Below are 131119 nucleotides of genomic sequence, written 5' to 3'. Positions count from 1 at the left end.
ATAGAGACCCCAGGTCCTGATGAAGATGGCTCTGTTTTAGCAGGAATTGACTCCTCTGGATATGGTTGCTCTTTCCTGGTGCTATCTTCCCGTAAAGCGGTGTGATTATGACATTGAGTCTGGTTCTGTTGATGGTGGTGTCGCTGTTGCAATGTAGGAGGCTGGAACTGTGCTGGTGGAATGAATGGGTTTGATTGAGAGGGAAGTTTCAAATAGTTGGAAGAGCTAGTCCCAATATTTCGATGGCTCTGGGAGGTTGTAGTTATAGTAGAAACGGGTTCCGGAGGACCAAAGGGCGAGTCAATAACAGTTACGCTCTGTGGTAATTTGGGTGCGACCTTGTAATAGCTATAAGGCCGCTCAATAGGAATGCCTTTCTTGCTCGCCGGAGGCGAATAAGGAACAATCTCTATACGACTAGAGGCGCTAGACGCCTGGTTGGAAGTCATAGTGGTAATATTGGGCACTTGCGAATCGTCAGCGGCCGTGTCCCGTGGGGTTGTAACTAGATCGGATGGTTTATCGGCATCAAGTTGGCAATTTAAGTGAGTAGGAAAGGCTGCTGATTCTGGTGGTGACAGCGGTAAACTTTTGTTGGAGTTCTGTCTAGAGTACTTCTCCTAAGAATGTTTTCCAAAATCCGGGAAGATAAGATGGAGCGAGTTTTACGAGATTGAAAGGAAATACTGTGAGTGAGAAGACAATAATCAAAGAAGTAGGAAACCAGGTCCTTCACGGGAAGTGCAATGGTAAAGAATGACTTGAACTCTAGCTCAGTCGTCAACTTCTATTAGGGTGCTCCGTCAAAAAAAGATCTCACCACGGAGGCAAAAGTTGCTCGTCCTTTTCTCATTGGCTACATTAATGTGTTTAATGTGTTCAATAAATCCAATCCACGCAGAGATGAAGCCCAAATTCTGCAATATCCTCTCGCCACAGATTACCCCTACCAAGGGTCTGTTGTGGTTATAACGCAGATGTGAGCACACTCTATCTCCATCGCTTCAGAAATCGAACGATAGAGCTCTTTTGAGAAAAGAAAATGAGCAATAAATATTAATTGACAATTAAATCAGGAGTACCGGAATGATTCCTCCAGCCCTAAACACTATCGATGCTTTCAGCAACAACAGTCCATTCACTATAGTCCCTTGCACGGCACAGCAATGGTTTTGATATCAAACCCCTCTTCTGAGCGCACGTTTATGAATGTATCTCCTGTATTGTTGCTCACACCTTTTATAGTGTTTCCATGAATATTAAGACGCCACACTCCTTCTTTTATGTGTATATTTCCTCCTAATTTCACAGTACGTTTCTTAGCGTACAAAAGAGGAAAATGTCCGACGAATGTACCAAGATATGATTATCAAAGCTGCTTACAATGTTGCCATCCTTATGCCTCTGTCCCATGAGTGGATCTGGGGGCAATGACTTGCTGACGCGTTTAGCGCTTTTTGCTTTCAAGGAAGGATCTCTGCCTGTCCTTCCGTAAGGGATATGGTGACCATGGGAATGAGGGTAATTTAGGTCGTACTCCTGATTAATAGGCTGTAATCGACGGTACTGTTGAGTTGGATTCGATAGGTGTTGCTGACTGTTATCTTGTACTGAATGTAGGTCATCATCTGAATAGGGGGCTCGATGTTGATTATGGTATATTGTTGACGACATTTGAGACGGGGGCCCCTGCGATACATGAGATAAACATGGGGTTGGGTTGGCAAGACTAGAGTTTGGAATCACCGAGGTCATTGTATCAGATCCTCAAAACTGTGGAGTGGACCAAGACAAAAAAAAAAAAAAAGGACACAGGGGACCATTAGAAACGTTAAAGAAAAAGTAGAGGAAGTAATCAGAAATAAAAAGAGACAAGGGATATTTTTTTATCTTCCACATTGTCCAGCAGTATCTCACTTTTTTTCAGTTCCTGAAAGGTAAAATAAAATAAGTAAAATAAATAACAGAAAGAAGTGGCAATGCACAAGACGATTAGAAAGAATGGATAAGAATGTGAAAGATGAAAAGAAGGAAGAGTGAAGGAAATAGAATGTGTATAAAAGTGAGATGGATGCAAAACAAGATGACTAGGATGAGTTTTGTCTGCTTCAATGCCATTACCATTCCTCTCCACAGAGAAAGACAAACACATACATAAGGTTTATTATGTACTTTCATAAAGCTAATTTGTATACATGTTCTGTACATACTCAGCACCGGATTTTAAAATTATTAATTATATTATCCGGCCGGCCATCGCCAACATTCGAAGGATATTTATTAATACATGCGTGTAGCTCATATTTCAAAGTCTTCTACAAAGAGGAACAATTATCCATCATGCATCTCACACTTTCGGCAGTACTCATCCTTTTGCTTTGTATGTTTGCACATTGCGCTTGTCAGTAGGGAGGAAAATAAAAGAATTCTATGGTTTTACAAATCAGCTAATCAAAAGACAAAAATAAATGCCTTCTTCTCCATCCAAAGGGCTAATATCACATGACGTAGGTCATGTGTATGTTCCATTACTATGATCTACCTAGCCAGGGTCTTGTCTCTTGAAGCTACGCCCAGGCTATGTCATTTGTACACATGTTGGTTTGGCATCACTTCTTTTTCACCCTCTTCGTTTCATGAACAAAAAATACATTGCGAGAGCATGTAAGTAAGGCGGCAAGTAAGCAAATGACAAATAATAAGAACGAAGATATGGAATAATAAGTGGCAGTAGGCTAGATGGTCCATTCAAATATGGCGATATACACTATCGATGAATTTGTTCACTCTTCATTGGAGCTGCATGTGCCCGCTTGTTGTTTCTTTACGAAAGCGTCGTTTTTAGCTCTTAAACACGCCAACTACCATGTTTTTTTTACTCCGCCCTCCTTCGCTCATGTCGTATTGTCTCTTCGATTAATTTTTTTTTTTTCTCTCTTTTCTCTTCCTTCCTTTTTTTTTTTACTTCAACTTTTATACTCAAACTGCACACACGACCTACTTTCTGCTCACTGACGCTATCAATCTTCCCATCATCAGCTTTCTTTCTTTTTTTTATATTTATTTTATTTCTTGAACGAGCCTTTCCTTTCCTATCCGTTCCGCATCTTTCTCTTCCCAACTTTTGTTCAAAGGTAGGTTTGGTAGCCGTCCTTCTCATATCTCTTGTCTTTTATCTTTTCTCTCACTCCTTGGTTGTGCGCAGCTGTCTCCTTTGTGGTCTTTTTACTTTTTTACCCTTTTATCCATGTATACTTTTAAATATTCACACTCCATGGACTTGTTCACTTCCTCGCCAGACACAGCAATTCATCCTTCATTTTCATTTGTGTATTTTTTCGTTGTAATTGTTGCTGTACATGACAAAGCGCTACATTGCTATGTCTTTGTCTTAAATGATAAATACTTTTCTACATCCACCGTTTATTATTACGTTAAAAACGCTTGTTACTTAACTTAATACTTAGCATCTTGCACACAACATCCACCTACAAATGTGTTACCAGAGTGTTTGGCGAAAGATAGGATCTTCCTGCTCTTCTATAAACTGTGCTAATAGCCCCCTGGCTTTTTGCATCTTTTTTTTTTTTTTTTTTTTTTTTTTTTTTGCTAACACAATACAAAACAAAAATAAGAAAAGGTCTCACTCACGCTCTTCCCTCTCCTTCCTTTTGGGTCATTACCGTATTCTTTTTGTGGTTCATACTTGTATGCGATGCAGTTCTTCTTGACACCACTCAACTGCAACAATACACACACTTTATTATCACAAAGACAAATTATAAGACATATTCACAGCATCCACAAATATTACTGTTCTTCTTTTCTTTATTTAATTTCCTTACTTTGACTCTAACGACTCGCAACAATCTAACTTTTCTCCCTTGACTCAGTCCTCTGTCTAAAGTCTCGCTACATCATTCATACTCCATTTCTTATAGTGTGCCACACATTCGTGGGTGAACTTTTTTTTTTTTTTTTTTTTTTTTTTCGTGCTACGCCCAGTTTCAATTAGTCCTTCACGATTTTAAGACGGCTCTCTGTTAACTAGAATAACAATGATCGACATCAAACCAGACCATTACTACGACAATGTCGAAACTGGCATTCCTGTCTTCCGTCCCACCATGAATCAGTTCAAAGATTTTTCAACATTTGTAGAATCCATTGTTAGCTATGGTCGTGAAGCTGGTCTTGTCAAGATTATTCCCCCAAAAGAATGGTAAAAACATTTACAACAAACAAATAAACAAATAATGATCGCTCACAAATGGTGTGCAGTTTTTAATGAATGTGTCACTCACCTACACAATATCTTGTGGCATGGCTGTTTTTTATAGGACCGCTGCTCTTCCTGATCTTTCTGAACGCTTGGCTTCAGTGAGAATTAAGACTCCTATTATCCAACATATCAGAGGCACCAAAGGAATTTACACTCAAACCAATATCGAATCTAGAAAGTCATACACTGTCCGTGAATTTAAGACCCTCTCGGAAGACTCGGACCATCGTCCTCCAAGTCGTAAAGGTGTCCCACATGGTCCCGCTGACCCCCTTCCTCGTCGCAAGCGAAATCGCAAGCCCACTACTCTCCAGACCGATGCTGTCCCTATGGAAACTGATACTGACTCGCTACCGACCACGCCGACCCGTCTTCAAGATGACACATTCTCGATGAATGAGGATTCGAGCGATGCCTTGGTTCCCACGAGCACAACTTCCTCAGCAACTCAAAGCCCTAATCGACCCTCTTTGGCAACAATTGGCTCTAATATAGTACGCAAACATTTACTTCGCCGGCCAACAAGCCCATCACCACCGTCACGAAGAAGATCTGGACCTACTACAGTGCAGGATCCGTTTATCTCTCTTGTACCTGAAGCTAAGGATGATATGGAGAGCGACTCTGCTACTGCCAAAGGAGATAATCAGACAAGGACAAAGGATATAAAGTTACAGGATCAGGAAGAACTTGAACCGCCTGTGACAGATTATAAGGTTGTTCATGGCGAAGATTATACAGTAGAGTACTGTAAGGAGCTGGAGCGAAACTACTGGCGCAACCTCACTTTTGTTCAACCCATGTATGGCGCGGATATGTCTGGTAGGTACATTGCACTTCACCGTCCCTGCATTATATATATCTCGGGATACAAAGCCAGATGAGTCATTTTTATTTAAGAGATGAAAATAGAGGCGTTGAATCCGCAACAACCAGATTGCTCATCATGACTGCGGCGTATAAATTTGAACAAGATCATTAAGTTCATATCTCATATCTAATAATACTTACTATGGGCAAAATCATAGGCTCCTTGTTTGATGACAGGACCAGCTCATGGAACACACAGTGCTTGGGCGATTTACTGTCAAGGATTGATCAGAATCTACCTGGAGTCAACACGCCATACCTCTACTTTGGAATGTGGAAAGCAACGTTTGCATGGCATGTGGAGGATATGGATTTATACTCAATTAATTACCTGCATTTCGGAGCGCCCAAGCAGTGGTACTGCATAAGGCCAGAGCATAGCGCTAGATTCGAATGTATCGCCCAGGGAATCTTTTCATCTGACTACAAGAACTGTCCACAGTTTTTACGTCACAAGACTTACCTTCTCTCACCCACAAAATTGGCAGCGGATGGTGTACCCGTGAACAGACTGGTCCAACATGAAGGTGAATTTGTGTTGACATTCCCTTTCGCATATCACTCTGGATACAACCTTGGATTTAATTGCGCGGAGTCCATCAATTTTGCGCTTGATGATTGGATTCCCATTGGACGTAAGGCGGAGTCATGCAAGTGCATCAGCGATAGTGTTCAGATTGACGTCGAAGCAATTTTTGAATCATCAATCCACAACAAGTCTGAATCTGCGTCCCAATCCCGTTTCAAGAGCAAGCCAACCAAAAAGGCTACCGATGTAGAGATGAAGGACGAAAATGCACCTGATGAACTTTTAAACAATACCTCAAGGAGGAGGAAACGAAGCTCAGCAAGCAGGGAACAGGAAGCAGATGAATTAAGACCATCAGAAAATGTTACAACAATATCTCGATCTACTCGAAGCAAAACAGAATCATCATCAAAACCCATAAGCAAAAGAGCAAAGACTGATCCAGCAAAGAAATTCGATGTAAGTGGAAGCTTTTTTTTATTTTTAATTTTTTTATTTTTTTACGAATAAGGCATAATCATTAACTTAAACTTCTAATGCTTATTGCTTGAACATGTAGTGTTACTTGTGTCCGATACAGGATTTCGATGGTGAGATGCTTCCGACTAATAATGGCAAGCATTGTCATATGATATGTGCCCAATATATCCCCGAAACCTACATGACAGGAGAAGAGGAAGATGAAGTGGTAGTTCATGTAGAGGGTGTTCCTGCAGCAAGACGTAGATTGGTAAGTGATTTGATATATAATTGTGTAGCTTGGAAAAAAAAAAAAAAAAAAAAAAAAAAAAAAGATCTGTTTAGAGGCTACAACTGAAACACTTTATTATCTCATGTTTTAGCGATGCTTTGTCTGTGAAAAGAAGATGGGCGCATGTGTACAGTGCTGTAAAGGAAAATGTATTCGATCAATGCATGCAAGTTGTGCTGAAAAATCGGATATGTATGTCGACGAAGTACTTCAAGAAGATGGCGAAAGCATTGAGTATCAAGTCTATTGTCCTACCCATGACCCTGTAAGTTATTAAGCTGTAACAATGTTTTGACTTTATCCAAAACATATAATTGTATATATGCTTACTATGTTTTTGCTTGTCTCTTTTCTTAAAAAAAAAAAAAAAAAAAAAAAAAAAAAAAAAGCGACAAGAAAAAGAAAGGGAGGCAGAGTATAAGGCATGGAAAGATATGATGCAGAAAAAACTGAAACCAGGACTATCGATCTGGGCACGTTGGAATGACAATGTGTATTATTCGGGTGTAGTTGAGAGCATATTCTACGACAAGCTTAATTGCAAGATTCAATTTAATGACGGATATGCCAAGACAGTGACATGGAAAGACATCTCATTGGACAAGAAACAACCTGCAACAGGGAGTCGGACAGCTGGATATGTACAGCGTGGATGAAAGAGAAAACAGGTGACACTAGGTCAGATGGACAGGTGACAATCAACAGATGAGTCATCGATCCTGGCCGCAAAAGCTTCCTATTCATTCTTATGATCATTCTTTTTTATCCTCCGCACTTTTTTTTTTTAACATAATTATTATCTTTACTATTATTATTGTTATTGTTGTTACTTTGATGTTGTTCGGCTGTTATATCGCCTATTCTCTTTCTCTTTCTCATCGTTGCTTTCTCACATGTACTCCATCTCAGATGTCTTACCTTCTGTACTATATATACAGCATGCTATCAGTAAATAATAATAAAAAAGTAAAAGTCTAAAGTATCGAGTGGTTGATGATAGGCTTTTTTTTAGATCTACCTGTCCTGTTAAACAGACTTTATGAATGGTATTGATGTTTAATATGTTCGAAAAGTCGGATCAGATTAGATGTCTGTGCTCCCAGCATGTGTCTGTACGACATTCCAAAAGAGACACAAAACACGAAAAAGGAAAAGACAGAATAAAGATGTGGCAAGCATTCTAAGGTAGAAGACTATCTTAAAAATGATTTACAGTTGCTCAATCACTGTTCTTTACCTCTACAAGAATGGCGGCAAAACAGATGTTTTCTGCGATGCATTAGAAGCCATATCACTTAAGAAAGCATATAATAACACCCAATGCTTTTTATATTCAAAGGGGAAATGAAGGAAAAGAAGTAAAATACCATGCTTCCAGTTACTGCCATACCCTTTCTTTCTTTGCTTCTTTGTCTCTTTACCCCATTCTCTTTGTGAATTGAAATTGATGATCTACAAGGTGGATCTTTCCTAAATGAAGTGACCAAACTATGAAATGTTAGCATCATCAAGGATAATAACAATAACAACAACAAAAACCGCTATATTAACACTGACAAAAGTATATGTATCTTTCTTCAAATAAGCCATTCCACTATGCTGGGAAGACTTTTGGCGCGAGAAGCTAAAAAAACCCTTATTTTTAAACATTACCGGGCCGTATCCCTTCGGTAAAAAAAAAAAAAAGCGAGGGAAAGTAGCAGTGCGGAACTTGTATGCTTTGATTGCATGTACGCACATGAAAAGATCGAGATGGGACCGGAAGGGGAGAGAGGGAATGGCGGGATCAATTAAACTTTCAAGTACTTTTTTTTTTGTTAAGCGCGCGTTACTTCTGATATCCTTCCCATTCTTCACTTTTCCTTTATTCCCTCCATTATTCACAGATCCACCAAAGGCTGTACGTGTCAAAAATAAAATAAAAGCACGCGCCTGTGGTAAAAAGATTGCTACCGCGGGTGGACGACATACACACTAAAAAAGAGGACGAGGGGCGGGAACACTGACCTGCTGGATGTCCAATCAAATCATACATGTCAAATCTAACAACCAAGGGAAAGAACCCGAGTACTTTGCCTAGTTTGAATTTGTATGGTTCTTTTTTATTCTTTTTACCGCGTTCGATGCCAGTCTATTGACCTGGTTATTCCTTTATTCAATTTCTCTTACCTCATTAGTGGCGGGTACTTTTCAGTTTTTGTTATTATTGTTACTTTAATTATATATTACCTTTATCATTGAGGGTTGTTGATTATTATGATGATGTATGATGATAATGAGTATTCTAGCGATTCTTTTGTCAACTATAATCAGTCATGGCGGGAAAAAAAGAAAAGAAAAAAAGATCCACCGTGGCCATGACCCATGATGTTGAGGATCAAGAGATAAGAAAAGGTGGGAGGAAGGAAAAGAAAATGGCGGAGAGCATGTGGAATACCCTCGGATACTTTACCGATCCGCCAACACGTATACTTTCTTTAATAAACTGTAAAATGGTCGATTCATTGCATGTATTAATGTCTTTGTAATTCTTCTATCAGAACGACTGACGGTTGTGAGCCTTTTTTTTTTGTGATCAGGATGACAAGTCCATAGTGAAAAATAAGAAACAACAATATCGTCATGACACCAACAACAACAGTAGACTAGTAGCAATACCAGTGTGCGAGTGCTGAAAGCCTTATCTTGCAACAAGGAGGATTCACACGACTCAAAGTGAACACAAAGCTGTAATGCTGGGAATAAAATGGACGCGCTTTTGCATAGACTTGGGGGGAGGATACAACACTAAACCTGCGATTAGCAAATTTGTACAAACCAAGTAGCATACAGGTGTCCTATTCCAGGTGCTGTATTTTATTTTTATTTTTATTTTTTCGCGCGCGCGCGCTTTTTCACTCTTTTCCCATTCAGTTATTTGTCTGTTCCATTCCAGAGGGCTCACTGACCACATGCGTAAAAGAAAAACAAGATACCCAGGCTACTATGAATGTACATAAATATATACTATTATATCTATTTTATTGAAGGGAAGTCTTCATTGGAATAATGTAGATTATGCATGCATTTGGACACAATAGTAGTGGTCGCCATCTCGGAGTGATTTTTTGTCACCTTCTTCCCTTGAGGTACTTTTTGTTCAACAGCAGGCTTGCATTTGTACCGGGTGTCTTTCAATATATTTATACAAATATGTATATCCACATGCAATAATAATCAAAAAGAATATTTAACCATTATACTAAAACAAGTACATGCGCATCCATAGTGCTTAGTTTCTTCCTCCTCTATATCGATCTGCCATTGTGTTCTTTTTCTCTTTGATAAAAAAAAAAGAAGGGTAAGCAAACCATTGTTTAACCACATTTTTAGATGTTTGCTTCACAAACAAATTCGACTTAAATGTCCCCTTTTTTTAAAAAAAGCGCGCGAACTCTAGAAACGATAGGGGAGTTTACTTTTTGAGTTTGTTGTTAATGAAGAGTTTGTCTAGATCGTTGATCCTGTGTGCACTCTATTGAGCACGTATAATGCCGACACTGTCTGCAATAACGCTGAAGGCTGACTCAGCCATAATAACTGTTGAGTGGAGATGGACAAGCGAGAGGGGCAAAAAAATTTGGATTGATCTTCCCATGTCTCCTGTCCTTTTTAACTGCCTAAATGTCGAGCGATATGCGTAAGATCAAGCAAGGAAGAATAATAAACTGACATGACCAAACCTGACTTGAACTGACCTAGCCTGACCTGAAATGACATGACCAAGGATGGTGAACTACCTCTGTCTGGACATTTGAGATCCCTTCTATCCTTTGCTTTTTTCTAATGGCTAGCCGGGGGGTTTTTTTCTTTCTTTTCTTTCTTTTTTTTCTATTACCCCAAACCTTTATTGCTATTACTCTTTCAACCCTTCGTCCTTCTTCTTCCTCTCTTCTCTTTCTCTCCCTCCATCTTTTTTTCTTTTTTTTTTTTTATTACCTTACTATCTTCATCTCCGCTTCTTTTCTTTGTCTCTGTCTCTGTCTCTGTCTCCCTAGTTCTCCCTAGTTTTTTTTACATCCTGTATCTATTTGTCTGCAATTCCACTCTGCCTTCCCTTTCTTGCTCCACTATCACCCATTCCCGCGGCTAATCTTGACACAACTCTAGACATTCATTCATTCATTCATTCATATTCATTTATTTATTCATTCATTTATTCAATTCATTTTCATTCCTTTTTCTTTTTCATTTATTTCATTCATTATTAACATCCTTCAGGTGGCAATTCTTCATTATCCCCTAAATAACTGTCTGTCTACTGCACTATCCCCTCCTTTTCACTTTTATCCACTTCAGGTACAGCCACATTCTTTAGTCCACTTGCACTTTTGTCTCATGTCAAACTTCAAACGGAAATGAGATCAGTTTTCACGTAACCACAAAAAGAAAGACTTCCTTCCCTTTCTCGTATCCCACCATTATGCCATCAGTACATTGCAACAGATAGGCTATAGCAAAAAGGGACATCAATGACGCTCAAAATATGTTCGATTATCTTTCACTCTTGTGCACTCGTTGTCTATATTACCACCGATCTTTCTTTTTATACCTTCGCACCTATACCTATGTTTATGCGTCTGTATCTATCTTCATCTCGGTTGAGTTATTGTTTTGTGTGGTATGGGCTTGTCATAGAAGGCTAACAGCAATAATAATAAAATATATAAGGAAAGAAGAGGACATCAAATGAGGACTATAGTGTTTCCTTCCTTGGATATCTTCGATAATTGCATTAAACCATTCTATTATATGAAGCATTATTCTACACTCATAAGCAGTGCTGCTTCATTACTATTTCCACCATTGCCGCTGTAATAAGCCATTTGAGAACTGAATTAGGAGGATATTTTTTAGAAAAAAAAAAATGTACATTTGTCACTCGCACAACAATGAGGTGCCAGCATAGTGGAACACAAATTGGTTTACAAACAAAAAAAGCTACTCCAGCTTACATCACACGTGCTTTTTTCACAAACACACAAACGCAGACATTCCGTTCATTCCCTTGTCCTCTTTTTTTCCGAAATAAGCGTTCACGCACATTCACGCGCATTTATGGCATTCACTCACAATACGCGTACTTTTCAATCTGACCTAACCTAATGTACCTCACTCTCCTTTCTTCTTGCTCATCAGATTTTTGGGCGTATATCTGATTACTGTCCTTCATCATCGTCATCATTGGTGTCTGTGCACTGTGCGAAGATATTACTCCGCTGCATCCCTGACATCTTAACCACAATTCAGCTCCTTTTCCCCTGAACTGTTCACGTACCTTATACTTTTTTTTTTTTTTAAAAAAAAAAAAAAAAAAAAAAGTAGATTGCTTTGTTTACACCTTTTGTTAGTAACTTAGGGAGCAAAGGGTTTTTTTTTGCATGTTCCGTAGCATGCCCTTTTTTTTTTGTTTAGCTTTGAGGCATAACTTAGATACCATCTCATTCAGAGCAATCTACAAAGACTATTATCCCGCACCTCGTTTGGTGCGAAGCAAGAATGCCATTGATCTAACCACTTGATGATTTCATCAGTAATAGATTCGATAATATTACTGTAGCTCTGCAGTCAAGTCTTCGATAAAGCAGGGTACTTGCCCTCTGACCCTATAGTGACGAACTAGGGCCTCAACTTCAGGTGTGAGCGTGCATATTAGCTAAATATCATCGCCAAGTATGGAGTACACATCAGCGCAAAAAGAAGGCCGGTATGTATTGTATTGAAATGCATTGTCTTCAACTAGGTCTTTTGATGACAGAACATGATTCAGAAATTTGTGACACAGTTTTTAGTTTAACAAACTTTGTCCAACCCGACACAGCCACGATTGACAAAAAATGGTGTTGATCAAAACATACTGCAAGACATTTGGCTTTGTACCCCTTTCTTTTTTCTCCTATGGCTGGTGCCTCAGGTGATTGTCTCCTTTTTTTGTTATTCTTGTTGCCATTGTTGAGACGAGTCACAGATGCAAAGTCCCTAATGGCTTTGCCATTGTTGCACAAAATTTAAGCTGTAGAAATCTAGGATTGATGGCTCACAATGGACATCTAAACCTAGGCTGGAGTATATACATTAGACAGCCCATCAACTATAATTTTACAGTCCATGTAGTTGTACATGAAACAATTAATCTTGCAAAAATGACCCATCCCTCTTATATGCGGGACAAATCCATATAGAATTATGTCAAAATAGCGTGGAAAGCGCAATAACAGAGGCGGGACGTCATATGTTTAACAGCTTGCCTGTCAAGAGGCTCTTGAGGGGCTTGAGAGGCTTCAAGCTCCTCGGGTTGATTTCTATCTTTTCTTTTCTGTTAAAAGACTTTGTCTTGTTCCAACAATTGCAGGCGCATACTCTGTTATCCATACCAGCTTCAATATCTGTGGCTAGCTTCCTCTCTTGGATATTTTTTCGTTTATATTCTCCTCCAAATGTCATTGATTTCTTTCCCCGCTTTCTCTTACTAAATTACAATTAACTCCGCAGTTATCAAAGCCGAGCTGCATTTACTGATATCTTTATGGTCCTGGTTAATTGAAGCTTATTCACATTCAATGATATATATCCGTCTTGATAGGACTTACGAGCTCCAGATGGCCCAAAACCCTATTCGGGCAAGGATGTGCGGGTTTGGTGAAAAGGTACTATTATAATGACTTCACTTAACGCTTTTTGATTGACTTCATACGAACGTATATTGTTGCGAATCAATGATAGACAGAGCTGCTGGTTTGTTTTACTTGCCCTATTTATGTACGCTAAACGTAAAGATAATAAGCAGCAAAAGAGAGTAATGGATTGATGGATTGGAAAGTTTTTTGTCTTGTTCATTTCAGGAAAATTGCCAAGGAGCAAGCATTAATATTGATTCATAATACTCAGCACCTGCATATCAAAGTTTTATGAAAACCAAAAAAAAAAAAGCTTATTGGAACGAATGAACTGCAAAAAGAAACTTTGGGTCAAGTAAATCCATAAAATTTATGTTCATTTAGTCCTAATATACATTTTTTTTTTTTTTTTTTTTTTTTTTGCGTTCTCATACTGGGCCATATCTCTCAGGACAGGAGACCTATGGATCCCCCGCCAATAGTCCGGCTTATTGTTAGAAATGAAGATGGCACGCCAATAGATGTCAGGTACTATATGATAAAAATCAACGGAAAAAAATGGGATCTGGTGACATTTGGGCATAACCATTCCATTGATCTGAGCTCTAAGAGCTAGTCGAGCTATGAGTGTTGACAAGACGAATTTTTCTACAATCTTTTTCTTTGCTTTATCTCCGTACACTCGTCTATTTAATTCATCAAAATCAACAATAGCCAAATGGATGTCAATTTTTACATGGTGATGGCGGACATTTATTCCGCGGATACGAAAACCCCATGCACATTGGTCACCAATCCGGTATCATCGGTGCAGTCGACGCAAGCACCAGCTACAGGGCAATCTGCAGGCGAATCTGTGTTAAGCTTGACGCCTACACCGCCAATGGCGAGCCGCAACTTGACTGGCTCTACTGTCGCGTCTGGCAACTTACTGACAAATCTCGAGAATGAAACTGGAGTATATTTTGTTTTTCAGGATATCAGTGTTAGAAGTGAAGGCGCATACACTCTTAAATTTTCTTTTACATTACCTCCGACGTAAGATGAGAGAGGCTGTTTTAAAGATTTACTCCTTGGACGTGAGAAGCTATCTATTCACTGATCTGATTCGAATATATTATATTCATTTTTATGCATTCGATATATTTTTTAAATAGACCTGGTGGTCCACCTTCTCCAGTTAGAGCTACAGTCTTCTCAGAGCCTTTCACCATTTATTCTGCCAAGCGGTTCCCTGGGATGACTGGTAAGGTTATTTTATATATATATTTTTTTTCTGTAAAGTTGAAGTACTAATAATGATTGTATATATGCATGCAAAAAAAAAAAAAAAAAAAAAAAAAAAAGAATCGACGGCACTCTCGAAATGCTTTGCCAAACAAGGAATCAAAATACCTATCCGCAAGGAGCCTCGGATCAGCAAAAGTAAGCGACTAGCAGAGCTGGCAAGCGGTAGCAACAGTCGTGGTGGTGTAGTTTCTGAAAGTGATGACGATGACGATGGTCAAGGATAGATGTAGTAATTTTGAATATCTTGGCTTAAGATTATCATAGCTCTGACAAACTAAGTTCAAGACTTTATCTTAATTTTTTTTTTTTTAACCTGGCAACTTGACATAGACCATTTCATTGTTCTTTTTTTTTTTTACTGTTTTTGTTTAGTGATAAGTTATCTACAACTATTAATAATCTCTTTGTTCTTAATTGATCTTTCTTTTTCAAATTGTCTATGACTTACCTTACAGTCCTAAGGCACTGTTTTATAAAATGAAGCATAGAAGAGTATTAAAGAGCAACATACAATAGGAAATGTGTGTGATATGGTGGTTGAATGACACAGCTGAGAGCTGTGACAGAAGGAAATGGGTCTAAAAGGTAAATGAACGGATTTATCCTGCCTGTCTCGCGAGAGCATACGAGAAAGAAACGGAGAAAGAGAGAAAGAAAATGAAGAAAGCATGCAACCAACGATGGTTATTTCTTTATTTTGCAAATGTGGAAATATAAAAATAACAATAGAAATTAAATTAGTTTGCGGAGTAGCATGTGCCACAAGAACACGAGGTAAAATATCTTTTTTGGCTCTCATCTTAAAACGGTCTTCATTTAACCTCACTCTAAACCCCTGTTATTGTAAGTTTATTCGTGCATTTCTAACAGTTTTTTTTTACTGCATGTTTGAATGTATTTATATTTTTATTTCCTCTCTCTCACTTCATCAGTCTTTCTGCTTGCATCCTCATCCATCTATTTGCCCATTCTTCTTTCTTCCCCATCCAGCCTTACAGTCTTCCTTTTGTCTCTTTACTTTTTTGCCCTTTCTTGTGCTAATTTATTCCTATCCACACAAGGAACGTTTTTTAATTTTTTCTAATCTTTGTAGTCCTTTCCTCGGCTAATCTTGGGCCTTGATTGCGACTGTTTCCATCTTCTCTCCACCTCATCATGAACAGAGATCACCCTGACCTTCGCAAACAAAACGGACAGTGGCAAAATCAACAATCTTCCTATCATCAACAGCAAAGCTCACAACCTCAACGGTCTCTACACCCTTCCCAAAACCGCACCGCTTCTCCTCAACCTACCTCACCTACTAGCCCCAACATGCACATTAACACCAACGCTAAACCTGGCGGTGGAGGTGGTCCTGGGTCGCAGCAGCGATCTAACCCTTCATCACCTTCTGGAGGATCAGCTGGAAATGCTATGGAGATTGCTGCCAGACACTATGAAGCTCTCCAAAAATATCTTCTCGCACATATTTTAAAAGGTGAGTCTCTTTTTTTTTTTTTTTTTTTTTTTTATTTTCTCAACTTTGAATACTTCGTATCCAGGATAATAATAAAAAAATAAGCAAGGAGGAATAACAATGCTATCCCATTCCGGCGACTCAAACCAATTGATCAATCAGGGACAGCTTAGTCGCCTACTTTGAGTGAATTTTTTTTTTATATATAGCGTGTACTTTGTCTATGTAATTCAATTCATTGAATATATCTTTATCATGTATAATGTACCATTTTTTGAATAATTAGAAAAACATGGTGTGAGCGAACAACGTATCGCCGCAAGAGAAAAGCTGTCAAGGTTATTGCAGAATCAGCTTCAGGATCTTTCAACAGATGTTTACGATGAACTGAAGCGGAGAACAGACGAGGTGTTAGGTATGAATGGTCAGAGATCTGCTTTTCCAAATATCCATTTAGTCTTTAAGCTTCTTGTTTATGTCTTTTTTTTTTTTTTTTTTTTTTTTTTTTGTATTTTATCAGTGCCATTCTTGGCTGTTCGAGATGACTTTCATCCAAAACGTAATCAGGCTCGTCAGAAGTTGGCTACTCTCCCTCAGAACCGATTCAAGGATCTTGCCAGTGATGTCTACGTCCAGTTGGAACGCCAATTCCCCACTTTGTTGGAGATGTTTCCTGTAAGTTGACTTTCATCTTCCTATCCTGTTTGTAAAATAACTATATCTCTTAGGGTTGCAGTACCTCTTTATGAGTTGAACACGCATCTGTTTTATTATTACCTTTTTTTTTTTTGTTGCGCAACCTTTTCGTTGATATGAGTACCTTGACTCCTTGTGAAATAATGAGCTAATAATTACTGTTTGTTTTGCATTCACCAACTACAAACCATCTCTGTTCATCTATTTACATTGTGTTATATGCTCTTACTTTAGCTTAAAGCATTGGAAGAGAAAGAATACCTTTTGCAACAGTCTCAACAGGAGCGCGAGTCAAACGCACCTGCTGTTCAGCAATCTAGCGTAGTACCTAATGTGGCGACATTCACTATCCAGGACAGTTCGAATGTGGAAGAGGACGACTCCTATTATCGATCGCCCAGGCAACAAAGCCCATCCACCCCTATGGCATTAGAAGGGAGCGTCAACTTTGCGAGCCTGGACAGTCTTATGGCGGACATTGGCCATATTGTGAGCAAGGATGGTTCTGATGCTTCAAAAAGCTCGAATGCTAACGCTAACAAGGGAGCAAAGGATACCTCCAAGGGCTTGGATTCAAAAGGTTCTTTGAGTGCCGGTGTCAATGCGGGTTCGGTAAGGAGATAACAATTGGGTGCGATTAATTTCATGTGATAATCAACAAATTCTAATCCTGAACCTATTTCAATCCCTGTTATATCTAGCTTCCTTCTGATGCAACCCAATTAGAATATGAAACCCGGATTGTAGCTCTTTGCAAAAGGCTTCAACATCTCGAGAGTGAACTTGGTGACGCAGCTGACCGTCCCGAAGGCTCCCGTCTTGCTCAGGTGGAGCGCCAACTGTCCCAGCAGACAGAGCTTTATAACGAGCAGACATCAAAATTGTCCAAGCTTCAGCTAGACTACAACAAGGTTCTGGGCGACTATCATGCTCAGCTTGAGGTAAGCAATTGGGACGAGCCAATAGTTGGTTGCTACCTTCACTTGACCACTTTTGGATTTATATTAATGTTATTCATATCAAACATACTAGACTGTCGATATGATAAATCAGGAAGTCAAGTCGCTTGTGATGGAGACGAAAGGCCTGAAGCAGAAGAACATGGATGCCGAAGAAGAGCTACAGCTTGCGTACGACAAGATCAAGCAGCTTGAAGATGAAAATAATGATCTTAAAGCGACCATTGAGGACTTGCAGCGCAACCCAAAAAAGAGTACTCAAGAAGATGTTAACTACGCTAGCACAAGCGTGTCCAATAACCCTGCATCCAATAGTAACAATTCAAGAGACAATAACGCTGCTCGTCCCGATCATAAAGCGGAAAACGATTCCAACAACAAGGATTGGAATCATGACCGACAACAAGCTCGCCTCAGCGTTATGATTAACACAAGCTCAGTCGTTCACAAAGATAGTCTGGATTCTTTCCGTAATGCTATCGATGATTTGCTTATTGCCGCAAGGTAAAGCGTACTCTTTGTATTTGTACCTCTTCATAGCCTTTATTTCAATTGGGGATATTTTCAGTAACTAATTTGAGACGCCTTAAATTTCTTCCTTCTCTTTCTCTCTTTTTTTATTATTTATTTTTCTAGGTCGGATTCTTCTTCTTCAGTTTTGCTTGGCATGAAGTCTGTTGTGATTGCTTGCAAAAACGTGACCGAGGATGTAGATGATTATGAGCATGAAATGGGTCCAGACCAGAGTTTCACGGAACTGAAACAGGAGCTTTCTGCAGGGCTTACACAGTTAATGACAGCTGCTAAGGCACATTCTAACGCGTTCAATGAGGGTGAGGAAGAATTTGACCGGTCCCTAGGCGAGCTTGAGGCAGCAGCAGATCAATTAGAGGCTATCGTTATGGATATCGTGAGTGTACCTAAGCGCGTTGGTGATCAGCAAGAGAACGGTATGAACCGTGATGTTTATGACGAGAAACAAGATAACAGCAACAGAGCTGGTGTAAATGACAAGCACCCAGGAGGGTCTACTAATAAGAATATTGACAATGAGGAAGGACCGATGGATGCTTTGGATCTAAAGGTATGCTTTATCACGGTGATGAAAATCGATGAACATGTGTAAAATGTTTGCGGATTCTCAAATAGTTTTTTTTCCCCCCTCAATCTTGTACTTCCTGAAACAAATGTAGATCTACCTCGAGACTCAGACAGCATCGATTGTGTCTTCTATCCAGACATTGCTCACCTCTCTCCGATCTAACTCAAGTCCTGATGACATTTGTGAAGCCTCTGACACTATCACTAAAGTGGTTGATCAAGTTGTTCGTCAGACACGTATGACCCTTGCCACCCCCGATGCGATGTCTGCGCCACAAGCTCAGGATCTTCAGTCTCAGGGTGAGATGGTACTGGAGGATCTTGAGAATTCCTTAGACCTGCTAATTGAGATGAAGGAGCAAATAGAGCAAGAGCCTGAATTGGCTCAGTCAGCATCTACGGAAGCTAAATCAATCAAGCAGAAGATGGCCAGCGCAAGTTTCGATATTGCCAAATACACGAAGGAGTTGGTCAGTCTGATTGAGGAGTAGGAAAAAAAAAAAAAAAAAAAAAAAAACAGGGGTAAGCTCCTAAATTAGAAACCTCTTCTCCGACGAAGTAACCGAGCAATAAAGCCCTCATACAAACGAATAATTCCAATCCATCAACATGGTTCCACTCACTATTATGACAAGATTCTTTCACTCCCTCGTTTTTTTTTAAAAAAAAAAAAAAAAAAAAAACACATTCACCAACGTAGTCTTACTCATCATAATAAAAGTAAACTAAATGAATGAAGAATATTCACTACAAAAGCTATCGGTGGAACTGAAAAAGGCTCATCAATAAATTAATAAATCTGCTTACTGGCCAATGCTCAGAAGGATGAATAGGATGTTTGCATGTATGTTAATGTGAATGCATGTGTGTTTATGGTAAATGAAAACATTCAAAATGCAACTAAAAAAAATCCTAATATGTAATGCAATGTGATGCGGACAAGGCGCAGTAATGCCGAAGCTCCTTCCATCTCTTCTCTTAATCCTCTTCGCACCATTGGAATTACTGTTTGTGTCTCACCCTCGGGGTAAAAAAGATGAGAAAGAGAGAGAGAAAGAAACTTGAGCCCTTGTGTAGCTTGATCGAAGATGAAAGGGTCACACGCTCTCGCCATTCCTTTTCTATTTTTCTATGGTGGCAAAAAAAAAAAAAAAAAAAAAAAAAAAACCACATGGGGAGGGAGGGAGGGATCCATAAACAATAAGGAAAAAAAAAAAGCTCGATCAATGCCGATTGTTGTACCAAATGCATTAATAACTTGTCCATATTGGTGCATTTTAAACATTTGTCTTTTTTTTTTCCGCTTTGCTCATTCCTCCATCATTTAATAATTGTATGGATATGTATTACAATTGTACTATGAAGATGATGCCCCCAAGCTCATTATTAATGATTTAAAGAGCGTTAAATGGTTATCATTAAGCTATTTAAGCAAAACAGAGATTCTTTTTTTTTTTTTTTTTTTTTTTTTTTTTTTCGTTAAAAAACAAAAAGAAAGAGCCAAAATAGGCATGCATGAGAGTAAAAGAGTCGAAAGTCGATCCTGCATTGAACTAGTAAATATTTTTATAATAAACTTTTTATTTCTTGTGGAGTTGTGAAGTTTTAGAAGGTCCCCCCCTCTTTTGTAAAACATCATTCAATATCTGTATAATATAAATGTAGCATATTCATGTAGAACGGATGGGTCCATTCATTCATTTAAACTTATCAAAGCGAACATGTGCCACGTATCCTTTAGGTTTTTAATTATGTGAATTAAAAAAGAGTTCAACCCTGCTTCTGTCCTCAGCCCAGCACAATAACAACAAAAAAAAAAAAGGTTGATGATCGATAGATAAGCAATCTTTTTTTTTTTTTTTTGCCTATAACGGTCCTCTTTGGTAAAAATATTACTGTGTGTCGCTTTTGTAATGCATTATGAATTGCGAGGAACTTTTTTATTTTTATTTTTAAGCAAATAGATGACTTTGCATTGTGGGCGCAGAAATTTACATTAATATAATACATGTTAGCATTTACATTGCATTAGTCACAAGATGAAGATCTTTTGGAGGCTTTTTTTTTTTTTTTTTTTTAAAGATAAAAAATGAATGGTATATTTACAATAGAATATGAAGCTGTTTCTACAATAAAGTAAAGCAATAGAATATATATAAAAAAAAAGCTATCTACAGAAATGGATGATGATCAAAAGAAGATGAATGTAGCAATGAGTGGATGAAAATAAAAATAATTAGCCTTTTACATGTGGTTCTCAAGACGACGATGCCTTTGGAGCGCATCACTGCGACCAAATCGTGATGGGCAATGTCGGCAAGCATAAGGCTTGTTGGCCATGTGTTTCGATTTGACATGGCGGTCTAGGTCATGACGACGAACAAAGTCCCAGTCACATCCAGGTTCGGGGCATTTATGAGGACGCTCACCGTTATGGGTGTTGAGATGTGAACGCAAGTTGAACGCGCGTGTGAATGACTTGTGACAACCCTCAAAAGTGCATGGATGCATCCTCTTCTCGATCGTATCGGCTTGTTGTCTAGGCGCTTTGCCATTATTTAAAAAAGATGATGACGAAGACGATGATGACGATGACGAGCCCAAAGATGTTGGTGGCGATGATGATGAAAAGGACGAGTTGTCCAGGATCGAATTATGGCTGTTAATTGATGACATGGAACTGTTGCGAGAGTGACTTCCATGAGTTGATGGCCCTGATACTCGACGTTGTGATGATGATGAGGATGAAGATGATGTTGTATCAGACCTTAGCCGTTTGCCGGATGACATGATGTTATCCTCAGTACGCTCATGCTTTTGACCATATGAAGCCCGACGGGACGAACGGTTAGGCATCGACAGAGGTGGGACATTGGAATCATCGCCAGGATAAGCACTCTGGAATCCAACATCTCCATAAGTTTGGTCTGAAGGCATCAAACCGTGACCATCTTCATCTCCAAACTCCTCTCCGTCATCATCGTCATCATCAGAATCATCACCCTCTGCAGACTCCAAGTGGGGCTGGACAGCTGCTCCGGGCAAGAGTGAGTGGTGGCCAGGCATTCCGGCTGTACCCTCACGTTTGCGCTCCAAGAGGAAATCGCCCTGCTGGTACAGCAGTCCAGAGGATGCACCCCAGGCACCAAAGTTGAAACCATAGTTGGGCGCAACAAAGGCGGAGGAAGAAGAGGAGGAGCCGGAGGAAGAGGAACTTGCAGAGGAGGAACCCGAGCCTGAGGACATGGACATGGAAGGATCAAAGTAACCTTGTTGGGAAGTTGCTTGTTGCTGAAGATGATGAGGTTGAGGATGTTGATGGATGTTGATGGGTTGTGAGTATTGATCAAAGTAGTTGGCGCCTCCAAGGTTAAAGGCTTGAGGAGAGTCACACAAGGAGGTGGGATCCATACCAGGGCCGTCAGCACCACATCCACCTTGGATCATTGAGTATGGGAGCTCATCAAAGTAGTGGCCGTCGAGCATGAGGGAGTTGTACTGCATGATCTCGAGCGGCTGCATATCTCCCATTAGGTTATTATATGCGCTATTGGGGTCCTGGAGGGTAGGGTCCATACTTTGGGAAAAGGACACACCAGAGGACTCATTAGTATTCTGAGCCATCATCATAATGCTTAACAGATACGTATCATCTTGAGCGGTGTGTTGTGGGGGCTGATGCTGATGCTGTTGTTGTTGGTGCTGTTGTTGTTGCTGTTCATAGGCGGATGAGGACGAATATTGTTGGTGCTCAAGAGAAGATTGAACAGCGACCTGCTCCAGTTGTAGTTGGTCCTGCTGGAACTCAACCAAGGATCCAAATCCGGGGAAACCTTCACGTCCCAAGGCTTTAGCAAGAATCGGGTAAACCAAGGGCATGTGCAGACCCACGTTGGGAGGCATTGTAGAAGAGGAAGCAGAAGCGTTGTTGCCAAAGGAGGTATTGAAGTCAACTGCTGTGTTGGCAGGGGACGCGATAGAGTCAGTATCTCGTTGTTGCTGATATGGCACGCGTGAAGGGTCCATGGTATAAGAAGCGTTCTTTGGGTTGTGGTCGAGATGTTGTGGTGGAGGAGAGTTGACTAGAGTGTCGTAAGAAGACGAAGAAGAAACAGAAGAAGTGGAAGACGACTGTTGTTGTTGTTGTTGTGAGATGTCGAAGTTGTGGGAGTCAAGACAAGAATCAAAGTAAACTTTTGCGGATGACGAGTCTTGGTAACGATGTTGGTGGGGAAGGTCCATGGAGCGGATGAACGAAGACACAACAGGAGATGATTTTATTGAAGTATTAGACGAAAAAGTGGAAGAAACACACGGAGACATGCGACAGAACACGCGGAAAGAAAAGAAAAGAAAAGAAAAAAAAAAAAAAAAAAAAAAAAGAGAGATTGAGAGGGGAAATGGAAATGAGCAGTTATCACACTAAGATTGATTGAAATAAAGTAGTGGGTAAACAGTGACAGAATGAGTGCAACAAGCGTAATATGGACAAAATAGACAGCAAAAAAAAAAAAAAAAAAAAAGCCAGGGGCAGAAAGGCAAGTGTAAGAGATAGAAAATAATGATTTATTCCGCAGACAAAAAAAGAGATAGTTAAAATCACACACAACACACAGTTCAAAATCAATGAGAGAGATGAAAAAGTTTATGTACAAAGTGATAAAGAAGAGCAAAAAAGGATGCAAAAATGCTGATGTGAATGAATGAATGGGTGGTGAAAGATTGAAAGCGGGGGCAGAGGCAGAGAATTGGTCCGTTTTTATATCAAACTTGGGGTGTGGGCGTGAATGTGTGAATGCGCAAGGAAAAGAGAGTAAAAAATAGACATGAGACACACACAAAGCAAATAATTCAATTCAAATGAGATGCTTTTCCTCAGTTCAATGTTGAATAGGGTTTAACTACCTCTTATTCTATATTGTATATATAAACATTATTTATTTAACATTAGTTGTATTTTATATAATATTGTATTCTATATTATACTACTCTATTATTCTTTATATCTATAATATATATATGTTATCGCTTGTTGTTATTGTTGTTGTTTGGCTTGGTGGTATTTTTGTCCGTCCACTCCTTTCTCTCGCAGCTCTCGACCTCGTTCTCTCTCTGCCTCTCCTTTTTTTACAATGGTTGCACACAATACAACAATACACAATAAACATCAACAACATTGGCTCGATCCTTGATTCAATAAGAAAAACTCTTTCTTAGCCCACTCATAACGTCCAACAAACAAAATAATAATAATAATAAGGCTCGATCAAAGGAAAAGAGCAAAGCGAATGAAATTGGAATCGTTTGGTCAGCCCATGAAGTGACAAATGAACAACTCTGGTATCATTTTCACATCCTCATTTCTCTCTTGAACGCTGACACATTTTACTTTGCACTTTCACCGGCTGATGACAAATTCCAACCTCCTGCTCTGTCAGAGTCCTACACTACACCAGTTGGAGATGAGCAATGACCATTTTCAGCAAGGTGCACAGTGTGCCATGTTATCTTCTCCGATTAACTGTCATATTTTTTTATTTTTCTTTATTGGATGTATACTGCACATTCTTACTCCCTAACTCTCCTTCCGAGGATATTTCTATGACGAAAGTACATCATACATGTACTATTTAGTACATCAAGAGATGGCGTCCAGGCGGGAGTCGGAAGAGACACCGAGCAAGAGAAGGACAGAGATATGGTCTCTCTCCGAATTGAGTGTATAACTCTAAAAAACCTGCTTTTTTTTTTTTTTTTTCTTAGTGGGTATGGTGGCAAAGTATTAAATATAATTGAATTAAAATTTAGGCAGGCCTAGCCTTGGTTCCTCATTTTTTTGCCCCGAATGCTCTCTGTCTCCCATGGACACACAAAGTATACATTTATATATATAAGAGCACACGTCTAGATGGATGAATAAGATGATGTGACCAAAAAATACTGTTTATCTGTCATGGCACTAAATTAGCGTGGAAAGCTTTTCAAATACATGTTATTCAAATACAAAACTTGTTCAACCCGCGGGAAAGAAGCAAAACGCTCATTGTTTATTTTTTTTTATTGAAACAAATATTCAATTGCACAGTACTCATCCTCCATAATGGTGATACGAAGGCAACTTGATCGAAGCTGTGCATTACAAGACAGCTGAGCAGTCGACAACCATCTCATACTATAATTAAAAAAGCATTCATATCATTATACAAATCTAAACAGTGACAGTTCGAAAATAGGTAGAAATAAAGGAATCAAGAACAGTATATTGTAGTTTGGAAGGGACCGATAGAAGGAAAAAAAAAATTCGGTTGTTGACATTCCCTTGATCTAAAAAAAAAAAAAAAAAAAAAAAAGAAAGCGTGGTGATCATTGTTCTTTTTTTTTTTTTTTTTTTTTTTTTTTTTTGATTGCATGTATCATTATTATGAGTGGTTCTCACTACAGTATATTTTTTAATACAATAAGATTAGACAAAGGTCAGGGATATGAAGCGTCATGATTCAATAAATTTTTCTCCTCGGAGCGATCATCACACTCTTGCTATATCATTTGTTCCACTTTCACTAGGAAGACGACGAATGCGAAGGGCAGATCCTATTTTTTCCTGCATCTAGAACGAATAGCCAAAGATGCAGGATCATAGGGAAATAAAATGTAAGTAAGAAAAATGCAGGGGAGGGGGTTGAGAGGGAGGGAGGAGAGGTTGTATGTGTGTGTGTTGATGCGACCTTAGTAAGTAAAATAAAATCTAGGCACTCTGGACGGAGTAACGATATGCATTCATGAATGATTCCATTCTTTTAAAGTTGCGCCCATGGACGTTTTTTGTTTTGCTGCCGCAGCGTTCCCGCTGCGGTGATGTATAATGTTTTTTTTTTCTAGTTTAGGAGACAAGGTTGAGCAAGCTCGGTCGTTCTTAGTCAAGAACAAGAGAGCGAATCGAAGAATCTTGTTTTGTTATTGTCGACGATATTGGGTGTTAAAAGCTTTGTTATCAATCTTGCATGTTCATCTTCGACTCAGCCTGCTTTTCAATTGGGTCGTTTATCGTGAATGTGCGCATGTTTGTCTGTCACTTTCGGGTACATTTCTGTCGTATTGGATGGATGTAAGGTACTCTTTCCATGGTAGTTTAAACTTTTTTTTTCATATTCCCAGTACACGAACATGTAAACAAAAGAGTGAGGGGGCGTACACTCAAGGGCGATAATCCAAAAATACAATTTGTCATGCGCCATCTCTCATACAAATACCCTTCAGAATAGCATTCATATTACACAATTGACATAGCCACGCTATTAATTTCGACTACTGTACGACTACTTCTACTACTAAGTACTATTATATTGGTTGATCTAGATAGTAGGATTAATATATAGTTTACTCAAGTTTCGGTCACCAAAGACAATATGTCTAGATACAGTACAAAATCAAACAGAGTTGGTCTATACGCATTGGCTACTTTTGTCTTTGTCATGCCATGCAATCTGCAGGAAAAAAAAAAAAAAAAAAAAAAACGTGCTCTCTCTATTTTTAGATTGAAAGGCAAACAGAAAACTCAATCCATCTCTCTATCTCCCATTTTTGCATATTTGTCATACGCACCCCTTTTTTCACTCCATGTATTCATTTGCAAGGGACAATATGCAACTGGCATGAACATGTAAGAAAAAAGAGGGATCTCCATCTGCTTTTCCTTTTTTATTTTTTCTCACATGGCTTACCATTTGAAATACTGACAAGCAATATTTATTTTATTGAATCTGTCGATTCACTATGGATTTGTCCGTGTGTAGAATCATGCACGTAGGCGTGAACGCCTCACGCATGGTATAAATGTGTACAAAGATATACTTCTTAGATGTAACGTTACGCCAGACTAGAGTAAAAACAGAAAGTAAAAATAGACGGTGTATCCATCAAGTCGCCGTGTTATTTTGTTTTTCCTTGTGTTCTTGTACACTTGAGTGCCATGCAAAATATTGACGATCCAACGCTAGGCCATATTAATATCCACATATATAAATATACAAATATCGTTCTTGTTATATCCTGTATAAATAAAAATAACCAAGAGTTCGGGGCAAAATCAAAAGTATAGTTATAATAATATAGGTTTGTCTTTTTTTTATCAAAGGGATGGGGCGTTCCTAATACACTAAAAGGATGTGGGTGCATGATCACCGAGAAGATCTTTTTTTTTTTTTTTTTTTTTTTTAATTTTTTTTATTTTAGAGCAATGATGACGATATTCTGGTCCAGCCCCGCCACATTAAGATCTGTTACTGGAAGTGTATTACTATGCTTCTCTTAAGCCTTTGAGGAATGAGAAGAGGGGGGGTTTTTTTTTATCTACTGTATATGTACTACGTTGCAAGATAAAAATAACAATATCATACACCATGGGCACTTATTCCTTGATTGCTTGATGCCTATTATTTGTTTTTATGGGAAAAAAGAATGCTATGCTATTCATTGTTTATAACCTCTACTTTTAAGCAAGCCAATTATGCTGATCTGAAAGAGACAGGAAAGGGGAAGAGAAAGAGGAGAAGAGATTTCAATTGGATGTCCATGCGTTGTTGCGTAGTGAGATCAAGTCATTTGAACGAACACCATACACTTTTTGCCTTAGCCCTCCACATATCGCGTGTTAATATTAATAATTAATAAGATGGTTGTATGTATGAACACTTTTTTCTTTTTTAAAGACATTGTGCCGTTTTGTCAGAAGAAGTCCGTCCCCAAGTAAAATGCCTGGCTGTTTCCACAATTTGCCCCAATGGGATTGTGTCCAGCGAAGCAAATGGACGGGATAGAACATGGTCAGTGACACAAACAATCCCGCCAAGTCAGTGAGTGTTAACCAAAAGAAACTTTTTCACCCTTTTTTTCTCCATGGAGAATATGGCGAAACGCGACCCACATAGTTCATTCTGCCGATTGAAATGAAACAACTTCTATGGGAACGCATTCCACATTAATCAAAGATAGGATGTTTTATAAATACATGTGCAAGTAAGAGAAGACTGTAGATAGATCGTATAATTTTTTTTTCTCTACATTTACTATTCGAGGGATTTCTTTCTTGCATCCGCATTAGGATTAGCCATAACATCACCAAGCATTAGGTAGTTCGTTCTCTCCTTATCGTCCTGCCTGCAATGCGAGGCTGATAGCCGGAAAGAAAAAAATTCCCTCCTCCGCGGAGAAAATGATTTTATGTTCTGAGGAAAACCCTATTTGTCCTCAGCCTAGCGTGGGAGACGAGAGGGCTAGGAACCACATTACTAAAAGTTTATTTTATTGTGTATTACCCTGACGATGGCGAAGTAAAAAAAAAGCTTTGCATACATGTAAAGGATGGTATTATATATACATAAAATTGTCCCGATTGCTCGATTTGTCTTTTATGGATAATCTTTACTGGAGAATTCATGGTCAACCCAGTGCATGAATCATCTATAGAACTTTACCTTTTTTTTTTTTTTTTTTTTTTTTTTTTTTGTTATAAGAGCCTTCAGAACTATGAGATGACGCATTTAATCAATATGGCATACATTTTCTACTGGATATGATTACAGAGTTACCCATTGAATGGTGAAATAAGTTTTTTATATTCTTTCAGGGCATTTTACATGATGACAACGCTATTGACATAAATCCCTTATGACCTGATAGCAGAAGCTGTACTGTGTAGCAGTCTGGACCATCAGCATACGATCCTGTCTAAATGAACTAAGTATCTCATAAATGATATCTCTATCACTATGCCAGTCATACACCCCGTTTAATGCCTTCTGTTCCTGAAGCTCCAGTGACTGCGCCTGGTCAATACCTTTTACTGTTGTATTCATGTTAGAGTTGCTGGACAAAGCCCTCAAGTATGGATACCCGATATATTCTAATACTGACAAAGCAGTGTCGACAACACAGAACGTGCCTGTTCGACCACAACCTGCACTACAATTCACGACTATGGGGCCAAAGTCTTTCTTCTTGCTTGGATCTAGTGACTGTTGCTCTGCTTTCCATGCTCGGATGCTGTACAAGATATCCCTCAAATCTTTTGTATCTTCAGGCACTCCATGGTCAGGCCATCCTTGGTAGTGAACCAGCAAGACTTGACGCTTTGGAGCGGTTGCTGGGTCAAGCTGAGGATTCCATACTTCAAAGTGACGATAGACTACTACGTCCTGTTGATCTGTAGCATCCAAATTTTTTACATGAAGGTCTAAAAAGAATGGATCCGTCCATCCCGGCTGTGGCCAATACTGTTCTGCTTTCATAGACCGCATTACCCTGACGGGAGACACTGCAGTCAGACAGACAATAACATGCACGTTTTGCTCATAGACCATTCTCCAAAAACGAGCTTGTGTATGAGGTAAAGGCGCCTGTGTTGCAATATATCCAGGGAAATCCTTGGGCAGACTGGATTGTAAAGTCAATGGTGCTGAAATGCGATTGGCATTAATGTATGTCTGCGTAGGCTGCTGTGAGGTAGCAGCAGTAGTGACATCGGTAGATACAGTAGATGTACCTACAACGACCTGTGTATGCTTGTAAGGGAGAATATCAGCATCTTGTATTGAAACGTAGTAAAATGACATGAATGACATGAGCCGAGTTAATATTACAGTTCTTCTTTGCTCACATCGTTAGTTGAGCCTGAGGTGGTATGGATGCAACGCTTCATTTTTATGCATGAGATGACAGCAACCCACACTCGTCGCGTCTATTATAATGGGGAATCAGCTCGCCCTTCTTTCCCTGTTCTCTTTCCCTTCTCTCCTTCCCTTATTGACCGTCCTCACAACTCTCTATTTTCCCACTGTCACTGCCAATATGTTGTCAAGTGGGACTAAACAACAGCCCAGAAGAGGCGGCTAGACGGTAGAAAGCCTAAATCGAAAAAAAAGGAAAGTGACTTACATCGATTCAAGTCTCGAGTGGAAGGGAGGAGAGCATGAGCTGTAGTGAAGGGAGAATTCTGGACACGGCCCGCTTGTAAGCGTGAAGCTTCCAACTGATTAAGTTGGCTAAATAATTTGTTATGAGCCTCTACGCGGCTTGATGCATTCTCTGGTCGAAGGAATCCTGGTAATCTAGCGGTTGCAGACGAGGCAGATGTGGATGAGCGTGAGAATGACATGTTTTAATAATCTAATGGAGCTGAGGTGATGATCAAAAATGATTGGAATAAAAAGAAATCATAGACCAATTTTAATTTTTTCTAGTATCGCATAATATCCGTATGTATACATTTTATATAAGTGGCTAATTGCTCTAATTATATACATCAACTAAACCAGAAACCAGGGGTATTCATATACCTTCCTTGCAATAAGCTTGTCGATGGTTTGAGCGTGAGGGTATTACATCGACTTTTTTTTTTTTTTTTTTTTCTTATTCTCTATTCCTTCTTCTGAATCATTTTTATTTTCTTTTCTTTTTTTAATGTCATCATAAACGCATTGAATCAAATGTCGTGTGTATGCTTTTGAATATCATATACATCATTATACACAATACATCATTCACATTTACTTGTAATTAAATCATGCAGCAGCCATCTGATGTGTCAATTGCATTGTCACCGCTCTCTGAAGAAGAAACAGAATCGTCTTCTATACCCTTGTCAGAACCAAGTATCACTGTGGTTGCGAACGATTCAATAGAGCAGGGTCCAGCTGGTGGAACATCTGATGCTCACTCTTCAGGTATAGAGTAACAAATAACGCAGCAACTCAAAAAAACGTTGATCCGCTAGGCATAATAAAGCAAAGCCGAACACAGCCCACATTTTTTTTCTTTTCTCGTTTCAACACAAACCCAATCAATGGGAAATGTCCTTTGAACTGAAAAACAACTTTTCTTTTTAAAGTCAAACTTCCCCGGTGACGCTTGGATTCAATAAACCTTTTCTTTTTCCTTAATCCGTTCTCATTCATTCATTCATTCACATTCATTCATTCACATTCATTCACATTCATTCATTCATTCATTCATTCTCGCTCTCATTGCAGACATTCTTAGTCATTTCCTCCTTCTCTTACTCTATCTCCAAAAAAAAAAAAAAAAAAAAAAAGGAAAAAAAAACCCCCCGTGTTTGTCTCGCTTCCTTTCCTTCTCCTCCCAGCTCATACTCATTGTCAATTGTTTGACTAGCTCTGGAAATATATCATCCAACCCTACTCACCCTCTTCCTTTCTCATGGCACTAGGTCGCGGACAGGGGTACCAAACTCTCAGGAATGCTAGCAACACAACTAATGATTCTTCCTCTGAAGGGCTTTCGCCACAAGTCTCTAACCCCCAATCTAGATCCAATGCTTGGACTAGTTTGACTAGGATGGTTTCAGATCGCTCTATCCAAAACGATTTTGAGCTGAATCCTGTTAACGACCGCACAGGACTCACAGCAAATATGGCACGCTCATCTATGTCTCCTTCCTTACAGGATTCACAAGAAGATCTTTTGACTGGGGGTGATCCTTCGTCTAACGTCCATCTTCAGCCACTAGGAAACTCACCCCGGCGCCATAGAGGCTTCCACAACAATCCTTCTCTCGCCAACAACAAATCTTCTCGATCCACATCTTCTAAACCTGGGTCACGTCTCGCCTCCATGAAACAGGTCCTGGGAAGAGCCTCCACCCGAGTCATCAACAGTTCTATATCTTCAAGGGACCAGCAACCCTCTGTACCTGAAATACCTACAATATTCATAAGACGATCCACAGATGATTTACAGCAACAGCAGCAACAATACTCTTCACAGGATTATAATCTTGGTCTTGACCAGGACCAAAGACAAGGTTTAGACGCACGAGTGAGCTCGGATAATTTACAACAGAATGATGCCAGGAAATCAAGGACTTCACTCTCTCCATTGCCTGAAGTAGCCTATGCTCAACCATTGCCTGAAGTAGCCTATGCTCAACCATTGCCTGATGAGGTTCCGCCGATCGATCCGACACTCGAGGGCAAATCACTCTTCATTTTTGGACCCGATAATGCATTTCGTAAAAAGTTGAACAAATTCCTGAATCAAATGTGAGTCCTCTTTTTTATATCTGTTTTATGTGATTGTCGTTTATCGCCAAGATCTCTCAACTTGACCTGGATATGAAGAGACCTTGTCTCATCTTAATTAAATCAATTGACACAGCCACAGAAAAAAAAGATCAAATAATTTGGGGATTTCAAAAGGCAAATGCAGGATGTTGCAGCTAGACAATTTTTTTTTCCTTTTTAATGAGCATCATGAAAGGCCAAAGGGCTGTGCTTGGACAATACTGGAAACACCAAATATGGATCGTGCATCCGAGGATTGATTATGTAGACGAGTCATGGAGTGAGATGAGCTTCTGTTTTGGACTTCTATTATATCCCTTTTATAAAGCTAACATTATTTATCTCTCTCTCTCTCTTTTTTTTTTTTTTTTTTTTTTTTTTTGAAAATTAGATGGGTAGAATTGTTCCTACTTTTACTCCTAATCCTGAATTTAGTTTTTCTGATTGTCACAGTCTCATCGCCAGTAGGACAGGATACTGTTTGGGGGGCACATTGGACTGATTATGGACTCTTTATAATATTTGTTCTGTATACGTAAGGCTCTATATACTTAAACAAAAAAGAGTATTGATAGGAAAGGGAAGAAAAAAAAAAAAAAGAAAACGAAAAAGGAAAAGAAATGAGGGCTTGACCGAATTTTATGTGTTCAAAACTTTTTTAGCCTTGAGATCGGAGCAAGGATCATTGTTAATGGGTTGGTATTATACCCTAAGGATGGAGAAAAGGTTCGGAAGCTTTTAGGCAAGAAGCCAAGGACAGATAACCTACATGACACCAACCCCACCATTCTCCGAAAAGAGAGGACGATGGCATTAGCACAGGCACAGGCACAAGCGAAAGGATCAGGACAGAATCCAATAATAGGGATCACCTCAGCACCTACATTTAGACAGACAGAGCAGTCATCGATGCTTTCTCCTATACAAGACAGACCGGGAGGGAGAGCGACAACGATTATTGATTTTGCGGTTGGACGTCAGACAACGATGACTCAATACATTCCAACCTATCTAGACCCACTGATCGCTTACAGACCTCAGTTTGTGGTTGTAAAAAAACAGATTCCATTCCTCAGACATACATTTAATCGGATTGACATGGTTGCTGTTATCTGTTACTGGATTGATTTCACCCTCATGCTCTCTGGTGTTCACGATGTCTACTTTTTCAAGACTATTGCTGCGATGCGAACACTTCGTTTATTGAATATCACATCTGGATCATCTACTATTCTTCATTCCTTAAAGAAGAGTGCGCCTCTTTTGGTTAATGTTGTGCTCTTCATCGCATTCTTTTTCATTATCTTCAGGTAAAAAAAAAAAAAAAAAAAAAAAAAAAAAGTTATAAGTATTTTGTCCGAGGCGCCTAACAGTACATATGCACATTATTATAATAGTATTATTGGAGTCCAAGCGTTCAAAGGATCATTTTCGCGACGCTGTGTATCTGCAACGAACGAGACAGACGTTTTGGATCAATTCTGTGGAGGCCATTATAGTGAATCGAATCCTTTAGCAATAGAGCCGTACATCACTCTCAATAATGTCTCAAGTCCAACTCTTCCGAAAGGAAACATCTGTTCACATGGATACATCTGCAAGGTAAATACCCTAGTCTTGCAACCTGATTAACTGATCTAAAGACATTTTAATCTTTTTTTTCTAGAGTGTCATAATTTGGTTGCTCACGCGTATCCAATTCTCTTTTCAATTCCTTTCTCTCTAATTTTTTTTTTTTTTTTTTTTTTTTTTTTAAAAAAAAAAAAAGGACACTGGAGAGAATTACCACAAAACAGTGTCATTTGATACTATTTATTCCGCAATGGTTCCGGTCTACATTCTGATGACTGGGCAAACATGGACGGATATGATGTACAGAATCATGGATGCGGAGTACGGCTGGTCCTCCATTTACTTTGTATTGGTTGTCTTGGTAATGAACTTTTGGATCCTCAATCTTTTCGTGGCGGTGATCAATGAGATGTTTGCTAAGATTCGTGATGACTCTGCAAACAATTCAGCATTCAAATCCGAGGACAGTTACGATAATAAGAATGAGATCCTGAGTGAGAGTGTAAACAACTTTACATACAGTGCTAATAACCTGTTCAGTCGTCGGAAGCATTGGATAGCTGGTACAGAGTTTATCTGGGTCGCGGCTGTCGTGGTTGATCTGGTATTCCAGTGTATGCCACGGTATAATGACTCGTATGAAAAAGCCCAGCGATATGGTAAACCATCTTTCTCTTGATCAGGCATAGTGATGAAGGGAAAATAATGGTTGTTTATTTTATTTTTATTTTATTTTACTTTTCCTTGTAGAGCGGATCGAATTCTGGTTTACTATTGGGTTTGCATTAGAAATTTTGTTCCGTTTCCTGGTATTCCTTCCTGTGCCCAAAGAGTTTTTCAAGAGCAAGAAAAATCAAGTGGACTTATTCCTAGCTGTGGTGACTATGATCATCCAGATTCCACCCATCCATAATAGTCGTGCTTACGTCTATCTTACAGTATTCCAAGTATTTAGGATATACAGACCCATTATCTATGTTGAGCGTCTTAAATCTCTTATTGTAAGTCATAAGCTCTTATTACAGAAAAGCTTTCTTTTACATTGTAAATCGGTCCTCTTAATTGCACGCTGTTGTATCGTATGCAATACTCAATATTGATTTTTTTTTTCTTTTTTCTTTTTTCTTTTATTAACTATATACCTACAGCAACGAGTGGTCGGTAGCTGGATTGGACTACTGAACTTGATCTTCTTCATCGCATTATTCTTGGGAGTTGTCTCAGTCATGGCAGGAATCTTGTTCCGAGAGATCATCAATCCTACATCCACGAGCATGAACTTTTCAGATTTTTATGTCAGCTATCTTGGGATGTACCAGTTATTCTCAGGAGAGAATTGGACAGAAATCTTATACAGCGTCATGTCTGCGGAGATCCTATACGGCCAAGTCTTCATTGCCACAGTATTTATCATTGCTTTCTATAGCTTTGCTAACTGTAAGACGTTCATCCATACTCTTCTATTATTCTTCTCTATTTTGGTAATTTTTTTGATGTGGCTAATATGGAATTGTGTTTTTTTTTTTTTTTTTCTTCATCACTAGTCGTACTGGTGAACATGCTAATTGCCATTATCATGGAGAATTTTGAAGGCGAAGCAGAGGTAGCGAAACATGCACAGCAGATCTTGGATTTTGCGGCTAGATCCGGATACTCAAGGGAAGAAGAGAGAAAATTTGTCATTTACCTCACAAAGTATCTTAAGCCTTACCCAAAGTCAATTGGCGTGGATGGTATGCAATCAGGATGGATCATCAGGATGCGCAAAGGACTTGCGCGCCAGTTTCTATTGGGGGATAATGAACTGTTTCATGGATACGAAAAGGACCCATTGTTGGAATCAAATCATCCTAAGAAAAAGGCTCAGCATTTTCAACATCGTCATCATCATCGTCGTGCATCTAGTCTAAAGAGTGTGGACTTTGGGTTTGCTCCACGATATGGCCCATTGAATCAGGATGAAATCGATAACACTGAACAATTTAGACAACTCTATTCTGCTCGAGTTCCAGGCTACGCCAATGTGGATGATAATGGCCAAGAAGCACCAGCAGTTCCACAGGCGACAACAATCAAAAAGCAAAAATCATTCTCCACAGAAGCTCTTCGTCATCGCTCTTTACTGATCTTTGGACCGGAGAACAAGTTTAGACGATTCCTTCAACGAATTGTGACGCCTGGTCGAGGATATCGTATTGAGGGTGCGCATGAAAATGTGATGTTGAGTCGACCATTCAACCTTTTCATCACTTTGGCAATTTTGGCTTGTGTTGCTGTAGCAGTGATCACGACCCCCGCTTGGCGATTCCATCAGGCGGAATTACCACCCGAGCAACAATCTGTGGTGGTTCCTATTTCGGATTTTGTCTTCCCAGCCATCTTTACTGTCGAGTTCTTGATCCGGATCATTGCAGATGGATTCATATTCCCACCAGATGCTTATATGAAGACTCTATGGAACAAAATCGATTTCTTTGTCCTCCTCTCATTTTATGCGCCTCTAGTTGCCAACTTGACTAATTCTCAGGGTTCATCTCGATTCTTCCGATCGTTGAAGGCATTGCGTGCACTCCGTCTAATCAACCAATCGGCTTATATTAAGGGCACATTCCATGCTGTGTTAGTCGCCGGATTCCCTCAACTGTTCAATGCCACTTTGCTTTCCATGTCATTGATAGTGCCATTTGCAATCTACGGGATGCGCATGTTTTCTGGCTTGTTCTACTCTTGCAATGATACCAGTGACGATATCCGGACGATGAATGATTGTGTGGGCACGTTCTTGGATCCACATACCAAACTTTTAAAACCTCGAGTCTGGTCCAACCCCGAGGTCTACAGCTTTGATAACTTTGGAGCATCCTTCTTGATCTTACTTGAAATTGTGTCACAGGAAGGATGGAGTGGTGTGATGGAAACTGCAAGGAATATTGTTGGGCTAGGAATGCAGCCAAGTCAGGATTATTCTCGATACAATGGTATTTTCTTTGTATTGTTCAACCTTTCAGGAGGCTATTTCGTGACATCACTGTTTGTAGCTATTGTAATTGAGAACTACACAAAACGAACAGGAACAGCGTTCATGACAGCGAATCAACGTCGATGGATGGACTTGAAAAAGTTGCTTGGAAGTATCAAGATGAAGAAGGCTAAAAGGGACCCGCCAGCCAATCCGATTAAGGCATTCTGTTTTCGGTTGGTGGCGCCCAAGAAAGGATGGTTCCCTCGATTGATTGCAGTTATAACGGTTTTGAATGGCATCTTGCTGGCTACAGAACATGTGAATTCAGGCGATTGGGAAGGGCTCAAGAATTGGATCTTTTTAGCTCTGCTTTCAATTTATATGATTGAAATCTTTGTCAAAATCTGTGGACTGGGTTGGAGTGCATTCAGAAAGAACAAATGGAATATTTATAACAGTACAGTCTCAATCCTTGCCTTGCTGATCACGGTGGTGCGAATCAGTGGGGCCACCTGGCAACCTTTGGTCCAAACACAGAAACTGTTATTGACTGCAATCCTTTTCCGATTGGTGCCGCAGAGCGATAGCTTGAATCAGCTATTTACGACTATGGCGTAAAGCTCTTTGGTTGTTTTTGTTACTTGAAAAGAAAGGAAAAAAAGGAAATGAAAACGGGTGTTTGTATCTAATTGCACAGATTAACTTTTTTTTTTTCCTTCGTTTTCAACTTGATCTATGTTTAGTGCAAGTATTGGTTCAATCTCAAGTTTGTTGGGGGTGTGGCTCGTGGTGTTTGCGGTTTATGGCATCATGTTTGTCGAGATTTTTGGTTTGACTTCGTATGGCTCGAATGGTTCAGAGCATGTCAATTTCAGAAATATTGGCACGTCGCTTCTGATGATGGCTAGAATGTCAACAGGGTAAAATAATTATTTTATTCTTTGCGGTCTATTTTTTTTTTCTTTTTTTTTTTTCCTACCTGAATGCTTGAATTGACAATGGGCCTCCTTTTTTTTATTTATCCTGATGTATAGTGAAGGATGGAACGACCTGATGCATGATTTTGCGGTCGAGAAACCAAGCTGTGTGAATAAGCCAGAGAACTACCTTCTCTCGGATTGTGGATCGACACCTTGGTCGTACACACTCTTCATCTCCTTCAATATTATTTCGATGTATATCTTCACCAACATGTTCATCGTTGTAGTGATGCATAACTTTTCGTACGTTTATCAGATTGCGCCCGGATTCTCACTCATCAATCGTGAAGAGATTCGTGGTTTTAAACGTGTTTGGTCTGAAGTAGACACTGAGCATACAGGGTATATTCGTGCAAAGGATCTGGCTATGTTCTTAAGTGTAAGTGTTTCAAAAAAAAAAAAAAAAAAAAAAAAAAAAATCTGAGCAGAAAAACGACTTTTCCTCCTTAATATATCTAATCTTGTTTTGGTTTTATCTTTATTGGGCTTGATAGAAACTACGAGGTGTATTCGATATGCGCATCTACAATGAAGAGCACTCAATCATTAAGCTCCAATCAAAACTCGAGACCGTAAAGCCTAATTTCGTCAAGTTGTCAGCACGCGATTTGGAAAAGAACGCTGCGGCCGCTGGCCCTAACTCTCCTCGAAAGGTCCTGATGTTGAACCAGACGAACCGCCGATCCACTCATTTCAATTGGGATGATGAGAAAAACGGCAAGAAACCTCTCAGTGGCCCAATTTCCGTCCCCATATCTTCACCATTATCATCACCACCTCAGCCTTACCATCAATCTAACCATCCCAATTTAGCTTACAAGCTCGAACAAGATTATAACCTTGCAGCATTCAACTCTGCGATTGCAAACTTGGATAGGGCCGATGTCCGAAGACGGCGGAGGCTATATAACTTTTTGTACGTTGAAGCCCTGATGTCGATGGAGCCCATCCCTGGATCCGAAACTCGAAAAAAGAAGAGCTTTTTCTCTCGTTGGAGGAGGTCTCCTTCATCGGGCGGTAGTGATGGAGTGGGAGAGCCATCTAGCACCGCAACCACCACTGCTGCTGTCACTGCTCATCGAGATTATGAAATGGAGGAAATTGGTGGTGAGAGAGGTGAAGCTGAGCCTGAAAAGGGTATCTCGTTCCAAAAGATGCTTCATATTTTGGCTCACTACAAGTTGATTGAGGATGATCAATGTCTTTCGATTGGTGATATGCTCCGACATCGACAAAAGATGGATCGGATTCATGCACGCATCAACGTGATCACCGTCAAGAGCACTTTACTGAGGATTATATTGAGGCGACGGTTCTTGAAACATTTTAATGCAGTAAAGAAGATTCGATCAAGGATCGATGATTCCCAGGAGGGAGATGATGAAGGGAGACCGCACTATTCATCTAGTGGCGTTAGTGCTAGTGCTAGTGCTAGTGCTGGCACTACATCAGCCTCTCGTCATGCTGGATCCTCAGGATCTGTACAAGAGCAAGAAGGAAGAGGAGGAACTTCTTCTTCGGATCAAAAGCGTGTTCGTATCTGTACAGATGATGCTCAAAGTTCTTCAGGTGCTGCGGGCGTGGGGTCTGGTACTGGTGCATCATTCGTGAGCGGTGGGAGCGGTGGAGACAAGTCTGCAGTCGAATTTGATGATACCATCAATCCTGAACAGGCTGGTGCCCTGATCGATGGCCTGCGATCTGAATGGCGTTGTAAGTTGATCTTTCCTTTAATTTTTTTTTATTAGTTTTGTTCCATCAAAAAGAAATATGCTTCTAATACGTATACATATATATTTTATCTAGCATTCATATCAAACAATGAACTATCAATGGATAATGGCATAGAGGATACGGGACTCGAAGCAACCCAGAACCTGTCGCTGAATGATTTTGAACATTTATCAGCGAGCGCTGATCTACCAAGAAATGACGTCCTTGGTCGAGATTACCTCTGAGAAGGGATTTATTTATTGAATTTTTGATGTATCTAGAAACTTTTTTTTTTTTTTTATCAATTTATTTATTATGCATCCATCCAATTCTTTCTCCTCTCTAAACAACCTCCCCTTCATTTGCATTTGGCATTTAATAATATTATCGATTTTACATTAAGAAATAAACATAAAAAAAGATATGCTGGCAGTTATATTATTTATTGCGACGCCCTAATAGCCTTTTAGGAAAACTCAAATGACGAGATTGAGGACATTGTTGGCATGGATGATTCAAAGGCACAATAGGATGATTCTGACGAAAATCCGAGTGCAACGCTCACATAATCTAGCAAACTCTGGTCGCGTAGCCCAACAATATATCCGCGACTGGATCTTATTGGATATTGTAGGATAACATCCAAGATCACCGCTACGAGATGGATGGTAAACCATAAGTTTATAAGTATACATAAAAGACAAACTCAAATTCAAGGCAATACCAATAACAAAACAGAGCATTTAGACCTACATGGCTCGATTGCTTGAGGATTGGAGAGAAGCTTTGACATAAAAGTTTTGATTTCTTTGGCGAGATCGTCGAGGCCATACGTGTAGTATACAATGTCCCTCCCCATCGGCAAGTCTTCATCATCCCTCGAATACCCTCCGCACACAGATGCCGCAATCAATTGAATCAGAAACTTGAGCTGTAAGTGGCCACCAAATGCCCCACAGCCCCAGTTGCCTATAGTTTGAATCAATGAGTCGCGCGGAATAAAATTCATAAGAACATATCAGCTCATAGTTTTTTTTATATAAAAAAAAAAAAAAAAAAAAAAAAAACAATAGAATAGAATAGAATGCACTTTACCAGTGGCGATCGGCGGATTCTTAGCCATAGGACTTTCTGCACGGCAAAGACCCCATTCAGAGGCTGTAATGGCTGATCTTCGGAATCCTACTATGGCCTTGTTGACCTCTCGCAAGATATTGCGTCTTGAGAATTGGCGCAGCCTCAATTCTTTTGATTTGAAGGGAAGCGCATCAATGGCGCAAATCTCAGTCTTTCGACGACCCAATCGATCCCTAACCATTTTAATAATTCTCAAATTAGTATGAAGCATTCATAATATGTGGCGCTATAGAAACAAAAGAGTATTATTTGAGCTGGTGTATCCTACCTAGGGGTTGTATCGACAAAATCAGAATGCCAAGTGAATGTGCTGGCGTATCCATTATAGTTTGAGTAACGCTCTGCACCTTTGATCAATACTGCCTCGTTATCTTGTAATTGCAATGTGAAGAGTCGCGAGGTGATTAGCTCGGGGCAAATCAAGAATCTAATTTCTTCTTGAACTGCGCCCTATATTAATTTGAAAGGAAAGAGAGATGAAAAAAAAAAAAAAAAAAAAAAAAAAGAGGGGTTTATCATGTTAAGATATCAACAAACTTACATATCCCAAAACACCGCCTCCAATGACCTTGTTAGCAAAATCCAACTGAAGCGCACCGCTTGGTGCCTCATCCTCCAGTGGGTTATCGACATCAACATGAACTTGGACATAGGAGAATGCCTCACTGCTGACACGTTCTGCTTCATTCAGAGTGATTGGTGACTCCAGAACTTGCCGATGGAATGTTACTGTTCCTTGGGGCACTACAATATCGATTATATTTATGAGTATACAGTCCGCGTATAAGCATAGCAATCTTCAAGTAAAATACGCTTTTGTACACGTCACATACTTTCTGTTGTAACGCGATCAAAGTAGTGGATAATACATCGCAGTTTGGCAGCATTCATAGGCGTGCAGGCACGTCCTATCTCATTGGAGTTGAAAAGGCTCCAAAAGTTGATGGATGGGTATCGGGGTAACGATTCTTTTTTATCGCTCAAATGTTCATAGTGCTTGTTGGTTTCATTCAGGGTTTTATCTACGTTCTCGGGGCTAATCGACGAGATTGTGGATTCTCGTGGAGATGCTGGTTTCAGCTCTGTTGCTGATGCTTGAGGATCCACTCTTCCGAAATATGCAAACAAGGACATTTGTCCTTTTGAGTTTTTGAGTGGATTCACTTTTGGCCCACTTTGTTTTGACGCCAAATTCGACTTAGATCCATATGGATCACACGGTCTCCCGTTTAGAGTTCTTCCTTCTGTATTCTTATAACGCTTTGATGGTCCGTTCCCAGCACGCATCCATGATTCATGATGCTCCGAAAACGGCTGTCTGTTCATCGATTCCATTCCCCTGTTTTTGTCTCCTTGTCTATCTACCTGCTCGCGCTCGCGGTGCGTGTATGATCGCCGATTCGGGATAACCCGTGACGGAAATGTGTTGAAGAACGCATTAGCTAGCAAGCAAGCAATCTGTACGTAGCAAACAAATAATAATAAAATAACGTCAGTTTGCTGTAGATCTAAATGTGCTACTGCTACCATTTTGAGTCTTTATATATATATATTACTGTTGTTGTTATTACCTGCTCTTGGCTAAGAGTGATAGCCAAATCCTCTTGCTGCTTCAATAATGGGATGGGTTTCTTGATAAGCTCTGGTAATCGTAGAACAAGCTCCTGCATTTTTGGTAATATAACCTTGAAAAATCGCTCGCGTTCATTCTTAGATAGGAAATCTGCTTCCTCAATCTCGATTGCGCTATTGTCATGGTTATTATCATAGCCATCATCCTGAACCTCATCAAACACACTATCTTCTTCCTCAAAGTTATTTTCATTCATAATTATGTCATCATCTGAATCATGCGCTCGTCCTGACATAGCATTCTTATTGGCGACGTTGCCACTTTTGCCCTTCTCATCTATATCCATGGACAGGAAAATTAGGTCACGCCTGGGGCTCCTATCTTTGTTAAGCTGTTGAGTAACTGATGACTCACTAGCCTTTATAACAGTAGGTCGATCCGCTTTCTGATCCAAGAAGGCCTCAAGAGCAAAAGTGTTCCAGCCTTCAAGATCTTTATCCTCTTTCATTTGGTCCATTAGCCTTGTTAGTTCCTTTGAGTTATGGATAGGCGTAGTCATGCTCTGAACAATCTGGCTCCAACGGCTTACTGAATACGAAGAACATGGTAACCGGACATGATCTGTGTCCCAACTATCCTGAAAATCCCGAGGATATGGAAACTCAGTAGCATCGAGGTTCGGTATCTAGTGCAATTTTAAATAAAGAAGAAGTTCAGTGTCAGCTGCGTAGAATACATGTTATATTGTTGACATATTGATAGACCTAATAATACATACATTACAAAGAATGTGATGAGTTCCTGTTTTGAAGAAGGTATTGTTGAAAGACATTGAATGAATGTGGAAAGAATGAGCAATACAAACACCTCAAGTTACTCGCTCGGGTCTCAAGTACGAGTCTGTTGCTGTGGTGACTGTTTAGTGGCAAAATCGCCCTTTCTGTCTAAAAAAACGCGATTAATTATATACTTATTTCACCACCAAGGAACATGAGTCAAGAAACAGCAGCATCATCATTACCACCAGCGACTTCTAAAAGTAGCATGGAGCTACAAACAGAGGATGAATATGAACAATTAAAGCGCTTTCAGATTGAGCTCGAGTTTGTACAATGTCTGGCCAACCCATGGTACTTGCACCGTATGTTCAATTTGTCCAGTCTCAGTTCCATTTCTTTTAAGAAAAAAAAAAAAGCATACAACCCTGACATGTACCATTACTTTATTTTTTTTATTTTTTATTTTTTTTATAATTATTGCTGTTGGTAGATCTGGCTCAGCAACAGTATTTCAATCAGGATTCATTTGCTCGTTATCTTGACTATCTCCAATACTTTAGAAAGCCGGAATATGCCAAATTTATCATGTAAAAAAATTGTTCAAGCGGAGCAAGAGATGTCCTTTGTGTATGCGGAGAAAATCCTATTAACCTTTTTATTATATTGTTACTTTATTTCCTCATTTTTCATAGTTATCCTCATTGCTTGCACTTTCTGACGTTGTTACAACATAAATCGTTTCGTGACCACCTTGCTAAACAGGATACGGCAACTTTTGTCCATGAACGACAATACTATCATTGGCAGTATTTGCGAAATCAGGATAAAGTTGTTAGGATGGAGATCATGCCTGATGGATCTCTTGTGGAAATCAAAAATGAGCAAGATGCAGTGGTAGCCAGACCAGTAACTCCTTCACAGAGTCAGCCACAACCACAACCACAAGTACAATCACATGGCCTGACACAGATGCAAACAAACATAACAGGTTCCGCGCCGTCAGACGGGTCGAGCGATCAGCAGCGATCAAATGCAACTACACCCGGAGCAGCGGCCACACCAGGTGCAAGGCCAAATGGATCTAGTTCAATATAGCAATGTGTGCGTACAGGCGTTGGTCTATCTAAATAGTAATAAATATAAAAAATAAAGTGCCCTTTTTTTTTTTTTCTACATTTTTATTGATATTCTATTCTCTTAAATATCCTTCTGTCATTTAGGATTGAAAAGCATTTGCCTTCGGATACCATTGACTCGCCTTGTTTGTAAACTCATTAAGGCGACTTGACCGTAACGTCTTGAGCGTCTTTTTAACAATCAGACAATTTTCTAATGACCGTGTCTTCGCATATTTATCCTCGTCTACCGAAAATAAAATCGTTTCTGCTTTGGATTTATCGTTGGGATCGATCACAGATGCTGCGATGGCAGCTGAAACCATATGAGGGACTGATCCTAGACTCTTATTCTTCTCTAGGAAAGCAGCATTGAATGAGGCAAGGTCCACAACCTTGCTTCCATAAAGAGTCTCCCAATGTTTATCAATCATAGTCTTCACGGTAGGCTTGATTGAGTCCCCAGCCTTGCGAATCGCAATAGCGAAGCGAACAAGTTGCTCATGTAGCTCTGCGTTGTTGGGATCGATCTTGCGAGACTTTAACAATGCCTTCAAGGCTAAAAGTAGCTTGTCTGCTTAGTGTTAAACAATATGTCTATATGTTAGGTGCTGTCTTGGCTACAAAGTAAAAATAAATAAATAAAATAAAAAAAGCGTCTCTACTTACTTTTACGAATGTAGATCTCAAAGGCCATTAGATGAGTTTCGATGCGCTCGGCAGCCAACACTTGCAAAGGCTTCAAGAACTTGAGCGCCTCTCCAAGAGGATCCGTCGTCTTAGAGTATTTAAAGCCCTCAGGATCTTCATCAACTTTACCCCCCTTCTTAACAATCTCTTGAGCAGCTTGAGCTTTCTTTTCCTCAGCCTCTTTCTGAGCCCTGAGTTCAGCCTTGCGTTGCTTGTTACGGAATTTTTTCTTCTCCGCCTCGGTCATACCCTCCATCTCCTCGAGATCAGCACCATCGGGTTTATCGAAAAGTGTGACATAGCATCGAACAGCTCCGATGGCAGCGCGCACATAATAGGGGTGGGAGCGTAGCTGATCCTCCAATTTCAAAAGACTAAAGGAGTAATTGAGAGAAATACATGTAAGTAGGAGAAATCCAAATGACATTACTTGGAGGGGCTATAAACTTATATATATAAACCTATAAAACTTACGAGACGTAAGCTCTGAGGGTCATCTTGCGCAAGCAATATATGTGAAAGTCGAATTGATCCTCAGTAAAATCGTTGAAATGCTAAAAATTCGCAATATTAATTCCATTTAGCTTCAGAATTAGTGGAAAAGTGAGACTTTTCATATTTAAGAATGTCGCAGATACTCTTTTCCCATTATTTACCTTCTCAACCTGATGGAAACGCTTTAAGGCACGTCCGAGATCGCCCTGACGTTGATGGCTCTCACCACATTCAAGAGAAAACCACATGCCTTGCATCTCAACAAGATCATTCAAAGGATCTGCTAGATCAGCACGCGCAAAGAGAACAACTGTCTTCTCAGCCTCAGCCATCTTATCCGCACGGAGCATGTACTTTGTACACTTAGAGTTAATAAAGCGGTCCTGTAGATCCAGTTCACGAGCCTCATTAACAGCATTCATGGCTCCAATGTAATCTCCAGAGTGTTTTAAAATACGTCCCTTGGTCATATGAAGCTCAACTAGAGTAGGAGTATGTTCAATAGCGCGGTTGATGTGTTCCAGCGCCTTATCAGTGTTGCGTTGGAAATCAAAATGCTGAGCCAAGAAGTACAGAGTCCAGAGAAGAGCAGTGGGTGGCTCCACAATAGACTCTATTAGGGTGTTGAATTGGACATGGTGAAACGGTTAATCATTGTCCTTGAGTGCTTCAGCAAATATGTTTTTTTATGAAATAGAAACTCCTTACCAGAGTTGTCAAAACTTTTTGACTTGTCTAATGCCGACAAATAACCGAGCACAAGTTTCTCGACTGTCTGTTCCTTCTCTTTGTTAGCATAAAGTGTTTTAATGTTCACAAAGAGCGACGGAATACCCTTTCTAAGCATGTTGCGGAGGTACACGTCTGCAATTTCCATAAAGGCATCCCCTGTGGCGTATTTCAATGGCAAACGTTTCGCAATGTTGGAGCGAGGATATTGTTGCTGCAGCTCCTTTAGTAATTCCAGCACTTTTGTCTGATTCTCGCCTGAAAGGTTGTCATCACCGAGTCCCTTGCTCTTGCGAAGGCCCTCAAAATATGCAACATTGTCAGGGTTGTGTGTAATCAAAATTCTGTACGCTTCCTCAGCTTCCTGATGACGCCCAAGACCCAAGAGATATTCTGCACGCCTCTCTTTGATGGCCTTTAGGTCGCATACGTGCTTCTCGATGGAGTTCAAGTGGTTTAAAGCTGCCTGGAGATCACCAGTTTCAGCGAGCATAGCGTTGTGATAAAGAAGCATTTCGCTGTGCTCATAGTCAGGCTTCGTTGGGATATCCTGATGAAGATACGTATGGTAGCATACAAGCATAAGAGTGAGCTGTTAGTCAACAGAGTAATACATGTACATAATTAATTGGGTATTAGGAATTATTGGTTTCAGCTTGCATAGATACCTTGAGTGTTTCCTCATATGCAACCAGAACCTTTGCGCCGAGGTCAGGCTTTCCCATCATGTGGTAACCAATGGCCAAGCCGATCCAGAACTGCCTGTTCTGTGGTCTCAGTTCAAGCAGCTGATGACGAGTGTCAACGAACGCTTCATAATTCCTTGTGTGGATTTGGAGTGACGAGTAGTCGCGCATGATTTGAATATTCTCCTATGATTTCACAAAACATATGCATATTGGTTACCAATGGACAGACCTATCGCGATAAAGACTATTATGTCAAGTTGATACCAAAGGTCTATAGATAAGACCAAAAAAAAAAAATACCCTGTCGATTCTGAGAGCTTGAGCGTAACACTTTAATGCCTCCTCGTAGTTCTTGTCTGATCTATATAATAAGCCAAAAACATGCCAACCTATAGTAAGCATAAACACATAAAATCATCCAATTGCCATGTCGATTAGTTTTCATCTATTGCCTCTGGACTTCTACGAACAAACAGACAAAAAACAAAAAACAAAAAAAAATAAAAAAAAAAAAAAACATTCGGCTTACAGATATGGCTCTTAACGTCATGTTTGAGACCCTTCCTGACAAACTCATAAGCTTCTTCCTTCTTATCGAGGTGGTTGTAGAACAGGCCTTTCAAAGCAAGTGTTTCTATACGCGTAAAAAGATAGAAAATTGAAAAACGTGTTTTTTTACTACTTGCTACAGAAATGCAATTGCTCAGCATAGCTTGATCGTATGTGATTGTCCTGCTGTACCTCCATGCTCTGGAAACCTTTTTAAGATCTGTTCGGCTCCCTTAAAGCCCTTCTTGTATTGCTTATTCTCGTAGCATTTCTATATCCGTCAGTACCGTTCACGATCGGCAGTTAATACGCGCCAAAAAAAAAAAAAAAAAAAAAAAAAAAATTACTTAGAAAATCCTTGGTATAATCATTCAGAGATACATTCCATTCACCATTGTCTTAATCTATCAAGTCTTACTAGGATCTGCTTGAACAAGTTTGCTTCCTTCTGTGGCAGTTCTTTCATGGCGGAAAAAAAAAAATAAAGAAAGAAAAAACCTCTGGCAAGAGTATGTCGGAAAGGGACGACTATTTTATTTATTTATTCATTTTTTTGATTCAGTAGAATGATCTGGATTCACTGTCGATGTTGCCGAATGTCGGCTCGCAGCTTTGTTCATGAGTCTATAAAATGCTTCGTTCGCATTACTCCAGTTGTGCTTTTCAAATGTTGGCTGCCCTTTACCTGTTAGTGATGAGCTTGGTGTGAAGAAAAAGCTCATATCGTGCGTAAATCTTTTATTTTGCGGATCGAAGCAAATACGATAATGAATATTTCGTTCACGTTTTCGCCAGATCTTGGAAGTACGTTTTCGGCGTTTTACGGCTGTATGATATTTCGTAGGAGAGCCACTTGTCTGTCATACCTTTTCTACCGATGACATTATTTCGGCGAGGCTTCTTACTAGTACTAAAGAATCTGCAGCCATCGTGCTTTTTTTGCGGCGATTTCCCGGTCAACTCCATGATTTGTATTGGTGGGGTCCCAGGTCAGTCTTTCATTTTCAGGTTTTATCGTGATATTCCTCGCCAGATGGAGGAGACTCCATACTTTACACATGTCAGTGCGTAATGTACGTCGTCATCGAGGACTAAGTGTGGATGAGCAAATTGCTTTATCTAGAGCATTGTGTATCAATCAACTCTATGCTTAGCAACCATTGAGAGCATTCAGTTGATTTCGAAGGAGTTTTCTTTTCTATTTGCGACTGATTACTTACTCTATGACTAATTCATCACTTTAGCTACATCCTTGCCTGCCCACCAGATCCATATCCGAAGAAGACCCTCCACCGCCCATAATCGCCATCGCATCCAGAAACTATCCCAGAGATATCCCACACTACGCGACAGTGTCGGTGCGTCTCCGAATAAGTAAAATCGATTCCTAGGGCCTATTCCAAGCTGTCTACCATATGCTCGCGTGGCTGCTGAACTATTCTCATCCCAATTATCCTCCACACCATACCACCATGACGCTAAACGTCCCCAGCGACCATTCAATCGATCTTGTTTCCGCTGTTCTCGTCTCCTTCGTCGCTCTTGCTCCTCAATACGAGTCTCTGACCAGATTCCTTTAGTGGCATACATGGCATTGACATGAAATCGCTCCACATTCTCACCACCGAGTTGTTTATGAATACCTCGTGTAAGATTGATGGTCCTAAAGACCAGCAACATATCACGTGGCAAGACTTCCAGGAATTCAAAGAAGTCAGCCATAGTTACATTCTTCATCGTGGACCGAACTTCCTGCTTCTGTTCAGCGGTCATACTTTCTCCAATCTTTTGAGCTGAGTTGACGGGACGTTGGATAAAGATAAGGGGGATGAACCCAATATATTCTTCAGGAATCCCGATTGCAATGGAAGAGCGATTCAGCAGCTTAAAATCGTTGAGGATTAAGGCGCGCCACATTTGACAATAGTTGAACCGGAAACCTTCATCTAGTGTTCTATATAGTCCATGATCCAGTAATACAAAGCGACACTTCCCAGTAAAGTTGTCTTTTGTGATAAGGATATTACCAGGCTGTAAGAGTAGCAAAAAAAAAAAAAAAAAAAAAAAAAAGATAAACCGTTACTCTTTTATATGAGTAGTTCGAATTGACTTACTTGCCCCAGTGCATTTTTTTTTTTTTTTTTTTTTACTTACATGTGGATCACAATGTACAACGCCATGATGATAGATCATTTCTGCAAATACTTCGAGGAGCGTATTACGAACCCATTTGGGTGATACACCTAGCTTGTGCAAGCCCTCAACATCATTGACTTTAATACCATTAATAAACTCCATTGTCAAGATCTTTTTTGAAGACAAGTCCCAGTATATCTCAGGAATATAAAAGTCAGATCGGTTCCTAAATCTCTCTTTTGTTGCCTCAGCATTCCTACAATTAGAATAAAAAAAGAGTCGATTAAGCTATTGCGATATGCTAATATGTAAAAAAAAAAAAAAAAAAAAAAGTTACTGATACGCAAAAAGCTGAGGAAAATTTCTTACCTGGCTTCATTTGTAAAATCAAATTCAGATGTGAGATTTTGACGGAATTCCTCTACAATCCAACTTAACTCAAATTCAGGGAATAGCCAGCCCACCATGTCTGAAAGCGTTTGCATAGTCCACATATCAGCTAAGAAGAATGTATAAGAGAAAGAAAAAGCAGTGGAGTATTTCATTAGTTTTTTTTTTTTTTTAAAAAATATATATATATAAAGAAAAAACCTCACAGGCAACATACTCAAGAAGAGACGAGAAACGTTGTTGTACTGCACTTTGACTGCTGCTAGTCGTCCATCCATGGTAACCGCTATGAAGAAATAAATAGGAAAAAATAAAAATTATGTGAGTTATATTGCAGCATGCAGGAGAATAGACAAATGAAAAGGATAGGGAATTTATATAAAAAGGATAAATATAGGACATTACCACGATGAACCTGGGCTAAGCTGGCTGCTGCCATGGGTTCAGGAGCAAACTCTCGAAACAGATCCGATGGCCGTTGATTAAATTCTTCCAAAAAAACTTGTTCAACTTCCTTCATGCTTTTATAGGGTGCCCGATCCTGAAGGACTGAAAGCGTATCAGTGTACTCTTGAGGGACAATATATGTGAGAGAAGCTAGAAAGTACATAATCAAGCAAACAAAAAGAAAAAAAGTAAAAACGTCAGGTGTCATGGGAAACGGTCGTCTTGAAGCTTGTATTTCATGGTATTTCATAATAATAATGAAAATAAAAACCAAAGCAATAAAAAGATATAAAGCTACTTACCAACATGCTGTCCTGCTTTGCAATAAATACCAGTGTTTAGCCGACAAAGACGCAGAAGTCTATCAGCACAGCGCTGATGAACAACTTTACGCTCTGCTTTGTACTTGTCTGATGTGTATCCTTCAGAGGCATATCGCAGGTGTAAAATCTTGTAATCAGCCATGCATAGGCACCTTTAAAATAAAATTTTTATTATTGTTAGTTTCACTTCACAGAAAATATGTTGCAACAAACAAATACCTTTGTCCTTTTATCTTTCTTCCTTACCCCGTAATAAAAGTCGCTGCAGATCGGAAGAGTGCAGCGCTGTAGAGGGTTGCCTGTTCCCGGTAAGAGGGGCTCCAGGCAATGCCTATAGCAGAGATCACAGTGCCGACACCCAAACCAACCCATAACCCTTGCTTGATCCGATATCGGAGTGACCCTGGTGTGTTGAACAGACCTTCTGCTGTGGCTGTGGGGGCCGTAAAAGGGGAAGCAGTATTGAACTCTGATATGACCGAGCGACTACTTTTGCTTTTAGAAAGTGTTTGATGCGAACGATACAAGGGCCATAACGATCCGAGAAGAGAAGGAGGGCGAGGAGGAGACGATAAAAGATGTGTAGTTGTTAATGTAATGCCTTTGACTTTGGTTGAGTATAAACATGGATGCAAAAGTGTTCTGCCCCGTATCCAGCTCAATCTTGAGACTGCAGGTGCTGCGGTAGACTGGGACTGGAGGGAATGTTTAACAAGCAGAGATGTCTGCCTTGTCAAGTGCATGGTGCTGCAATGAGTCGCATGGACAATGGACATCAGTCCAGTCCGAGAGAGAAGATGAGAGGAAAAAATAAAAAAATAAAAAAATAAAAAAATAAAAAATAAAAAATAAAAAAAAAAATAGATCAGTTGTTGTAAGAGGCAATAGAGAGAGGCAATGCTTTGAAAGCAAGTGATTGCAAAAGGCATTTTCTGCTGCAACAAAGAATAATACAAACATGTCATTCATGCATCACACAACTCAGCACTGTTGAAAAATCAAACCAGTCGTCTCATGCATTAATTGCAACACCTCGACGATTGTTTCACTTACAAATCCGGACTACTCGCACCTGAGCGCTCGAGACAACATTTGTGCAAGGCACCAACCGTATCAGGATCAAAATATGCCTCGCATCTACGATAGTGTTTTGACCTTGGCGGGACCGATCCCAGTGAAGTGGTGCAGTTGATATGGGGCAATGCCCACTAATGCCAACAGCTTGTTATTCTGGCGATCTAACCTAGTTCTGTCATTTTAGAGACTAGGACTTGAGCCTGCAATTAATTGATTAAAAAAAAGAAAAAAGTCAATGCCTCGATTGACAGCTATCTTAGATCAGTTTGGAGACTTAGTAATATACCTTTAGCAAAAAAGAAATCAGAAAGAGGGTGGAAAATAAAAGAGACAGGCATTTGAGATTTATTTATCTATAGGCTGAGGGCCAAGAGATGGACCAAGAGGAGAAGTGGAGGCAAGTGAAAGATGGATGTGGTGCATCGCGATAATATAGCTTGGTATATATGGTCTTTGCTGACTATTACTGCTTTTTTTTTTTTTTTTTTTTTTTTTTTTTTACTTCACTGGCATCCCAATTCTTCAGTTCGTGTTTATCATGTCAAAAAAAAAAAAAAAAGTATCGAACATTGGCATTGCTTCCATGTACCATAACTGTGGTTTCGTATAGGCAACAGGGAGCCAATAGCTGATTGTTTTCTACGCTCCTATGCTACTAGAAGCTGATGAAAACCAAACGAACAAATTTGCCCTTTATACGGTCCAAACAGATATGTAATACCGTCTAATTTGATGTTATAACTCTGGCAATCCTGGCAATCCTGATTCTCAAGACAGTAAGACAGCAAGACAGTGAGACGTCTTTCTCAAGATCATTTTTGTTTAAGGTTGCCACTATGTACATGTACATTTTACTCCCACATTGTTACCAAAACAAACAAACTCTGTTGGTACAAGAGCACAGACCACCCTGCAAAGAGCTACAAATAAAATTAAAAAGAACCAACAGACAGGAATATAGCCAAATGGATGCTTATTAGATTTTCCAAAGTATCAAGAGCAAATTAAGTACATCCTCATTCAATAGCTTTGGAAGGAACGGGGGCTGCATTTTCTTGAAAAAAGATGAAAAAAGGTCCCACAGTCGATCGATCATGTCCAATCGTGAAGTTATCTGGAGGGGAACAAAATTCAGATCGAAAAGGCTCACGCCCAACTCTCAAGCCATATACACCACTGAAACAAGCAGAGGAAGCACTTAGCACAAGAACAACAAAATGGTTGATCTTTACAAGAACAGGTACATTATTTGAGAAGAGACTTAGAATTTACTCGCTTTAAGGCAGAGTTAAATGCTGCAAAAGATAAAAAATCAATGTGTCAATTTTTATTTTATCTTTTTATACTTCTAATATAGCAGAAAAGGACACTTATCACATATTCTTTGCCTTTAGCTGCATTGGAATCTATCAAGAATGAGAAGATTTCGTTATCGAGCCGTTCCATGTGGATTTGGTAAAATAGCTGCAGGTAGGGATTGAGAGTCTGAAGAGCAAACTGGTAATAGGTTTATGCCAATTATCTTGCCAAACAGTTTTTTTTTTTTTTTTTTTTTTTTTTTTTTTTCGCCTGTTATTAATTATTTGCAAACTTTTTTATTTTGGCAAAACATATTAGATTAAGGAACAAAAACATGGTGCGAATGGATCAACTGCAGGAAGAGAAAGGACCCATGCATCAGGTGGGAATTAGCCGCTAATGAGGACACAGCAACCAAAGAATGTTCCTGGATGCCAAGGATGAAGCTATTCAAGCCGAGAAGGTTGAAATTTAGCCCACTCAAAGGCTATAGAGCATGCAGATGAGAGCATATGAGTCGATATTACCCAGAAGTTACCTGTATCCGTAGGAACGGAAGTTACTTCAGTACTGAAAAAACTAAAGGTAGTAGGAGCATCACATTAACCAGGGCCGAAACTGGTAAATTAATGGATAATAAGTCATCGCAGAACTCAATGATTGATAACGAGGGTACTGTAGTTAATGCTGTGATCCTACTCTAGACATCCACAGCAGCAGAAGCAGCTAGTACCAATGTCAGCCAACCTCAGATGGTCCAGGTGTATCTTATCAGAAAACATTACGAGACAGACTCAGAATACCACAGAGCAGCTTCAGCTCTGAAACTGCTGAGGGAAACGGTACAGCAACGAGAGACGGTCAAGGGTAAAGTAGAGCAACCCAAGGCCAAGAGCCAGCATCTTCAAGGGGAGCTGGCCTTGCAAAAGAAGATAGTCGAGCACAAGTAGAGGCCATGATCAACTTTATGAAGAGCCTTGACCAAGCACAGTAGGCCGATAGGGATCATCTGTTTTTTTTTTTTTTTTTTTTTTTTTTTTTTTTTTCACGCATATTGCTGAAGCCATGCCATACATAAGAATCATTACGATAGGCCCCAAACATACAAACCATTTCCTCATATTCGAATGAGAAAGGTTTCAAAACTGTCAAAGTAGGCGCTTGGGCTTCTTCATGGTGCCTCACATGCAGGGAAGAGAAATATAAGTATGATTTAATGATACAGTAAAATATGAAGTCTTCCATCTCAAATTGTGTGTTACACGGATGTAAATACATTGAACAATAAAAATGCTACTCGAGACACGCATTCATATGGCTAAGTTTATCTATAGGATGAAAATATAATAGTAGAAACAATAGTATATGGGGATGTTACAAAGTACTCGTGATGAATGGTACGATAGCCAAGATCAACGCCACTGTAGAAAGCTTTCTCTGCATATTCTGCATATTGGAGGGCGCTGCTGAGGAGGTTTTCGCAGAAGTAACGCTTGGGGTGGGCTTCCGAGCCGGGTTGCTTGTGGCAGCATTTGGTGTATTTGGCGCAATAATAGGAGTCGCTAACGGAGTGGCCGTAACCTGAGGATGTTTTACTAGAGAAGCACTGTTGGTGTTCGCGGTTCCTGTAACTATTGCAGACTCAAATGCGGAACCAGCTGCAGGGTCAGTAGCAGTGGCGACCCAATTTTCATATCTCTCTTCTGCCATTGCCATGACATTGGCCCAATTCATGTCAGCTGGTGAGGCCAAGGGAGCGATAGAAGCAAAGGTGAGAGCAGGATTCATTTTTTTTTTCTTGTTGACTTTCTTTTGTTCTTGATGTCGATTTAGCCAATATAAAATTGTAACAGTAGTGATAAAGTAGCTGTTGTAGAGTGTAGATACGGAAACGACAACAAAAAGAAAGGAAATAAATAAAGAGAAAGAATTGAGAGTATCACTGGAAAAGCATGTATTTATACACTGAAGATCAGGAAGATTTCTGAAGTTGGGGGGAATGCTACACTAATAATAATAATAACAGCGCTACTGACTGCAATAACTATAATAACAGTAATATAAAAGTATATTTATCGTTACATGGAGTATGGAGTTATAGCGTTTGTTTAATAGTTAGAGGTGCTTTTCAGTATTGCAATGGATATGAGGCTTTTTTTTTTCTACCTTGTCTTTTTGACCACATCCTGGCTATTAGCCAATGGGTATGGATACGGACATGGTTGCATTTGATCATTGAAGGGGGCCGGAGTCGATTCTGTTGGAGACTCATGGAAGCAAGAAAGGGTCTTCCTCCTTCTGTGGTTTTATCACAATCAAATCCGACACAGAAAATTAATAACAAAAAAAGAGGGGCTGCGAGACACGATGCAGGCAATAAGAAAGTAAAAATCGCGCTTGTCCTCAGGGCAGGTACGTCAAAGGTAGCGAAGAGCGAGAAGCGTCATTGGCTTCCATCAACAGTCGCAATCCTTAGTCTTGATACTCTTCCTTATTGGCAGAATGGTTTTTGTACATCTTTTCTATCGAACTTTGATCACAATGCATAGAAGAAAGTCGGGAGACCTGAATTTATAATTATCGTTATTATTATTATTCACAGATCCATAGACCTGGTAGAATACGCATCTATTGCTTTTTTTAGTCTTTGCCCATCTTAAAAACAAGATAAAAAAAAAAAATCGGGAGAGCTAGCTTAAGAAAGGAGGTCAAAATGAAAAAGCAAAACAAATCACGCTATAGATACTTCTCCACGTCCCAGCTCCACATCTCTCTCTTAATCCTCGTTCCAAGAAAAAAAAAAAAGGAAGCTAATGGTTACCCGACTCTCTGGCCAAGGAGTAGAACATTGATTGTGGATTCTCCAACAATTTCTTTGGAGAATCAAATTCGGCTACTCGTCCTTGATCCAAAACCATGATTCGATCACTATCCATCACTGTGTCGATTCGATGAGCAATCGTCAAAATTGTACAGTCCTTGAGCTTCTGTCGGATAATTGCTTGGACTAAGGCATCGGTCTCAAGATCAATCGCTGCTGTGGCCTCATCAAGAACTAAGACGCTGGTCTTACGGAGCAGTGCACGTGCGAGGCATATTAATTGGCGTTGTCCCACTGAGAAGTTATCACCTCCTTCCAAAACCATCGCATTTAATCCTCCCTCCATAGTCATTACATAATCCTTAAGGTATGAATCTTCCAAAGCTTGCCAAAGCTCCAAATCAGATTTCGTACCGAGCGGATCCAGGTTGAAACGGATAGTACCAGCGAACAGAACAGGATCTTGAGGAATGATCGAGAATCGAGATCGGACATCATATAGTCCTAAAGTCGAGATATCAATGCCATCCACAAAGATCTGACCCTTGACAGCCTCAATGATTCTGAAGAGCGACAATGTCAAGCTAGATTTACCAGCACCTGTGCGGCCACAAATTCCGATCTTTTCACGCGGTCGAATCAAGCAGTTGACGCCTCGGAGGACCAACTCAAGGCCAGGGCGATAACGAGTCTCATAGTCCTTAAATTCAATCTGACCATGGTCTGGCCACTCCTGAGGTGGGCGATGATCTTCAATAATTTCTGGAGCTTCTGAAGGGAGGTTCACGTACTCCTGCAAACGCTCGACTGCCACAATGTTGGTCTCAACTTCAGTGTACATTCTGATCATCCAGTTCAAAGTCTGAGTAATATTCAACGCATATGTCAGTGAGAGACCCACAAGACCAGGATCCACGGGAAGGTGTTTGGACAATGACACAACTGACAAGAATGCAGATCCAAAGATAATTACTGAACTCAGGCACTCTAAACGGAATGCAAGCCAGCGGTTGCCAGCAGCGCTCGGGTAAAATGCCCTCAAGTTCTTGTCTAAGCGAGACTCATTGCCATGGATAAACCGATCCTGCTGTCGGTATGCACGAATTGTACTGATGCCGCCCAACGTCTCTTGGAAGTGAGCAAATATGGGTGATCGAGACACAGAATCCAGCCTTCTGAGCTCTCGTGATGTTGCCAAGAAGTAACGTTGCAACCACACATAAAATAAAGTAAATGGGATAATCACAATAATTAAGGCTGGAGTTGAGAATAGGATCACTGTCAAGATCGTCATTACTCCAAACACATTATGAGCAAAGCTCCAGAAGGATCGAGGCAAGACCTCGTCAATAGTTGATTGATCCTTGCTGAACCGATTCAAGATTCGCCCCAAAGGCGTTGTGTCGAAAAAGCTCATGGGAGATCGCAAGACGCTCCGGAACATCTTTTCGTGCAAGACGCGTGAGGCTCGAATAGCACAGTAGACTTGAAGGATGATGGTCTGGAAAACTGTTAGGAGGGTATAAGTCAGGCCCAAGAACGCATAGACTCCAATATAGAACAAAGCATCATGAGCCTCTGGCGGAGGTTTACTGTCATCACCACCTTTGCTGGCGTCATATTGTCGACTCCAGTACGTCAACCAGAGAGACATGCCAATCTGGGTAGATTGAGAGCATACCATGGAGATGATATAGAAAAGCACTCCAGTGAAAGAACATGCCTTGGCGTAAGCCCAGTAAACGACTCTGTGGACGCTACCTTGCTTCATCTCCTCCTCCACAATAATGTTATTTTTTTTATCTTTATCAACTTCAGCACCTTTTCTCACATTGGCACCATCTCTGCTGGATTCAGTGGAAGATCTGCGCGCTGTTCTAGAGCTACGAATGCTGGATATGCTTCCACGACGAGTGGAAGATGGTGTGGCAGTGGCAGTTACAACGTCATTCTCATTTTCCACCTCACTTGAGCCGTCAATTGCCCCTTGCTGTTTGTTGCGATGACCTTTATCCCGCCCAAACTCGGAGATCAGCTGAAAAACGTCTGCCTTTTTATTCATGAGCTCTTGGAAATTTCCTTGCTCCACCACTTTGCCTTCACGCAACATTAGAATTGTGGTCGATTGAGCCAGGTACTGTATTTGATGTGTCACAAATACTCGTACCTTGCCTGCCAACAACCCTCTGGGCCCAATTACCTTATCAAAGATCGTCCGACCAACATGTGCATCCACAGCCGACAAAGGATCATCAAGCAGATAGATGTCTGCTCGTGCATACACTGCACGTGCAAGTGAGATGCGGGCCTTTTGTCCTCCCGATAAGTTGATCCCGCGCTCTCCAATCTCAGTCATGTCTCCTCCTAACAGCATCTCGAAATCCTGCTGAAGGCAACATGCCTCGATGGTCTTTTGATAATACACAGGGTCATAAGCAGCTCCAAACAGGATATTGGCACGTAAAGTGTCGTTCATGATCCAAGCTTGCTGTGGAACCAAGGCAATAGATCCCCGGACACGGATCTCACCAGCGACATGCTCCAGGTCTCCACAAAGCGCAGCAATGAGCGAACTCTTTCCTGAGCCAACACGACCAATGACACTGAGAAGGCAATCTTGTTTGAGAGCCAAGTTGATGCCGGAAACGACAGGAGGTGAACTCTTATACCAACTGTAAGAGGCGTCTGTGGCGAGAAGCGCATACTTGTCAGCAGCATCTTGATTTGATGATGAGGACTGGCGACTGCGATCCTCGACAATAATAGCGTCAGGGTCCACCTCTGCACTTTGTAAGAATTTTTGGACACGAATGAAAGACACTCGTGCATCAACAACAGAGCTTAGATGGGGTGCAAAATCAGGCAAGAACAAAATATTTATTAGTTTCCAAAGATATGCATCATCCCTCTTATCGATTTCCTCTTATTAGTTTACCTGATAACCCATGGCAAGGCGGACAACGGGAATTGCAATAAATTAAACAAGGCGATAGCCGCGAACAAGATATCGGTAGTGAGGGTCTTCTTCATGACCATTGTATAGACGGCAAAGTTGAGCAAACTGACCAAGACTGGGGTCGAAGCCCAGGTGAACATTTGAATCGCCGAAATATAGCCCAGTTTTTTCATGATCCTCAGCTCTTGGTCATTTCGGACTGAGAGAATCTTTTGTAAGAAGGTGCCTTCCCAAGCATACAACTTTATGACTCGAATTCCGTTCAAGAGCTCGTTCATAAGTTTGATACGGCTATCCTTGTACGTCATGTGTTTCTCCTGAAACCGTTGTTGAATGATACCTAGGCGAGCATTCAGAGGGATCATTAAGATCATCACACCTAATCCTGCAAAGGTGGCCCAGCCCAAGGTCAAGTAAAGCAGATAGAGGGTCACACTGATTTGGAAGATACCAGACCAGAGGACATGAAGATAGGAAATAAGATCCTGGATGCGCTGTGCGTCAATTGACATGTGGTTCACAATCTCCCCCACCTATAGAACAAAAAAGTTGATGAGAGCTATCTAATCAATCACTCTATCACTCCATACCTATATAGTTGGACATAAGTCAGAAAGTTTTAAAAGAAATAACGTACTGTAGACTCGTGTCTAGCGGAATTAGACAGACGCATTGACTTTTGATATAGAGCTGTGACCATTGCCGTGCGAAAATGCATTCCGGTGCGGATACACTGGTGGAAGTACTGGCTCGTAACTGCCGACTGGAGCAGACCGCAACAGAACATGGCTCCAGCGATGTAATATCCACGATAGAGAGGCTGGGGGGTATCAGTCTTGTAACTGATCACAAACCGCAACATTTCACGTAAAAGCAAAGGTTGAACAAAACTTAAGCAATCACTGATGAGCTTCAACACGCCGCCAACAAAAAAAGGTCCGCCGAATGCTTTAGTCAGCGCCCATGGGAGGCTAGGTCTAAACAAACAAACAAACAAAAAATAGATGTTAGATTTAACATTCTAACTGTTATAGAAGAAGAGTTATATTTGTATTTAAATTACTTTTTTTTCTTGATCTCCTTTCCCCAAATCTCAACAAATGTTCTTGAGACATGTTGGGAGCGGTCTTTCCTGCGTAGTCCCCAGAGGTCGTCCATAGTTAGCGGTTTTATATATCCTTTACGCATCAGATCTGTTACCCAATGGAAAGAAATATGTGAGAAAATGTTGGCTTCTTCTTCCGGACAGGTTTCCTAAGTTGATATATTCGTATGGAAAATTAACCAGTGAGAATTGATTAATAAAATGACTTTTAGCATAACATAATACAAGACGCCAAACTGACCCCATGTAACGGTATTTTTATTCTGTCATGCCTTTCAAAAAAAAAACTTACAAGTTCGCTCTCATCTCCAAGTTGAATCCTTGTATCCTTTCTGATACACTCCAACGCGAATACGAGTAGAGCAAGAATCAGTCTTGTAGAAACAATCACTTGTTCAACTATCAGGGATGACCATGATATCTCTGAATGATCATTTCCTTTAAACACAGCAAAGTTAAAGAATCCTCCATTGCTGTTGATCCCATTGTTGTCACCACCAGGACAGCTAGAGGCAAGAGTGTGAAGTTTGATAGCAGAGACCAAAGAACTAAGGAGCCAAAAGATTAGGAGTGTGTTGGATGCCAAAAAGGATCGTTTGTTTTCTTGTACAGTTAAGACAAGGGCGAAATTCAATCCCAATAATTCAGTCAGTGAGACCAAGAATTCAATTCCAACAGTGTTACTATCGTTACTATGACTACCAAAGGTCTGTTGGTATTGCTGTTGTTCCTGTTGTTGTTGCTGCTGCACATCTGGGGTATGACGTAGCGATGGGTCAGCGAAGAAGAGATATTGTTGAAGAATGAGCACGGCGAAGGAGAGGAAAATCAACAAGTGAATAGACACCTATGTCATTTTTGAAAGACAATATAAAAAACAATTGCATTAAAGTTATCAGATCTGTCTAAGCAATTCATCAGAAAAAAAAAAAAAAAAAAAAAATTCAAGCACAGATAAACAAGAAAAACAGACTAAACTCGACTGATTGATTCCATGGAAGAATTCTCTCATTTGATTGATCGAATACTAAGTTGTTCCTTGCACCTTTTTTTTTTTTTTTTTTTTTTTTTTTTTTGATGATGTACAATTGTGATGTATAAACACAACATGGGTATTGTCTACAAGACCTTACCAGCTTGATCTTGTGTGCCACTGTTTTACAAGGGTAGCTCAAGCTATCTCGCTTCAAGAGTATGATCAGCCTTGGAATGCCCACTAAGAGTAGGAAAATAAGTGGCAGAGCCTTCAGAACACTATCTTCAAAACAGGGAGTGAAATCTGCAGGGCATTCAGGGTCCATCGGACCCTACAAGACAAAATAGCAATAGGGTTCGATGAATGAGATTCGAGAGATTAGTTTGATTCAGTAATGCGTCAAGACATTTCTCATGATTTGCAATTACATTTAAGCAATGGACCACAACTCTTTTTTTTTTTTTTTTTTTTTTTGTTACCCAGCTTCCTTTGGACTGACAGCGCCAGATACCCATTCAAGAAAGAATAGAGTGAACAAATGCAGTCTTTTACTATTTAATCTAACCTGTACTACAAGGCCAGATTTAAATAGAGAAGTTACTGAGAGCGGAGGAAATTTGGGCTTCCCTTTAGTTATTTTCTCCTTGTGCTTCTTTTAAGGGAGATGGGGAGGCAAAGAAAAAGAAAAGAGAAAGAAGTGAAGAAGAGTAAAAGAGTGGGGAATTAAACACCCGAATAAAACCACCATCAATCTTGTCTGCCTGTCAATTAAGTTGTGTTGAATGACATTCTATCTTGTGCCATTTTGCATAACGTCCAATAAGGTTCACCAATCTGCGTTAAACAGTGTGTCGACCTCCATCGAGCGATTAAACACTCAAGGTCTCTTCCAGATGTACTTGAACAGTACTCAGGCTTTAATAGGTATCTACCTTCATCATTGCTCTCAAGACATTTGCATTTTCCAATTCAATGAAGAGAGATTTGCATCTTTCAGAGTTCACCAACGTAGCATTTCTGTACGTTGGATGCAAACACACTAAATCATCAAAGATAATGCTTCGAATCCGACAATCCAACCCTGGAAGATTCTTGAATCCAAGAGAGCTAAATAGTACCATGTATCTTCCATTCTTGTCAAAGTATATAAATGGGAAACAACTATCCCGCGTCCACATACGAGAGCACCCGCAGATGATTTTATTTTTGCCATTTGTATTGATCATGGGTGATGTAAGCGACTACCGAAAATCCAGTTTTGCTTTGAAGGCCGACTTAATTTCCTTACTGCTCCCTTTGGTGGATAGAAGCATGTCTTCCTTCTCAATGAAGATTCACCCCCCATATCAGATCCTTTTAGTTTTTTTGATTTTACTTGCGCAGTCATCTTCCTAATAACGTGCAAAATAGATGTTAAGGTTAATAATCTAAAGTGTCGGGGAAGAATGTTTTACTCAAGAACTAGGTAGACACTAGGAACCATACATGTACTATAGAAGTAGCAGAGGAATAGAAATTCGGAAATACGTGACAATATTGCCAATTTCCAGCAATCCGGCTACCAGATCAAAACATTCCAAGACTTGATTACATCAGAAGTCTGAAAGGAAAGAATGTTGGGAGAAGATGCGGCAGCAACTGATTATTATAAGCATTATATGGATAAATAGCAGACTCTTTGTTATTCATTCACTATTAGTATGTACGGCCTTTAGAATCATGCTTTCAACTCTTTCTTTCTCTTCACCAATGATGATTGGGTATACTCTGCCTATTTTAAATCTCCGTTTACCTATCTGGGCGTCAATTCGCGAATACAAACGTTGCTTTGTTCAGGATAGCTTTTTTTTTTTTATTTCTTTTTATTTCATTTTATTTTAACTTTTATTTTTATTTTAATTTTTATTACACCATTGTCGTTATCATTATCATTATTATTAAGAGAGTAGCGACATAACTAGAAACACAAAGATAATGGTTAAAAAGAGCTTGATCATTAGCCATCGATCGGATGAAATGTTGCGATAGTAGCGAAGAAGCTGATTCTGTGCCTCATTAATGTTAAGCTCAATATCATCTGTATTTGCCTCAATCCTATTCATCAAGAAGAAAGTTCATGTCAGTGAAATGCTTTCTATGATCTGTAAGATAAATCCACTTTTTTTTTTTTTTTTTTTTTTTTACCTTTGGATAGTATCTCGTTGCTCTGCAACCATCTGCGCTAGTTGTTGAAAGATTCCTCCAAGTTCCTGGAGCGTCGATTCTACGGCTTCGATGGCAGTTGACCTATTTTGGACATATTGTTCTACATGGGGTGCATGCTGTTGCTGTTGGAATAGCATTGACGCTGGTCCTGCAGACTCTGAATCATCCTCATAATAGTGCTGGCTTTGTCCATGATAGTCATCTGTTCTACCTTTCCTTCTGTGCATACTACTACCACTATATGGGTCTATATCAGAAGACCCACTTATTTGATATTGTTGATATGGCGATGATTGAGATGATACTGATGATAAAGGTAGCTGATTGGGATTACTTGGTAAGGGTTGCATGAATGGAGATGTCCTTCCACTCTGGGGTATATTATTGCTATGATCATTGGTGTAGCTACTAAAGGCCTGAGGCGGTGACGCAGACGTCGGGACAAGTCCAATAGGTGATTTTGTAGTATTACGAAGAGATGACAGAATTCCTGTCTGAGGAAGTTGTAGCGATTGTTGGTGTCCATTCTGTTGTTGCCCTGCAAACCCCTGAGGCGGAGACTGCCCTGGATGTGGCTGTCCAGACTGTAAGAGCTGATCCTGTCTCTTTTTCGACGCTTGCATACTCTAGTATAAAATTATTTTCAACGGAAGTCAATACAAACAGAGCATTGAAATAAATCCCCCTTTCCCCCTCCTCTTTTTTTATTCTTAACTATACCTCTGATCTGATTTCCAACGCTTCTTTAAAGCCCATACTCGTGTTAGCAAGTCGTGACTGCAAGATGATGACCAAATTAGTTGAGTGTTCGTCCATTTGACGTGTGGATCGGTTGGCTTTGGCAGCTGTAGCTCGGACGTGTTTCTGAAGTGCCATTGTTTGAGCATTGAGACGTGAAAGATCCTGCTTGATAACGTAGGTCAATTCCTACCAATGCGAAGAAATTAAAGTTAGAAATTAGGAGGTAGTTCATTTATCTCTCTGCCTGGTCTTCCACGCATGCTTTACACATGCTTCCTCCATACCGAGATTTCAACAGGTCGATCGTCAAAAAGTGCTTTTCTTTTGACCACTATCGATATATAAAATAAAGTTGGATAACGAAAAGCTTTAATTTGACTGAAAGAGTTGAATACTTCATATCCTCGAATGAAAGGGTTGACTCAGATATATTCTGATGAATAAGACTTGTGGTACTTGCATTTTTTCAACTTCTCCAATTTCTCTGAGGTTTCTTTGATGTCATGTCCGATGGATGAAGCCAATTTGGAGAATTCTGCATAGGCTGCAGCTTCCTTCCCCTTACGTGCAGGATGATTACTATATGCATTACTGTGGTGCTGTCGAGAGGGTGTACCTCTATTGAGCAATGAGCTGACCGCTGCTTTGTATTCTGCAGTCCTGTCCATGATAATGTGCTAATTTGCTTGCAGAACTGATGAACAATGGAACAAGAAACACGGCGTCTGTGGAGTTCTCTAAACTTTTACAAAATCACGTTTTTTTTTTTTTTTGAATTTTCTACGTGTAACATTAAAGCGGATTCACATAACGTCTACCAATGGGCTCTCTCTTCTGTATCCTGGACAACTGTGTTAACTTGACAGACATGTCGAGACCACTTTCGGATCAGGATGCACTGCAAAGTCATAAAATACCAAATAAGAGAAATGACATCCAAGGGGAGAAGCAACGCAAGGCAAGCATGAAAGAACAGCGAGTCTCCTATTTTCGTAGTTCTCATGGCTGAGCTGAATGCTAGCATTTTTGTACATACTTCAAGGCAAAAGCAATGGATCGTCTCTAACAATAATACAACTTAAAAAATATAATAACAGAGAGCATCAAATCATATTTTTAATTGCATTGGATTTCTCGGTAGTGAGCCATAATCTCAGAAGGTAACAGATCTTTGGATGGGCTTCTATGGGTAGTAATCTTTATTTTATTTGAGACTTCCTACTAGTATATCATTTTAGGCATAGAGCTTACGACGATTACGCTTGATCACTGCATTGAGTTGGTTCTCCAACATCTGAGTCTCCATCTTTGCATTGATCACTTGAAGCTCCAGATCTTCAACACTTCGCGCATTCGCTGCAGCACTGACATCTGATTCACTAACATGACTTAATTGTGGAGTTGATTCTGCGGTGTTAGTATTGGTGTTGCTTCCATTACTGTCGTTTCCCGGGCCATTGCCGTACCCCGTTCCGTTTATCATATCCAAGTTACCAAGCATCCGCTGCTGCTGCTGCTGCTGTTGGTGCTGTTGGTGCTGTTGGTGCTGTCGCTGAAGAAAATGGTGCTGCAACTGTGCCTGATGTTGGAACTGATGTTGCTGAGGATGCTGTCCAGCGTCCATACCGAACCCTAGTCCTGTCTGAAAAGACTCGCGATTGGGCAATAACCCTGGTCCTCCTTGAATAAACGTCATATCTCGAGGTCGATGTGGATGGTGTTGCTGATGTTGTTGCTGATGTTGTTGCTGTTGATAGTGATGTCCAATCAATCCAGTACCATTAGCCGCGGAAGGTACCCAATTGTTTGGCGATGACATTGCCACGGAAGTTGAAGAGCCAAAAAAATCCAGAACACTCATCATGCTTGCAATATCAATTGGCTTAGTGGTATTAGTGTTATTGTTGTTTGGGCCGGTGATATTCATATATGATGTAGCCACAGTACTCCCATTTCCACCGTTGCTGTTGTCATTGACATTATTATCGTTGTCCTTACTACTATTGCTGTCGGCGGCGTTATTACTGTTGACGGTTGGCAGACTGAGCCCGGGAGGGGGACCGGAGACCGAGATAGCAGCTGATGATGTCGTTAAAGGAGTAGAAGACAGGGGCAAGGAAATCATGGGTGTATTCAAACTAGTGCTCGCGAACCCACTACTCACGCCGGAGTATTCACCACTGATAGGAGGCGCGCCGCTGTTTGCGTTGCCATCAATGGGAGAGCCTGTCCTCAGTCCACCGTTAAGGCTATTAAGTATGTTGTTGTGCTCATCTGTCAGTTGAGTGTATTGTTGTGTTTGAGATTGTAAGGATTGATCCTTCATATTAAGCCGGTCAGGTCGGATCCCTGCATTTAATCCCATAAGTAGGTCTGATTTAACCTTGGCGGCTCGCGCCGATGCTGCCGAGTTAATTGTATTCATTAGAGGTGATTCTCCCAGTCCGAACACCATAGGGTAGGGTTCCATACCATTGGGTTTAATTGGGGGGTAATTCTAAGAACCCAACAGGATACGATAATTCAAAAATCCAATAAACGGACATATTAAAAGCCGCAATGAAATCAAGCAATATCAAAAAAAAAAAAAAAAAAAAATACCTCCATGCGCTTTGGTCCCAATCCGAACTGTTGAAGAGGCGAACTAGTATGGTTAAGGCCAGCCCTACCAGCCATGTCTAGAAGGCAAATACAAGGCGAAAAGAATGTAAATTAAATATTCCGATCCTCTGTCCAACGCTGAACAAAATGCTGTCATCAGATTCAAAAATCATACCCGAACCAGGGCCATAGCCCATGGAATTAAATGTACCAGGCGCTACTGTGTAAGACGGCTGGAGTGTTTCTACAAGTGGTTGTCTAGAGATGTTTGAAGATGAGATTCGGGCCGACATGATGGCAGGATCCTGAAAAGCCATCGAGGTAGAAAGACCCGTTGAGTTAGTAATAGGAGAAGACTGATGGGTTGAAGGAGGAGCAGCTGCAGCTGCCTTCAAGAAGGCTCCAAAAAAGTCCTGTGCGTTATCTTGACTATTACGATTTCCCAGGTTCTGACTACCCACATTATTGTCTGATGTCCAATTGCCAAGTCGAGAGTCTTGATGAGGGCGCTGTGCCTGCTGCATTTGCATTTGCAAATGCTGTTGAAACTGTTGCTGCTGTTGCTGCTGCTGGTGGTGGTGGTGGGGTAAGGGCCAGCGCGCAAAGTTCTCTAAGCCTGGGGGGGGAGACTTCATCATAGTTGGTGTCATGTTGCTGTGCGCCAAGCCTGGAGGTCCATTGTGCTGTTGTGAATGTTGTTGGTGATACTCTGCCATACGAGGATTAGGGATTGCAAGCATCCGGTCTATATTAAGCTGATTCATGCTCCTCTGGAAGACAGCACTCTCTTGCTTATCACTGCTAGTCCACATGTTGGCATTTTGGACATCTGAATGGTTAGGAATAGATGGAACTTGGTATTGGAGCTGATGCTGAGGTTGATGATGCTGTTGATGTAAGGAATGCAACTGTTGCTGGTGTTGATTATGTGGCAATGCGTTATTGGACTGACCAAAGCTGATATTAACATTAGGAAAAAGTGCTCGGAAGCCATCCTGCATTGATTGTACGTTGGCTGTCCTATCGGATTGCTCTTCGCGCGCAAGCGAGTCTGAGTACTGATGGTCAATAGCAAATCCAAACCGAGAAGCCTGCCTTGGCTTGCCTGGGATAGGAGGTCCCAAAGGACGATTGTGACCCATGGTAGGATCGTAATCCGAATCATCGAGATATGACCTAGCTGATGATGCGGTGGGTCTGCGCATGAGAGGCTCATCCTCTAATGAAAATGGATTGAAGGAGCCAGTATAGTGTGTGGGTGAGAGAGGGAAGCTTGAGAGAACTAACGAGTCCAAACCGAATGGGCCAGCCACTTCGGGACGGATTGCAGAGTCTCCATCTGGGTTGCTAAAAGCCGCAGGAAGAGTTGCTAGTGACGCATCTGGATTGAACGTGAATGAGCCCAAGGGAAGTACGGGCTGGTTCTGTACCAACTGCGCCTGCTTCTTATGATGCTCACGTTCCTCACGTTCCTTCCTCTCTTGCTCTTCACGCTCCTTCCTCTCTCGCTCCTCACGTTCCTCACGTTCCATTTTCTCTTGTTCTTCGCGTTCTTTCCTCAATTGTTCTTCACGTTCTTTTCTCAATTGCTCCTCACGCTCCTTTCTCTGTTGCTCCTCGCGAGCTTCTTTGTCTTTTCGCTCCTGCTCTTCCCGTTCCTGCTTTTCTCGTTCCTCTCTTTCCTTCCGCTCTCTCTCTTCTCGTTCTTGTTCTTTTTGCAGTCTTTCTTTCTCTAATCTTTCTTTCTCTAATCTTTCTTTCTCTAATCTTTCTTTCTCTAATCTTTCTTTCTCTAATCTTTCCTTTTCTAACCGTTCTTTCTCCTCTCTTTCTTGCCGCTCTTTCTGCTCCTTGCGTTCTTGTTCCTCTTTTAACTCCTTCTCTCTGCGAGCCTTTTCCTGTTCCTCCTTTTCTCTTTGCAGCTGCTCTAGTCGTTCCTGTTCCTTTCGCTGCTGCTCCTTCTCTTTCTGCTTTTGCAATTTCAACTCCATCTCCTGCTGTTGCTTCTTTTTCTGCAGTTCCAGCTGCTCTTGTTCCAGCTCCAGCTCCCTTTGCTTTTTAAGTTTTTGTTTAAGTAATTCTGCTTGTTGCTCTGCCTCTTGTTGTTGCTTCTGTAAGAGCAATTGTTGCTTCCGTTGTTGTTCTTGAAGCTGTCGCTGCTCTTGAAGCATCTGTTGTCTGGCCGCTGCTTCAAGAGCTAATGCCTCTGCTGGTGTAGGTGAATCTGATACAAGATTTTACATTAAAGTTTAATTATGAGCCATAAAAGCCATATACTAAGAAAATAAACACGTTTAAATGAAAATACCAGCAATAAAAATGACTCACCATCTATAAGGGGTCCATCTCTAACATAATTGATCTCTTTCCGCTTCACATTGTTGACAACAGCTCCTGTAATCATTGAGGATACTGACCCCTTTGGCCGCAAAGGTGGAGGGCCTTCTAACTTCCGAGCCGCAGTATTATTTAGAGTTGGTGTTGATGGATTGCTACCTATCTTTGCCCAGGAGGCTGTTGCTGGGAGAAGCGACACTTCTTCTTCTTTGTCTTTATCTTTATCTTTTTCCTTTTCCTTGTCATCATGCGAAGGTCTGTCGCCTCCTGGTGCTGGCCAATCTGAAAGTGACGATGCATTTGAGTGGAAAGATGACACTGTCGCTGGCCTTGACTTTGGCGTTAAAGATGGACCTGATCCATGAGTAGGCACGGATGGGCGTCCGGAGTTATTATGCTTATGACCGTATGAATCATGAGATGAACTGTGATCATGATGATGGTGCTTGCTATTTTGAGAAACATGAAAGTTATATAATGTTATTAAGCAATTAGTACTTGTCTTCAGAACGTAATTTGATAACTTAAGTATCATATGAATATAAAGAAATAAAATTTTTACCCCACTGCAAGATCTTCTTTAGTGAAGCTATCAGCATCCTCTCCAGGCTCGTGCAAATACATGCATCCTGGGTTTTGACAGGTCATGCCACGAAGGTAATAAGTACAGTACTTTGTGGTTCCGTATGATGCCCTAGAGAAAAGAAAAGTGGATGAACAAAATCCTCACATCAGGTCCTGATTATAATCAAGCTTAGGTGCATGTGACGGAGAAAAAAAAGTGAAAGCCAAGTAGCTGCAAATTAGGAAGAATAAAAAAGTAAAAAGAAAAAGCTTTGCAAACTGTACGGATACATCTTGCTTTCGACCCGCAGGTAATTCCGTCCATGGGTCCTGTCTCTCCATGATATTTAGGTTCTTCAGAATATTTATAGCAAGTTGACAAACACTTGGGAACTCTTACCTCAAGATTTTGCCATCCCAAACACTACCGTCAATTGCTGCTATTGCCTTTGTGGCATCTTCCTTCCGCACATACGTAATGTATACACCCACACTGCCTTGACCTAAAGATCCTGACGATGTTGTGGCATTTCTCCGGTTGATTACGACCTTGGCAATCTTGCCATATTGTCCAAAATACTCATGTTGCCTTAATGTATGCTGATAAAAATTTAAAAAATCGCTTTGTGTCAATTTGTGAGACAGTGATTGTGTAAATTGACATCTTAGAATCAAAAAGGTATTAGTTTAGATCTTGGTCTCACCTCATCGTTGGCAAGTTTAGCAGGGAGACCAATCACATACACTAGGCTCTTCTGGACCACACGCATGTTAGAAAGATGCTTCCTATTCATGGCTTCCATCTCCTTTTTCTCGCGCTCCTTTGCTTTCTTTTCATTCTTGATCATCGTTAGTCTGCAGTTAGGTTATATAAGAAAAAAGAATGCTGATTTAGTACAACAAAGTTGGCTTGGTCTCCTGTTACTAGAAGAAATAAGGCCAATTGGATGAAAAACACTTACTCATCAGCAGAGATGGGCGTGAATTGAACAGTTTCCTCCGAGTATATTCTCCTGCAGGCTGGACAACGCCCATTTAAGTCTTCCTTAATGTGATGCCAGCAGAAACGACAGATCTGATAATTATATGTAAAAAAGAAATCACTTTATGAGACTTGCGGCCACCCATCCTCACTCATATAGTCTTTCTGATTATTTTCATGATTGCTTTGAATGCAGATTGAAAAGTGAAGCAAAAAAAAAGATATCCTTTCTATTTTGTTGCTGTTCCTTGACAACCGACAATGTGTGTACCTGATAGCCGCACGGGCAGGGACGGAAATTTCTATCCGAGATGTCGAGCTCCTCCATGCACAAAGGGCAATCGAAATCTTCTTCATCGAACATCATGCTTATACAGTTGTAGCAAAGGGAGTGTTGTTGTTGAGTGTGAAGGTGAGGAGGCAGTAGCTTAAAAAGTTGTTTTTTGTTTTTGACAAATGATGGCAAATGGATTTCTGTATTTTTTTTTTTTTTTTTCTAATTCAGACCAATACAGAAAAGCTGTGTTTATCTTTTATTATTTTTTCTTTTCCTTGTTTTCCTTGTGTATAGATGGCAAAAAGGCAAAAAGAGAGATCTGTGGCGAAAGAGATGATGAAAAATGTAAAAGCGATGGGAGACGAAAAGTCAAATTTATTTTTTAGTATATTTCACATCCATCCTACCTACGTCACTAAATAAAAAACATTTTCTTCACTCTCTTCACTCTCTTCACTCTCTTCACTCTCTTCACTCTCTTCATTCTCTTTAACGTTTAAACTAAGCACCAAATGGATGTACGTGAGGAAAAAAAAAAAAAAAAAAAAAAGCTATCCCAACTATGAAGATAAATGTTGCAACAAAACTGACAATTTGTACCACAACTGACATCGTAGGACAGTGACTTTGCAAAGTTCTTTCCAACATCTTTTGGAAAAAGCACAGCCAAGCCGAAAGCTAAAGTGGAGTCCAGGAAGGATCCTGGCCAGGACAATGATAACATGAGTGCACTGCGAGCAATGGTACCTACATCATTTGGGAAACAAAAACCATTCAAGGACATCACACCTCAGACAATACAGTCTACGAAACACTCTGCAGATCTGGACAATGTAGTCAAGGTATACTTTTCTTTTTTCGCTCCAGAAAGAAAAAGATAGAAGGGAATGAGATATGATCCTATGATCCTATTCCTCTGATCGGTTTCTTCGGTCTAAAAGTATCAACGGAATTGCACAAACGTTCAATCATGCTTGAGATAGTCGATTTAACAAATCTTTTCTTACCGGTATTAACTTTTTAGGATAACAATGCAACATCAACGTCAAAAGCAAGCTCCTCAAAGGCCAGCACGAGTCAGGAGAATAAAGGAACCAAAGTGTCAACTTCAAACGAGGTCAAAGACGATAATAGTGACGATGATAGCAACGATGATAGTAACGATGATGATGACGAAGCAGGAGAGCCAAGCCTTCCTAGCTCTTCCACTCTTCCTATCTCACATGAAATTATCTTGAACGAGCATAGCAAGGTAATTGGCGAAAAACAAATGAATAGGCAAAGGAATTTTAATTTGTAAATCATTATCCACATTAAATGACAAATAACCGATTTCGCCTCATTACAATATAATGACAATATCCAGACAGTGTCAGCTATTGCGTTAGACCCTGCAGGTGTAAGACTAGTGACTGGAAGCTATGATTTCAACATCTGCTTTTGGGATTTCGCTGGAATGGATACTCGGTTCAAGCCTTTCAGGACCATGGAACCATGCGGAGCTCATCAAATCCATGATCTCAAGTATTCTCCAACTGGCGACAAAATTTTGATCATTTCAGGAGAAGCCAAAGCAAGGTTATATGATCGTAATGGCATAGAGATTGCAGAATACCAAAAGGGCGATCCTTATATAAGGGACCTTCGTTTGACATCAGGACATGTTGCATCTTTGACTAGTGGCGCATGGCATCCATTTATCAGAGATAGATTCATCACATCTTCAACTGACGGCTCTATTCGACTCTGGGATGTGGAAAATATTCGCAAACAGGCAGATGTTATTGCGTACAAGACTAAAGAACGAGGCGGAAGGACACCTGTCACTGCAGTGAACTACAGCTCAGATGGCAAGATAATTGCTGGGGCTGCGGGAGACGGCACCATTTCACTCTATCCCAGCAAAGGGCCATTTCTCCGATCCACTCATGTATGTATATTTTACATGTGCTTGTGGATCATCAGCTCATGATTACATAATTTCCCTATCCTATTTCTAACCTTCTATCTATACTATTGTATTTAGACAATTGAAAACGCCCACGTCAAGGGTACAGAGACCTCATGTATTACATTCTCCAGAGACAGCCAGCGGATGGTCAGTCGTGGAGGCGACGACACAGTAAAATGTAAGCAATAGCCAAAAATTGATTGCATATAGATCTTACTTCCGCCAATAATGGGCTGTCTCAATGTACTGCTGTGGCCCTGTTGTCTAATTTTTTTTTTTCCCTTTCTTTACTTTTTTTTCCTTACCTCACTATGTGTTTATTTATCACTTAGTATGGGATGTTCGGAATCTCAAACACCCTTTGTCAATCGCAGAGGATATGGCAACATTGAACTCAGAGGTCAATGTTATCTTTTCACCAGATGAACGTCTTATTCTTACAGGCACGAGCGTCAAAAAGAATGAAGGTTATGGCAAAATCGTCATGATGAATAGCGAAAATCTCGAGATTGTCAGGACTGTCAGTGTATCCAAGAGTAGTGTTGTTAGAGTCTTATGGCATGATAAATTGAATCAGGTAAAATGGGTATCCTGCAAGCCACATTGCTCATCGGGAGAACTGTGACAGGCGACGACTAATTAAAATATTCTACAAACCATAGATTATTGCTGGCAACGCAGATGGAACAGCTCGGGTGTATTATGATCCAGAAGTATCAACAAAAGGCGCACTGCTCTGCGCAACTAAGGCACCCAAGAAACGAGCTGTAGATGATTATGAGATAGATCGACCTATCATCACACCCCATGCGCTGCCCATGTTCAGAGAAGAAAAGACACGGACCAACAAGAGAAAGCAAGAAAAAATGCGCAGTGATCCTGTGGCTTCCCATCGTCCAGAAATGCCTTTGACCGGGCCTGGTCGTGGTGGTAAGGTCGGCTCCAGTACAATTCAGCATGTTTTGACAAATGTTGTCAAAGATATGACGCGTGAAGAAGATCCAAGAGCAGCGTTACTTAAATATGCAGATGTGGTTGAGAAAGATCCACAATGGATCACCCCAGCATATAAGAAGAACCAGCCAAAACCTGTGTATCAAGATGATGATGAAGATGAGCGAGCATCAAAACGGAAAAAGTAAAAAAATAAAAATAAAAATAAAAATAAAGATTGACATTCTTAACAGATGAATGACAATGGTATTTGAAGAGATATGCATGATTTGAATCATTAAAAAGTCAGTGTCATGTTTATTATACCCAGACAACAGGCCAGATAATACAACCAACAATCAGAACCTGAACCACAATTTGGTAGAGGACTGTCCATGCAAACTGATAAAGCACCTTGGGCGAGAAAACTGTCCAAATGAACAAATGATGTCTCAGTACAATCGCTGCAATGGAAAGGGCATACAGTGTGAGTCCAAAGAAAATGCTTGTAAAAATAAGATGGTCTAGCATTCTAATCCGAACCATATGCCGCCGGAATCTAGGGTAGTGAGCGAGTGGGCAAAAGGCTTCAGGCGCTGAGGATGCTAGGAAATTTCTATCAGAGTCAATGGTATCTAATTGTCCTTCGTACACAACGAAGCCTTCCTCATCTTCTGAATCCTTTGGTGGTTCATATTCAGTTGGTGTGCCAACTTCGGTCACAGACGCCTTGTCCTTTGGTGAAGAGCCATCCGTCTGATTATTTTCGACCATAGGCTCTCGGTTCTCAACTCCTTCTCTTGCTTGCTGTTGCTGTTGTTGTTCATCAAGCTGTTTCTTCATTACTTCTCGGTGCTTGGCTACTGCTTGCTTGTAGAGTTGTATCCTTTTTTTGGTCTTGCGAGTCCATGTAGTCGTATCAAGCCTTTTCCATCCGCCAATTGACTTCCAAGCACGCTCTTCGTCTTCTGCTTGAATGATCTTTTTGTTCTGTATAGCCCAACGCATTTCTAATTCTAAATCCCACTTCATCAACGACACAACAGCAATAGACCACCAAATAGGGCCCGCCCAATTGGATATAAATGTGAGCACGCCTGTCAGGACAATATCATACGCCTGGATCCCCACATATGCATTCGAAATGTCAATTGATGCGATAGAGTTGGAGTTTCCGAATAAAAAGAATGAGGAAAGTATCCAGAGGATGATGGTACAGCTGTGAATTGAATTCAGAGCGGGCAACGTCCTAAATACTGGAAGTGAAGCGGTCTCTACAATAAATGGTATTGGTGTCGCCGCTGCTGCTTTCGTTACAGCAGTAGTCAGGGCTGGTATTGTTTTTGGTGTCGTTGTGAACGGCGACATCTGGTCACAGCCGTCTGCTCTTAAAGGTGTCTTGTCGGGTTCATCATTATATTCAATATAAACTTTTCCGTTTTGTGAGCCATCATATATTTGAATCTTAGAGATAGGATCGCGCCGACGAATAAGACTGATCCAGTTGATATAGAAATAGAGCTGAATCCCAAAGAACAGAAACAGTGGCGCATTATGTCGTCGTGATAACAGGATTAGTAGTAAAGTTGTTGACCCAAGCAACATAGCTGGCCCGAATAGTGTTTTTGCCTGCTCTTGTAAAATGTGATCCTCTTCTGCTTTGTCTGATATCTCTATTTTGTTCTCTTGGATTGAGCCCAGAGATAAAGGGTTGAGTGACGAAAGCACCTTCAATACTCCACTTAATATAACGACTGCAGCCAGGCCAGCATAGCATCCACGGGCCATCTCATATCCTGACATGATCAATGTATGCTCTCTCAGGCCTTCGCCTTCAGTAGCATCACCAGCAGCAGCCATATTTACCGCTGAATAACCCACAGATGATAAGGTACTCATGACCGCATGAATGTGGCCCATGGTATCGTCTCCAAACCATGTAGACTCTACGTCCATCTTGTACACAGCAATCCAAAGTGAGACAAGAACAATCAAAACTACCAGTAAGGCCTGAACCACACTGATGAATCCTGTTATCCATAACGGCTGTTGCCGTTGTTGTTGTTTTTGACGTTGTTGGGGTTGAGAGGATACAAAAGGCAATAACGACGATGGAGAGTGTACAGAGAAAACAAGGACAATCATCGAAACTGCGGTGATGATTAGTGTAGTCCAGAAGAAGATCCAAGATAATCCTGTCCAGGAGGAATTCAAGTAATATCGCAGGTCAATTTGATCGGCGTACTTTTGGCCTTTTTTAACATATATAAATGATAATAATAATAATAATAATAATAATAATAATAATAACAATTATAAGTACCTTGCGCCTTCAATATCGATATTCCTCGCCTTTTTTTAGTATTGTTATTTACCTGTCTGGTTCCAGCTTCTGAGCAGACGAAGAATAGCCATTTGAAGAAGGCAATACCCTGTGCCTATCAATGCAGATGATGAGGAGCTCCTTGAAGTCGTGGACATGTAATCGATTGAGGCTGAACTTGCAGTGTTGGCAGTGGTACTAGCGACGGTAGAGGGGACTGTAAGGTGCCGTGCGGTAGTGAGCCCAAGAATTGCCCACCAAGTCATGTTGAAAAAGTACCAAAACTGGTGTTCCTCCTCGACAAAGCTTGATGCAAACAACGTGATCAGATAAAGAGCCAGAATGATCACAGACAAGACTCGCGCCACGAGCCAGCTGATGTCGTTCTTGTTACGCTTGGTTTTCTTCTTCCGAACAGTTGGGTCATTATCCTGGACCAAATTATTACTCCCCAAGCGAGATGAAGAAGCAATCACTGTAGCAAGGGGCTTCGAAGGAGAAGGAAAGTGAGGCTCAAGGCACGATGTCTTGAACTCTTCAACGAGATTTGTTTGCATAGCGCAATAAATAAATCCTGCAACAGCAAACGCCATCAACAATGACCCATTTGTCAGGAGTGGCATATCGTATTTGCTAAGGGCAGTGGACAGCATCGAGCTGGAATTTTCAAGAAACTAATAAAAAAAAATAAAAAATAAAAAAATCGCTGTTTAAGTCTATTTACTTCTACTAAAAGCAAATGATATTATTCATCTAAACTTTCGTCCACTTTGAATACACCCCATTACCTTATTATAAGCCCGTTCAGCGGCCTGAGCCGTCAGATTGCGCATGCTGTCTTGATACACGATACTCTTACTTTGTCCCATATCCATTATCTCCAAGAAGGAAGCGTGGTTCGTGAGCGCTGAAAGATACCAGCAGGCTAGAGTTGCTTTTTGGGATTTTTCTTGTAAACATGTCGATTTCCTGATTTCCTCCCCCTCCTGCTCTAGTTTCAAATCAGGATCTATGTAATCCTTCGATAACACTGAATCATTCACCTCAAAATCTGACCACATAGCCCTCAATACACCTGCCATTTGATAAGCATTGATTTGAAGCGCTCGAAGTTTCTCCGCCTCTAAAATGGAATAAAAAAAATTAGACCATGGGAGCCGTGCTACATTGATTCCATACTTCTCACCTATATTATATATATATATATTTAGTATAAAAAAAAATACCTGAAAGACCGGAAAATAACTCGGGTATCAATTTGCCAACACTATTCTTGGGAATTGGAAGTCCTAGCAGAAGTGAAAGTGTGGGGACCAAGTCTACTTGATTGACGCTTTTATAGTACTGGTACTCTTCTCGACCTTCCTGAGAGCGATATGGTTCGACCATTCTCCGGATCTCAGATCGAGCCTGAGGGCTTTCAAACTTTGGGCTCATGAATAAAAATGAGGTTGAAATCTCACTTCTAGAAGAGCCACCATGATTTCCAACTTCATTCATGCCATGGTCTCCACAGAGAATGAATAAAGTAGGAAGGTCCTGTTTCTGTTCATATCCATGTTGTTGTGCCATACCACTGTTACTATTGTCTTTTTCTATTAAAGCTTTATAGATCGTCTCAGCAATAGCGTCCATTTCTGCTTGTTTGGGTTTCATCAACGGAGACTTGGGTCCACCAGAATGACCAACATGATCTAGACCCAAATAATGAAAGATGAGGCCATCCCAATCATCCTTTGCTAGTTCTGGCTCAACATGCCGTGTTACGTTGTTATCAACCTCGACTGTATCCTGCAAAAACGAAACTAGTTAAAAAATTGCTGCATTCGTTTTCTGGGAGATAGGACGCCATGGTATGTAACAGAAGCTGATTTATTACCATCGCGAAAAACGAAGAGGTGCCGTCGGTTCTAAAAAACATGTCTGGAAATAATTTGATCCAAGTATCGTCACCGAAGAAGCCGATGTTGCGTCTTCTACCTGTGTCTGTATCTGTATGCGAACCATTCCCTGGTTCTTTAGCATTCAGTCTTTGTGAAGGAGATCGAACCAGTTGGGCGATCCAGTTATCTTGATAGGCCAATGTAGATGATTGATCTGATTCTGCGATGTTGAGGACCGCGTCCAGGAAACCTGGAACAGTGCCTGTCGTCAATGCCTTGAGACGAGGGAGCGTTACTGTTGGGGCTGAGGCCAATGCTGTAAATGGAATAGCTCTATGGCTGTTGATCAGACTATAGAATAATGAGACCCATTGATTTGTGAGGATAAGTGAATGGCTGTGCAATTAAAAGCAAAGTCACTGTGCCTCATGGTAATAAGTTGTCTAACCTCTGCATAAATCGAAACTCAGAATCGTTTCCATACAAAAAGTCGCTATGAGAAACGATTCCAAAAGAAGAAACACCAAAGATCTTTCAGTTTTTTTTTTAAGGATGCGATAATCGGATGGTAAGCACAATAAAAACTAAATGAATAGTTGTAGAAAGGAACCAGTCATTACCTGCGGAGAGCGTCCACAAGCATAAGGACGACTTTCCCAAACTGTGGTCTAATTGAATATACTTCATTCTGAAGCTTATTTGTTGAGGTCATCAATGGTGGAGGCGGTAGATCTTTAAGTGACGCAAACGAAGTCGAAATAGCCTTGTAAGGAAAGAACCCTTTGGCAAACATAATCAATCCTACAAGTTGACATGCCAGTGATGCCACCAGGATACTGAATATAGCCCATGGCTTCATCACGACCTGACTTTCTTCTGATCTCTCCACGGCTAGTTCTTTATTGCTATGAGACCAAGAATGTCTTGCTCCTTTTTTTTAAAAGAAAAAAAATCCGTGCCTCTTCACCCTACACTGCGTGTCCCTTGTTTTCTCCTTGTTTCTTCTACTCTACTGACCGCAGTATGAAGTTAGTTTATATGGAAACTCCTCGTTTTATTTTTGAATGAAGAAAATGATTAGGCTTGAATGTGAGTATGAAAAAAAAAAAAAAAAAAAAAAAAAGATGATTTCGATGCTTCAGAAATATTTCCAAACATCGACTCAATTGACTAGTCCTACAGACATTTTCCTGACTCTCTATATTTCCTTTTTTGGTGCTCGTTAACCACTCTAATTTTGCGTTTCCAGCCCAACCCTCGTCCATACTGCTGTTTAGAAACTGCTTATTTGCAATTGGATATCCCTTAGGTAGTTTCCAGACCGCCCAGCCAAGCGTTTTATAGCCATTACTGGAAGTATATGTCAATAACCTTGACAGGATTGCTGATCTACCTGAGGAAATCCAGATATTCCTCGTCTATACAGGAAAAAAAAAAAAAAAAAGTTTGAGTAATAAGAAATAAGCAAAAATATGGGAGTAAAGAAGGAAACGCTGACCGACAGGTCAGTTATTTTGAATATTAACCCTGGTTTGATTAGGCTATTCTTCACTCCTTATGAAGTCGAGGTCAATATGTAAAAATAAAATGAGAAACAAAGCCACATTGCTCCATGCAAGAAGAGTAAGGGAAGACATGGCCTATCTCTACTCTGCTTTTCTGCTTGCTCATCTAGTAACGACAACAATCAAAGAAGAAGTTCAAACCTAAGAATAAGTCCATCAATAACAAGAATAATATAATAATAATAGCACCAAAACATCATGGAATTTGACGCTGTAAGGGCTCTCTCAACTTTTACAAAGTGCATTGTGTGCACCTTATTAAAAAGGATCTGCATGCGACATAAGTTGGCGGGAGCTATTCAATTGGAAAACCATGGCGTGTATTGATAATGGTGCTCATGCACCTTTACCTTCGCCTTCACCTCCCCATCCTCTATCTCGTCATACCTTTTTCCTCCACTCATACCACTATCCTGTAGGACCGCTTCGCCATTCCAGAGGGAGATATTGATATCGAATTGGGCCCTGTTGACTCTGCTCCAGCAGTCCTCTCTAGTGAAGTCATGAACAACTCTATGCTAGAGCTGGAACAGTAAGTTAGCAAACTCTCCCCTGTTTTTTATAAATGTTCAATTTAGATGGTGATCACTAGGATCGAAACCCATCGCTTATACAACGTATAGAAGTACTTTACTTAACTTTTACATTCGTGTTTCTTTCAGGGAACTGGATGCACAGACAAGAGACATCTCGACACGGTTTCAGAATGAGCGACGTCCCGAACCTCCAGGTTTAGATCAGGCCTTATCTAACACTTATGGTAGCCGCCACAGCAACAACGTCAATATTAGATCAAATCGCTTGAACAACAACAGCAGCAACATTATGCCACATAAGTATGCTAGCAAAAGTGGAGGGTTTGTAACAGGTAATAAAAAAAAAATAAGAGCAAGAAGAAAAAAGTGCACTGTCAGCCCTCGTTTTTTGATCTTTTTTGTCGAACTTCTCTTTTTCTTTTTTTTTAACAATATATTACATCATCATAATAATAATAATAATAATAATAATAATAATAATAATAATAACAATAACAATAATATATATAGGGTTTGATCCATTATCAAAGGAGGAGCAAGCAAAGAGGGCTAGCCGTGCACAGCGGTTCGGAGCTGCTACTCAAGCTGAGGCGCCAAAGAACGATCCAATGGACGAGAACGGAACTAGTATGGATGTCGGTAAGAAAAAAAAAAAAAAAAAAAAAAAAAAAGCTTCAATGGCCTTGTGGATTATAGAAAAAAAATTAGATGAACACACTCGATAGTATATATTTTTGCAATCTATACACGAATGATACGGATGATAATAATAATGTAATGGCCTTAGATGATGGGGAATGGACTAGGCCTGACAACTTGCCAGAAACGCCTCCAAGGACTACAACTATCCGTCCGGAGGCTGTGTATCTTTATGGCACGGATGAAATGTCTACTCAAGATGTCCTCAAATACTTTGAAGCCTATGGTCCCAGTCATGTGGAATGGATCGATGATTCTTCATGCAATGTTGTGTTCCTAGATCAATTCTCAGCCAAACGCGCTCTTTACTTCCAATTGGTTGACAATAATGTTAGCTTTGGTGAGGACGACGATGGTAATGGCGATGTAGAACCCACTCGACCAGATGAAGGTGTTGTGAATGGCGTATCTGCTCCTACGCTGATTCAAGGACCTAAATCTAAGAACAGATTGCAGCGTGCCAAAAACTATATCCCTGTCCACCAAAATCAGAATCAACCGGTCGCTAAAAGCAACAAGGGGTTGTTCTTGCGATATGCTACAGACATGGATCGCAAGGAAAAGGGAGCGGCAACCAGGAGTCAATACTATGCAGTCCATGGACGGGAAAATGACAGCATTAGATCATCTAGATCATCTCAGGCCAATAGCTACAGCAACAGAAATAGCATGGGCTCTTCACGGTACGGTCGCCGTAGCCGTGCAGATGACGAAGAGGTATGGCTCCGAGGACGTGGCATTACTACTTTTAGTCGTCTCCGCCGGAAGTATGAGGATGGAGAAACATTGTCTCCATCCCCAACTCGTCACCGTTCTTGGTCACGCAACAGGAGACTGACTGGCTCAAGGTCCAGATCACGTTCAAGCTCGAGATCAAGGTCGCTTGATCGTGGCTCACAGTCCCCAGAATTTTCATTTCGCCGTGAGCGTGCAAGTCGTTCCCCAGAGTCGAGAGGCCGCGCGCATATGGATGAATATGAGTATGTTATCATTACTTAGGTTATTTATTACATTGATGGTTAAGTGCCTGAAATCTTTTATGGTTTTTTGTCTATATGACACTCACTTATCGCTCATATTATTTTCTTGGCCTCTACATTTATAAATATCTATGTGAACTCCTTTTAGGCAACGGGGCCGACGAGGCGACATTTCATCGCGTCTTGGCAATCGTGTTATTGATGATACGGCCGTCGAAAACAGACTCAATCAATATGCAGATGACTTTTTAGCCGAACTCGAGTCCTCGTTTTCACGTCGGGAAAAGGCTATTCCGAAGACAAAGCTGTATAGTGATTTCTATGAACGTGAGACTCTTTCAGAATTCCCACCGGAATCTCAGACAACGTCTACAGGCAGTGGTCGGAGCAATCGAAGAGACAACCGAGGTGACCGTGGACGACATATAGATGATTCAACTACTTTCGCAGGAGCATCAGCTTCCGCTCCTGGAACAAGGGGAAGGAAAGATCATAGAAGAGAAAGAGAAGAGGCTCTGAAGGCACTGGAAGCACGATTGGGTTTGCCTGCAAATGAGCAGTTGGATGAGTTTGGACGTTCAAGAAGAACTTAAAAAAAACTCCAACTTATTACATTCATAATTGCTACTACACAGCAATCTTCATTTACAGAATAGCTCCATCTTTTTTTTTTTTTTTTTTTTTTTTTTATTTGTTATTTCTATTATCTATTACTGTTATTAAATATTGTTCGATATATTTTTCTAAAAATCAAACTCATTCCGGAAGGCATCAAGATCCCTTGTGGTTTCGCAACGATGTGCAAGATCTGCTCTGCCCAGCATGTACATGGTCATCTTGAGTGTCTCCCATACATTCTGGGACATGCCGCCGATACCACCATCTGACTGGGAACCTGCTGTTGAAGCAGCACCCACCATCAGTCCCCGTGCTGCGTCCCCTGCATTCTGCAATGACAATGCACTCAACAGATGCTCAGCAGCCTCGCGGTGCTGACCCAGATTGATGCAAGCGATCGCAAGATTGTATCGTGCGCGGATATAGGAAGGGTTGATATTCAGAGCATTGAAGTAAGCTTCAATTGCTGATGACGTGTTGTGAGAATTGGCAAGAGTAGCGCCATATTTGTTCCAGAGCATGTAGTCCTTGATAAAAAAAATCCCCCAGGAAAGTAAAAATAACAAAAGTCAGAACCATCCTTTCCTTTCATATATATATATTTAAAAAAAAAAAAAAAAAAAAAAAAAGACTTACATCGGGACGAAGGTTCAAGGCAGCACGGAAGCAGTCAACAGCCTTCTCATACTCCTCCGAGACGTTGAACAAGATTCCGAGTGCAATCTGTACATCTGGATCCAAGTTCTCGCCTGGATTACTTCTAGCAGCCTCCAAGAATAATCCAGTAACATACTCATGCCTCTCTTGAGCAGAGCGACCTTGTCCTCCAGAGACAGCGTTCTTTACGCCTTTATACTGGTCTGAATTCTCGACCCAGGACTGGAGGGCATCATATGCATCTACCCTGCAGTTCTCGTTTGTGTATGAAACTGCCAATGCCAACCAGGCATTCAACTCTTTGGGGTTCGCCTCCACTGCCTTGACTAGCGCCGCGATAGCCATCGTTTCACGCTCATTCTCTTGTTGTCTCAATCCCAATTGATGCCATGCTGCCGCATCTGTGGGGTCCTTTTGTACTGCGGCTTCAAGAGCTAAGATTGAGTCTGTCAGATTGCCTCTGGCAGCTATATCCATCAACTTTGTTGTATCGGCTACCATGTAAGGATTATTCTGCTCAAAGGCATAAGTCCGATACCGGGGATCTGTGGCTCTATACCCTAATCCAGTGACATCTTGCTTCTCCCAATCCTTTTGCAGCGAATCCCACTCCTTGTCTCCAGGCTCCTGTGCCAGATGAGCAATATTCTTTCGATATGATTCAACCCAGCTCTCACCATGGTCCTGTTGCTGATGTTGCTGAAAGGCCTGTTCTAGCTCATCGGCCGCATTAGATGATGTAAATTCGTTGACCCAGTCTTGTGCTGTCTCTTTCCGTGAAGCATTAAACTGCTGTGCCCAGTCTCCTGCACCTGCACCTCCACCCATAGCCCTTGTGACGCCTTCGAACTCCTCTGCCCAGCCTGCTTCTTGCTGCTTGGCGAATTCGCTTGACCACATACCACCAGGTTCTCTGTTCTTTATATGTTGCTCGATCCGTTTCTCGAACTCTGTAGACCAAGTACTACCACTGTTTTCTTGTTGCTTTTCTTGGAATTCTGAAGACCAATCCGCAGCTTTTGCTTTGCCCTTGCCTCTATCTTGTTGTTGGTTGAATGAAGCGGCCCAATCACTTCCTGCTGTTGCAGTAGCAGTAACGGGTGCTGTTTGCTCAACCAGCTTGTTTCCTTCAATAGCAACCTCTTGGTCTCTCAGCCGTCTGATAAAGTTCATGAAGGACGAGTTTTTAAACTTTTCATTGCCCTGTGTGTCCACAGAATCCAACAATAATCCTGCAGTTTTTGCAAGAGCTTCCTTACTATCTTGATCGGTTTGAAGACCACCCTCCTGTTGTGTGAACTCTTCAGCCCAGCTCTGTGGAGCAATCGTGATGCCATGCTCAGCCTTGAACTCGGATTCCCATTGACTGACGTTCTTGGCATCTTCAAAGGCTCGTTCAAAGGCTTCAATTTGATCCGGTTGCAGTCCATGGTCCAATCTACCGTGTTGTTGCTCAAACGCAGTAAATTCTGCTTGCCAACCTGCAAAAAATAAATATTAAAAAAATTCACGTGCGTCAATTATACTTTAACAACAAAAATCACTAAACATTTGATTCATTCCATAGATCAGTTGAGAGAAAGAAGTAAGGAAGGAAACAGACTTCAAATATATATATTAAAAGACAAAAAAAAATACCTCCTATTTGTGGTTGATACTGATGCTGCTGCTGTGCGTTTCTGAACACACTTTCAAACTCTTGGAGCTGTGTATCATTATGAAACTCGGGTGGGATATGCTGAGATCTAGCGTTTTGTTGCATAAAATCCAGTGCCCAATCGGGTCCCATGGGTGCAGGAACAATCTGAGCATGATGAATACCCTCCAGTTCCTTGCCCATTTCATTGAATTCAAAGAAATCCTGTGAGCCGCCAGCACCTTGCTGTAAGAACTCTTGTGAAAACTAAAAGATCAATCCGAAAGTAAGAGAGATCATCAGCAGGGGAAAGAGAGAGAGAACGAAAGTAAAAATTAAATACAAATGAGTGAGTGCCTCTTTTTTTTTTTTGCGCAGCATCATGTTTCTTCCTGCTTGTTCGTCTAATCCAGTATGATTAGCGGATATGATCAACTTTTATTACCTGGTCTGGGCCTTGCTGCCTAGGACGGGCCGTTCGGAAACCTGAGGAACTGCTTCCGGCATGCTGTGAACCGGATGCAAAACGTTCCTATTCAATGCAAAGTCAAAGAGACAAATGCGGGGAAAGTGACAGAAGAAGTTTATTAATGGAGATAGAACTACAAAACGTTCGACTGAGGAAATAAATGATCGAAATGATCACAAGGAAAAGTGCTGAAGACAGTGAGCCGAGAAGCATTGAACATATAGGTGTGGGCGTATGTAAGAGAAAGAGAGTTGAAGAAAAAGTACCTGTTGAAGGGTTCTATCTTGAGAAAAGTTCTTGACCAGTCCATTCATAGGGTTAGCAGGCCCACATTCTGCTCCGCCGGAGACGAGGCTTGGGAATGACATGGTAGTAGTTTAATGTAGAAAACGAAATAAATGAGCAAATGAGTAAGTGGATAAATGAATGTGTAGGAGAAGCAAAAGGAGAGATAACAATAACGAGAGAACTAGAGAGAAAGAAGAAAAAAAAAAGGTCCGGAGAAGATTAAGGTTCGTCAAGTAAGAAGTCATAGAATGCCCGGACATGGAACGAGCATCACGTGTCAGCTAGAAAAAGGAAAAATGTCCCCCCAGGTTGAACATTATATTACATGATATTTACACTCGCCACTTGACTTTAATGGCTTGATGACTTACTGGCTGACTGTCAACTGTATTAAACATTTCATAGTTGCGGATTTTATTAGTCAATACAAACAATCCAAAGCGTGTCGTATTCTCTAGTCTTTCTCCAGACGTTGCTACCCATAAAAGAAAAACCCTCAAAACATGTTCTGCCAAAACACCAATAGTAACATCCCCAGTGCCATAACAGACCATCTGGCAAGGAATCCTGCAGTCTGAGACGATATATTTGCTTCACTCCAATACCATGGTGGTGGCGCCCCACAAAGCTCCCAACAATCATCATTGTATGGACCAACTTGTCCTACTCCCTCTCCTGAAATCTCCCTTCCTCTCGAAGGATAATTGGCAGTAGGATTATATACGTCATACCCATTGGGTCCATAGAACGAGCCACCAGCTCTAATATAGCGTCGCTCCCAGCAATGTATATGGCACCAGTGCTCTCTGTAGCCCTCTTTATCATCAAAACGTTTTTCTAGGGATGCAGACACATCTTTCGAACCGTTTAAATGCTGCGATCCACGGCTACACTCGAGTTGACTTTCATTGGATATGGCCTCGAATGAAAGTGAAATCGCGAAGCTTGTATTGGTCATGGTCCCCATAACGCATAATAACACGACAATGGGGGCAATCGCATATCGAAGCAAGTTGAATGGGGAATACATGATCGTATAGAATACTATATTACTACGGTTATTGCACTGACAAAGTCTCGGCAAGGAAAAAAATAATAGTGTTGAGGAGGATTGAAAAAATGGAGTTCAATGTAGTGAAAAGCGGCAAGGAAAAATATCCATCGTGAATCCATTTAATATGGAGAGTAAGGCAAAAAAGGCATTGGGATCACTGATAAATGACAGTTTAATTAATCTAAACTAAACGCCTAGAAAATGAGGACAGTTTATTGGGCAATGATAAATAAGCTATAATTGTAAGAAACGCGTCATTTCTGAAGAGGCTCTCTCTCTCTTCCTCGCTTTTGTTCGCAAATCGCTTCTTTCATTCTCATTCATTCCAGCATGTCATTACCACCACAGTTCTCCGGCCACCGCATCTCTGGAAAGGCGGACGCGCATCATACGCTCGAGTTCTATCTTGATTATGTTTGTCCGTTTTCAGCCAAGATTTGGAACCAGGTGTATCATAATGTCCTTCCGTGGTTGGAGAAGGAGCATCCTGGTCAGGTTCAGGTATATTGCATACAATCCTTTAGCCCTTTAAAATGGAAACGACACACAGCCATTTTATTCATCAAGGTCAAAGAACACCGATATAGTAACATCCCCGCTCTTTTTCTCTCCTTCTTTCTTTTTTTTTTTTTTTTTTTTTTTTTTTTTTCTCTTTTTTTAGTTGATTGTCAGGAATCAAATCCAACCTTGGCATCCAGCTTCCACTCTAACTGCAGAGGTAAAGAACAAACATAGCTCCTCTGATGTTATTGCTCATGCCATGCTACAGAGATACAAACATTCAAACATTTATTCTGAGTTTTATTTTAAAGGCTGCACTTGCGGTTGAAAAGATCGATCCTTTACAATTTGCCGAATACAGCAACGCATTGTTCAACAATCAAAAGGCGTAAGTCTACCTAGCTCCCATGAATAGCGAGAGAGAAGTGTGGAAGTGAGATTGGAGCAGGAGCGAGAACGACGAACTAACGCTTTCTTTCTTCAAAGGTATTTTGACGAGATCGTGGTTAACGAGACCCGCTCTGAGCAATACAAAACTCTTGCTGCCCTTGCAATCTCAACTCTTCAGTCGTCCTCATCTATCACAGAAGAAGCTCTGCTTCAATTGCTCCATATCACACCTGTTCAGACTTTGGCTCAAGCTACTAATACAGGCAACAGCGTGACAAACGATCTCAAGTACTTTATCAAATTGGGTCGTCAAAATGGAATCCACGTTTCACCCGCGGTTCTCTGGGATGGCTTGGTTGAGAATTCGATCAGCAGTGGATGGTCTCTTGATCAATGGAAGGAGTTTGTGATGACGAGGTTATAAACAATAAACACAAAAGCAGCAGCTTTTATATATATATTTCTGAAGCACAAGTTTTATTACAGTTGGGAGGTCTTGTTTTTCTTGCTCATTTGTTCTTCGTTGTATACATGATGAATATGGGCAGCAGCATTACAATTGGATGAGGAACCCAAACAATAAGAAATAGAATAAAAAAGTAAAAAAAAAAAACAAAAAAAAAACATATAGTCGCAATGGAAAGGCATTAGATGTAGAGAGAATAAAGAACAAAGAGTAAAAAAAAAAGCAAATCACGAACATCTAGTGTTTTAGTGTTATTGATATCTTTCTTGTTTGTTTGTTTGTTTGTTTTGTTCCCTTATGCCGACATAAAGAAGTGGCTTCCATCATCGCCACCATACTCGCTTCCAGCGTATTCACTGCCAGCATACTCGCTCCCTCGATTGTTAAGGCCAGTATTAGGTCCCCCAGGACTAGGACAGTACAAAGATGAACTTGACTCCATATCGTTATCCGAGATCATCGACGCCATGGGTGATCCTGGGGAGGGACTGGGCGGCAGAGGAGTATTTACTGCGCTTGTATAAGCTGTCAGAGTGTTTGGAGACTGTGGCGCATGTGGTAGTAGCCCTGTAGCTGTGGTGTAAAAAGATGGGATCTGCGCGTTAATGGACGGTGTCCGCTGATTCGGGTTGTTCCTGGAAGCATTGTTGACCTGATTCGAATCATTGACACTAAGAATCCCAGAACTATTACTACTATTAGTACTACCTCCGTTCATGCCCAGGCCTAGGTTCTGCATCGAAAATGAAGGCGACAAAGGCGAGTTGGGTGACTGATGTGGGGACAAAGGTGAGTGGTGAGGTGATAATGGTGCATTCTGTGGCGACTGAGGTGTACCTCCGCCCATAGATGTCTGGATAGTTAACGGAGACTGAGGTCGACGAGGACCCTGTGCTGATCCGTCATTGTTGCCACCAATGGTATTGAACATCATGTTTTGATACATCTGTTGAGTCGAATTTTCAGGGGCTGTGATATAGATAGGCGGCCTTTCTGGCTCTGGTTTGACTTCATAGTGCTCAAATGTGAGCTCTGGTGGTAGCGCTATTAGAAATAGGACCGTTATTTTAAAGAGAAAAAAAAACATTCACAGATCATACAGACGCGTATGAGATGTGAGATTAGTCAGGCAAAAGCAAAGGAGAAGAGGACCGCAAAATAACAGAGATAAAAAAAACTCACGTTGTCCTCCTGAAGTTCTTTGGATATAATCCAGTAAACTCTTTAGTAATTGCTGCTGAGCCTGCTGCTTGCGACGAGTTTCTGCTAACTCCCGTACGACTTCTCCAAAGTTCTCCTGCAACTGATTCACATGCTGAAGCAACTCTGCTTGCGATGCCTGAATCATTGCCATATGTGCAGGCAAATCACCTCCGTCTCTCCTCATTGAATCTGATTCCATAGCCTTACGCTTAATATCATCCAGCAGATCCTGTCTTCCCCTCAAGAACTTTTGGTGTGAAAATTCCCAAATTTGATTTTCTGCGAGTGTGCGATGCCCTCGAGGTGACTTGTTGACTTTGTGAAAGCCGTACCTGCAGAATAATTAGTATTTTAATGACAAAGTACAAGAGGCGAATACAATTTAGCTTCATAGATCGAACTAAACCATTTAACGTCACAGAGTCAGACACCCATTCATTAGTATCATTAATAATAAACAAAGACTAAGTTGGAGCAATATCGTACATATTGAGCTGTCTCACAAAACTGGAAAAGTTATTGTGCTTGAAGTGTTTGGGTAAGACATCTCTGGAGAATTCCATAATGTTGCAGACGATAAACGATGTCCCTGTGTAATTCCACGCGATCAAGTGCTGATACTGCTTGTCGACCACCATGCTGTAAGATGCAGGAAAAAAAAAAAAAAGGAAATTAAAGGTCATCATTCCACATAAAAAATAAAGACGGTATTTATTTTATTTAATCCTTACTTGTGCAACTTGTGGACAAATGTGTTGGTATTTGCCTTGGCTGGTGATGGGGGCTGCAATGAAGTCATGGAGCCATTGGGCGATGAGGGCTGGGAACCAGATACGGAAGAAGATGATGGAGAACTGTTGGTTGTCTGCAAAGGATAAGGAATCTGGTTTCCACTATTAGCTCTAACGCCTCCTGGTTGACGAGGTTGAGGAAGTGGTTGCCCTTGGAGCTGCAGATGCTGAACATGTTGTTGCTGTTGCTGTTGTAGTTGTTGTTGCTGCTGTTGTTGCTGTTGTAACTGTTGTTGCTGATGTTGTTGCATCTGCGAAAGTAGCTCTCGTTGCTGGTTCATACTGAACTCCGTGTATCTATAATGTCCCTGCTGACTTTTTGGGTTGCCGTCAATGAAACTAAAGAGACAACAAGAAATGGAATTGAGTAATAATAAAAAGGTAGTAGACACAGTTAATAAATGACACAAGCATGCGCGCGCAACGCAACAATAACGACAGTCGTGTTCACTATTGTTGACAAAGTAATGAAACTTTAAGCGTAGCGTTTTGACAAATGAGATGATGTAGCGTTGATGATGCGTATGGTGGTCCATTGTCAATTTCTTTCAAATGTATTTTGTTGCAAGATAATCTTTGTTTCCTACACACCTGTTTTCTATATCAATCTGTGCTTTAGATGCTTTGAAGGAAAAAGAAAAAAGAAAAAAGAAAAAAGAAAAAAAAGAGGGTGTGAATAAAAAAAAAAAAAAGTGAGCAAAGACAAAAGAGCGATGTACCAAAGGGGCGCAAGAGCTAAAAAAAAAAAAAAAAAAAAAAAAAAAAAAATTCAAATTACGGAGTAAAGGATGACAAAACAAAACAGGCGCAAGAGTGGATTTAATCAAGCTAATTAAGCTAATCAAACAATCAATCAACAAATAAAAGACCGATGACCATACACATAAACACTATTCAGGTTTGCACGGTTGGCTGATGGTAATTGCTGAGCAAAGGAGAAAAGGTACAAGAAAAAAAAAAAAAAAAAAAAAAAAATTGCGTTTGAAAGACCCTGGAAGTGAGTTCGACATTCAAAAATTTAGACCACAAGATGGTGCTATGCCATACACAACTTGACTTATAATATTAATAAAAAGTTAAAGCTAGGCTAAAACAGAATAGAAAATAAAAAAGAAAGAGAAAAACGAAAGTGATGGATTGAATGGATGATGCTAAATACAAGTTTAAAAAAAAAGCTGGCGCTTGAATGCAAAACAGATGAAATGAGCGATTAAAAAAAAAAAAAAAAAAAAAAGGAAAGGAAATAGAGGAAAATAATTGGATTTCAGGAAATAAAGCCCACGTGCATACAACTATTGAGATTGGCACTTGATCAATTCATTATTCAGAGACCTGATACCCGGACAATGGAGAATGTCTGGCATGTTAAAAGAGTGTATGATAATGTGTTACTTTTTTTTTTGATTGAGCGACAACGTTCCGGTTGGATATTAGTGGTTTGCTGCGCCACTTGGTCAGGGCACTTGTTTGAACAAATTGAACTGCAAGAAGAAACCTTCTTGCCTCTTCTCCTCTTCTTCGTCTTCTTACAACATCTGTTCATTCTATATTTCCACACCCTCCTCCCATCCTCCTTCTTCCATCTTCATAACATGTCCTTAGAAATAGGCCAGATTAAAATGTCCAAAGTCAGCAAGTTTATCAACACTCGTCTTGATATGCTCAGTCTGATTGCCTGCACTCAGGTATCCAAAGCATGGAGCGAAGAGTTCACACCACATGTTTGGCGCACAGTTGATCTCGTTGCCCAACTTCGATTCAAGGATCTGGATTCGAGAACCATTTCAAAGAATGGGCGTCATATCCGAGTTATAAAGAATATCTACAAAAGATCAGAGCTCAACCTCCTTGAGGATTCCTGTGTCAGCAACTTGGAGCACATCACTATATGTATAAAGCCCGAGGATGGCTATTGCCAACAGGCTAGACGGCTCCTATCTCAAAATAGCCACTCCCTTACTAGACTGGAAATCCTTCGTCATGTTCAAGGCGACCCAAAAGAGTTTGCATTGGCAGAGGCAATGACTCCATTGTCTGAGCCTTATACCTCAAGGCTTACAGAAATCTATATGAGAGATTTGTCCATGCCACGAGCTTCTTTCTCGTCCTTTCTTGCAACATGTCCACTCCTCGAAGAAGTGAACATTCGTAGGTGCAGTTTTCTACCTGGAGACTCAGATAAACCACTCTTCCGACATCAACGTGTAAAATCCCTTATTTCGCCGATTGAACAAATCTTTTCTCCTGCTGGTCAAAACTCATCATGCCCATCCTCCCCCTCTCCACCTCCACTTATTGTGCATTTCCCCAACATCACCTTTCTGGACACATGGAGTGATACTACATCAACATTAGACAACCCAACCTCTTCAGACATCAAAATTAAGCTTATGGAACATTGTCCGCATCTCACGGAATTCTCTCTCAGCGACACACTTGAATCTTTAGTCAAGGATCTGTTAATCAACACTGTTAGTCAACTCTCGCTGTTTTGGCTGTATTACCAATTTCTCTCGCCTTCCATGATACTGGCAGTTCTTCGTCATAAGTCTACGCTAAAAAGATTACAGACGTACGATCCATCTACTGTCGGTTGGAGCCCTGACGCCGACCGAGTGATTCCTGTGTATGATGCCTTACAGGAGAGATGGATTATACAACTTCTATTGTCAAAATGCTCTAACCTCACAATAGTGGACCTTCCCGAGCATGAATTGGATATGAGTATAGTTCATCTTTTTCCATGGGCATGCAAAGGTCTCAAAGAGCTCCGTATCCGTATCATAGGCCTCGACACCAAAGAGCTAATCATGGCAGTGATCAAACTGTGGGCTCGTGGATATAACGAAAAGCAGCGGACCTTATATGCAACGACTAGAAAACATATTCTTTCAGACTTATCCAGTATAGATTACCAAATCGAAACTACTGATGCCCAGAAGTTGTCGATTGTAAACAAAGTTACCACTCACCTGTTGCAATTTAATGATCTAACCAAAGTATGGCTTGGATACAAGGTCTGGTCTGTCAAATGGACCAATGATCCTCCAAAGCAAACCGAATAAAAATAAGACCATCAGTAACTAAGGCCTTTTCTGTCTGTAGAACCATCACAGCAAACTACTGCGCACCATGTTAACAATATGACTTGAACTTTTTCCTGACAGATGCCAGGCGAATGTTTGGCGCAGTCAATAATAACGGATGATTGCAGAGCAATCACAACAATAAGCCGTTGTGTTGCCAAGGAAAAAGGAATAAGTTCTGTATTCTTGTTTTATTTTATTTTATTTTCCCGTGGCAGTGCCTTCTTCGGGTGTTCTCCTCTTCCATCTATTCATGCCCTCCCGCCCCTTTGCCCCAAAAAACACTTGATCGCTCACACATACACAACCACTTTTTTTTTTCTTCTCCTTTTTTTTTTTTTTTTTTTTTTTTTTTCGGCAAACATTCTCCCTCAATCTTTCCATACCTGCCTTTTTATTTCTCAATTACATGGATCGAGCTGATATCAGGATTTTAGTCGCTAAGGCGCTCAGCATCAATAGTATGGTTGCTTGCAGCCAGGTGTCCAAGGCATGGAACAGCGACTTTACACAATATGTATGGTATGGAGTTGATCTCGAACTCCAGCCGAGATTCAAGGACCTTGACCCCCGGATCATTGCAAAACATGGACATCATATCAAAGTTGTCAAAAACATCAAAAAGCGATCAGAACTCGATTTATTTATGGACCCCAGTATCAAGAACTTGGATAACCTGACCGTTCGGCTCAAGAACAAGGATGGGTTTTGTCGCCAGGTCATTGAGCTCATTCGACAAAACCTTTGCAGCCTCACCAAACTGAGCATTACTGGCGAAAAACCTAATAAACAGCGAACACCATTTGACCTGGCAGACGCCTTGACTCCAAAGAGTACAGCCAACGAACCATCTAAAATTGTTGAGATGACCATAGAACATCTATCCATGTCACGAGCATCGTTCTCGACTGTGCTCTCACTCTGCCCTGCCCTCAAGGAGCTGGACCTTCAAGACTGCAGCATTCTTGGCGATGGTGATGGGAAGGCGTTCTTCCAGCACATGGAGCTATCGTGGCTTCTATCGACATCAGCGCAGGTCTTTAAACCTGACCCTGAGTTGTCCACAGAGCCGCTGTTAGTACATTTCCCAAAACTTCTGAGCTGGGACATTTGGAACCCTAGCAGCCCCCATACCATTGAGAACGCAGAGCTCATCAAATCCACTATCACGAAGTACTGCCCAGACGTTAGGAGGTATTTTCTTAACGACATATCAAGCGCCAGCACTCAGACCCTCCTCACGAAGGCAATCGAAAAGCCGACCTTGCTATGCGTGGAAATTGTAGCAATCACACCAAGTGTCATCATGGGCATTATACAACACAAGGCGACTTTAGAGGAACTTCGCACATATGACCCGAGGGCTGGTGACTGGGACTATTGCGTAGATGATGTTTTTCAAATAGAGGACAAGACCCCAGATAAATGGATGATTCATTTAATATTGTCCAAGTGTAGTGCCGTGAAATGCATCAAGCTGCCGTCACATGAGATGGACCTGGACCACGTCCAGCATTTTCCATGGGCCTGTAAGGACATAAAGGATGTTAGAGTTCGTGTGAAAGGGTTAGATACCAAGGAGCTGATCTTGGCCACGATCAAGAAATGGGGCCGCGGATGTTATGCAAGGCGGAGGGCAAATGCAAGTAATGAAGCGTCAAAAATCGGGGGTATTACGAAGGAAACTGAAGCCAAGCATGAGACTGCGGCATCTACAGTCGCAACTGTAACCGCAACTGCGGCAGACCAGAAGAGTGAGGACAATTCTGTTGCGACCATCCTAGCTGAAGACGAGGGCAAGACGACTACGGAGGAGACAGAGACAGAGATAGCCAACCCAATTGTAGACAAGATGGCCGCACATCTGCTGAAATTTGAAAACTTGACCACAGTATGGCTTGGTTATAAGCTCTGGACCTTGCAGTAATAATAAAGGCTGAATGTAAATACCCTTGTGAATGACGGAATCGGAGGCGAAGCTTTTTTTTCTTTGTTACTTTGTAACACATCATGTCATGCTGTAAAATAGTTGTGTCTCCGCGGGATTTTAAAACAAACAAAAAGCAGTAGCCCTAGTCACTTGAATGCATTATGGCATCACTCATGAACATTTTCCTTTGCATTTACATGGTAAAGCATCTTGCTTCAGGAGTTGGCCTTGAAATTTTCTCTGGAATAGGCTTGTGTTCCCAACTGGCTACCAGTGACAATTACATTGATTTTATGAGATCCTGGGGTTCCAGTGACATGTGTTGAGAACACTGGGTAACATAAGACTTCCTGTCACGACAATGGTATAGAAGCGGGATTTTCTTTTTTAACCAATGCGGGCGGAGCAGTTGGTCTTTGCTTGTGACTGAACAACATCTGGGCAGGGCAAACTGTACGGTGGCAAAAGCAGGAAGGGCGATGCTTGCTTTCATCTGTTTGTGGAACAACAGGAAGGAAAAGGGGAGTGGGAAAGATGTTTTTATTATATACTCTTTCCTCCCTTTCTCCCTTCCTCCCTCTCCTTCCTTCCTTCTTTCCTTCCTTTCTACTCATTTCGCTTTAATACACTCACATCCACAAGAATTCTCACTTTTTATATTTCTTTGTTACATATTAGCACCATGACCACAATTAGGAACCCTTTTGATTATCCTGACATCAGAACCCATCTCTGCCGATTCCTCGCGTGGAACAGTATGGTTGCCTGCAGTCAAGTCTCAAAAGAATGGAACCGCATGTTTAGTGAACAGATCTGGCGAAAAATTGATCTCAAAGACCAGCAAAAGTTCAAGGAGTTGGACTCAGATACGGTTGCAAAGAACGGACATCTTATTCGTAGCATTGCTAGTATCAGGAAACGATCAGACCTCGATCTATTTAGGGATCCTAGCATTACGAAGCTGGAAAACTTGAGCCTCCAATTGAAAACTAAATCAGGTTTCGTGAACCTCCTATCAGAGATCCTGCAGAGAAACATTGATACTCTCACCAGCCTTGAGCTTAGTGGCAATTCCAGTCGCGATATTCCTGACTCGTTTGATGTTGCAGATGCACTCTTCCCAGCTGGCTCTACGACAACCTTGAAGCTTAATAAACTTAAGCTTGCGCACCTAACGATCACGCAAGATGCTCTTTCTACTGTCCTTTCACGCTGTCCTGATCTCAAGGATCTTGACATTCGAAAGTGTGTGGTGACGACCAAAACCGAAGGAGAGCCGTATAAGCATGAAGGTGTGACGCGCTTATTTGCATCAGTTGAGCAGGTCTTTGATCCCGACAATGGTAAAGAAGTTACCCCACTGTTGGCACAATTCCCCAATCTTACGTTCTGGGAAACCTGGAGCAGCAAGAACAACCTGGATAACCCAACACCAGCGACCATTCAAGCCAAGATTCGAGAGTATTGCCCAAAACTTAAGGAGATGTATGTGGATGACTCTGCCAGCTCGATTACCCATGAGCTTTTAGCAGATGGCTCCGAGAATCTGTCGTCTATTTGTTTCCAATACAAGACAATCGATGCTTCTGTAGTCTTGGGCATTCTAACCAATAGGGCAACACTAAAGACGCTCCGTACATACGCCCCTACAGACGACGGTTGGAGCTATCACGCAGATACAGTGCCCGAGTCACGCGAGCGCTTTACTGAAGGATGGATGGTTCACCTTGTTATGTCAAGCCCTCAATTAACTGTTTTGGATTTCCCGGAGCATGAGGTGAGGATGAATAGGATCGAACATTTCCCCTGGGCCTGTAAGGATCTCAAGGAACTCCGTGTTCGTTTCCACGGTCTCAACACACAGGGGTTGATTATGGCCACCATCAAGAGATGGGCTCGAGGGGTTCAGTCAAGACGATATGGATTACCAGCATCGGAAGAGAGGACAGAATCTGAGCCAGCCAAGGTCGAAACAGCAACAGTTGAAGTACCAGCAGCAGTTGAAGCACCAGTAGCAGTTGAAGCACCAGTAGCAGTCGAAGTACCGGTAACAATTGAAGTACCAGCAGGAAATGTGGCAGTAGAACAAATGGCCGCGAACATGCCAGCAGATGGGCAAGTGGAGCAAGGAGAACAAGGAGAACAGGTGGCCCAAGCAGAGCAAGAAGGGCAGGGGGCGCAAGTGGAGCAAGGGGCACAAGGAGAGCAACCAGAGCAAGGGGAACAACCACAGCAAGCAACAGAGGAAGATGGGAGAGATGGCGCAGCAGACAATGAAAACAGCGAGGTGGAGGTGTCTGATGACGATCACCCCCTTGTACACAAAGTTGCAGACCACTTGCTGCAGTTTGAAAAGCTTACGACGGTGTGGCTGGGCTACAAAGTCTGGACTGTATAAAAAAGGACGATGCACCTCCCAGTAAAATACGAATAAAACATTTAAAAATGTCCTCCAGTAGCTCCCAGTAGACGAAGGTTTTCATTTAAACATTAATTATGCTCATTGTTTTGATGTGAATAACACAGCCTATGTGTGCATGTGAGTGTATATGCCTGTGGTGGCAATGAGACAAGGGGTGCACCGACAAAAAACTCTTTTTACTTGCCCCTCTCTTTTTTTTTCCCTTCTTTCCTTTCCTTGCTTTTTTCCTTGCTTCATCTTTTTCCTCTTCCATCCTCCCAACTTTCTTCCTTCCACGGAGAGTGACGTTAAGACAACATCGTACTTTCACTCACAGGCACAGAAACTCTACATCACCAAACAATGCAAGTCGTTTCTGCCACCACAACCATCACCTCAACCCCTGTAGATTTGCGGGCCGATATCAGAACCCTAATCCACCAAGCTCTTGACCTGAGGAGTATGATTGCTTGCAGCCAGGTTTCAAAAGCATGGAGTACTGAGTTCACTCCTAGGATATGGAACACAATTGACCTCGATAATCAGCCTCGATTTTCAGAACTACCGTCAAACATCATTGCTAAGAATGGACAATACATTCGTATTGTCAGAACCATCCGAAAACGGTCAGAATTTGAACTCTTTAGGGATCCCAGCATTCAAAATATTGAACAACTCGTTATCCGAATCAAACCCAAGCGTAACTGTCAGCGGCAGGCGTTTCAACTCATCCAAAGGAACTTGCGTTCCTTATTTAGACTGGACATCAGGATGGGCCAATCCGTTACATCGCATCCAGACTTTGCACTAGAGGATATATTTGTCTCACCTGACCCAGATTGTATGCCAAAGCTCACTGAACTTCGAATTCAATATCTTTCGATGACCCGAAAAGCGCTTTCGACTTTGCTCTCACGATGTCCAAATCTGACAGACATTGACATTCGATCATGCACTTTTCATGGTGATGGAGTCGGTCGAGAGGAACTATATCAGCATAAAGGCGTCACCTACCTCTTTGCCTCTTACCAACGGGTTTTCAGTCCAGATCCTGGTTCGTCGTCAGATAGCGATAATGCAGTTGTTCCACTACTCGCTCATTTCCCGAATCTGCAATACTGGGACTTGTGGATGCCTGACATCCGACTGGAGGATTCCGCAGCCGAATCCATCAAAAATACTCTCAAAAAATACAACTCAAGCGTCAAGGAGCTATCCACAATGCAGGCCGCTGGTTCTATGGTGCATGATTTACTCGCTAAAGCATTTAAGAGCATCGAGTTTATTTGCCTTAGTTACGAAAAACTATCGGCTTCCGGAATCTTGGGTCTTCTCTTGCACAAAAGTACATTGACGATTGTTCGAGCCAACAATCCTGATATTAGAGACTGGAGTTACTATGCGGATCAGGTGATTCCCGTGCGAGACACATTTGCAGATGCATGGATGATTCACTTGATCTTCTCAAGATGCGCTCTTTTGACCTTTGTAGATCTTCCAGGGCATGAGATGGATATGGACATGATTGATTCTTTTCCATGGGCATGTAACGACCTGGTCCAACTCCGTATTCGAATCAAGGGACTTGATACTAAAGAACTCATCATGGCAACGATCCGCAAGTGGTCTCGAGGGGCTTATACCAGACGGAGACAAAGACGGAATGAAGAACAGAGACAAGCTACTAGTAAAAAAATCGATGCTAAACCAACTAAGGATTCAGACGGCGCTGCTGAAGTTTTTGAGACTGTACAAGTGTTTTTGACGGATGGAGACAATGGAAAGGATAAAGATAATAATATAGTAAACGGATTTAACAACGAAACTGAGGCAGTCAATCCCATCGTGGACAGAGTAGCAACACATCTATTGAAGTTTGAAAAGCTCAACAAAGTCTGGCTAGGATATAAGATTTGGGAGTTGTAGTAACACCGAAAAAAAAGAAAAAAAAAAAAAAAAAAAAAAAAAAAAAACAGGCTACAGCTTACGCAATTTAGACAAAGTAATGGTGCCATAATTGAAGGGATTTAGCGCTTGACAATGCCGTTTCATATTCATATTAATTTTGTTTGTCTTCATAGGCCTTTTTTTTTTTTTTTTTTTTTTTTTGGCAACAAGAACTTTGTGAAGGAGTGTTTGTGCAACCCCCAAGTTTGTGTCGTGCATACAACATTGACTGGTGTTACAATCGCCATCCATTCTAAACACGATATTCTCGGTCGACACATTTATATTGGTATTTAGTATTTTCATTGGGATAGTGGATTGACTTTTAAAACATGCTTTTGCATCTGGATCTGTTAATATATCAATATCCAAATTTGTCAGTTAAAGAAGGGAGATTCACGTTTGAAGGAACCCTGGATCAACTATGATATAGCCCCCATGACAGTGATAATAAAGAAAATGCGTTTTTTCTTTTTTGGCTTTACTTCTTTGTGCGCCTTGAGCCACTTTAATCACGAATATTTAAGCCGCATATGTCCGGCAGATTCATAGACGAGCAAGTCGTATCTGTAGCAGAAGGAGCTCCTGCCTTACTTGACCAACAAAGGTTTTGATTATTCAAAATCAAATTACTAGTCAGCTGCTGACACTCTTCCATCGTCAATGTTGAAGATCGGTTGAATGAAGTACGATACTGTGGAATAGTATAAGACCATGGAGCCAAAATGGGCACAGGCGGCCCCACCTGATCATCTGACACTGTACGGTATTTGTCAAAGGGCTTGACCTCAGGTTTGGACTGCAGATACGCTTTGTTGTCCTTCAACATCAGCTGTAGCTGTGGTTCAGCTTGTGGAAAAGGCGCACGGATTTCATGAATCGACGACATACTCTGTTCTTCCTCCAAATGGTTTTCATACTTGTACAAGTCTCTATAGAGTTTGTAAAGGCGCCACATGTCCTCATCAATGTTGGTATCATCGCCATGAATAAGACAATGAAGTCTTGAAGAAGTAAAAGCCAGCTGATCGTTGCTTGAACGTTGTGAAGTAAGAGTGATATTCAGGCTGGAGATGCGTTCAACCAAAGTTTCCTGTTCATATTGCGCCAATCGACTCTGACGGCAAGTGTTGGACAAGCACCGGACATAGAGAAGTGAGTTGAGAACACGAAGCACATAGGAGGAAAGATACTGGGGCAAAACATTGGCTAAGACCCACTCGCGAGTGATATCTGGGATACGGACAATGAAGGAGGGGGTTGAGAGTCTGTCTGGAGGGTATGCTGGAAGTAATGATTAGAGAAGATTCGTGGAAGAGTAGAAAGGAAAGGAGAAGTGGAAGATAAAGAAGCAGACGCGTTGTCAATTGCGTCTTGATTGTAAGAGACTGAATCCATGATGGATGTGTGCAGGTAGAGCTAAAGAAAGGCAGAAAGAGCAGCTTTTGATAAAGGCGAGAATACGAATAAAGAAAGACCTTATATGCTTATCAACAAGTGATATGTCTTGATCATTGATCCACGCACACATTGACTGGCCATCATGCAGAGAGATCCATCAAGTCAAGGGCCACTGGACCTTATATTTTAACACTGTATATAACTAGCATAGAATTTCCTTTTCATTCTCTCGGAATACATCTCCATACTGCTGTCTCATGTCTTTGTGCACGTAATCAATATTGATCAACAATTGAATAACGCATCATCGCTCCAAAAAATAATAAAGTAATTTAAAACAAGAGTCTGTATTTGCTTTTTTTTAGAGGAAGGACAGCTACTCAAAAATAAAAAATAAAAACTCTTTTTCTTTAGCGGGTCTTGAAGTACTCGAGGAGAACGTTCATGGCCTCGGACTCCTCACCAAAGTCCTTGACAACGACGCAGGAGCAGCCAACGACCTTGCGGGCATTGCCCTCACGATCAATCTTGCAGAGACCAGCCCACTCTCCGAGTTTCTTGGCATCAGAGACCTTAATCAAGTTGATGTTGTGCTCAGCGCAGAGGGCCTCAACGAGCTTGATATATTCCTTCTCAGTGCAGGTCTCAACGAGGACAGCCATGTGGGCCTGGCGTCTGTTGATACACAACATTCCCATTTGTTCATTGGTGACAACAGAAACAAAGAGATAAGGCATAAACACACAACGATAATGCGATGTTGAAGGGAAAAAAAAAAAGAATGAAGGAAAATAATACGTAGAGTGATGCGGGTCAGTCATCAAAATCCAATTGCAAAGTAAAATTGGTTCTCGGAACCCTTTTTTTTTTTTTTTTTTTTTTTTTTTCAAAAAAAAAAAAAAGGCTTAATGATGAATGCTTAGGAAGGAAAAGGTAGGAAATATAAACAAGAGGGAGGATTGAGCCGTTGAGAAATAGCAATTGTCCATTACCTGTCAAGAGCCTTGGCGCACTCACGGAGACCGCGAGCAAGCCCATCATGAACAAGGGCACGCTTCAAAACGTCCTGGAGAGCCTCCTCAACAGACATCTGACCGCGAGAGGTGGTGTCGGCGGCGACCTCGACTTCAATAGGAGCATCAGACATGATTGATTATATGTTGTGAGGGAGGTAAAACTATTCCAATCAGATACCAAAGATTAGGAGTAAAAAAAAAAAAAAAAAAAAAAGTTAATCAAACGCGATCAAAGATTGATCGCCAAAAAGGGCATGATCATAAACGAGGAGAAAGATCGCTTTTTTTTTTTTTTTTTTTTTTTTTTTTTTTTTGAAAATAGATTCATTAGGAGAAAAGAAGGGAAGAGAGGGTAAAATCGAGGAGAAACGGAACTGAAGGTCTTTGAGCAGCTGTTTGTCGAGTTGGATCCAAGATCGATCTTTTTTGATTTCATTGTATGCTCCACATGATCTTGATCTATCTTCGATGCATAAATAATGACAATGATAGCAGTTGGCGTGCTTTTTTTTTTTTTTTTTTTTTTTTTTTTAGTTGCTTCATCAGCTGTATCCGTGTTTGGTTCGGAGGGCGGATGATCCTATTCATACATGCATACTAGGTATTACATGTTTCATATAAACCAAGCAGGCACAAAACTTACAGACACAAAGTGAAGGAAGCAAACCAAAACATGAGCACATCCTTTCTTTTATACTAAAAAAAAAAAAATTTTGTCCACTGAAAGAAACGTCACAAATTTTTGGGAGTCGCACAATCTTGGCCCAAAAACAAAGAAGTCAGCTGATTTGTTGCTCTTCTCGTCTTTTCGCACAGTTTATTCACTCTTAATAAAGCTGATGAGATAAAGTTCTCAAGAGGAGGCCTCTAAGTGCTTGTCCTGATGTTCACCTGATGTTCAATGCACGAAGGGACAGCGACATATTGAACATCGAGGCCGTCGTAGACCCTTGACACCAAATACATGTGCTAGCAAGGGATCTCCTGTCGGACATAGTCGGGGCATGAACATGACTGAAGGAGATCTCGCTTTACGCCCGCAGCAACGAAGTACTCTACTCCAGATTCTTCGGATGACTTTACCACGAAGTGTAAGGAATGAAAGAACGATTAGAACCTCTCCATATACAATTACCCTTATGAAATTGTCAATCTCCGACACATACCTCTCTTTCGATCAGCTTTTCGCATACTATGATCCTTGTGTCCGCAGAATTTACTGCCGTTGCTCTCGGCAGTCTTTCTTGGTCGTACTGTGAAAGCGTCGCAGGCTGTATTCCATTCTTGACTTTGGAATACTGTGTCCTGAAGTCCTGGTCAATAGATCCCTGCAACTTGTAGATTAGGAAATCAATTCGTAAATCGCGCTTCCCTCCCAGCTCATGTACCCTCAAGGCCTTGAACTAAGACACCAGAAGGTTGTTTGTGTCTACGTGCTGGTAATCCTATTAAATGAATTAGAGTGTCAGGAACTGGGATTCATTAAAGTAATCATTTATAACCGCCATTTAACTTTCCTCCCTCACAAAAAGCACCCATCTTGGTCTCTTTTCTTTCGTAAGCTAGTTCTTTTCCATATAGTTAAGAAAGGTTTTGATTCTGTGATTACTAGGGTCATAAAATTGTCCCTGGATTCTTTCCCATAAATCATCTACTCTGTTATCAGATCCTGCAGTGCGCATTTCTTTAAGTAAAGCGGGTATATGCTGCCAGTATTGCTCCTATGGGGTATGACGGCGCGTTAAGATGTTGTCGCGTCAAGATACCTTGATGAAGTATAAACATGGTATACCCTACCTTGAATTCATCCCTCATGCGACCTTCCCACAACTTCTGTACATGGAAGTGACAGAAGTAAATTGATGTGGAGGAGAACACTTCCTGAATAGCATCACTCTGTGTCGCAGAGTAGTCCACCATAAACTTTGACATCTTGAAGCGGGAACAAAAAGCAATCTATGTTGGCTGGAGACTCTATTGTGGGCATAATCACAAACTAGCACACAGCAATGGAATCAAGGGACAGAGACAATGCTTTTTAATGCATTATTTGAGTTGGTGTAACGTCGTTGTCAATGCATCAAAAAAGCTTCTTTGTTTGTTTAGTGCAAGGTATTACTGGCACGCTCAGTAGGACGCATATCAAAAACACATGTACAAGAAATATTGGTAGACCATCTGTCGCAAGTAGCGGATAGATTATTGCTCTGTTTGGTTTGCTCGACTCGTTCGATCAATGATACATGTTAATAAAATTGATTGCAATAAAAAATATTCAAGTTACTGATTACTGTTAAAGGCTGCTCTAACCTTCACTTGTCCTTACACTCTCATCAAAGTCATCTTCTCACCACTAACACATTCCTATTACCAACATCCCTGCAACATGGAGATCGATGACCTTTGGCCTTTTCTTACTAAAAAAAAGATACACCCCTATCGTCAGATATGCATCCACCGAGCTTCTCGCCTTGAATGTATACCGCGTTGATGTGCTCGGCACCTTCTTCGCTCTTATCCGTAACATCTATTCATCTCATCGTAACTTGGCTACCGCACATTTAATTCTCGGAAAGCAAATTGAAAAGTTTGGAAGTCCTCAAGAGCCGGTTCTCTACTTGGACGACCTATCCCCCATCGAAAGGATTAAGACTCTAGTTCATTGTGAGGATGGTCGCGCAAAAGCCATGAGCGTCGCCGAGAAAGCTATTATCAACCTGAAGGGACGTGTTGAGGGAAACCAACGGGTGCGTAAACAGCACTTCATGACCATCGACAAGGATTTAAGGAAGTCCTTTTACTGGGGTTTGGAGGAGCGAAAGGACTGTGAGTTATATCACAAGCAGAAACTGAACCATTGCACTCTGCCCGACCGAAGCTGACGTGAAGATTGCACTCGATTGCCAGCCTGGTGACATTGTTGTATCAAGGGACAGCAACATGTCTATATACAAAAGTATAAAGGCCATCTGAAGGCCAACCTCGACAGAGTGATTCCTCGTCTACGACATCCAAGATGTGCTAAAGGACCTAGGACCAAACTCACACCAATTGGTGTAGTGTCGAACAATGACTACAGCAGAAACATTCCATCGCTCGGACTACCGACCAATTTCGGAATCACCAAGAGATTAATTGGATGTATTTTTTTTTTTATTTTTTTATTTTCTATTATGATTTGTCATTATTATCGCCATCATCGCCATCATCGCCATCATCATCATTATTATTAGTCTATTACTATTATCATTATTATCATCATCAGTATTATTTATTATGAGCAGTTAAATTAGCAAACTTCCAATTCGGTTATTTTTTTTTCATTGGCTGGCATTGTTGTAGCTTGTAACCACGCTATATGGTCAACTTGAAGGACTGCATGGCGATTATCACTCCCATCCTACCTTTTGCTTCCTACTCTTCCCCTCACTTCAAAATTCCCTGCAGTGCTATTCACTGCTGAGTATGAGAAACCAAAACGACGGAAGAGTCATTCCTTCATCAAACATGGTGTTGATAATTTTTTTGAATCTGGCCTGTAGTTGTAAGTGGTCAAAAGGTTACCGCATGATATATTATTTAATTATTTTGTATTAGGTATCAATTCGATCTTGCGGTGGTATCTGTCCGATGACAAAGTCCAGCTCAGAAATGTCCATGAAGCAGACTTTCAACTTCCACTGACCGTATTTGTTGATCATAAACAGACACCTATGCCTTTAAACAGCGCCTTGAAGGATATTGAGAAGGGTTTTGATAATGGATCTGCTTCATCTGTATCGCCGGCCCATCTTCTGAGGGATCTGCCCCGCCTCCCATTCCCCATGAAAGCTTTCAGCGTGAATACGCCTCCATTCCTGACAGATATACTACCAAGAAGGATGGGAGCAAAGGCGTAGGAGACACCAAAAGAGGTAATATACTATATATATATTTTTTCTTTTTATGGCTTGAACACCTATTAGTCTTCATCCGTCTACAACACATAGCGAGCTGGCACAAGGCATGGCTCAGAAACGCAGCTCCTTCAATAGACACAAGACTGTTGATCATCATACCCCACGGGACATAGAGGAGGAGTCCCAACAAAGTTCTCGGTACCGACCTCGATATACCATCAAGCATCGTGCTCGTAAACTGAACACCAGGCTCCTGACGCCATGAAGCAGTACGTATGGAAGGAGTACAATGCTCTACTAGAGAAACCAGTACTCCAACCTGAGAAGGAGGAGGGGAGGCAGAGAAAGAAGGACATAGACGAGATGGGTAGAGGAGATCTAGCCCGTACAATGAGTTGGGAGCACTTTATTGCAACCCTCAACGTTGGGACCGTTGCTGTGAACGTTAAGGGGGCCTTGAAAGAGGCTCAGTTATCACTTGAGATGAAAAGATGTCTTGATGAAGCCGTCCTTCTCGCTGCGAACACCAAGCGATCTTGGCAGGAAATTCTAGGTCAGTTTTTGGAGTGATTATTTTCTTCTTATGCCATTGATAAAGATGACGGAGAAGATCCTTGATTGTATTTGCAAGCGCATAGAAATGAGTGAGATGAGCCAAGAAGAGGAGGAGGAGGAGGATGAGGAAGAAGTGGCATTGACTCAAGACGATGACGAAGACGCTGATACCCAGCAATGTGCTTTCATTACTATGTTGATGCTTTGTCTTTATAGCGGAAAAGATCTTATCGAAAGGGCTAAAAAAAACCAATGCCACCATGATCAAGGGGTTTCTCCAAAGGCTGTGGGAGCTGGGCATAATAGGCAAGGTCGATAGGAGACCAATTAAAAAGGAAATACCATATCCTGCGAATGCCCTACTGCGATCAGTTTCACTTCAGCTTTCGTCGAACTGAAGCGCATGTATAAATGTGGCTGTAAGGAGCTCTTTAAAAAGGTATTGAATTTGTTGTGGCTATTTTGTGTCATGAATCTGTTGTGAATCTGCCTTATATTTTATAAGTGACACTAACAGGACTCTTTTTCTTGGCAGCTTCAGCGTCAGTGAGACAAGGGCCTGTTGCCTGGTGTAGACATCAATATTCAGGAGGACATTTCTGCCATCGAAAACTTTGTCCACCTGAATCGACTCACCAAAAACAGCCGTAAAATGATTCCCTTCACCTCAATGCAACAACCTTTCGTCTCATTCTCAAAGGGTGAACTACTTGCAATTTTTTTTTTTTTGGAAAATCAAGGACCTAATGCGAGAAATCGAGAGTTGGAATACGGAAGGCAGGTCGAAGGGTTACGATCCGTCCCTAGCAGATATGACGAACTGACTCATGGCTAGAGAGGCAGGGTACCTTGTAACGCAATTGCTCTCACCTGTGGGCAAGTCCATCAAGGAACACGAGGAACACAAGGGAAGGCGTGGATTTAAAGACAAGACAATTTTGATGTCACTAAAAGGAATGCGAAGGCACCTCAAGTGCATCAGAAGAGCAAGTTTCAACTGCAAGGCCCACAGCAAAGACGGCTACGTATTAAATGGATCAATTCGAGTTGATCAGCTCGAAGAATTTATAACGGAGAAAGGCTTGTTGCGAGACACCAATGGGACTCCTGAAGGGTTAGGGATGCTGAGTACAGTATCGTTGCCGACCGTCTTCTCAACATGATCGGAGGATCAATTGGTAGAAAGAGGGGCAGGCAAGTTTGGGGCGAGGTGACAAGCCAAACAAAATATACTTCTTCTCTGTGCGCATATTTAACTGGATGGACTTTTTTTTGCTGTGCACTAATGTCTGTGTACAAGAAACATGATATGATCGATATCAAAACGCATTGGTACCCCGTTTGATTTGTATCTTCTGGTTCTGGATTCTTGAGGAATGATTGGGGATTATACCATCAAGTATGTATTGTTTACTGCAGGGATCTCAAGAAAACAAAATAAGGGGAAGAAGTTCAGGACAGGACAGGACAGGACGATGGGGATTCGTCCTGTACAATGCATGCAATACCATTACCATATCCTCATGTCCCTATATCCCCAATTATGTACAAGGACTGTTCATTGGACAAATGTAGAACACATCATCATACATTTGTTTCATGATGGGCCTTGACATCGTCCCAGGTTTACTTAATTGCCTCTCTATCCTTTCGCTTCTGTCTTTCTTCCTGTCCAAATCCTTTTCTATTCTTCTTCTTATCGACACTCGTTGTTGATTCTCTTTCTTCCCTCTTCCCCTATTGATCTTTTTCTTCACCTTTTTCAGTCTCTCTCCTTTAACACTGTCAGTTGTTACTGCGACTTTGTCACAAGAACAAAAAAAAAAGGCCAACAGAGCAAATTGCTCCCGCTTCCGTTTCCCCCTTACTTTATTCATTCATTCATTCTTTCTTTCTTTATTTCATTCTTTATTTCATTCTTTATTTCATTCTTTATTTCATTCTTTATTTCTTCGTTTCATTTCATTTCATTTCATTTCATTTCATTTCATTTCATTTCATTTCATTTCATTCACTTTTCCATTCATTGACTTTCTGTTCTGCTTTGTTTGCACTTTGGTTTTGTTCTTTCCATTCTTTCCATTTTTTTTTTTTTGTTCGCTGTATAACCTGTATAATATTAAAGATCCTCATTCTCAATGTCTCCTACGCCAGTGCGACGAGCACTCCAGCAACAACAAGAACATTCACAACTGGACGATGCTCAAAGCATCCTTGGCCCTTGGCAACGCAGGTTCGATAGTTTAGAGGTTTTTCAGAGGCAGCAGCAGCAACAGCAGCGTCATCTAGAACGACCGCCTTCATACCTTGATTCAATATCTGCACCCCCCTCATCACAGCTTTTGTCTATCTCCGACATCTCACCACCAAAGCCCGCTCCTTTATCTTCAATACCTTCGCTCTTCTCTTCTGACGATCCTAATGATCCTCCTAAAGGCGGGGAAGATATCACTTGGCTGTTAATTGTTGTACTTTCGGCTGCGCTTTTGATCTCTCTCGTGTCCATTATTCGGTCTTGTGGTCAAAGGACTGGCTGGCTGTCTCTGTCAAGTAGTAGTGATGGTCACGGTGCAGGACACAGGAGTCAAGGACATGGCGGGCGTAGTTCAAATGGAGGAACATCCAGATATCCTGGTCATGGTCCTCACCAGGTGCCTTCTGAAGACGAACCTGACCCAAACCAAGAGCTAAATGAGAATGACGAGCGGTGGGCGCTCATGACAGAAGCACAACGACAGGCATATGACTCCAGCAGAGGTAAGGGAAAAAAAAAAAAAAAAAAAAAAAAAAAAACGCAGCTCCTCTATTTTTGGCAATGTACTGAATTGAATTCATGGACATCATTGCTGAGAGCATGCATGAAGACTGCATTCATTTCGCAAGCAGGCTCTAAGAGCAAATGTCGAGTCAAAGCCTTGAAAACAAAATTTGGGACACCACCTCTCGCTTGCTTCACTTTTTACTTTCCGACTTTTCTCAGTTCAGCAGGCACGGAGACCTTTTGTGCGCCTGAAGGGAATTCGCCTTGCACTTGTCTGGATCAGTTTTGAAATAAGAGCTATCAATTTGTCAGACATTGCCACTCCTTTTGCTGTTCTTGATGGCATTGATTGTATCATTCGAATTGACAAAGACGTTGACAGGAGATTTTTTTTTTTTAAAAAATGTGTACAGAACTATGAACACCAATGCATTGGGCACATAAGACCATAATTCCTAATCAGTTGCTCTCAATCTATGATGACCATGACATAACATCTATTACCATAGCCTTCCAAGCGGCCCATCCACCCCTTAGTGTTCCGACTGACATCTCGCTCTCACAACACTTATCAATTCAGGAAAAAGGCGTTTCTGCTTGGGAGTTTGAGGCTCCATACGACAACCATAGAGTTCAAGTTCATGACAGGACAGAGCTCTCATTCCCACCAATGAACCAGTTGGAAGCATCAGTCCAAACCAATTTGCCCATGCCAAAGCAACAGGAGGTTTATTACTGGGAAGTCAAGATGTTCGAAAAGAGTCCAGATACAGTTGTATCTGTTGGCGTTTCTACCAAACCATATCCTAACATTAGACTACCTGGTAAGTCACTTTTTATTTTGAAAAATGTGGAGGGATCAAATTACAAAAAAAAATTAGAAGAGCACAGGTGGAGGAGAGCGAGATGCAGGTTGTAGTGTCACAGCATGAGAGCATTTATGCACTTTGTATCCTTACTCCTTTTTTTGTCTGTTGTTCATGGGTTCGTGTGTGACATTTTTAGCAGAGCGGGAGTGCATGGACTTTTTTTTGTTTATTTGTCTAATAGTACTAATTGTAATTGACTTGGTTCCATGAAATAGGATGGACTCGTCACTCGGTGGCCTATTTTTCGAAGGATGGTCAAAAATACTGCAACTCACCATTCAGTGGACACCCGTATGGACCCATCTATTTCGAAGGCGATGTCATTGGTTGTGGTTACCGCCCAAGGACCGGAACTATCTTTTTCACGAGAAATGGCAAACGACTGGAAGACGCATACACAGGCTTAAAATTTAACTTGTTCCCAACCGTCGGTGCCACTGGGCCATGCATTTTACATGTCAACCTGGGCCAGTCAGGCTTTGTATTTGTGGAAGCTAATGTGAAGAAATGGGGACTAGCACCTGCCAATGGATCATTGATTCCCCCACCGGCGTATGGTAGCGAACGAGGGTCTATTTTGTTAGAAGCAGGATCTACTATGTCGCCCACACCACCTATGAGACGACCTAACTTGCAGTCGAGTCAATCAAGAGCGAGGATCGAGGCCGCCGGGGTTTTGGTGCAAATTGATGATGATGATGCCGGAGAGAGTGGTGGCGGCTCAGAATATGGAAAGAAGGTTATAGCATCAGTCACTCAGCAGCATATTTCGCTTTCAAACATGTCTGTGCCGACGAATGGTCATGCACTTCCTCCACATTATTCGAGTGTAATAGGTGGCAATCGTACTAACCCTGGAGTATTGGGGGCTCAAGGATCTGAAAGCGATGATGAGACGACTGCTCTCATAGCGGAGACAATATCTAGACCCGTGGGTCGTGGTCGAAGCGGGACTACAAACAGTATAGCAAGTGGTAGTGGGACGAGGCGGTAGAAGAACGAGTGATAAATTTGTAGCAGCCCCTGTTCTTTTGATCATGTAACAACATCAATAAATTTCTTAAATAAAAAGCGTAGGCGCATAGGTGTGGACCAAACCAAATTGGTAAAACTAGCACTGTGGATCCTTTAACGGACATGAGGACTGGTCATTTTCATCCTGTCTTATTGAAACGCGGATATTCACAGTACCACACCTATACATATCTGCTAAATACATACAATCATACCCATACCCATCACTTGGACATCATCAGCGAACCTTGTTGATCATTATCTCTAACATTCACATCCTTGACCTTCCATCTAAAGATTTTAAGGAAATCCTTCTTCTGTTGTCTTTCTCTTCTCTCTTCCTATTTTTTCACTTGTACAATACAAACACGTACACTATCTCATCCTTAATTATTGCGTTTGTCTCTAACCTTATCTTCTTATCAACCTTGCAGCACCACTTATCCTGCAAAGGTTGTCATATACCCTCTTACGTTCTTCCCTTACGCTATCTGAGTATAACGACCAATGGAGTCGTCAGAATCAGGCAAGTTCTTCATGATACCAAAATATAAAGCAGACTCACACATAAAAATAAAGAATAATGATAATCATTATTTGACGACTTTGTTGGTTTAGGTGCTTCACGGGTACTTACCCCTCTAAACATCAATCATCTCAGTTCCAAGCTCAATTCGTCCTTGAATTCTTCTTCTCGTCATGAAAAAATTATCGCACCCACGTCATCCGCCGCCTTACTCAACTCTTCCAAGAGAACTAATGCTAATGTTGCCAGCATTGCACTCGAAAATAAAAATGGAAATCAGACTAAGACGCCCTCAACTTCTTCTCCTCCGCTTAGTGACCATTCAAGGCTGGAAACCTCACCAGTGACCCCTGAAGCGTCCCCCAAAAAGCAGACGTATCCAACCAGACGGCAAGTTACCCCCATTGAGGGGATAGCACGCCCATCATTGCACAATAGTATCTTGGGCTCTCGCCAGGCTCTAAACAAACAGATCAGCCGGCTTCAGCGTAGACAGTACGGATGGATGATACCCCGTCGAACGGACGAGGGTTGCTTACATATATCAAGGGCTTCTCTAGTGAACCCCTTTGTCTTATCCATGGACGAACAAGAAGCGCCAATCCCTCGCGTAATGTTGACATCTGAATGGAGTCTTCCTGGAGGTACCCGAGGTGAAAGCAAGGTTAGCAAGGATAACAAGAATATTATAAAAAAGCAAGCGCCAGGCGTTACTCTACCTAGAGCTACTATTGGCCTATCTAGTTCTGCAGGCAATTCTACTCAGCAAAAAGCTATGGGCCTAAATATCTCTTCCTCTTCTACTTCGCCTCCCCCAACAAAAGTCGACCTTATCCCTAAAGCTTACCCAGCTATAAATACGTGCTCGGAAGCGTGCAAGGATACAGAAGGGGTTAGTCAGTTGCCCGAATCGACTCCCATTTCCGCTCCTGCGAAAAAAAGAGCTATCTCTTATGAAAAGCGTGCTCCAAGTCTCCTTTTGAAGACCCAAGAAACATCTTTATCACTATCATCCTCACCAGCATCATCAAATCAACTACTCATTTTGGAACAAGGAGCACCCACTTCATCCGTAGTGAATCAGGAGCGTATGCCCATCATTCGCAAAATTATGGAGCCAGGACCAGAGCCCGCCGTCAGTGCAGAACCAACAAACGCCGGTCAAGGTCAACGGCCGGAACAGGCGCCGGTACTTGAAGTGATCCATGAAGCCCAACTTCGAGGAAAATTTAAGGGGCGATTTGTGGACGCCAAAGGATATTTGGCTACTGACGAAGTACAACCATCCACTGGCAGCAAGGTTTCTCATGTTACTCATATACAGACGTCCAGAAGCATTAAGGCTCCTCCATGCTCGGAACAGGATATCAAAGTAAGAGTTTTAGTGCACAGATGCTGCGAGCACTTAATCTTTATGATGCTTTGATTCTCACATACTCACCATTCTCCCTGCTTTTACATTCCTATAATCAGTATGTGGAGGGATCTGCATACAATAGCATATATCGGGCATACAAATTGGATGTCCTAACGTCGGGTTTCATACATCGGCACTTCTTCGCTGCAATGCACGAGATTGTGGGCTCGAACCACGCTGACAATGATCGTTTGTATCAACTGACGCGGATTATGAAGATGTATCCAGACACTACCAACTCCCGCCAGAGTCTAAGTATAGGTTCTACTACAATGCTATCTGGTACATCGAGTGACGCGAATACACAACACGACTCGCCATCGCGAGCGTGTCGAAGTTTGCATAGATCACCATCCTCTTCATCACTAACACCATTGTCAATTGCATCCTGGAATGTGAAAGAGAAAAGGAAAGAAGGGAAGGAGATAATGGTGGTGCAAGGTAGAAAGGAAGAAGAAAAGGAGGAAGAGGAAGAGACAGAAGAAGAGATAGAGGAAGAAACAGAAGAAGAGATAGAGGAAGAGACAGAAGAAGAGACAGAGGAAGAGACAGAGGAAGAGACAGAAGAAGAGACAGAGAAGGAGACAGAGGAGGAGACAGAGGAGGAGACAGAGAAGGAGACAGAAGAAGAGACAGAAGAAGAGGGAGAGGAAGAGGAGAAAGAAGAGGCAGAGGAAGGGGAAGAGGAGAAAGAAGAGGCAGAGGAAGGGGAAGAGGAGGAAGAGGAAGTCAATAGTGGCGAAGAAGGGTATGATGATGGTGATGATGGCACCCGCGATGATGAACGTGGTTCTAATGATGGTATTAGAGGGGTTCCCAGTATGCAAAGCCATCCATATGATGATGGACACCCTGGCTATCAGCAGAGAAGGGACCGTGGCGCTGGCCTCCAACCTTGGACCAATGGAGGTAGGGGAAGTCATATAGTCAGGCTCAATGTCAAGGTGACGTCTAAACCTATTTTGAATGGACCATTAAAGCAAGCTACTATAGTACCAGCAGATCAATCCAAGAAAAGGTCCTCTTTCAATAAGGTGCCTTTCGCATCGTCACAATCATTACCTAAAGTCCCTGTCAAGCGAAGACATGTCGAGGAGGATAAGGGAAGGGAGATTGAAATAGAGCATGAGAACAATGATACGAGGAAAACGCAGAAACGCCTAAAATCAGCATCGCTTTTCCAAATCAAGGCCAAGATCCGCCTGACATCCGATGCAGAAGCACGGTTACCTAAGTCTGCTTGGGAAATCATGCTAGCAGGTTCAACACCCATCCTCGCAGTCTCAAGTGTAAGCCATGAAGAAAACCAGAAGAAGAAGAAGGAAGAGAAGGAGGATGGAGATGAGAATGAAGATAAGAAGAGTGGAATTGAAGAGAATGAAGAGGTAGTATTTTTTGGATAGAAGGCGATATAGAGGAAGGCGAGAATAAAGTATCATCAGCTCAGGAAGAGTTTTCTAAAACTATCATCTATGGTCGTCAAAACACTTACTACCAACGACAGTGGCGTCTTCAGTTTCAATTGCAACTGTAGGTACACCCAAATTATCGGACATTTAAGATCTATTTGCAGCCATACGCGTGCTCGCGAGGACTGGCCAACATTTCAATGCTAGCCTTTTATCACAAGCAAACCCATTTATCAAGCACTTCTCCCAACTATGTCTTCATGAACATCAGGATATTAACGCTACCCCTGACATCAGACTCATAAAAGTGATCACTTTAGGCAAACAAAGACAACACCAGAGTTTAAGCAATAGTGGGAAGAGATCAAGGTACGTCTATGGGAATGGTCTGACTTTGACAATCTTTCAAAATGTAGAGGTGGCAAATTGCACAAATAGACACATAATGTTGGCAAGTATGCCTTTTGCAGGCAATAAAAACAACTGTATTTCATCACAAAAAGGGGAAGAACCCCTTCCCCGAAAAAGCACAACACTCATCATTGCGGTATGCAAGTAATTGATCATCCCTATTTGAAGTTTTGGTTACAATTGATTTCTATGCTCCTTGTCATTACTTTCATTATTTAATACAAAGTACTGCCGGGGTTTTTTTTGTTTGCTTTGTTTTGTATAAAAATATTGCGCAGCCAAAGTGATATCTCCATGGTGTAATTAGAGATGGATGCAAAATAATAATAATGATAAAAAAACAGTGAATGTTTGCGTGTAAATGTGCTTGTAAAGATGTTATGTGCAAAAAAAAAAGCTTGACATGCCCTGTCCACTATTTTCTCGCCCGAATTTAGAGAGGGCCCCAAACTTTATAGCCAAGCCAAACGTCATCCAATTTCTCAAACTTGAGCAGCTGTCTCACCACCTTGTCAACAATGGGATTATTGACGATATTGCTTGCTTCTCCCTGCTGCTGCTGTTGTTGTTGTGGCAGCGGCGGTGGTGGCTGTTGATTTGTGTTTGCATCTGCGCCACCAATAGCAGTTGTCGTCGATATCGTTTGCTCAGCAGTTGGAAGCTCGCGCTCTTGGTCCACTGTATTTTCAAACGCTACAGAGTTCTTTTCAGTTTTTGTTAAGCTAGCTAGTGCAGAGCGTTGGCGTTCACGGTGTTCAAAACGCCATTTGTCGATCGCCGCCACGATCAACTCCTTAGTATCGAGACCGCGGATGCGTACTCGAAGCCGCTTCAGGTCCTTGCATGCCCATGGAAACCGATCCACCATATCAATATCCATCTCGTGTGTAGGAAGATCTACGACGGAAAGGTGTGGACATCTTGACAACAAAACATGGATCATCCATCCCTCATTGAAGCCATCAGAAATAGAGAGGGCCTCATCAGCATTGTAGCTCCAGTTCACGACGTCGCATGGATCGTATGATTGGATTGTTGTGAGTGTATTGACGTGGAGTAAAAGACCTAGGACCACAGCCGTGGTGATATTGCCATAGATAAAGCGGACTGAGGTGAGGTTCTGGAAAGCCTTGGTCAAGAGCTCACACATTACTGAACTTGAAGAGTCGTTCGTATAGAGTTTCTGGATATTTGGGCAGTACTCCAAGATCGCGTTCTTCAATGTTTGAGCTGTTGGATCCTCTAGTGGCTCTTCAAAGCTCCAGGTTTCCCAGGTCTTGAGGTTCGGAAAATGCACCAACAGTGGTGTCGAAGTCTGATCAACAATGGGTTTAAAAACTTGTTCGATGGAGGCACAGAGATAGGACATCCGTTCATGTTGAAACAGCTCTAACCCTCCATCTCCAGAGAAAGTGCAATACCGGATATCGACGTCCATCAACTGTGGACAGCACAGAAGTAGGATTGAAAAGGATTCTCGAGTCATGCTCATATATTTGAGCGTAATGCTGGTAAGCTGATAGTTACATGCGGAGGAGGGCGGCACGAGTGTCTCTGATAACGCAAAGACTGTGCGCTCGTCCTTGGTGTCGTCGCCAGAGAGATCTAGTGTTTCCAGAGTGTCCAGATTCCGTCGGATGAGTTCAGCAGCTTGATGGTGGTACCCATTTCTCGTCTTCAGGCGTAGAGTCAATTGAGACAGTTTGTTGATGCGAGGGTCCTGGAAAATGACGAGCTCTGAGCGTTTCCTGATATTCTTAATGATCCTGATATGGTTTCCATTCTTGGCGACAGACTTGTAGTGCAGTTCCTTGACTTTGGGCTGGCTCTTCAGGTCGATGGTGTGCCAAATATGAGCAGCAAATTCATTGTTCCAAGCTTTGCAGGTCTGACTGCAATTGATTATATCTTCCATGCTTAGATATTGAACAACCCGTACTCTGATCTCGGGTGTGTCTAGCGGGTTCCTGTAAATAGGCATGGTGTAGTGAGAGTCTTGTTGTGTATCAAATGCTGTGTGTGTATCTACTTTCAAGGAAGAAGAGTGATTCAAAAAGAGATTTGATGTGGGAAGGATGGGGAATAGTGGGGACTCAAGGCGATGCATGATAAGAGAAGAAGGAAAAAGAGGAAGAAAGAAACAAAAGCACTTGGAAGACGCCCCTTGGAATAAATACATGGACAGCCTTGCTTTCAAACACAGCCTTGTGTGACAAACAGGTGTGGGCGAACATGGCTCGCCACTTGCTTATTCAAAAGATTATTTTTTGCCCAGAACATGCGCCTTCAATGCATTCATGCGCTAGCATAATTGTTCTCAATGACGTTTTTTTTTTTTACCCTTTCAATAGGTGTCAAAAGTCCGTTCCTGACCAGCTGTGCTGAAATGGTCGATGTCATAAGCTGCGGCATCTTTGTGGCTTAATGGTCTGGAATTTCTCCTCGGGAAAAGTTTTGGTGGCACATTGCCTTTTTGTGGACGATCACAGACGTGTTCAGGAGACTGAATTTACTACATGCACATACACACACCATTTGAGAGAGATACAAGGAATAAAAAAAAAAATAAAGGTGAAACATTTCATTGTTCAATCTGAACTTTTACTCCTACTTAATTATGCTTTGTATAGTGATGTATCTAATAAGTGTTCTCGCGCGACTTCTCGGTATGCTCTTCAATATCCAAGGCATCCCAAGGATAAACTAGCCATTGATCAGGCATCTCTTTACAGGCGAAATATCTACCCTCCATAATCTCCTTGGGAAGCTCCTCCCTCTTCTTCTTCAACTTATTGTGCAATACGAAAATACCAATCTTCGTCTCTGGGACCTCCTTGCCCTGTTTGCGAAGCTTTTCAGACTCAAGCTCTAAATCCTTAGTCAACTCACGGACTGCATATGCAAGAGTACGGCGAGTATCATCAACTTCGTCCACAATGAGGATGTTACGACCTATAAGTGACGTTTCTGATGAGTCAAAGTTGAGCCATTGAGTCTTGATGACCTCGGGTTCGCTAGTGATAGAGGTTTCATCATCTTTATGGGCAGCCTTCCAGATCTCTAGGTCCTCATAGAGGGAAAGGCCAATTGCCTGGATAGAGATATTCTTGTTATTCTTCTTCTTCAAGAAGGTTCTCTATCAGATCATAAAAAAGGTTGAGATTTTGATCAGATTGTAAGACAAGCAAATGCTTAACGTGAATACAGAGTTGACGGATTCTCTGCTCCGTGTGCAACATTGAAACCAAACATACCAAGATACGGGCTGAGATTTAAACACAGATCAGATATGCACACGCGAGCAAAAAAAAAAAAAAAAAAAAAAAAAAAGGAAATGTCAGTTCCATGAAGTTGTGATACTTGTTACTTTGTGATCTTTTGTTTCTTTACCTGGAATGAAACCACCTCCACCGATGGCCACTATCATACACAACAAGAAGAGAAAACAGGATCAGCTTTAGCGCTTCCGATGAGGTTGGATCAGGTCTGCTTCCTTCCTCATTTTCATTTCATGTCCGTCCTCAGTAACGTTCGACCCATGTTCTCAATAATGCTATTGACTATAGACTGCCCTGGTATTGTTTCCTGCAAGGATTGGGAATCATTTTCCAGAACACAGTAATGGTCGTCTTTTTTTTTTTTTTTTTTTTTTCCTTCGCGGCTAGGTTTTGAATTAGTTGCCTACCCATGATATCCGGCTGAAAATCATCATTCAGATTCATGTTCTCCACTGTCTCCTTGATCATGGAGTGAATCTGATTGTAGCTGACATGAATTTTGCTCATTTTTATGATGATCGAGAAATGAATATGCTTATATTCTTCTTGGAAGGAAGAGTGGGCGGGAAAGCCGAGAAGGATAAAAAAAATAAAATAAAAAAAATAAAAAAATGCTGTTTTTGATTGTTTATGTGACTGTGTCTATTTAACCTTTTTCTCTGGTAGTTTTTATAGTCAAAAAAAAAACTATATTTGCATGTCCACATGCCGTTTGTTGTCCTTGTCAACCAGCCCATGCATCACTGCTATCACTCTTTCAAAGCGCCCCAGTCATTTTCATGGCATCCAATTCATCAAGTTCTGATTGTGGCGTATGAGCAGCACTATCAATTGCTTTCATAATTTTCTTTCTCTCCTCCTTCGTTTTCTCCTCTTTGGTTGGAGGCAACCTCTCATTATCCCGATCAGATTTTTTGGCATCTTCGAACGAGTTAATCGCTCTCTTGAGGCCTTCGGCTCCCAGTGCCAATGATCCATATGGAAGCTTGGTCGTACCCATCAGATCCTTCAGTTCTGAAACAGCCTCCGACTCGTTGCGAAGCACTGCAAAGACACGAGATAAACGAGCTACTGCCAAAATTTTTTGGCGAATGCGGCTTTTATTGGTCTCCCTCTCGCGAGCGGCATCCACCATATCGACATCCTGGTGGCCTGTGCCATTATTGAGCACACCTGATGTTCCAGTTGTGCTGTTGAAATCAGTGATCGAAGAGGCTGACGGACTACTTACTGAGTCAATAGGAGTCGTGTCGACCTCCATGGCCCCACTAGATCCGTCTGTCAAGTTTAATATCATATCATCTTCTGCCAGCTCCTCCTTGCTACAAGTGTTCAAAATAGCCAACAACATATCTGTGACTATACGCAAGATTTAGGAATAAACATATGCGCATATGTATGGAGAGGGAGGGGGAGAGGTAACATAATATTAGTACTATAGAATAGTGTCAATGCAATAATACTTCATATTAACTTCACAGTGACATACTCTTTTCACCGACAAATGGTAGAGACCATGTAAATACGTCCATGAAGTTGGGTAACCAGTATGGATGAGGAGTCGCATTGAATTGACTATAGATGAGCATAATTCAGCATTAGAACCAATATTGATGTAATGGAGTAATATGATACCAAAGATTGAAGATAAAGCATACCGGATATTCATGACATTGTTCTCATATTTCAATACAGCGGCTACATCGTTTGTTTGATCAAAGTATCATAGTTAATAGAGCATTCACACCCAGCACATTCTAGATTGCCCATGATTGCAGAATTATTGTGGCTATACCTTTGTTATTGTAAACATCAAGATAATTGGGAGCCGAAAAGATCGTCATCACAGAAGGAAATCCCGTGGCCTTTGTCTTGCGGTACATACGGTATCCTGCATCTTGGGCCTCGTGAGCACGAATGATCGAGAGTAAGCTGTTCTTTTCCAAGAAGGCGCAAGCAGCATGGTAACTATTGACAATTCGTAGAAAGCATGTTAATTGCTCTGATGCTTTAGTGTCGAGTCTACCTTAATTTTAAATCAAAGAGATAGTCATACCTAAAAAAGTAGGAGCAACCACGGACATGATTATGTACAAAGAATTCAGACGTTTTCTCTTGTCCAAACTCTTCCAACGGATCTGCCCACAAAAGATCACACATTATTCCATGAGTTGGTGGTTCTCTGAACCGATTAATTTGTCGCAAATCGTCAAGAGTATTCAACTCAGGCGAGAGTCCCCCGTGAATACACAGGAATTGCTTGTTCATGATGGCAGCCAAGGGTAATGTACAAAACGACTCCATACAAGCGTCATAAACTCTTTCAGAATATTTATGCTTGCCTTTTTTGGTAATTTTTTTTTTAAAAAAAAAAAAAAAAAAAAAAAGTGTAAACAAGCACTTCCTTAATGGTTCGTCTATTTCGTCTTTTTTTTTTTTTAAAAAAAAAAAAAAAAAAAAAAAAAAAAAAACTCACATTCTGTCTTAAAGGTGAAGTAGTCAGTCAAATGTCTGCACTCATGGTTTCCACGTAGGAGGAATAAGGTATCAGGATACCAGATCTTGAGTGACCAGAGGTAAAGAACGCACTACAATCAAAGAAAATTACAGAAACAGAGAATTAATATAATGAACAATCGAACTGCATATAACACGAAGCCTCTTAAGATTTCATAGGTTGCATCTACCTCGATTGAGAAATAACCTCTGTCAACATAGTCTCCCAAAAAGAGATACCTTGTGTCCGCGGGATTGCCTCCGACCTCGAAAAGCTTCATCAAGTCGTAATACTGGCCGTGAATGTCTCCGCAGACTATATTATAAACATAAAAAAAAATTGGTATTACTTAGCTAACGAATTTAGGCCAAGCTTTTCTCTCTTTTCTCAATCAGATAGAGAACGCACCAGTGATAGGGGCATCAACTTCTAGCAAATTAGGCTCCTTCTTTAATAACTCGGTTCCTTTTTGTAAGATGTAAATAGCCTGCTCTTCGGTAATACGCCCTTCGCGATAAAAGTGATTTTTAAGGAATGCGATATCCGGCCGATCAGGAAATTCTTTTGAGTAGAAAACATCGTCCGTTGGGATATTGACCGCAGGCGCTTGTACATCTATTGAAACATGGCGCAAAGATCAAAAGAACGTTCAAAAATCTTAGCAGACATTGAAAACACGATCACAAGAAAGGTAACATAGAAAGGGTGAATCAGGGCTATAATGAGTGCCAGAAGGAGAAAGGACCAATGGTTCATCTGTTTGTGGTTTTGTGCTAGCGTCGATTGGTCTGTCCTTCAATTTAAAAAATACAAATCAGCAATCGATACCCAGCATTCGACGTCTCTGACAGCAGTAAGTATAACAGCAACCATAAACAGCCATCCTTTTTGAAGCAGGCGGAATCCTCTTGCTGTTAACGGTAACTGCTCCACACCTTAAAAAAGGGGGAGGGCATGTGTGTTCCGATTTCTCACTTCAACTTCAAATGTAATCCATGGATGGGAGAGCCAAGTTCCATCCTTGCAAGCCTTATTTACAATGTTCTATTCTGGCATTTTGAAGCCATTGGGCTACCATGAACTACAAAACGCGACATGTTTCTGGACAGAGCAATGGGCTGGATGAGATGACACCGCCAGTCAATAGACAGGTACCTTTGCTATATCTCTCCAGAGTGGAAGCAGTAGTGCCATCGTCCATAGTATGGATCGTGAAGTCGATCTGTGGGACAGGCTTCTTGTTTTGAAGGTTGCGGAGTGCAGCATGAGTCTGTGCCTCCCGGGCAGCACTGACAAGAGAGGAGGACATTATGATGTTTAAAGAATGAAAAGAACAAGAAAAAAAAAAAAAAAAAAAAAAAGGATATGATGTTGATGGAAGAAGAACGAAATAATGAGGAAAAAAAAAAAAAAAAAAAAAAAGAAACAAAACCAGAATGATGTATATGCAAGGGATGTTGTAAAGAAAGAGAAGACTTGTCAATCCAGACTTGCGTAGTACAATGCCTCAGTTCTACCTCCACCGTGGCGTGGGGGAGGGCAGTGAGAGTATGACACACCTGGCAGTCATACGCCTTTCATCCTCTCTTTTACAAACAGGCCTTCTCTGTATGCTTCGTGTCTACCCCGCTGTGTAGAAACCAGCAAAGATGAATCCCAGAGCATTGGGCTCTTTGCCTGGGCTACATATTACTGAAGAATTTTATCTTGTCTGTCCCAAAGTTGCCCTTTTGGTCCTCCGCCCGTTCGGGATGCCCAAACTCAAAAAAAAAACCTTCTCATTTAAAAAACATGTAAATCCAACTAAATAGGATATAATGTATAATCGGCTGAGTACAGCGCAAACCTCTCTCAAAATACGTCATAGACGTGGCTGTGAAAGACTGCTGACTCCTAACGAGTCTTGCTTACACGCATATTTTCTAGACTAACCTCTTGTACCAGACACGTTGCAATTCCTTAAGTTTGTAGGTCGACAATTGGATGCAGAACCCATCTGCTCGAATAGAGCCTGTCAAGACATATCCGGATTCGCGGTATTCCTCAAGATCGAAGTAAGCTCGGCGGATGTCTATGATGTGATTGGTGATATCATCTAGGGACATCACTCTAGTCTTGTCTTTTAGCCCTCGCCATCCCTTGCGGACAGTGATCGGCCCTACAACAGTTGAAATGAATGTAGTCTCGATGGGTCTTATAGGTTTCGAATTACTGAATGCATATCATTTAGGCCATATTGTTCTGAACCATCTAGTTGAACCTTGGGCGCTCTTTTCAGTTGCTCGTTCTTCCAGAAGATACTGAGGGAGGGTCTATCTTTCGATTGTTTCTGTACAGCTTGTTCAACTTTACAAAGTTTTCAATTGCAGGAAGATCGGGCTTTATGCCGATGTCATGATCTGCTGGAAAGGCCCCTTTGTCCTTCAGACGTTTAAATTATTGGCCAGAAACTCAGCCATTCGTCAGGTATCTTATTAATTGGAAATAGAAATAGAAATAGAAATAAAAAGAACGTTTGATCGATGAAATATCTTTCTGTGAATTTCCCCAGTTGCCTTTCCTGTACATAAGCCTGACTTTAACTGAGAGTTGTGACGCTACTGATCGACATAATGCTGAGGGGCGAACTGCATAATGTGGTTTATCTCATTCCTATGCCTTAAGCCATCCAGGAGTCCAAGAGCTTGCGCACGAGTGACAAATGTCCTCACTAAACCTGGTCCATCTTTCTTCTCCCTCTTTCCCTTCTTCGGTTCGTTGCCAGTGTAAAGGTAAACCATCAGTGACCGTATGAAAGGAAATGAGGCATCATCGTTGTTTTCCTCAATGGTGTCATTCTTCGTTTGTTTCTTTTTCATCGATAGCATCTCCGATATCACCATCAAGCTATTGAAATACATTACAAATCCCGTCCAACAGCTTCCTATCCGTTTCTTCAAAGTTATTTCGTAGAAGCAAGCTTTCAATAAAAAGACCGATAAGAAACTGGAATTCCCTCTTGATGTTTGCGGCCGTACGAACTGCATCCCGGAGCCCCATTTACCAACCCTTTATCCTCCAAACCCCCTTCATATTATCCGAAAAAGTTCCAACATTAAGGGTTGCAATGGGATGTCCCCACTGCATGACGCGGGTAAAGTCAGCTCTGTTCATATTTCTCGGATCTTTCCGCTCGGCTTTTGCTTTTGGAGTGTCAATGCAGCCTAGAGTCGCTCTCCCTGTGGGCCTTAACGAGTATAACTTGATGAAGTCAATGGTTTTCAGAGGCCATGACTGAAAATGTATCAAGAATGAGTTGAGGTCGAGTGAAGAGAGTCTTCAATGATCGCCCCGGCAAGTGCTGAGCGTTGTTGCACTTACTTAGACCACAACTAACATCCCATGATTTACAGGTTGAAGCAGAGGCGGAAAGTGTTCCTACAAGCCTCCTTCGAGAGAGAGGTATGTGTCGAAAATCTAGGCTGGTGACGAGCCTATCGAAAATCGAGGATTTCACAAGCTTGGTTGTGCACGGACAGGTTCTAATCGTTCTTTCGTTCCTTACACTTCACGGCAAAGCCATCCGAAGAATCTGGAGTAGAGTACTTCGTTGCCGCGGACGTAGAGCGAGGTCTCCTTCAGTCATGTTCATGTCCCGACTGTGTCCGACAGAAGATCCCTTGCAAGCACATGTATTTGGTGTCAAGGGTCTACGACGGCCTCGATGTTCGATATGCTGTCCTTTCGTGCATTGAACATCAGCTTTATTACGCGAGCTAAAATAAAAACAGAGCTAAAGAGAGGGAAGAGATCACCGCCCAAGCGTTCGAAGGGTGCGAAGAAGAGTTTATGGCCTGATGGAAGGAACTGATAGCATAATAGGCAAAAAGGAAGTGTGCAATAAAGGATGTGTAATAAATCATGACCTAAGGGTTCTTATCAAAAAAGAAAATCCTATTGAGGGTATTTCATCGCTTCTAACTTGAGCGTCCTCGAACCTACATATGAATGCTTCCATTAAAACTAGTGCCTGAAACCTCATCTTCGTTCCATGCCACATTTTTAGTACGCTTGAGAATACCTACCAAAGTAGCTGCAACGGGTTGAGTTGCGCGTTGCCTCAACCGCAACCTCGACAATTCGTCTGTTTGCTAATATAGCTTTGGCGACATCGGCTACGGCACTTGTCAGCATTTTAATGCATTGAATCTCATTTTACTCGCAAAAATAAAACGAGTATCGCCCGAATCGAGTATCCTTTCAGCTTCCATTGTAGACATACATGGCGCTTTGGGTGCTTAGGCACAGTTTATTTCTTGTGAATCCCTACTTTCCATCAACAGCGATGCACTTTTTGCATAGTAAATCGTCAGTTACTATTTGAGGTTTGTTAACAGGAAACAAAAGCGTGAATCCAAGCTCGATTCCTGATAGGGCTACTATTGCATAGCCACGAGGTAGAAAATTGGGCGATCCCATTTAAGCAGAAAGTAGTCTTAGAATTTAATTGCTCAAAATGTCATGTAACGCTTTTTAAAAGACTTGATGCGGCTTGCCATAAAGTTTTGAAGTACATGTACAAGAGGCGATCTTTAAACATGTAGGGTATTCAAGCAACGCTAAAAAAAAATGGGACATTTTGTATCGAAAAAAAATAAAATAAAATAAAATAAAAGAAAATCCGCCTTGAGGTTCTCCTTAATATCATACATTGGTGTGCTTTTTTTCCTGCTGCTTTTTGGTTTGCCACTACCCAGGTAGAACAACCAAAACCACATAAAGACGTAAAGATGTGTGTGCATTGAATGTCTAGAGCCAAATTTGAGCCTACCTCTATTTACAAGCAGGCAAGTTTGACTAATATGCCAAGAGAAATGATGAAGCTGGACCCATCCAGCCGACCTGCAACGAACAAAGAGATTATAGCCAATTTTAGTCCTTCCTTGACCAAGCATTTCCTGCGCTCAAACAGTAAAATAGTCCTTGGTATTTTAAGCATTGATGCCGTCAGAGCCAATTCATTGACGAGATCAGCGGTGGGTGCCCTTTGGGCATCGTTGGTGTAGTTGATCAGCTCAGTGCTCTCTCTAGTATACATGGTGACAATGAGAGTCGGCATTTTAGTAGTAAGATGATTGTCACACGGGAAGCTACGCACGACCTTTTTTTAAGGGCTCGAGCTGCAGTGACAGAATTTGTTACACAGAGAGATGGATTGCTGTCTACAAGTGTTGACATGTCAATTCCCTTGAACCTGTGCCGTCATTTTGCAATAAAAACTTAATCCTCTTGGGGGGGGGGGCCAGCCTGTTCATTTTAATCGGATCGAGAACTTTTTTGAATTATGACGGGAATGTCATCCTTACCATTCAGATTGCATCCAGATGGATATATTAGCCTGTGTATATATGTATATGAGCCCAGTACAGGGGATACATGAATATTTTTATTTCTCCTGGTTCTACGGCAGGTCATTCATTTATCCACACCACTTTCGTGAGTTCTTTAACCTTCTCGTTTTCGCGTATCATGCTGCAACGTGTCTGGGAAAAAAAGCTTTTTTTAAATGATACATTATCGTCTCAATTATCAGCAAACTCAGATTCAACATGGTGTACCTGTCTCTGAAAGTTATTATGGATCATTTATATCAACTTTCCCTCTCTCTTATGTTCTATCCGGACCCCAGCACCCTCCGATCCAGTTGTCCGCTTCGAATATGCGTCGATCAATGTAGAAACCGTTTATGATCACCAGATTAACTCCCCAGTTATCTGTACGAAGCGAGCGATGATGTGGTTCAGAAAAAAAGTTTGCTCATGTTTTTAAATAATAAGGCATATTCATTGTTTGTTTTGAGGTCAAGGTTGCCAATAATGGGAGGAGGCGGGAGAAAAGAGACCCAATTGTATTTGATTGACACGGCTGAGAGGGTAGTCTGCCTTCATCTTTTTCCTCTCCTATCTCTCTTGCCACTTTTTTTTTTTTTTTTTTTACCTTTTTCTTTAAGCTCTATAAGCCCTGCCCTGTTACCACTTTCCTCGATCTTTAACATCCATCTCATTCACCATTTCCAGCTGATTACCTTCGGTCTTCAGCATCTTTCTACTCTAATTGCACACAGCCTCTTCTCTTTCAGCACGTAATAATAATAATAAAAGGTGAAGATCTGAAGTTAAAAACCCAATCCATCCGATCCACTTTCAGACCTTGAAGACTTTTCATTGAAAGCTTCAATTATCCATCACTTCATCTAATTACGTCCCATTATATGTCTATCATCCATCACTTCTATCATATCAATCATGACTATTAGACCTGCTATGTCTTTTACTACTCTATGTCGCGTATCTTTTTATCTGCCTGGCTGATGCAGTCTGTTCTATTACACCCATTCTCTACATGCATTGAACACAACAACAACAACAAAAAAAAAAAAAATGAAGCCATGTTTTTATTTGTCCTGTCGTTTGGTTATTGCCATATTTTGCCTTTGTGAATGATGCATTTGTTGGCATTTGCTCAGATCTCCTTTTACTGTCTCCTTTCCAATCCCAAGTGTCTCCTGGGATGTCCTTTTAGTCGAGTCTTTTTTATTTTATATTATTGAGTCATTACAACTCCTTGTTCCCATTGAATTCAATACTCTTCAAGCACATGCGCTTGTGTAAAGTCTGAGCCAAAAAAAAAAAAAAAAAAAAAAAAAAAAAAAAAGATCAAGGGAAAGATCCATGAAAAATGCAGGTGATAGTTTACAAGGGATCTGGTGAATTATACCTCAACATCCGCCCGCATCCATCTGTTCACCCCAACTGAAGTAAGGAGAGAGGGGGAAAAAAAAAAAAAAAAAAAAAAAAAAAAAAAAAAAAAAAGAGCACAGATTTGATAAAAGGAGAGCAGATTTAGTATTGATATTGCTAATACGGCTCTGGCGTGGCTACAATCGTTACTTGGAGCTTAGAGCAAGCATGGGTGCCAATAAAGATCCAATTGAGTTCTGCTCTCTCATTTTTCTTTCTTTATCCGATTGTTGATCGCCCATACCTTTGTATTCTTTGTCTACAATCACTGTTTGAGCTGTGTTTCCACGTCTATCTCTCTTCAGAAACCGACTTTCGCTACCTTCTCTAGACAAACGGCCACTCATCCTATCTTTCACTAGTCTTGTAGCCTATTGAGGATAATGGCCATAGTCAGTAATAAACTTCCATGTCAAACATTTTTATCCCCCTGCACAAGGCCAGCTGGACACGGCCTAAACTCTCCACAAATCCCTCCTTTTCAGTTCACTTGCATTCTGGCTCTTATTTTAAATGCGCTCTCCCTACAACATATTGACGCTTTTGACTCCTGTCCCCTCCTTCTGACTGTCTGACTGTGCATTGTGCAGCCAGCTCTCATCCCCAGATAGACTATGAGAGAGAGAGAGTCAAGAGAGAGAGAGAAACATTAAAAAAGGGTTCTTACAAGAAACGTGATCCGGGGAGGGTTTTTTTTAAATCGTCCTCGCTCCTATTGGACAGTCTTGCCTGACTGGACAAAAGTTATTTTCTTTTTTTACTTTTTACAGTGCTCATCTTACTGAGACAGGGCATTCAGGGCATTGCAGAAATTTTTCTTGTTCATTCATTTTCGTTGGAAGGGAAAGAGAAGGTGAGAGAGAATGAGAAAAAGAAAGGAATAGATAAATAGAGAAAGAAAGGCTCTTTCGATTTCGATTTTTTTTTTTTTGTTTGTTCTTGCAATTCATTTGAGAGGTGAGGAGAAGGAGTATAGCATTAATGACATTGGTCTTGGCCAGGTTGATGAGAAATGAACTCTCTCTTTTTTTTTAATACTCTCTTCATGCTATTATTATTTTATTATTTATTATTATCCATTGCATATTGCAGGTAGACAATAAATGGCTGAAAGTTTTGAGAGGAAAAAAGAGAGCCAGAACGGACAAAATGTTTCGGATACAATAAATAAAGTAGTAAACACACATCATCACTGGGATTTTGTCTTTTTCTTTTCTTTCTTTTCTTTTCACTCCCTTTCCACTTCCCCTTCTCTCTCTCTCTCTCTCTCTCTCTCTCTCTCTCTCTCTCTCTCTTTTTCTCTTTCCATTCTTCCCTTCCTTTTCCCTTCTCTTCCCTTCCCTTCCCTTCAAACATCCTGTTTCTTCACTCACACCTTTTAATTATTTTTAATTCTCAATTCTTAATTCTCGTTTTTTTTTTTTTATTGTTGCATTAGTTTCATTCTGGTTTGACTTCATTTTATTCTCATTCTCACTCTCACTTTCATATTTGCTCTTGCCCTCTATTATTTTGACTTCCCCTACTCCTCCTTTCCATCCTCTTGTCGCCGTCACACCAGCACTCTCATCCTCACTTCCTTCACATCAATATTATATATACAACCAGCGTGATTGCTGTCCGTGTAAGAGCCATTTGACATTTAACGCATGTTCCCACTCATAATATGACAATTCCATACCCCCCTTCATCAACATGTGATCCAAAAAAAAAGAAAAAAAAAAAAAAAGGGCTCATTGTATTCTCCAATGATACATACATTTTATACATCATTCTATTATACATTGATATATCATTTTCCTCTTTGTTATTAGCAGAATCAATTTCCAAAAAAAAACGCTAACATTTTGTCTCCATAATTTTTTTCTCCATTTTTCTCATGATCAGCATGAATAACAGTTCTCACAGTACCCATTCTTCTTCCAACGTCGTTGGCGTCCATTACAGGGTCGGCAAGAAGATTGGTGAAGGAAGCTTTGGTATCATCTATGAAGGCAAGTCACTATCATGTTCTTTTTGGCATGTTATTCGTTGATCGATATCTTTTTTATTTACTTTTTTTTTTTTTTGTCTTTATATTACAGGCACTAATCTTTTGAACAACCAGCAAGTGGCCATCAAATTCGAGCCCAGAAAGAGTGATGCCCCTCAATTGCGTGATGAGTATAGAACATACAAGATCTTGGCAGGCTCAAGTAAGCTCTTTAATGTTTTATTCCGCAACAAAACTCTACCTGATACTTGTGGTGCATGTTGACAACTATCATTTCAACCATCATTACTATCACCTCCACGAACAAAAGGATAACATGGTTATGGGAGTCTATCTTCCTGGTTTTCAGTAACGTCATTTTATATCAGCAACTGACGCAAATGGCAAATGAAAATGGGTTTATTTCCAGGGGGAAAAGAGATAAAAAAAAAAAAATAAAAAAAAAAAAGGACAGGTGACCGTCAAACCATCATTTGAAACTGTTTGTTGTTGGGCGATTATTTAAGAAGGGGGAAAGGAGACACCTGAGTGATCAATTCAACAATGATTCCAGCCATAATCTCTTTTTCCTGCGGATGGACGACATGACCTAATCACACCTGTGCTGACCTATATCAATCTTCTTGAAATAGCTGGAATTCCCAATGCATTCTATTTTGGCCAGGAAGGTTTGCATAACATCCTTTGCATCGATCTACTTGGCCCATCACTTGAGGATCTTTTTGATATGTGCGGCCGCAAGTTCACAATCAAGACTGTCGTCATGGTTGCAAAACAAATGGTACTGCAAGCCTTTCTCTGATTGTTACTTTCTGTTCTTGCTTTTGTGACTGGATGTGCGACTTGGCTGAAATCTAACGCTCCTGATACTCTATTGACCTTGATGTGGCACTTCAGTTGTCTCGTGTGCAAACAATTCACGAGAAAAATCTAATTTACCGCGATATCAAGCCTGACAATTTCTTGGTTGGAAAACCCCACAGCAAGCATGCTAATCTAGTCCATGTCGTTGACTTTGGCATGGCTAAACAATATCGTGACCCTAAGACTAAGCAACATATACCGTACCGCGAACGCAAATCTCTCAGTGGCACTGCCCGCTATATGAGCATTAATACTCATCTTGGTCGAGGTAATTTGTCTATCCTACTTTGTCTACCATCCATTTAATTTTTGGTTGATTTTTGTGTTCTCATGAAAATCGTATGTCTTTAATGCCTCCATTCAATAGAGCAATCCAGACGTGATGATTTGGAAGCGATGGGTCACGTTTTCATGTACTTCTTGCGTGGTGGTCTACCATGGCAGGGACTTAAAGCCGCCACAAACAAGCAAAAGTATGAAAAAATTGGTGAGAAGAAGCAGTCGACGCCAATCAAAGAGCTTTGTGAAGGATTTCCAGGTACGATCATTGAAAAGTTGAATGTTCGATTAATCTCCTATGATTAGGTTTTCAGCAAGTGCTCGACATGCTATTTTACTCGTATTGTTATTATTGTATATCATTCCTTTAACAATCTCTGTCTTTCTCTTTTCTTTCTACGTCGTTATACAGAGGAGTTTGGTATCTATCTCAACTATGTTCGTAAACTGTCTTTTGAAGAGACTCCTGATTATGACTTCTTACGCGACTTGTTTACAAAGGCATTGAAGAGTATTGGCGAGGTAGAAGATGGTGTTTATGACTGGATGCTACTGAACAATGGTAAAGGCTGGGAGGCTGAGGTCGATGTAAGTACAAAATTCACGCGTGTTTGGGCATTCTCAATAGCTGGTTCAATGAACATCTTACTATCGTATCAAAGTATTATACTGATGCTATGTCTTTATTCCCCATGTTCTATAGTACTCCTCCAATAACCCTCTTCATCACCAATCTGGAAATATCCATCATGCGTCTGATGCACGCCACCACTCTTCACGAGACCCTCACTTGCAATCGCAGAGACAGCATCAGCAACAGCAACAGCAACAGACGGGGTCCAAAGGACCACAGCAGCCATCAGCCCTTGTGCATAGCAACTCCAAGCTCAAGCATAAACAAAGTACTTCGCGAGCAGGGGCTGGTACTGGTACTGCTGGCACCAACGCTGCAGCGGGCGCATCGGGTGAACAGGACCTATTGAATGAGCAAGGTTATAGTCGGGCTGCTCCTGCTAATATCCAGCAAGACGGCCAAAATGGCGAAGGTAGCCATAAGAAGAAAGGCTTCTGGAACAAGCTTGTAGGCGTGATCACTTGCAGTAAGTAAACATTATCTTCTGGAATCTCTATTCTCTTACATCTCACTGGTGATATGCGCTATTGTATGTATTCTGTATTCTGCTGCTCTTCACTTGCTTATTTGTCTGCATACTCGTTTCTTGCCCTCCATTCACCGATTGCACTGTTCCCATCTACTAGGTTAAGGCTGTCATTCCTCCCTTTTCCCACATTCTTCTGACCTTCTGAGGCGAATCATGAGAAGAAGAAAAAAAAAAAAAAAAAGAGGGAGAGAATGAAATGAAAGCAATATTTATATTTAAAATGCGGCGATCCCGACTACCTCCACATTCAAACAAGCGCAATTAAGTCATCAAAAGAAGAAAAGAAAGAAATCTAGACTATAATCCATCACTTCGACATTATTTTTATCCTACTCATTCTCTTATATCTATATACTAAAGTCGAAATGGTTTCTCTCTTATCGTAATAACTCGTTTCATAGATCTTTGCTCTATTATATGATATATTTCATAGATCTTGCTCTATTATATGATATATTTCATTTCATAGTTTCATAATTCTTGCTCTATGATACGTCCGTCCATAAATCTAAAATAAATTCCATTCCATTCCATTCCATTCCATTTCATTTCATTTCATTTCATGTCATTCCATTTTCATTTCATGTCATTCCATTTTCATTTCATGTCATTCCATTTTCATTTCATATCATTCCATTTTCATGTGCCCTTCAGGAAATGAGCATACATACTTCAATCATCGGACCTCAATCATGTGACCCAATCATCATGTGACCTCAATCATGATTATGAGCGATCATCATGAGAGCGCAACTTTGGGCTTTACATTACAAATAATAACCAACCAGATCT

The 131119-nt window shown here is 41.1% G+C and overlaps 37 protein-coding genes across 37 annotated transcripts in view; 18 read left to right on the top strand and 19 right to left on the bottom strand.

The window, feature by feature from the left end:
• The window catches only part of BCR41DRAFT_374418 (hypothetical protein), a gene marked incomplete at both ends in the record, with an annotated part of 4483 nt that extends 4034 nt beyond the window's left edge, over positions 1–449 (bottom strand). Inside the window, one exon of the mRNA XM_022026868.1 lies at positions 1–449. This exon is cut by the window's left edge and continues 157 nt beyond it. Within this exon, the coding sequence (XP_021877091.1) occupies positions 1–449 (449 nt within the window).
• A 392-nt stretch (positions 450–841) lies between these two features.
• Positions 842–1797, bottom strand: BCR41DRAFT_185546 (hypothetical protein). Its single transcript, XM_022019786.1, has 2 exons — positions 1384–1797; positions 842–1026 (listed from the first exon to the last, which is right to left on the bottom strand). Exons 1-2 carry the CDS (start codon positions 1753–1755, stop codon positions 991–993), a joined length of 408 nt encoding a protein of 135 aa, XP_021877090.1. The 5' UTR covers positions 1756–1797; the 3' UTR covers positions 842–990.
• Positions 1798–3982: 2185 nt separating this feature from the next.
• On the top strand, positions 3983–7206 carry BCR41DRAFT_361718 (JmjC domain, hydroxylase-domain-containing protein). The gene is made up of 6 exons (XM_022025591.1): positions 3983–4222; positions 4341–5104; positions 5311–6140; positions 6241–6411; positions 6524–6697; positions 6822–7206. The coding sequence occupies exons 1-6, from the start codon at positions 4059–4061 to the stop codon at positions 7086–7088; spliced, it is 2370 nt and encodes a 789-aa protein (XP_021877089.1). The 5' UTR covers positions 3983–4058; the 3' UTR covers positions 7089–7206.
• Positions 7207–12937: 5731 nt separating this feature from the next.
• BCR41DRAFT_185398 (velvet factor) lies at positions 12938–14715 on the top strand. The gene is made up of 4 exons (XM_022019785.1): positions 12938–13118; positions 13540–13616; positions 13803–14126; positions 14246–14715. Exons 1-4 carry the CDS (start codon positions 13032–13034, stop codon positions 14382–14384), a joined length of 627 nt encoding a protein of 208 aa, XP_021877088.1. The 5' UTR covers positions 12938–13031; the 3' UTR covers positions 14385–14715.
• Positions 14716–15247: 532 nt separating this feature from the next.
• Positions 15248–19086, top strand: BCR41DRAFT_361713 (hypothetical protein; the record flags this gene model as incomplete). The annotated part of the gene is made up of 8 exons (XM_022025590.1): positions 15248–15858; positions 16124–16252; positions 16358–16512; positions 16768–17145; positions 17235–17474; positions 17566–17996; positions 18129–18576; positions 18686–19086. Exons 1-8 carry the CDS (start codon positions 15534–15536, stop codon positions 19082–19084), a joined length of 2505 nt encoding a protein of 834 aa, XP_021877087.1. The 5' UTR covers positions 15248–15533.
• A 1751-nt stretch (positions 19087–20837) lies between these two features.
• Positions 20838–21104, bottom strand: BCR41DRAFT_312304 (hypothetical protein; the record flags this gene model as incomplete). The annotated part of the gene is made up of 1 exon (XM_022021080.1): positions 20838–21104. One exon carries the CDS (start codon positions 21102–21104, stop codon positions 20838–20840), a length of 267 nt encoding a protein of 88 aa, XP_021877086.1.
• Positions 21105–28189: 7085 nt separating this feature from the next.
• On the bottom strand, positions 28190–29807 carry BCR41DRAFT_361709 (protein-tyrosine phosphatase-like protein). The gene is made up of 2 exons (XM_022025589.1): positions 29526–29807; positions 28190–29175 (listed from the first exon to the last, which is right to left on the bottom strand). The coding sequence occupies exons 1-2, from the start codon at positions 29743–29745 to the stop codon at positions 28241–28243; spliced, it is 1155 nt and encodes a 384-aa protein (XP_021877085.1). The 5' UTR covers positions 29746–29807; the 3' UTR covers positions 28190–28240.
• An 867-nt stretch (positions 29808–30674) lies between these two features.
• Positions 30675–39145, top strand: BCR41DRAFT_361707 (Ion transport protein-domain-containing protein). The gene is made up of 12 exons (XM_022025588.1): positions 30675–31648; positions 32061–32204; positions 32332–32979; positions 33067–33271; positions 33438–33900; positions 33992–34242; positions 34390–34678; positions 34786–36817; positions 36947–37123; positions 37238–37562; positions 37678–38896; positions 38990–39145. The coding sequence occupies exons 1-12, from the start codon at positions 30807–30809 to the stop codon at positions 39139–39141; spliced, it is 6747 nt and encodes a 2248-aa protein (XP_021877084.1). The 5' UTR covers positions 30675–30806; the 3' UTR covers positions 39142–39145.
• Positions 39146–39362: 217 nt separating this feature from the next.
• On the bottom strand, positions 39363–42438 carry BCR41DRAFT_400519 (hypothetical protein; the record flags this gene model as incomplete). Its single annotated transcript, XM_022029147.1, has 8 exons — positions 39363–39550; positions 39650–39865; positions 39992–40206; positions 40302–40483; positions 40575–40777; positions 40867–41491; positions 41605–42291; positions 42385–42438. The coding sequence occupies 8 exons, from the start codon at positions 42436–42438 to the stop codon at positions 39363–39365; spliced, it is 2370 nt and encodes a 789-aa protein (XP_021877083.1).
• A 212-nt stretch (positions 42439–42650) lies between these two features.
• On the top strand, positions 42651–43480 carry BCR41DRAFT_312253 (SOH1-domain-containing protein; the record flags this gene model as incomplete). Its single annotated transcript, XM_022021077.1, has 3 exons — positions 42651–42747; positions 42876–42972; positions 43078–43480. The coding sequence occupies 3 exons, from the start codon at positions 42651–42653 to the stop codon at positions 43478–43480; spliced, it is 597 nt and encodes a 198-aa protein (XP_021877082.1).
• Positions 43481–44161: 681 nt separating this feature from the next.
• Positions 44162–47118, bottom strand: BCR41DRAFT_312187 (NMDA receptor-regulated protein 1-domain-containing protein; the record flags this gene model as incomplete). Its single annotated transcript, XM_022021075.1, has 9 exons — positions 44162–44564; positions 44665–44744; positions 44847–45298; positions 45394–45964; positions 46083–46286; positions 46404–46492; positions 46633–46737; positions 46845–46923; positions 47071–47118. 9 exons carry the CDS (start codon positions 47116–47118, stop codon positions 44162–44164), a joined length of 2031 nt encoding a protein of 676 aa, XP_021877081.1.
• BCR41DRAFT_361701 (hypothetical protein) lies at positions 47078–47961 on the top strand. Its single transcript, XM_022025587.1, has 2 exons — positions 47078–47771; positions 47873–47961. Exon 1 carries the CDS (start codon positions 47530–47532, stop codon positions 47722–47724), a length of 195 nt encoding a protein of 64 aa, XP_021877080.1. The 5' UTR covers positions 47078–47529; the 3' UTR covers positions 47725–47771; positions 47873–47961.
• Positions 47880–50090, bottom strand: BCR41DRAFT_374411 (ABC1 family-domain-containing protein; the record flags this gene model as incomplete). Its single annotated transcript, XM_022026867.1, has 6 exons — positions 47880–48683; positions 48807–49044; positions 49158–49287; positions 49396–49464; positions 49584–49775; positions 49928–50090. The coding sequence occupies 6 exons, from the start codon at positions 50088–50090 to the stop codon at positions 47880–47882; spliced, it is 1596 nt and encodes a 531-aa protein (XP_021877079.1).
• Positions 50091–52745: 2655 nt separating this feature from the next.
• BCR41DRAFT_400516 (hypothetical protein) lies at positions 52746–53274 on the top strand (the record flags this gene model as incomplete). Its single annotated transcript, XM_022029146.1, has 2 exons — positions 52746–52787; positions 53029–53274. The coding sequence occupies 2 exons, from the start codon at positions 52746–52748 to the stop codon at positions 53272–53274; spliced, it is 288 nt and encodes a 95-aa protein (XP_021877078.1).
• A 424-nt stretch (positions 53275–53698) lies between these two features.
• BCR41DRAFT_400515 (hypothetical protein) lies at positions 53699–54112 on the bottom strand (the record flags this gene model as incomplete). Its single annotated transcript, XM_022029145.1, has 1 exon — positions 53699–54112. The coding sequence occupies one exon, from the start codon at positions 54110–54112 to the stop codon at positions 53699–53701; it is 414 nt and encodes a 137-aa protein (XP_021877077.1).
• Positions 54113–55008: 896 nt separating this feature from the next.
• Positions 55009–60890, bottom strand: BCR41DRAFT_425454 (ATP-binding cassette transporter 1). The gene is made up of 7 exons (XM_022030589.1): positions 60662–60890; positions 60340–60513; positions 59499–60053; positions 59165–59355; positions 58739–59078; positions 58081–58634; positions 55009–57985 (listed from the first exon to the last, which is right to left on the bottom strand). The coding sequence occupies exons 1-7, from the start codon at positions 60695–60697 to the stop codon at positions 55135–55137; spliced, it is 4701 nt and encodes a 1566-aa protein (XP_021877076.1). The 5' UTR covers positions 60698–60890; the 3' UTR covers positions 55009–55134.
• A 1200-nt stretch (positions 60891–62090) lies between these two features.
• On the bottom strand, positions 62091–63821 carry BCR41DRAFT_327568 (t-SNARE). Its single transcript, XM_022021659.1, has 5 exons — positions 63589–63821; positions 63413–63459; positions 63108–63314; positions 62367–63013; positions 62091–62276 (listed from the first exon to the last, which is right to left on the bottom strand). The coding sequence occupies exons 1-5, from the start codon at positions 63794–63796 to the stop codon at positions 62120–62122; spliced, it is 1266 nt and encodes a 421-aa protein (XP_021877075.1). The 5' UTR covers positions 63797–63821; the 3' UTR covers positions 62091–62119.
• A 431-nt stretch (positions 63822–64252) lies between these two features.
• Positions 64253–68048, bottom strand: BCR41DRAFT_185134 (hypothetical protein). The gene is made up of 4 exons (XM_022019783.1): positions 66191–68048; positions 65905–66034; positions 65730–65806; positions 64253–65625 (listed from the first exon to the last, which is right to left on the bottom strand). Exons 1-4 carry the CDS (start codon positions 67898–67900, stop codon positions 64363–64365), a joined length of 3180 nt encoding a protein of 1059 aa, XP_021877074.1. The 5' UTR covers positions 67901–68048; the 3' UTR covers positions 64253–64362.
• A 576-nt stretch (positions 68049–68624) lies between these two features.
• On the bottom strand, positions 68625–69976 carry BCR41DRAFT_378919 (RING/Ubox like zinc-binding domain-domain-containing protein; the record flags this gene model as incomplete). Its single annotated transcript, XM_022027183.1, has 5 exons — positions 68625–68760; positions 69031–69230; positions 69335–69485; positions 69593–69705; positions 69884–69976. 5 exons carry the CDS (start codon positions 69974–69976, stop codon positions 68625–68627), a joined length of 693 nt encoding a protein of 230 aa, XP_021877073.1.
• A 326-nt stretch (positions 69977–70302) lies between these two features.
• Positions 70303–72982, top strand: BCR41DRAFT_425451 (WD40-repeat-containing domain protein; the record flags this gene model as incomplete). Its single annotated transcript, XM_022030588.1, has 7 exons — positions 70303–70407; positions 70507–70731; positions 70914–71141; positions 71256–71819; positions 71916–72018; positions 72173–72417; positions 72503–72982. The coding sequence occupies exons 1-7, from the start codon at positions 70402–70404 to the stop codon at positions 72980–72982; spliced, it is 1851 nt and encodes a 616-aa protein (XP_021877072.1). The 5' UTR covers positions 70303–70401.
• A 112-nt stretch (positions 72983–73094) lies between these two features.
• On the bottom strand, positions 73095–77772 carry BCR41DRAFT_400510 (hypothetical protein; the record flags this gene model as incomplete). Its single annotated transcript, XM_022029144.1, has 6 exons — positions 73095–75025; positions 75149–75770; positions 75885–76219; positions 76323–76887; positions 76976–77330; positions 77600–77772. 6 exons carry the CDS (start codon positions 77770–77772, stop codon positions 73095–73097), a joined length of 3981 nt encoding a protein of 1326 aa, XP_021877071.1.
• Positions 77773–78660: 888 nt separating this feature from the next.
• On the top strand, positions 78661–81419 carry BCR41DRAFT_361689 (hypothetical protein). Its single transcript, XM_022025586.1, has 5 exons — positions 78661–79076; positions 79207–79412; positions 79591–79719; positions 79868–80759; positions 80908–81419. Exons 1-5 carry the CDS (start codon positions 79048–79050, stop codon positions 81350–81352), a joined length of 1701 nt encoding a protein of 566 aa, XP_021877070.1. The 5' UTR covers positions 78661–79047; the 3' UTR covers positions 81353–81419.
• Positions 81420–81472: 53 nt separating this feature from the next.
• BCR41DRAFT_341306 (hypothetical protein) lies at positions 81473–84596 on the bottom strand. The gene is made up of 5 exons (XM_022022234.1): positions 84406–84596; positions 84116–84202; positions 83673–83937; positions 82014–83515; positions 81473–81904 (listed from the first exon to the last, which is right to left on the bottom strand). The coding sequence occupies exons 1-5, from the start codon at positions 84505–84507 to the stop codon at positions 81503–81505; spliced, it is 2358 nt and encodes a 785-aa protein (XP_021877069.1). The 5' UTR covers positions 84508–84596; the 3' UTR covers positions 81473–81502.
• A 1157-nt stretch (positions 84597–85753) lies between these two features.
• Positions 85754–86876, top strand: BCR41DRAFT_389539 (hypothetical protein). The gene is made up of 4 exons (XM_022028134.1): positions 85754–85982; positions 86143–86199; positions 86294–86370; positions 86469–86876. Exons 1-4 carry the CDS (start codon positions 85812–85814, stop codon positions 86794–86796), a joined length of 633 nt encoding a protein of 210 aa, XP_021877068.1. The 5' UTR covers positions 85754–85811; the 3' UTR covers positions 86797–86876.
• Positions 86877–87086: 210 nt separating this feature from the next.
• BCR41DRAFT_361684 (HSF-type DNA-binding-domain-containing protein) lies at positions 87087–89775 on the bottom strand. The gene is made up of 6 exons (XM_022025585.1): positions 89714–89775; positions 89424–89454; positions 88773–89171; positions 88528–88680; positions 88021–88373; positions 87087–87882 (listed from the first exon to the last, which is right to left on the bottom strand). The coding sequence occupies exons 1-6, from the start codon at positions 89715–89717 to the stop codon at positions 87134–87136; spliced, it is 1689 nt and encodes a 562-aa protein (XP_021877067.1). The 5' UTR covers positions 89718–89775; the 3' UTR covers positions 87087–87133.
• Positions 89776–90345: 570 nt separating this feature from the next.
• Positions 90346–91922, top strand: BCR41DRAFT_361683 (hypothetical protein). The gene has a single exon (XM_022025584.1). The coding sequence runs from the start codon at positions 90425–90427 to the stop codon at positions 91895–91897; it is 1473 nt and encodes a 490-aa protein (XP_021877066.1). The 5' UTR covers positions 90346–90424; the 3' UTR covers positions 91898–91922.
• A 360-nt stretch (positions 91923–92282) lies between these two features.
• On the top strand, positions 92283–93863 carry BCR41DRAFT_361682 (hypothetical protein). The gene has a single exon (XM_022025583.1). It carries the CDS (start codon positions 92328–92330, stop codon positions 93843–93845), a length of 1518 nt encoding a protein of 505 aa, XP_021877065.1. The 5' UTR covers positions 92283–92327; the 3' UTR covers positions 93846–93863.
• A 496-nt stretch (positions 93864–94359) lies between these two features.
• BCR41DRAFT_361680 (hypothetical protein) lies at positions 94360–96304 on the top strand. The gene has a single exon (XM_022025582.1). The coding sequence runs from the start codon at positions 94531–94533 to the stop codon at positions 96244–96246; it is 1716 nt and encodes a 571-aa protein (XP_021877064.1). The 5' UTR covers positions 94360–94530; the 3' UTR covers positions 96247–96304.
• Positions 96305–96477: 173 nt separating this feature from the next.
• BCR41DRAFT_185022 (hypothetical protein) lies at positions 96478–98182 on the top strand. Its single transcript, XM_022019782.1, has one exon. The coding sequence runs from the start codon at positions 96613–96615 to the stop codon at positions 98173–98175; it is 1563 nt and encodes a 520-aa protein (XP_021877063.1). The 5' UTR covers positions 96478–96612; the 3' UTR covers positions 98176–98182.
• A 1743-nt stretch (positions 98183–99925) lies between these two features.
• BCR41DRAFT_361678 (50S ribosomal protein L30e-like protein) lies at positions 99926–100774 on the bottom strand. Its single transcript, XM_022025581.1, has 2 exons — positions 100590–100774; positions 99926–100272 (listed from the first exon to the last, which is right to left on the bottom strand). Exons 1-2 carry the CDS (start codon positions 100742–100744, stop codon positions 100008–100010), a joined length of 420 nt encoding a protein of 139 aa, XP_021877062.1. The 5' UTR covers positions 100745–100774; the 3' UTR covers positions 99926–100007.
• A 2235-nt stretch (positions 100775–103009) lies between these two features.
• On the top strand, positions 103010–104527 carry BCR41DRAFT_389532 (hypothetical protein; the record flags this gene model as incomplete). Its single annotated transcript, XM_022028133.1, has 2 exons — positions 103010–103439; positions 104211–104527. 2 exons carry the CDS (start codon positions 103010–103012, stop codon positions 104510–104512), a joined length of 732 nt encoding a protein of 243 aa, XP_021877061.1. The 3' UTR covers positions 104513–104527.
• Positions 104528–107140: 2613 nt separating this feature from the next.
• On the top strand, positions 107141–109780 carry BCR41DRAFT_361675 (concanavalin A-like lectin/glucanase domain-containing protein). The gene is made up of 3 exons (XM_022025580.1): positions 107141–107824; positions 108338–108652; positions 108913–109780. Exons 1-3 carry the CDS (start codon positions 107206–107208, stop codon positions 109689–109691), a joined length of 1713 nt encoding a protein of 570 aa, XP_021877060.1. The 5' UTR covers positions 107141–107205; the 3' UTR covers positions 109692–109780.
• A 1807-nt stretch (positions 109781–111587) lies between these two features.
• Positions 111588–113057, top strand: BCR41DRAFT_374394 (hypothetical protein; the record flags this gene model as incomplete). The annotated part of the gene is made up of 3 exons (XM_022026866.1): positions 111588–111936; positions 112096–112473; positions 112648–113057. The coding sequence occupies 3 exons, from the start codon at positions 111588–111590 to the stop codon at positions 113055–113057; spliced, it is 1137 nt and encodes a 378-aa protein (XP_021877059.1).
• A 526-nt stretch (positions 113058–113583) lies between these two features.
• Positions 113584–115565, bottom strand: BCR41DRAFT_361674 (hypothetical protein). Its single transcript, XM_022025579.1, has one exon. The coding sequence runs from the start codon at positions 115453–115455 to the stop codon at positions 113908–113910; it is 1548 nt and encodes a 515-aa protein (XP_021877058.1). The 5' UTR covers positions 115456–115565; the 3' UTR covers positions 113584–113907.
• A 513-nt stretch (positions 115566–116078) lies between these two features.
• BCR41DRAFT_361672 (phosphoribosyltransferase-like protein) lies at positions 116079–117324 on the bottom strand. Its single transcript, XM_022025578.1, has 4 exons — positions 117160–117324; positions 116865–116894; positions 116729–116739; positions 116079–116610 (listed from the first exon to the last, which is right to left on the bottom strand). Exons 1-4 carry the CDS (start codon positions 117257–117259, stop codon positions 116113–116115), a joined length of 639 nt encoding a protein of 212 aa, XP_021877057.1. The 5' UTR covers positions 117260–117324; the 3' UTR covers positions 116079–116112.
• Positions 117325–117389: 65 nt separating this feature from the next.
• On the bottom strand, positions 117390–120596 carry BCR41DRAFT_361670 (serine/threonine protein phosphatase 2B catalytic subunit 2). The gene is made up of 9 exons (XM_022025577.1): positions 120405–120596; positions 119658–119864; positions 119440–119564; positions 119229–119340; positions 118809–119094; positions 118548–118720; positions 118411–118450; positions 118242–118327; positions 117390–118111 (listed from the first exon to the last, which is right to left on the bottom strand). Exons 1-9 carry the CDS (start codon positions 120556–120558, stop codon positions 117510–117512), a joined length of 1785 nt encoding a protein of 594 aa, XP_021877056.1. The 5' UTR covers positions 120559–120596; the 3' UTR covers positions 117390–117509.
• Positions 120597–127916: 7320 nt separating this feature from the next.
• Positions 127917–130272, top strand: BCR41DRAFT_400493 (kinase-like domain-containing protein; the record flags this gene model as incomplete). Its single annotated transcript, XM_022029143.1, has 7 exons — positions 127917–128007; positions 128113–128223; positions 128654–128802; positions 128919–129153; positions 129253–129423; positions 129577–129752; positions 129868–130272. 7 exons carry the CDS (start codon positions 127917–127919, stop codon positions 130270–130272), a joined length of 1338 nt encoding a protein of 445 aa, XP_021877055.1.
• Positions 130273–131119: the final 847 nt, after the last annotated feature.

The sequence above is a fragment of the Lobosporangium transversale genome (genome assembly GCF_002105155.1).
Source record: "Lobosporangium transversale strain NRRL 3116 chromosome Unknown BCR41scaffold_50, whole genome shotgun sequence".
NCBI lineage: Eukaryota > Fungi > Mortierellomycota > Mortierellomycetes > Mortierellales > Mortierellaceae > Lobosporangium > Lobosporangium transversale.
This window is presented reverse-complemented; position numbering and strand designations above follow the sequence as displayed.

Coding starts and splice junctions, on each gene's coding strand:
- BCR41DRAFT_185546 (XM_022019786.1), bottom strand. CDS start 1,755: ATGACCTCGGTGATTCCAAACTCTAGTCTTGCCAACCCAACCCCATGT. Junction 1,027..1,383: donor GGCATAAGGATGGCAACATT/GTAAGCAGCTTT, acceptor TTTTCTCAAAAG/AGCTCTATCGTTCGATTTCT.
- BCR41DRAFT_361718 (XM_022025591.1), top strand. CDS start 4,059: ATGATCGACATCAAACCAGACCATTACTACGACAATGTCGAAACTGGC. Junction 5,105..5,310: donor GTATGGCGCGGATATGTCTG/GTAGGTACATTG, acceptor GCAAAATCATAG/GCTCCTTGTTTGATGACAGG. Junction 6,141..6,240: donor ATCCAGCAAAGAAATTCGAT/GTAAGTGGAAGC, acceptor TTGAACATGTAG/TGTTACTTGTGTCCGATACA.
- BCR41DRAFT_185398 (XM_022019785.1), top strand. CDS start 13,032: ATGATATATATCCGTCTTGATAGGACTTACGAGCTCCAGATGGCCCAA. Junction 13,119..13,539: donor TGTGCGGGTTTGGTGAAAAG/GTACTATTATAA, acceptor CATATCTCTCAG/GACAGGAGACCTATGGATCC. Junction 13,617..13,802: donor GGCACGCCAATAGATGTCAG/GTACTATATGAT, acceptor AATCAACAATAG/CCAAATGGATGTCAATTTTT.
- BCR41DRAFT_361709 (XM_022025589.1), bottom strand. CDS start 29,745: ATGTCATTCTCACGCTCATCCACATCTGCCTCGTCTGCAACCGCTAGA. Junction 29,176..29,525: donor CACTCGAGACTTGAATCGAT/GTAAGTCACTTT, acceptor TTTCAATACAAG/ATGCTGATATTCTCCCTTAC.
- BCR41DRAFT_361707 (XM_022025588.1), top strand. CDS start 30,807: ATGGCACTAGGTCGCGGACAGGGGTACCAAACTCTCAGGAATGCTAGC. Junction 33,272..33,437: donor CACATGGATACATCTGCAAG/GTAAATACCCTA, acceptor AAAAAAAAAAAG/GACACTGGAGAGAATTACCA. Junction 37,563..37,677: donor ATCTGGCTATGTTCTTAAGT/GTAAGTGTTTCA, acceptor TGGGCTTGATAG/AAACTACGAGGTGTATTCGA.
- BCR41DRAFT_361701 (XM_022025587.1), top strand. CDS start 47,530: ATGACATTATTTCGGCGAGGCTTCTTACTAGTACTAAAGAATCTGCAG.
- BCR41DRAFT_425454 (XM_022030589.1), bottom strand. CDS start 60,697: ATGGGTATCTGGCGCTGTCAGTCCAAAGGAAGCTGG. Junction 60,054..60,339: donor TGGCACACAAGATCAAGCTG/GTAAGGTCTTGT, acceptor AAAATGACATAG/GTGTCTATTCACTTGTTGAT. Junction 59,356..59,498: donor TTGGAGATGAGAGCGAACTT/GTAAGTTTTTTT, acceptor ATATCAACTTAG/GAAACCTGTCCGGAAGAAGA.
- BCR41DRAFT_327568 (XM_022021659.1), bottom strand. CDS start 63,796: ATGGACAGGACTGCAGAATACAAAGCAGCGGTCAGCTCATTGCTCAAT. Junction 63,014..63,107: donor CGTTGGAAATCAGATCAGAG/GTATAGTTAAGA, acceptor ATTTTATACTAG/AGTATGCAAGCGTCGAAAAA. Junction 62,277..62,366: donor CAACGAGATACTATCCAAAG/GTAAAAAAAAAA, acceptor CTTGATGAATAG/GATTGAGGCAAATACAGATG.
- BCR41DRAFT_185134 (XM_022019783.1), bottom strand. CDS start 67,900: ATGCTTCAAGAGCAGCGACAGCTTCAAGAACAACAACGGAAGCAACAA. Junction 65,807..65,904: donor GGGCTATGGCCCTGGTTCGG/GTATGATTTTTG, acceptor TTTGCCTTCTAG/ACATGGCTGGTAGGGCTGGC. Junction 65,626..65,729: donor TGGGACCAAAGCGCATGGAG/GTATTTTTTTTT, acceptor TTGGGTTCTTAG/AATTACCCCCCAATTAAACC.
- BCR41DRAFT_361689 (XM_022025586.1), top strand. CDS start 79,048: ATGAACAACTCTATGCTAGAGCTGGAACA. Junction 79,077..79,206: donor TCTATGCTAGAGCTGGAACA/GTAAGTTAGCAA, acceptor TGTTTCTTTCAG/GGAACTGGATGCACAGACAA. Junction 79,720..79,867: donor CGGAACTAGTATGGATGTCG/GTAAGAAAAAAA, acceptor TAATGGCCTTAG/ATGATGGGGAATGGACTAGG.
- BCR41DRAFT_341306 (XM_022022234.1), bottom strand. CDS start 84,507: ATGTCATTCCCAAGCCTCGTCTCCGGCGGAGCAGAATGTGGGCCTGCT. Junction 84,203..84,405: donor AAGATAGAACCCTTCAACAG/GTACTTTTTCTT, acceptor TGCATTGAATAG/GAACGTTTTGCATCCGGTTC. Junction 83,938..84,115: donor GGCAGCAAGGCCCAGACCAG/GTAATAAAAGTT, acceptor TTGATCTTTTAG/TTTTCACAAGAGTTCTTACA.
- BCR41DRAFT_389539 (XM_022028134.1), top strand. CDS start 85,812: ATGTCATTACCACCACAGTTCTCCGGCCACCGCATCTCTGGAAAGGCG. Junction 85,983..86,142: donor AGCATCCTGGTCAGGTTCAG/GTATATTGCATA, acceptor CTCTTTTTTTAG/TTGATTGTCAGGAATCAAAT. Junction 86,371..86,468: donor TTGTTCAACAATCAAAAGGC/GTAAGTCTACCT, acceptor CTTTCTTCAAAG/GTATTTTGACGAGATCGTGG.
- BCR41DRAFT_361684 (XM_022025585.1), bottom strand. Junction 89,172..89,423: donor CAGATTGATATAGAAAACAG/GTGTGTAGGAAA, acceptor TTGTCTCTTTAG/TTTCATTGACGGCAACCCAA. Junction 87,883..88,020: donor AAGAACTTCAGGAGGACAAC/GTGAGTTTTTTT, acceptor TATTTCTAATAG/CGCTACCACCAGAGCTCACA.
- BCR41DRAFT_361683 (XM_022025584.1), top strand. CDS start 90,425: ATGTCCTTAGAAATAGGCCAGATTAAAATGTCCAAAGTCAGCAAGTTT.
- BCR41DRAFT_361682 (XM_022025583.1), top strand. CDS start 92,328: ATGGATCGAGCTGATATCAGGATTTTAGTCGCTAAGGCGCTCAGCATC.
- BCR41DRAFT_361680 (XM_022025582.1), top strand. CDS start 94,531: ATGACCACAATTAGGAACCCTTTTGATTATCCTGACATCAGAACCCAT.
- BCR41DRAFT_185022 (XM_022019782.1), top strand. CDS start 96,613: ATGCAAGTCGTTTCTGCCACCACAACCATCACCTCAACCCCTGTAGAT.
- BCR41DRAFT_361678 (XM_022025581.1), bottom strand. CDS start 100,744: ATGTCTGATGCTCCTATTGAAGTCGAGGTCGCCGCCGACACCACCTCT. Junction 100,273..100,589: donor TGCGCCAAGGCTCTTGACAG/GTAATGGACAAT, acceptor GTGTATCAACAG/ACGCCAGGCCCACATGGCTG.
- BCR41DRAFT_361675 (XM_022025580.1), top strand. CDS start 107,206: ATGTCTCCTACGCCAGTGCGACGAGCACTCCAGCAACAACAAGAACAT. Junction 107,825..108,337: donor GGCATATGACTCCAGCAGAG/GTAAGGGAAAAA, acceptor CTATTACCATAG/CCTTCCAAGCGGCCCATCCA. Junction 108,653..108,912: donor TCCTAACATTAGACTACCTG/GTAAGTCACTTT, acceptor TCCATGAAATAG/GATGGACTCGTCACTCGGTG.
- BCR41DRAFT_361674 (XM_022025579.1), bottom strand. CDS start 115,455: ATGCCTATTTACAGGAACCCGCTAGACACACCCGAGATCAGAGTACGG.
- BCR41DRAFT_361672 (XM_022025578.1), bottom strand. CDS start 117,259: ATGAGCAAAATTCATGTCAGCTACAATCAGATTCACTCCATGATCAAG. Junction 116,895..117,159: donor TTTTCAGCCGGATATCATGG/GTAGGCAACTAA, acceptor TGTGTATGATAG/TGGCCATCGGTGGAGGTGGT.
- BCR41DRAFT_361670 (XM_022025577.1), bottom strand. CDS start 120,558: ATGTCCTCCTCTCTTGTCAGTGCTGCCCGGGAGGCACAGACTCATGCT. Junction 119,565..119,657: donor AGTTGATGCCCCTATCACTG/GTGCGTTCTCTA, acceptor TTTATAATATAG/TCTGCGGAGACATTCACGGC. Junction 118,328..118,410: donor AACAATGTCATGAATATCCG/GTATGCTTTATC, acceptor GCTCATCTATAG/TCAATTCAATGCGACTCCTC.